Source organism: Gigantopelta aegis, chromosome 8, assembly GCF_016097555.1.
Source record: "Gigantopelta aegis isolate Gae_Host chromosome 8, Gae_host_genome, whole genome shotgun sequence".
In the NCBI taxonomy this organism is placed as follows: domain Eukaryota; kingdom Metazoa; phylum Mollusca; class Gastropoda; order Neomphalida; family Peltospiridae; genus Gigantopelta; species Gigantopelta aegis.
In genome coordinates this window covers 63,673,857-63,818,035 of record NC_054706.1, presented here as the reverse complement: position 1 = coordinate 63,818,035, position 144,179 = coordinate 63,673,857, and the positions used below count along the sequence as shown (strand labels likewise).

Sequence of the window (144,179 nt, the reverse complement as noted above, 5' to 3'; positions counted from 1 at the left end):
CTGTAAATAAAATGTGTTGAGTGCGTTAAATAAGTTAAATAAAACACTTCTTTTCTTTTTTTTTTGTTGAAACGGGGGGGGGGGGGGGGGGGGGGGGAGGACATATCAAGGGCTGAATTCCAGAACTGGTAATGGTCTAAATTACAGCAGTTCACTATTTCTCAATTTTTGACTCACTTTTACACAGTGAAAAGGTGAGATATATAGATATTTCTTGTCTGGTGCCTGAGGCAACAGTATCAATTTTTGCATTAAATTTTCGCTTTAAAATTTTTCATCTGTTTCTCACAAACCATAAATTAAGTCAATGAAACTTAGCTTATAGTTGCATGCGCACCTATGGATGTTCATCACAGTGCCCTAAAATAGGTGAGATGTTTAATTTTTCAGAATTGTTGTCCTTTTTCAAAGGCAGTTAATTTTTGGGTTTTAAAATTTATTATCTGAAAATCATGACTTAGGACATAACCAATTTTGAGGGCTGGATTTAGTTCAGTCGGTTGATTGCTCCCTTGAGGGACTTGTGTCACAGGATCGAACCACCTCGGTGGATCCATTCAACTGATTGGTTGTTTTTTTCCTCATTCTAACCAGTGCACCATGCACAACTGGACAAAGGCTGTGGTATGTGCTTTCCTGTGTGTGTGAAAGTGCATATAAAAGATTTCTTGCTGCATTAGGAAAAATGTAGTGGGTTTTCTCTGAGACTACGTGTAAGAATGACTAAAAGTTTGACATCCAACAGCCGATGATTAATTAATCAATATGCTCTAGTAGTGTCATTAAACAAAACTAATGTTTAACTCTTTCTTTTTTTATTTTTTTTTAACCAATTCCAGTTGTCATTGCTCAATAATATTGACGATGTGAGTTCCATCGCTATTAATCAACATTAAGAACAGTGGTGATCGTGGGTTTCCACTATAACACTACTAACCCATTAACTTTTGGCCTAGACAGCTCAGTCAGCTAAGCTTTATTCCCAGGACATTGTGCTTGAACCGTAATTGGAAACTGGCACACAGTAAGGTATTGTTTTCATCATTTAGCTGAGTGGAAGTTTGTAGATATTGTGTGTGTGTGTGTGTGGGGGGGGGGGGGTCCTGGTGAAAGTCAGCAGATATTGTGTGTGTGGTGGGGGGGGGGGGGGAGATTTCAGAGTGGAAGTCCACATATGGGTGGATGTGGGAAGGGGCTGAGGTTCTGGACAGATAGTTCAGTGTGTATAAGGCTAAATATTGTTTCATTGGTCTCCGTGGTATAGTGGTTAAGCCATCAGACTTACACATGTAAAGTAAAGTTTGTTTTATTTAACGACGCCGCTAGAGCACATTGATTTTTTATCTTATCATTGGCTATTGGACGTCAAACATATGGTCATTCTGACACTGTTTTTTTTTTTAGAGGAAACCCGTTGTCGCCACATAGGCTACTCTTTTTACGACAGGCAGCAAGGGATCTTTTATTTGCGCTTCCCACAGGCAGGATAGCACAAACCATGGCCTTTGTTGAACCAGTTATGGATCACTGGTCAGTGCAAGTGGTTTACACCTACCCATTGAGCCTTGCGGAGCACTCACTCAGGGTTTGGAGTCAGTATCTGGATTAAAAATCCCATGCCTCGACTGGGATCCGAACCCAGTACCTACCAGCCTGTAGACCGATGGCCTGCCACGACGCCACCGAGGCCGGTACTTACACATGTAAGGCTTGTACATGTAGTTACTGATTTTGCACCTAGAGCGAGTTTTAATGGCTCAGTTAGTACATGTAGGTATATGCAGTGGCGTAGCGTGAGTGGGACCACCGGGGTGGTCACCCCAGGTGCAAAATTCTGGACTGGTGGAAGGGACTCGGGTAGTGCTAACAGTCCACTGGTTAGGGGGTGCAATACTTGCCTTGTTCCAGGCGCCTTGCCCTGGGCGCTGTCAACCCACGCTACGCCACTGGGTATATGGCTACTACACTGACTTCTTTCTCATTAATTACTAACTACTAACTACTAAGGCTAGATATTAGTACTTTGATATTGTAAAACTGTCATGAGTTAGATGCCATAGCCTATGACGGTTTTACGACATCGTATTGCTAAGATCGCTTCAAAAATCTGGGCCCTGGACAGACAGCCCAGATAGCTGAGGTGTGTGCCCATAACAGCTTGCTTGAACCTTAATTGGAAATAAACACGAATGAATGATTATTTTTTCAAAATGATTATAATCTGAAGAAAAAACAAACATGATTTAATAGAACTGTCTTCTGAAAGAAAAACTGGCCAACAGCTTGATCATTTAGAACCTTTTGATGTAAGCTGATGCTGTTTAGATAACTAATATCTTTCCAATCTTTGACATCAAAAAGAGCAATCTAGATGAAAGCATTATAAAGACATCAAAGGTTCAAAGATTGAAGATTCTTTTTTTAAAATACCCTAAATACTGTATGTTTTAATAGTACAGTGACATTTTGTACAAGACGGTTTATTGAAGAATTGTTTGTCATGTTTTGTGAATTTAGTGATGAAGAACACTCACAAATTGTATAGTATCATGAAGTGCAGCAAAGCAATTTTATACTAAATTTGTGACTGTTATACATCAATAAATTCACACAATGACAAACAATTTTCATAATTACAAACAACACAATTTATTTAGTTAAAAATACACATTTATCAGTTTCTAATGTCCTTTCCGCAACCTTGTTTTACATAGCGATGTCCCATTAGACATCATGTAATTTCTTTAGATTTATTGAAGAATAACATTTGATTTTTTTGTGACGTCATCCAATCAGAAGAGAGTATATTGTATAACATAGTAAAATTTGTATATTATTATATGATATATTATTTTCATGCTTACATAGAGAATAATACATGAGTCTCCCTTAGATACCATTTATCTCACAACGAGTTGTTTTGAAATGTATCTAACGAGCGAAAAAGAGTTTGATACGTTTTTAAAAAACGAGTTGTCAGATAAATGGTATCTAATGGAAACAATGTATTATTCTGTTTCTTCAAAAACCAGGTTTTAAACAAATTTTAACATCTTTTTCGACTAAAAGATATTTACAACCCTTTGCACTTTTAGTTGACTTAAGCATCACAGACACATGATTGTCAAGTTAACTATACGTCACAGCGTAATTGATTTCCATCATATTTCATTGGATATATGGCATTGGTGACCTGGTCATCACCTAGGAGCAGCCAGTAGTATGTCTTGAAATTGTTAACAACATGTACATGTGTAAACAACAATGTGTTATCATAACTAACACATGGTCTTCTCACCAACTGGTGTGTAAGAAATATATTGTATATGATGTAACCAGGGGTGGGGAAAAATAAAATTGTCAATCGGTCCCACTTGATGTCGTCACTACCGGGGGGGGGGGGGGGGGGGGGGGGGAATAATAATAAAAAACATTTAAAGACGATATTTGCTAAATAGTTTTTTTTTAAATCATAGTGACATTTGTATAGTTTTATCTTGAATTATGAACTCGAAACGATAAACATAAAAACATGAAACCATTGAAGCGTTTGACAGCCTGAGCTAGCACATTTAGACAAAGAGAATAATAACGTCATCACTGATTGGATGAAATTTGACCTCTGCTGGCTCTAGATATGACAATACATGTAGCTGTTCTGCTTACTCCCACTTGTTAACAAAAAAGGTGGAAACCTTTTGTTAATTTTAAAATCCTTTATAATTATTGGATACACTACATTGAACATTCAACAATAAATACATTTATAGATTATTTCAGTATATTTTATGCTATTTCAAGCAGTTTGTATTGCGCAAAAACTTCTTGCTTCGGACTAGGACACTTCACCCGACAGAGCTCCGTAGGCTACATAGGTGTTGACAGGTGTTGATTGTAACCAGTTGCAAATTCTGGGTCCTTTGTTTTAATTGGAGTGTAATACCTTGATGGCTCTCTAAACCAAGAATGGTGCTATCATTAACGTCTGTATAATCTCTTGACCGGCTCAGCGACTTTGACAAATGTCTAGCCTAGTGGCAGTCAATTGACACTACAGTGACTACTGTAGGTCCGACTTCAGTGACTGGCGATATTATGGATATACTTAGGCAGACTTTAAAATCACAAACGTCTGAAACACCAGCCATATTGACCACTATTTATTTATTGTTTTAAATCATGCACAAGAAACCTATGTCTAGGCAGGCTGGTCCACGTGACGGATAGGAATTTGTTCCAATAATAGAAATGACAGGTGCTTCGGACCGACAAGAATGACAAAAGTGGGACTGGCAAACGCACGTTTTAAAAAAATAATTTCGGTCTCAGAGATCGAGAATCGGTCCCAGACCGGGAAAAAAGGGCTTTTCCCCACCTCTGGATGTAACCCATGTTACACATGGGAGAGTTTAGATGGGATATCATGACCTTTCACTGGTATTTTACCCAAAAATATGAACACTGTAGATTGCCAGCCCTCGGTGGTTAGCCACTTCTGTGTTAAGTATCAAAGATGGTGACCTCCATTATGGTTGTATTTATGGAATTAATCTTTGTATACAATATTTGGCACAATGTGGTTACAGAAGTCGACTGGATCTGAGCACAAAAAGATCCTTGCAAAATACAGCATCATTTAAATACAAAAAAGGTGGTCGACAGTACAAATCAAAAGAGAATAACGGTCAGAATGATTCAAAACTGTTAAAAAAAGGCCTTGTGTTTTATATTACAGATGTATGAATATCGATATACTATATGTCTCGCTGGTTTGACTAGTACATACAGAGATATAAACACGCAATCACAGGGGATAACATACTTTTTGTCCTCATAAATTGTCTCATGTTATTGCTGGGAATCGAACCGTAGGCACCAAATCAGCCAAAGTTTTTATACCGGCAGATAGGCTTAATCACTATACTGTGCTAGCACAATCAAATTTGCTGTTTAACCAGTATGAAGAAGAATTTATTTGGCCTTTATAGGTGGATGTGATATGAGGTGTCTTTTACAGTACACAAAAAAAGTTTGTTTTATTTAATGACACCTCTAGAGCATATTGATTTTTATCTTATCGTCGGCTATTAGACATCAAAACATATGGTCATTCTGACATATTTCTTTAGAGGAAACCTGCTGCCGCAACATAGGCTACTCTTTCCAATAAGCAGTAAGGGGTCTTTTATATGCACTTACCCACAGACAGGACAATACATACCACAGCCTTTGATGAACCAGTTGTGGACCACTGGTTAGAACGGAAAATAGCCCAAACTGCAAATGGGTCAACTGAGAAGGATCGATCCGATGACCGACCGCTTCACAGGTGGACACGCTATCGCTTGAGCTACATCCTACAGGCAAGACAGCACATACCACAGCCTTTGCTATACCAGTCGTGCTCCCCCTTTTACAGTACATGACATGTACATATGTACATCTGTGTTCAAGCTGTTGAAATGGACTCCGCTATTGATTTCATAGTTTATTCTAGAACAAAGGTGTTTGTGTACACATATAACAATAGTCTCTTGAACTATAAGTATGTAAGTATAAATAAATAAACATATGGATTGATGTATATTTTTCAGGAAGTTTATCGAGCAGTGCTTCAAGCCATTTTCCGCAGATATTGTCGAAGATGGTGTGTACAGACGACTGGTCATTGAAACAGCTTTGTACCGCACAGATCTTGTCACCAAGGCTACTGAGTAAGTTAAAATGGGTTTTTTAAATATTAAAGGGGATGTGTCAAGTTGAATAATGGTTAGAATTATTAGTCCCCTATCGGTCCACCTGGACCATCTGTCCCAAATATAGTTTTCCAGATGTTTTTTCGACAGTGTCTTGAGATATTGAGCTGAAAATTTGTCTTTAATGTTACTGTTACTTATCAAGTTTGACTTTTTTGGCAAATTACCCATTTTTCAAAGAGTTATGGCCCTTGAACTTAGGAGATATGAAAATTTGTTTTCCAGACTTTTATTTTTGCAGTGCTTGAAGACACTGAGATGACATTTTGTATATAGTATGCCCAGAATGCTTGTTATTCTTTTGTTTAGAAATATACGGATTATACCTTGCACAAAATATCCATAAATAATTACAAGTACTAACTGACATTTTAAAATTTTATTTGGAAACTTTTAGAAAGTTATGTCCACCCATAATTTTACATATGTTATATAGATTTTTTTTTTACTTCACAAGTCCCAGTTAAATATAGGTTATATATTTACAATTTGCTGTTACAGTAGATATTTTGTGAAAATAAAATGTAATAAATTTGCATAGCCTTCCCCTGCCATCCACTAATCCCTCATAGGTTCTAACCACTGACTAATGTACATGCACATAGCCCATAATTCAAGAAGTGGCTACAGGCGAAACACCTCAGCTTATTGCAGTGTTTAATGGGGAGTTCATGTTATGTACATGAAGGCATTTGCCAGTAATAAATAATATTACATCATATTTAGAGGTTACCCAGTATCGTTCTTTGTTCTTGCTTTTTTGTCTCGTCTTTATGAAGCAAAAAGGCAAGATACACATATTACTTTTTTGATGACAGCAGCAAAGACGTCAACTTTTGCATTAAAGTTTAATGTTAAAGTTTCATGTTTAGTTCAGTCTCTCACAAGCTATAAGTCTTTGGTCAATGGAATGTGGGTGATAGTTGCACTTATAGATGGATGTTCATCACAGTGCACTGAAAACGTTTATGGTTGGCAAGACATTTAATTCCAAAGAATTCTTGTTTTACATTCAACTGGCTAAAATATTTGTATGGGGACAGGCTTTAGCTCAGTCGGTTGAGTGCTCACTTAAGGTGCTTGTGTCACAGGATCGAACCACCTCGGTGGATCCATTCAACTGATTAGGGTTTTTCTCATTCCAACCAGTGCACCACAACTGGTATATCAAAGGCCGTGGTATGTGTTTTACTGTCTGTGGGAAAGTGCATATAAAAGATCCCTTACTGCATTAGAAAAAATGTAGAGGGTTTCCTCTGTTGACTACCAAATGTTTAACATCCAATAGCCAGTGATTAATTAATCAATGTGCTCTAGTAGTTTTGTTAAATAAAACACACTTTAAAATATTTGTTACTGCTTTTTGTGGATATTTTTAGACTACATATATAAACAGTCAACAGCATGTATTTAAAAATAACTGCTGTCTTGCTAATGTATTACCGTATTGTTCCTATTTGTAGCGCCCCCTCTTATATAAGCGCCCCCTATGATCACGAGAAGTGTATCATGAAACGGTACCCGTAAAATAGTAAAACTGCCGACTTGCAATGACAATAATTGGTAAACAAATAAAATCCAAACAGGTGAAGCACTACGACACTAGTATGGGCGAACAGTATGTCACACATGTCGTTTATCAAATGTTTGTCGCTGTTATCTCCACGCAGAATGAATGCACGACACTCCGTTAACGCTGTTCAAAACCGGAAGTACAAACATACCGGTAGGTATTTACACCGACACCGTAACACCGTTTAAAATATATTCAGACTGGGTGACAAAATGAAGTGGGCGAGTATGATGGGTCTCAATCACACACCCCTCCCCCACCCCACTTTCAAATACACTCCGCAGGCCCTATATGCCTACGTGCACAGTACCATGTATTTCGATAAATCAGCTGACGATGTACGGTATGCTACGTCATTTCAACAAGAAAACGTCACTGGTGGAGTGACTCGGCCGCAAAGCTTTTGATGTCTAAGCGAGCCAGACGCATTGACAGTTTGATACGAGGATTTTTCACACGTATTACGAAACGTGTTCTAGTATTCTAATTAGCGTGCCCCCTTTGTGTTTTGCATTGCGTCCGGGCGCTACAAATAGGAACAATACGGTATTATTATTATTATTGTTGTTGTTGGTTTTCAGAAGAGAAAGACACTTGTACACAGGACTTTATCTTGACCTTCAGAGAAAAATCAGGCTGTCTGAAAGAGATTTGAAGGTCAGATATTTTAGTATATTTTTTATGTTTTAACCAATCATGGCTCCAATAAAATTCATGATCGGTTTTCACACTATGGCTAAGATAAGATTTTCAACAAAGTTAACAATTAATGGAACCTTATGGTTATTAGGGTAGTTCAGAAGGTAGGGGCAGAAGAACCATATAGCTCAAGACATGATTTAAATTTAGACCTGTAATTTATTTTTGGATCAGAATAGTAGATATACCATCATTACAAATGAATTTAAACTTCTTTTTTTAAATTGCATGTTTTAAGTGGATTCTTATTCCAGCAGTTTTAAAAATCACTTACATATTATACTACTTTATCTTATGAATGTTTTATTATTTTCAGTTGTGCATTCTCCTGACATCTAAGCTCTTGGAAAAGTTTTATCCAGAACATGTTCTGTCTAGACTTGACGAGGATAGTGAAGAGGAATTCTGGGAAAAGAACCAGCTGGAATATCGTGACTGGAAAGGTAAGCTGTTGACAATCAAGTGACATTATCCATCACACGTAGCCCATTGCTAAAGCCATTGCTTGATATTCGGTCGGTCTAGGATCAATCTCCGTTGGTGGGCCCATTGGGCTATTTCTCATTCCAACCAGTGCACCACGACTATATCAAGGCTGTGGTATGTGCAATCCTGCCTGTGGGATGGTGCGTATAAATGATCCCTTGCTACTAATGGAAAATGTAGCAGGTTTCCTCTCTAAGACTATATGTGAGAGTTACCAAATGTTTGACATCCAGTAGCGGATCGTTAATAAACCAGTGTGTTCTAGTGGTTGTTGTTAAACAAAACAAACTAACTTTATCCATAACACTGCTTATAAAACAAAAGTAGGATATTATCATTAATACATGCACCATTGTCGGAAGGCTAGAGATGCATGTTTGCCCATTTTTAGTTTCTGTTTGGGGGGGTTTTCTGCCCCAAAACCAACATGCCTGAACTTTGGATGAATATAGTCATGTAAAAACAGTTTAATCAAGCAAGTTTCTGCTTAATGCCGAAGCACTCAATTGTTCACAGACATTTGAGCAGAAAAAATGAAGGGTGGGGGTGGAGGATGTAGCTGAGTGGTACAGCACTCACCTGATGCGCGGTCAGTCTGGGATCGATCCCCGTCGGTGGGCCCATTGGGTTACTTCTTGTTCCAGCCAGTGCACCATGACTGGTATATCAAAGGCTGTGGTATGTGCTATCCTGTCTGTGGGATGGTGCATATAAAAGATCCTTTGATTTTAATTGAAAAGAGTAGCCCATGAAGTGGTGACAGTGGGTTTCCTCTCTCAATATCTGGGTGGTCCTTAACCATATGTTCGATGCCATATAACCGTAAATAAAATGTGTTGAGTGCATTGTTAAATAAAACATTTCCTTCCTTCCTTCCTTCCTTGAAGATGCATAGTTTTCCTTTTATGTCATGAGGTTAAAATATAATGCTTTAATCGGTTAGATTCAGAAATACATAAATGAACTCTCACTAATGTCAATTGTACAATATTTAGAGAGGAAAATGACTTACTTTGTTGAGTATTGTTTTGCTTATTTCAGGTTTTGCATGTAAAAAGCTTGCTGATATTTTCTCCAAAGGATTTCTCACACCACTGGAGGAGACTGACGTTAGTTTTGAGCTGAAGGTAAACTGTTTGTATTATAACAGTATTATAAAATGTGAACCAATAATGCAAGTAATTCTTGTGGATTTAGTATACACCAGATTGATGCTGGACTCATATCATCAAATCTCATGCTTATAAAATTTTAAAGTCTGGACTAAAAACTTTAATAAAGTATCTCTCATATAAATAGTTAAAGAGACAGACTCTAGTTTCAACCCGTGAAAATTAACACTACGTTTAGTTAATCTACAAACCTGTACACATTTGGATACAATTGAGTAAAACATGAGTCTATGACTTTGAAATGGTCAAATACCCTCTAAAAATAGACTAAAACTTGACTCCATAACTGTTACTTCTTAGACGCACGTGTGTTTTTAAAAATGTCACAAATTAATTTTGTGATATTAAAAACACCAGGATGACCAAAGACACTTCGAATGTACAGACATAGTCAAGTATGATTCTTACTATTATTTAGTAAAATTGTATTATTTTAAAGTAAAGTAGGGCTAGTGAATTTTTAATCGTGGCTAATAAATTTTAAAAGTCACTGATCCCATGGCTAGTGGATTTCATATAATTCTAGAAGCCCTGGAAGATACGAAAAGTGTTTGGGCCCGGTAAGACAAATGTATTGCTTTAATAGCAATACTCGCAGAATGCTCTTTTTCATTGTTGTTTTAGCACTTGATGAATCTAGATAGACAAATAGCAGATGAATGTTTTACCGTGTTGTACAGTTGTTGTAATATATTTCACAGGTTCAACATCTGAATCTTTCACGGTATGTCGGCATGCTAGCATCAGCAGAATTCCACGATGACCTTGACCTGGTGACAGAAATTCACACGCCCACAAGTAAGCAGTATATACCAGTTTTCAACAAATATAGACAACACATGTTCAGATATCTGCAAAGAATAGTTTTAAATCTGTAATGAAAGTGCATCATTTTTTAAAAACGTTTTCGATGCCTTGATTATAAATTTAATAATATACTAAAAGGCAAAAGTTATTGTGACACACAAAAGACAAAGATAATTCAGGGGTGCAGAATGTACAAAATTTCATCTCGGTACCTCACAGCATTCAAATTGCCTTCAGTCACATCCATCAGGGTCCGGCCTGTGGGCTGTAATTCCACCCCATATCATAATGCCACCACCTCCAAAACGATCCCCTTCAAGAACACATGACGTGACGTAATGTTCACCTTGATGTCTGTAGACACGTGTCCTGCCATCAGATCTGTGGAGAAGGAAATGGGATTCATCAGTGAAGAGGACACGTCAGGATTGCCTTCTTGCTGTTGTCATGCACGGATGCCGTAGATGTGTAGACGTCGTCGGACTGTCCTTGCTGATACACCTCTGTTGCCAAGGATGGTACAGGCTGTGAGGGTTTCTGGCTGGAACCTGTTTCGCAGTTGGTGGTTCAACGAAGATTGTCACAGGTGGTCTGCCACTATGGGGACGGTCCCTGACCTGGTTGTTTTGTTGATATCGTTGCCATAAGTGCTATATGGTGTTTCTGTGGATGTTGAATTGATGTGCGACGTCACACTGCAAGGTCTCAGATTCAAGCATCCCTATGACTCTCCATCTGTCATTTTCACTTAGGCATGGCATGACGAAATTGCATCAAACAGTTCACTAATGGTGTTTTTCTGACTTCTAGACTTCTGAAGGCTGCACAGAGTGGCAATGATTTGCAACTGAATGTCTGGCCTTTTATGGTGAACACAGGACAGGATTTCTCCTGAATATTCCATGTTTTTTGCACAAAGCATGCAATCGCTGCAACAACTGCTTGGTTGCATTTCTTTGAGCTGTTTCATGCACATTTTCTCTGGTTTACATCCATAAATCCATTCACAAATTTATTACTCCAAACAATCCATGTCACAAGAACTTTTGCCTTTGAGTATAATATGCCTGTAGCAGTGTTACAACTTTGTTTCTTCTTACTTTCAAGTTGACTAAAGTGTCAAATTTATATTGTGAACAACTAAGCTGATATTGTAACTTGTTAGAATAATTCCACCTGAGGAATTATGGGGTTTTTAAAAACCCATATCACATTGATTCAAAATTGTTTTGGAATACTTCTCTGTATTTTATTTCCATGCATAAAGGGTTTGATTCATACTCACACTGTATTGACATCTAAGTGAATTACGTAAAATATTTACCCATTATTAATTGCAGTTAACTGAAACCATCTGTCCATTTTTCTTATTACCTTTCTTTTGGATTGCAGGTGAGATTACAGTAAAGTCGCCAAGTCTTGATCCCGGCTACTTTAACCCAAATCAGAAGCTTGTGCACAGTACTCATCTTGGAACACCAAGGTTTGGATTGTAAAACAAATAATTTATAACTATCTAATAGTCTTATTCAACTTACTTACAAATATCTGTCATGGAGGACTGCAGAATAAGACGAGGTTGATGGTCTGCCCATGTGCAGGTGTACTAATATACATCCGAGAAGGGAAGACAATTCTGCAGTGGAGGGTATGACATAGGTTGTATATAGCGTATTTGTTGCGCTAGCACTAGGTAAGTATGAATAATAATGAAAATTAGGGGGGGGGGGATTCTAATTTTTAAAAAAATGTTAAAAATGCCAGGGTCATTTTAGATACTTACTAAAATGTTTTATGGTTTAAGTCTTGATTACATTAATTATAAGTTATTTCATGACAGGATAAATAACCTAAACAATTAACAAAGTTTTTTTCTTTTTGATATAACAGATGAACAAATTTAATAATTATGAGAAAGACAAAATATTCTACACACATTTTAGGGACAAAAAGTTACTTCTGGATATTTCTCAGTCTAAAATCTGAACAAGTTTTATTAGAGCAGGCGTATGCTGCATTATAACTATTGTTGTCTTTATTTAGACAGAAACTGTATCCATGATGCTGAACCTAACGTTCCTGATAACACACATTTTAGGGACAAGAAGCTACTTTTGAATATTCTCATTAAAAGTTTTATTAGCGCCGGCTTGTCCTGCACTATAACATGTTGTTGTGTTTGTTTAGAGAGAAGCTGTGTCCGTGGAAGACATTCTATGAGCACAAGGTGTTTGACAAGCTGGAGATCCCACTACCCATTCCACACCCAACTAACATAGCCGTCTCCATTTACAACAGGTGAGTAGCTGAAGCATACAGGCTCCCATTCTCTACCCATTCCACACCCAACTAACATAGCCGTCTCCATTTACAACAGGTGAGTAGCTGAAGCATACAGGCTCCCATTCTCTACCCATTCCACACCCAACTAACATAGCCGTCTCCATTTACAACAGGTGAGTAGCTGAAGTGTACAGGCTCCCATTCTCTACCCATTCCACACCCAACTAACATAGCCGTCTCCATTTACAACAGGTGAGTAGCTGAAGTGTACAGGCTCCCATTCTCTACCCATTCCACACCCAACTAACATAGCCGTCTCCATTTACAACAGGTGAGTAGCTGAAGTGTACAGGCTCCCATTCTCTACCCATTCCACACCCAACTAACATAGCTGTCTCCATTTACAACAGGTGAGTAGCTGAAGTGTACAGGCTCCCATTCTCTACCCATTCCACACCCAACTAACATAGCCGTCTCCATTTACAACAGGTGAGTAGCTGAAGTGTACAGGCTCCCATTCTCTACCCATTCCACACCCAACTAACATAGCCGTCTCACAACAGGTGAGTAGCTGAAGCATACAGGCTCCCATTCTCTACCCATTCCACACCCAACTAACATAGCCGTCTCCATTTACAACAGGTGAGTAGCTGAAGTGTACAGGCTCCCATTCTCTACCCATTCCACACCCAACTAACATAGCCGTCTCCATTTACAACAGGTGAGTAGCTGAAGTGTACAGGCTCCCATTCTCTACCCATTCCACACCCAACTAACATAGCCGTCTCCATTTACAACAGGTGAGTAGCTGAAGTGTACAGGCTCCCATTCTCTACCCATTCCACACCCAACTAACATAGCTGTCTCCATTTACAACAGGTGAGTAGCTGAAGTGTACAGGCTCCCATTCTCTACCCATTCCACACCCAACTAACATAGCTGTCTCCATTTACAACAGGTGAGTAGCTGAAGTGTACAGGCTCCCATTCTCTACCCATTCCACACCCAACTAACATAGCCGTCTCCATTTACAACAGGTGAGTAGCTGAAGTGTACAGGCTCCCATTCTCTACCCATTCCACACCCAACTAACATAGCCGTCTCCATTTACAACAGGTGAGTAGCTGAAGTGTACAGGCTCCCATTCTCTACCCATTCCACACCCAACTAACATAGCCGTCTCCATTTACAACAGGTGAGTAGCTTAGGCGTACAGGCTCCCATTCTCTACCCATTCCACACCCAACTAACATAGCTGTCTCCATTTACAACAGGTGAGTAGCTGAAGTGTACAGGCTCCCATTCTCTACCGATTCCACACCCAACTAACATAGCCATCTCCATTTACAACAGGTGAGTAGCTGAAGTGTACAGGCTCCCATTCTCTACCCATTCCACACCCAACTAACATAGCCGTCTCCATTTACAACAGGTGAGTAGCTGAAGTGTACAGGCTCCCATTCTCTACCCATTCCACACCCAACTAACATAGCCGTCTCCATTTACAACAGGTGAGTAGCTTAGGCGTACAGGCTCCCATTTTTGTAGGGGGGGGCAAACTGGCTTTTGCCCAAATTAAAAGAAAATGTTCGAATCTAGATAACAGCAATTATAATTCATATTAGCATTACTACCAAACAGATATATACAATGTAGGCTGCAGATGCATCACTACACATTTTTAAATGGATTAGAACTACAGTGTAATTTTGAGGGTAGAATGATGGAAATACATAGTAAAAAGGTCTCAGGTTAGCACATTTTGCCCGAATATCTGTATAATCTGTTTTGCTCGAGAATTGGAGGTGGGGGGGGGGGGTGGGGGTGGGGGGGCAGTTGTCCCCACTGTCCCCATCTACTACGCTTATGGTGAGTGGTTACACTAGTTACCATTTTCTTCTTTAAAGTTTTATAAACTTAAAATCAAGAAGGATGTTTAGTTTGTCTAAAACAGACAAAGACCAATCATAACGGGTGCTCTGACATTGTACTGGGAATGTGGGCATTTTAGTGAGAGTACCAACCGTATTTCATTTACAAATGGACATCTGTACATATTTAGGTGTTAAGTGCTTTCTTAAATAAAACATTTCTTTCTTTCTTTTTCTTTCCCTCATTTTGTTTCTTTGTTTCTTTTTTCTTTGTTTCTTTCTTCCTGTATTTGTAGTAAAAATGACAATTTATATTTTTCACTGAAAAATAATGTACATGTTTGAAAAAAAAGAAAGAAAGAAAGAAGTGTTTTATTTAACAACGCACTCAACACATTTTATTTACACATTTTATTTACGGTTATATGGTGTCGGAGTACACGTTTGAAGTGAAAAAAGCATTAATAACAGACTAATATGATTTTTATGATTGATGTGATGTTTGCAGGGAAAACGACCAGGACCCAATCAACCTGGATGACGTGTTCTGTCAGCGGATTATTCGAGCTGCTAAAGAGGTACCTTGTGTTGACCTTGGCGAACTTTCCAGCCTTGACCTTTATGACGCTGAACCTAGCACTCCTGATAACGCCACATCCGAATCTGTCACTATCCCTTCTCACCTCGCACTGCAGGAACGCTCTTTCTCGGAAGAAGGCATGAACAAATCTGAGTTCTGCGGCACCCCCATCTCCGACACTGCTAGCTTGCCCCTCGAGAGCCCTAGTCTAAGCCCAGGGGAGGTAACCACAGTATTACTAGAACAGGAACCAGAGGGCGACTCTGTAGAGTTGCACGCGGTCTCCGATGAGGGTCAAACTTGTTACTCAGAGCCTGAGAAAGACAACAGTTGTGTTGTGTTCATGGACGATGTGAAAGAAGGGGAGTCAGATATTTGACGAAACATTTTTGTATATATATTTTTCAAAAATATATGAAAATGGTTGATTTTTTTTTCGTAAAATGGTTGTGTTCCTATGCCTGATTCTTTCTCCACTCTTCATGAATGCCTGGTTTGCATTGTTCAGGCTGCAGCTTTTAATTTTTACCTGTGATGGGATGTCAAGGGAGAGAAGATGTAGGTTTTATATTTCCAACTGGCCTCAATGTTTTGCATTTTAAGTAGACATTACATTTTTGGGTTAAGTTCTGTTTCTCAAAATCTATAAGTGCTATGCCTGCAACCTTTATACACATGAACACACACACACATTTAGTGAATATAGGAATTTCACTAATAAATTAAAATCATGTGAAAAATGTGTGGCAGACAAATCATAATGCATCATGTTGTACTTTATTTTTAATACCATATTTACTTTATGGATTAGTAAGGAATATATCTTTTGGTGTTTCCCCCACTTACGATCTTATTACTTAAGTATTACAGTTTTTTAAGTAAAATATAAATTTGTAATATGTTGAGAATAATTTAAGTTCTCAATCAAATATGGTCAATATCATTGTGAAGATTATAAACTTCTATCGTAGGTCCCATGAAATGTGATTAATATTTATAGATTTTATGATTGTATTTTGATTAATAACATTAAATGTTATATTATTTAATGTCAAAACCACATACAAGAAGTATATTTAACATTTTAAACAATAACCTTTATTCTAACTTGATGCTGATACCAGTATTATTTTATTACAGGGAAATAACTTGGTTATTATCAGTTCGGATAATAATAGATTTATAAAATTATTTTGTAATGAATTTATTTTATGGTAATTTCTATAAAATTACATTTGAGACTTTAAAACACAATCAAATTATATTTCTAGTTCATTTTATATTAATTATATTACTAGTCATAAATTATATATTTATCAGTCATATATCAAACTCTTAGAAAATATACCACTACCATTACTGGTATTTTTTCCTTCTGTTCATCCCAAATTCATGCCTTCCTACTGAGTTGAGTGCTCCATTCTTTACTAACTCTGAAGTCTCTGTACAACTAATACCTATTTCAGCATAGTAATTTTTAAAAAGTTGCTTCAAAACCAAATGAAGGTAACATTTTTTAATTGTAAAATTATTTTTTATCAAACGTATTTACATTCATTTATTTTATATTAATTATAACCAGTACTAACAAAATGGCCATTCAAGCACAACAATTAATATTTAACGCAGTCAGTACATGTATTTGAGTTTTCCAATCACGGTTTATGTTTGAGGAAAGTATGTACACGTGTCAGCCAGTGTTTGACGTGCTTTTTCTGTAAAACAGACTTGTAGCCGAGGGAAATGTGGTACATTTGTATTAGAACTCAAATTCTTGATCAACTTTAGTAGAAATATACCGTACTGATGGAAAGAAATAAGGAAACACTTTGTAATATAAACTATATTGTAGTAATATCGGTATAAAATCCAAAGATGTATTATGGGACTGAATGTTAATACTGTGGGACTGACTGCTAGTAACAAGGTTAATGTCCAGACACTGTGGTTGAGGGTTTTTGTTGCAGTAACTATTTGCTGTTAGTATTTATGTGATCTCTCATTTCTTTTTTTTTCCAGTATATTAATATGAGAACATATCTAGTCACTTAACTACAAATACTTAAAACATTTAGAAGGTAAGAACAATTGATAAATACCTGTTCAAAAATATTTTAAAATATGTTTAATACATTTGTGTACATTAAGATGTATTTAAATATAAAAATTGCAACCCGCATACTTCAGAGTTTATTGTTAATGATGCTGATTAAAAATAAGGAAACTTAAAAACTTCTCTTTTTTTTCTTTTTTTTTCTTTGGGGGATTTTGGGTTAAATTGTATTTTTCGTGCTGGGTTGTCGTTAAACATCTATTCTATTTTATTCTAATGGCAGACATCTTAAGGGAATTTACTTCTTTTTGTAATGGCATTTTCGGTTCCCTTGTTAATTACGTTCAGATGACAGTTAATTAATATTTGTGACATTAATATTGTGCTCAACACTTCAGCACCAGTATTTATAGTTGTTGTTTTTGTCACTAGAAACATTTTATAAATACATGTATATACCATTTTTATATTAATATTATTTATTCCTTTTGATCCATCTGTGTTCACCATATATATTTTATGTTTATGTTTTATTGAAATCTACTCTCTTTTTTTGTATTCCAAAATTAGTTTCTAAATGTTTGTTTGTACAGAAAACCTCATACCCAATGTCTTGACAATTTGATCAAGGTACATTTTTATATTTAAATTATTTTTTGTGTGTTGACCATTTTTAAAACAAATTGAAAGTTTTGTATTTCAATAATAATAGTACCGTTAACGACCAGCTGTTTACATTGAGTTTCTGTTAAGCAATTTATTAACTGGATTTTTTCTTTCAATGTATCAATCATTCATATTTGTTGTAATGCCTGTATCCCCAACCCCACCTATTCCCTTTATTTCATATCTTTGTTTTTGGTCACATACTGCTGTAAGTTCCTTGGGGTGAGGATTAGGGCAGTGTCTATCATAACCTTACCTTAAGTTTAAAGATGTTGGGAAAGGTTTGTTTTGGGGGTTTTTGTGCTAAATTCTACTTAAATGTAAGCTATGCTTTCTCATAGTATACAAATCAGGGCTTACTTCACTAAACTTTAACAAATTTGCGATCTCGTAGTTCAGTGCAAAAACATAAATAACTTGCAAGGACGATGCTATTTTGCTTAAGAGAGCTTTGTGAATTGGGCCTCAGAACATGCTGGTAGCTGGTATTTGTTTCACTAACACAGTATATATTTTTTTTTATATACATTATTCATCATGTTACATTTGAATGATTCCCATGTTGTACATTTTTAAACAGTGTCTCTTTGGTAAATAGTATTGATGGTGTTATGTGCAATACAAACATTTGTTATAATTTATTGTAATCTGTGCTATTCAGACAACTGGCAGAATCCAAAAACATGATTTCTGAAGTAATACCGCTACTTAGCCGAAATGTTAATAGTTTTTCTCGTCTATTTTTAATTTACAGTGAAACCTGTTTAAACCGGACTCTGAACAAACCAGGGGGCAGGACGTAGCCCCATGGTAAAGCACTCACGCAGTCGGTTTGAGATCGATCCCCGTCCGTGGGCCCATTGGTCTATTTCTCATTCCAGCCAGTGCAACACGACTGGTATTTCAAAGGCTGTGGTGTGTGCTATCCTGTCTGTGGGATGGTGCATATAAAAGATCCCTTGCTACTAATGGAAATATTGTAGCGGGTTTCCTCTCTATGACGGTGTCATAATGACAATGACCATATGTTTGACATCCAATAGGCGATGATTAATAAATCAATGTGCTCTAGTGGTGTTGTTAAACAAAAACAAACTGAACAGACCAGAATCCTATTAAAACCAGCCAAGTTTCATGGTCCTGAATTTTCTGAATTCTAAAAAGCCAGATCCTGTCTAATGTGGATAAATACACTCATGTCACCTTAGTCTGCGCGGCACAAAAGTCTGCGCACGTTAATGACGTTACATTACGTCTTGAAACAAGTCACTGTGTCGGGGTATGCTTGTAAACAAACAAACAACGTTAATTTAATTCACAAAACCGTTGTTAAAACAACACATCTTGATTGTGAATATATGTATAAAACTGGTCGATAACACTTTTATTGAAAAAAACTCTGAATTAATGCACTAAAAGTATACTTTTGCCAGCCTCGATCAACGTGTTTTTTTATCACCTGTCAACACATCATCACATGGCTGTCACCACTGTAATGATCAATCTTGTATATTAAGTTACACATGTTTACATAGAAGCTTCAATACATACCTTATTGTAATTTATGAATCCATAAATGAAATGAATGTCTTATTTTATCTGTTGACGTAAACATCCAAGCATACTTTGAATTTCCCTCCGAGTGACACAATGCAAAATGGCTGCACACAGACTTTGAAGATTGCACTTACAGCATGTACTATTTTAGCTATAGTCTGTTTCAAAATGATTACTGATTGTCCTATATGTCTAACGAACACTATTTGTGTACATTTACACAGTTAATAACAGACAATTTTTGTTGAATAATGATCAAATATTTTTACATTGGCTTTTTTTAATATTGTCATTTTGTGTTGTCCAAACTAAGGAGCATGGAACACCATTTATATTTATCTCATTTGCACAATCTAAATGTTTCTAAACAGACTATAACAGGAAGTGTTTGTTATTTAGAACATATAAAAGTCGGATCCATTGTTTGTTGCTGTTTTATGTAAACATTAGGGACAGAAGTGGTTGTTTTAATGTTTGCTGCGCAGACTTATGTGCCGTCATGCAGGCTAGTAAATGCAGGGGTGTCCCACTAAAAATGCGCTCATTACTTGAGTTTAAAAAACATTAAAATTAAAATAACTTTAGTTGTAACACATTTATTATTCCATTGTACTGTGGCGGTGAAACAAATATTTTTAAAGAAATATTTTAACTTTAAAATATAACACAGATGCTTAGGTGCGCAGACTTAGGTGCCACCAGTGGACTAGGTTCCCTGATATGATCTGGTTTAGCCAGGTTTCACTGTACATATTCATGAACATTGTAACTCAACCAACCTCACTAAATAGGTATTGATACTGTCTAATAATTAATGTGCCTACATTCCAGATGTTCAAGCAAGCTTGTTGTGGGCACATATACTGTGTTTTTTTATATCCGAATCTAATCAAAACGTTCAATAAACTGGTATTTTTTTCATAAGCTATTGTGACATCGGCGCTAGGTAGATAATTTGATTAGAACTAGTAGTTAAAAGTATTTCGATTACATCATATACATGTGTAGAGTGACGCTCCACAAAACAGGAATCTCAGTGAATCAGAATTCCATCAAAACCAGACACTTTTCGTGATCGCTTTTATTTAATATCAGTACAGAAGAGAACCTCTCTAAACCAGATACCCCTTTAAACCAGACTTTTTACTTGGTGTCTGATTTAGAGTGGTTTCACTATACTGATATATACAAGTCAAGTTCAGCAGTTTACCTGAAAACCTAAATGAAGGAGAATGTCAGTTATGAACTATTGGTACCTCAGTCACTTATAATAGGTTTTTTTAATGATAATCCAGGGCTTGAAACTCGCCAAAAAATATAGTGGACCAAAAAATAATAATGGATGTTGGCAATTTATGGTAATGTGGAATAAATATATGCAATACGGCTCATATATTATAGCTCTAAAGAAGATCCCTGTAATAAAATTATTTGGGCGACCAACTCCATTATTTTTTAATATTTAAGTCACCCAGACGGGACACTGGTCGCATTTGATGATCTGGTGACATCCAATAGCCGATGATTAATTAATCGATGTGCTCCAGTGGTGTCGTTAAACAAAACAAACTTTATTTTATTGATGACCTGGTGACAGGCCGTTTCGAGCCCTGATAATCATTTGATGTATTTGGGTCTATAATTTTTATTATTATTTTAAATAATTTTTATATTTTCATTGTTGAATTGTTAAAACAATTTTAAATAAGTGTAAATACTCAGTAGTGGATATAGTTTTTCACATGATTTTTTTAAATGTAGTCTCCAAGACGGTTTTTGTGTGTGTGCCTCAGTCTTGGCCTGTGTTTAAAATAAACAGCCGAATTTACAAGCGTGTAACTACACTGTACATACTTAAAGACCTGCGTTTTAAGAAAAACAGGCTTCATAAATAATTTGTCCAAAATATTTTGCTATTAAACGAAACTAATATAGTTATATTATATTATAAATGTCTAACTCTGGGGAGTGACAATGCTTTGTTTCGAAATATGTACTTAATTCCACGTGCTAAAGTACGAAGCACATTTTAAAAATGTATTTATTTGAGTTTATTGCACATAGTAATATGTAGGGGAAATGTGTGTTCCTTTGAGTACAATTACATAGAAGTCATTATGACCATATTGTATTGTGTGAAGTGGTTATTTGAAGTTTCAAACATAATTTTGGTGGTGAAGATTTTTTGTTACAAGTGCTATGTCTGCTTTGTTATTATGTAACAGTGAATTCTAATGCACATAAATAACATCCACAGAATGTCCCATGGTTCTGCTTTGTTATTATGTAACAGTGAATTCTAATGCACATAAATAACATCCACAGAATGTCCCATGGTTCTGCTTTGTTATTATGTAACAGTGAATTCTAATGCACATAAATAACATCCACAGAATGTCCCATGGTTCTGCTTTGTCAATTTGAAAAGCAATAAAACAACTTTTAAATGTTGTTAAATGCATACATGACACAAGCGTATTCATCATGTACATAAAAATTGCACCAACACATAAATGTATAAATGTTTTCTTCTTGTTTTTCTTTCTTTTTTTTGACATGTATATTGTGCAGACATACACATATATACCTATAACAGTGTTTTCTTTTTAAGAAATACTTTGACTGTCTCTTTTTTTAGGTAAAGCTGTTGAAAACTTGAGTACCGGATGGTGCCACACAACTGTCTTTGAAAAGCTAGCTCTACATTTGTTGTGCTGTGTGAATTGTTTTGTGGGGTTTTTTTCATAACCATTTGATGGTTTGTCTACAAGTATTTGAATTTACATGTGTTAAAAACTGGGACTGTTTTTGTTTGTTCTTGGTGAATTATAAACTGTGAATGCCTTTCTTATTTTTTAAAACAATTATCTTGCCTATATGTTATATACACTGTATGTAGCAGAATATTCAACATATCTATTTCAAGGTTATTTTCAGTCCTGATATTCTATAGTATATATTTTGTATTTGTTTTGTTTTTCTATGGATACAAACTACACTTGTTGGGACTATTCATGGTTGATGAAAGGAGGGTGGGTGGGTAGGGTACAGTGTGGACAGCAATCATTTTGTATTACCACACTCGTAACCAAATTTTATTTGGCTTTAAGAATTAAATTCTTCAGATTCTTGAGAAATACAATATTTATTTCCAATCATTAAGTGTGTTACCAACATAGTTTGTTATCTGTAAGAGTTAATATAATGAAGAACACTGATGATCAAAACAACACATTTCGATAGCGATTGCATAGACAAGAGAACACTGGATATCCTAGTGCCTAGCTGTGCTATCCCAGGATGCAGTTTTTCTGCAGTGTCCTCATTAGAGTGCCTCTTGTTATTGCTTAACCTTTCTTTGAACTGGTATTCTCTCAGTATCGTATTTCTAAAATGATTTAATTCTGTTTCCTTAAACTTTATTATGTATTATTAAACATTAGATTTGCATACACCTGTTACTCTTCTGGTTATCCAGGTATACATTTAATGGTAGGGGCCGTTCCATTGGAAGGGAGGTAGGGGAAGGAAGCACTGTATTTCTGGAACCTTCTTCACTAACAGTATTGGCTACTGGTATTAAGATATTTATTAAACTGTACATTTTACTTACGATTTTCATAAACATTTAATAGTACAGACTGTTCTACATTGTGGCTGTATGTTTGTGGTATATTCTACTTCAGATTTTTATGAACATCTAATAATACAGACTGTTCTACATACATGTATTGGCTATATGTTTGCAGTATATTCTACTTCAGATTTTCATAAACATTTAATAATACAGACTGTTCTACATATTGGCTATATGTTTGCGGTATATTCTACTTGAGATTTTCATGAAGATTTAATAATACAGACTGTTCTACATACATGTATTGGCTATATGTTTGTGGTATATTCTACTTCAGATTTTCATAAACATTTAATAGTACAGACTGTTCTACATATTGGCTATATGTTTGTGGTATATTCTACTTCAGATTTTCATAAACATTTAATAGTACAGACTGTTCTACATATTGGCTATATGTTTGCGGTATATTCTACTTGAGATTTTCATGAACATTTAATAATACAGACTTCTACAAAAGATGGTGGAAGGCAGTTCACTAGTCTTTATGGGGAAAACATTGACTTCACATGATATGTATTCTTAACATGTAGTTTAATATTTTAAATTAATGGTGTTTGTTTTGTTTTGTTTTTTTGCAAACTTCATTTGGTGCTTTCTTGTATTATGCAATGATTGTTTGTTCAATTATTTTTATTGACAATAAATAAAGTCAACTCTCTTTCGTGATGTTTCGGCCATAGGCCATTTTCTGAATTACAAATGCATTGGCTAAGTACTATGTAAATGAAAATACATTAATTATCCATGAGCAATAATAATTCAAATAATTACTTAAAGAATCATGACTTAAATTACATATCCATTTGTTTTATTGTCAATTTGTAAAGTATGAAATTACAAGGACATCAGTTTCACTCAACAGAACCAGGTCTTAAAAGTTTCTTAATATAAAATTATTGCAGCCGAACAGTGGATAACACAAAATTTAAAAATTTTTTTTGTTCTGTTGGTACATTCTGTTAGAGACAGCATGAATATTTTCTCTTAATTTTTTAGAGCACCTATGAATACATAAATGTAATTTACACAAGATGCATCGAGTGATATGGCATGATCCATATACTAGTATACCGTTTACAAGTACCGTATATTATGCGATACAGCATGATGGTCGTCAAGTCGTATTGTGTGACACAATCATACTGCCAGTTTGGTTCTTATTGTGTGATATGGCATGAAATGCAGTTTAACATGGATCATTTTTCATTCACAAAGTAACAGCAGGAGTTGTAACTTGTAGCCTTGGTGGTGTCGTGGTTAAGCCATTGGACATGAGGCTGGTAGGTACTGGGTTTGTAGCCCCGGTACCGGCTCCCACCCAGAGCAAATTTTAATGACTCCATGACTCCACTACACCCTCTTCTCTCTCACTAACCACTAACAATTAACCCACTGTCCTGGACAGACAGCCCAGATAGTCTAAGTGTGTGCCCAGGACAACATGCTTGAACCTTAACTGGATATAAGCACGAAAGAGTGTCCTGGGTTTTCTGCCATTGTAACATGTTTTCGACTAACAACTTAAATCACATGTTTTATATATATATATATATATATATATATATATATATTAGTAGTAAACCAAACAGTATTTTACCTCCAAATAATTCATATGTAATAAAATATTTAAACTACTACAATCATTAGAATGACCAGAATCACATTTGATATACAAAAACTGATATTCTAAATAATAAACTGTATTTAAGATGTAACGTTAGTCATTAAAAGGATTAATCTTTTTGGAAATAAGTTACGATGATTGCACTCAGGATAGAATCCCTTTAAGCACTTTTCCATTAACAAGGCAGTACTTTCCATGACATCTGATGTTTCAGTAGAACACTGGTGTTTCAGTAGAACACTGGTGTTTCAGTAGAACACTGATGTTTCAGTAGAACACTGGTGTTTCAGTAGAACACTGATGTTTCAGTAGAACACTGGTGTTTCCTGCAAGGATGTCGAGGTATGAAATAATTATTTACTGCTTGAATAAATTATTTAGATTTATTGTAAATATAGCTAACAGTATTCAGTTATATATAGGGAACTTTTGTATTAAATATTTTCATATACTAGTAATGAATGTATAATAGTTTATCATTAGGATATGTTTTTATATGTCATTTTACATGTTTTGCGCCTCAGAACAGTGCCAGTTGTTTGGCTCAAGTTATTTATGATATGGTTTTAAAATATTTATATTAACTATACACAACAACATAAATTAAGGGCCTGTTTTTCTTTTCTTTAACGACACCACTACAACACATTGATTTATTAATCATGGGCTATTGGATGTCAAACATTTAGTAATTTCGACATATAGCCTAAAGAGAGGAAATCTGCTACATTTTTTCATTAGTAGCAAGAGATCTTTTAGATGCACCATCCCAGGATAGCATATACCACAGCCTTTGATATACCAGTCGTGGTGCACTGGATGGAGCAAGAAATAGCCCAATGGGCCCACTGACAAGGATCAATCCCAGACCGACCGTGCATCAAGTGAGTGGTTTACCACTGGGCTACGTCCTGCCACATAAGGGCCTGTGGACATTTGGTCAGTTTTTGCCAGTGTTATATCTTGGCCATTTTCGATCACAGATTATTTCTGAACATTGAGTAAATTTTGACCATCGGTGTTCTTGCTGGTTTATTTTGGTGGCACAGCACCATGTTTTCGCATTTTGCCATTTGTTTTTCATGGTTTTGCCACAAATGATGCAGGCTTTGTAGACACAAAAACAAATATATTTTGTTCCATATATAAAGATCATTCTAGCCAGTGCTCCACAACTGGTGTAACAAAGGCCGTGGCATGTACTATCCTTTCTGTAGGATGGTGCATATAAAAGATCCCTTGCTGCTAATCGAAAAGAGTAGCCCATGAAGTGGCAACAGCAGGTTTCCTCTGTCAATATCTGTGAGGTTCTTAACAATATTTCCCACGCCATATAACTGTAAATAAAATGTGTTGAATGTGTCGTTAAATAAAACATTTCCTCCCTTCCATGTATAAAGAAAAATTCTCAAAATATCTACCAGCCCTTACTTAATTTTGTTGGTGTATATTAGTGTTTTCATTTTCATACAGGTAGAATTTCTTGACCATGTTTCAAAGGGAGGAGAGGGTATTTACACGTCATTAATTTTAGATAATGAGCAACTTGGATCTGTTTCAGTTTCATGCCGATTTCTTAATAAAAAAATTACTAAAATATTATGGTTATTTTTATTATTTTATATAGTAAATACAAATAAAATGCATGTAGATGAATGAATGAATGAATGAATGAATGTATTAACAGCAGCACAGCTCAAAGAATGCATTGGCTATTAGGTGTCGAACAAAGGTAAGGTATGTAAATGAAGGTAGGGATGTTGAAGATCACCGTGGCACATTAACATGGCAATTGTGACATTATCATATGATTTATATGCACCATCCCACAGGCAGGATAGCACTACCACGGCCTTTGATATATCGGTTGTGGTGCCCTGGTTGGGATGGGAAAAATCCAATGCCATTTAATAGAGACACTTGGATGTACAGGTACTGGTTTTACACCACATTACTTACACCATTTTGTGCTGGAAAGCAGGACATAGTTCAGTGGTAAAGCACATATGATGCACATCAATCTAGTATTTCATTTCAACTTCTTTTCATGCTTATATCCAATTAAGGTTCAAGCACGCTGTCTTGGGCACACACTCGGCTATCTTGGCTGTCTGTCCAGGATAGCAGGTTAATTTGTTAATGGTTAGTGATAAAGAAGAGGGTGTAGTGGTCTTACACCTACCCACTGAGTTGTTAAAACTGGCTCTGGGTGCGAGCCGGTACCAGGCTGCGAACTCTATACCTACCAGCCTTATGTCCGATGGCTCAACCACAATGCCACCAAGGCCGGTTAGTATTGATCCCAGTTAGTGAATCCATCTGGTTATTTTTTGTTCCAGGCAGTGCTCTACAGTTGGTGTAACAAAGGCAGTGGTGTGTACTATCCTGTCTCTTAGGTGGTGCATATAATTTTTTTTACTGCTAATTGAAAAGTCCATGGAGTGGTGGCAATGAGTTTCCTCTGTCGTCATCTGTTTGGTCCATAACCATATATCTGATGCCGTAAATAAAAATTAGCTTAAACCATCATTAAATAAAATGTTTATTCCTTCTTTCATTCTGAATCAAATACCAAAAACAAATAACTCCAAACAACGGTTGTCTTGTAAACAATTTTACATCTGTAAAATGTTCAGCATAGGAATAAGAGAAAGACAAAAATAGTTACACATTATGATTTATACAAGAACAAACTGTTCGAAATCATACATGGGCATCATTTCGATTCATTTGCAACAAAGGTTAGAGGTCTCATATCGGGGTTTTAAACATTATGCAGTAACAGCCAAATTAGAACTAATAAAATCATTATTATAAAAGAGATGAAAATACCTTGGAAAATAACTGACCTTTTCACCAAAGAACCAGGACAGTTCTAAATAATTTTTGGGGCAGTACTAAAATCGTAAATTGCTAAAACAATTTTTTTTTTTTTTAGGACATCTGATACAGGTGTATCCCAGAATTGAGGCTCACACTGGAAAATATTTTGTTTTAGTCCATTTTTAAACATGTATTTCCTTCAAAATTATTAATGTTAATCAATTTTCATTTTACTAGAAATATTGCTAATGATGATTTTGAAAACACAATGTTCCCTGTAATCCTATAATGTGACTTGTAAACTTGATAAATGAGTCCATAATGTGTGATATAATAACCTGTACATGAGTTAAAACACTCAATGCTTATTTCACAGTGCCAGAGTTTAAACAATGTTGTTATGAAATCATGCTTAATGGTAGTTACACTTGTCACAGATGGCATTCAAAACATGCCAACATTTACATGTTCAAAACAAATCAGCAGTCCCAGAAACCCAAAATGAATTTTTATTTTGATGTGGTACCATAAAAAATGACAAATGATTGAAAACATCTGAAACTGCAGAAAGTACTGGCTCAACATCTCTAAAAGGGGTGTTAATTTGGACTCCTGGACTATAATGGAAATAAATGGACATGAAAACACATTGATTATGTTGCATGCATGGTAACATTAAAATAGTACTGCTAATATTGGCTATAACTACATATATACGCATGTAAGGTTTAAAATGTTCCAGTAAAGTGATCACCAAACAAAAGCAATCAAAGCTGTATTGGGTAAATACCAATTTTCCAAATATTGCTCTCCACTTTGACAAACTGTTTGACGATCCACTTCATTCATTTAATAAATATTGTTTAAAAATAAATAAATTGACCATTATGAATACTGGTTTATATGCAGCATACATGTATTTCTGCTAAAGCACTTTCAGTTTTGAAAAACTCAGGAGAACAAACAAAAATGAGCTGAGGAAATGAATCGTATGACTAAACATGATTAAATGTCTCGAGAGATACTGACTGATCGCCAGCGTTGTCATTAAGAATTGTAAAAACATGTAAAAATTAAATTGTGTAACGTCAGGTCATATAATCAGGTTGATATGAAAGCCAAAGAATGATGTGATTTCACTGCTTTATCTTTAATATTAATATTACACACTGATAACAAACTAATATTAACCAATAGGGAACAAGCTTACAAATGCATTTATATTAGTGTTGTCAACATACACAATTCTAAAATATCAACATTCGGTCAAGAAGAATTTATTCTTTGTAATTGTATCTGGGTTAACAATTTATTAAAAAGGAATGGCACAATATTTCACTAAACCATCATTCGGTTTGCGTTTGGATTATGCAACTTTAAATTTACGTGACCTGCCAATCGGTTATGCAATAACTATTACACAGTAATTAATTAAAAGTTGCAAAAGTCAAAAGGTACCATATTTCAATGCAGTTTTGAGGTAACTGACCTAATGGTCACTCAAATATAATTAACATAATCGAACAATCGCTCTTCCTAGGTAAAAAACCCAAACCCACTTGAATTGACAGATTTATGCCATTTCTGTTTGTATTGTCAAATAAAAATGAACTAAAAAGGCATTAAACTTAAATAACCATGCAAAATTGTAGCAATAAAAAAATAAAAAAATGAAGCTATTAAACAATGTGAACTTTCATAGAAGCTTTACAGTTTATTTACAAAAACAAAAACAAACAAAAACATACAACAGTATGCTTGATAATGTTAGTTCACAAAAATTAATGCCTTTTATTAAGTAGATCTACTTTGGCAACATTAGTTTTCTTAGCACCTAAACTTCAATACGGTAGTTTCAGTTTTAAAAACAAAACAGTAAAAACATTATAATATACAGATGTATAAACTCATGCAAATATATATAATATTATATGCTAGTATTCTTTTAACGATGGCATTTAATCCTGACATTTATCAAACAAATAATGTTTTCAGTAATGCCTACAAATGTATATGTATCTAACAACTAATAAAGTTTTTAAAATTATTATCCGGCCAACTTTTTAAAAAAACACCCAAAAACTGTATTCTGTTTGCTGTAATCTGACAAAAGTTATAAAACCTGCTTTGAATCATTTCATTTACAGACACAATTTCTGTCTTCGCCTTTTTCAACATACATAATATTTAAAAAATAAAATAAATTACAAATCATACAGCAACTATTAAAATGGTGGGGAAGCTTACAGCAAACCAAATATGGTTTTTTTAAAAAGACAAAAAAAAAGAAGACAGATACTCTGTTTTAAGACATTAACAAACCATGTCCTAGTAAATCTCATCTAACAGGTTTCACTAAAAAAAAGAGTTTTGTTTAATGAAATCCATTGTTTACAATAAAGTTAAAGCATTTCAAATTGAAGACATATTATGGATCCCTAAAACATTAGTCTATCAAAAAGGTTGTTTTTCTCTTCTTTTGTTTTAAATACTGTAATCTATAAAACCTGTAGTAAAATACCATTCTCAAGATTTGAAATTCATTTTGTGGAGTGGGAAGCAAATGCTAGTAATCAAGAAGCAGCATTAGAAAGTAGTATCAAACTTAAACTTGTAGTGTAACTTTTTTCAAACAGCAATGTTAAAAAAAAAAAAAAAAAGATTTTATATTATCGCTTCTAAAAATAAAAAAATCTCAATATACTAGTATCTTGAAGAATGTCAAACTAATAAGAAGAAATGTTTTATTTAACGATGCACTAAACACATTTTATTTATGGTTATATATGGTGTCAGAAATATGGTTGAGGACCACACAGATATTGAGAGAGGAAACTTGTCGCCACTTCATGGGATACTCTTTTTGATTAGCAGCAAGGGATCTTTCATATGCACCATCCCAGACAGGATAGCACATACCACGGCCTTTGATATATGAGTTGTGGAGCACTGGCTAGAACGAGAGTCAAAATAAGATGGAAAGTAAAAGTTGCTTGTAAACTTGATCACCAAAAAGTGTTCTGTGTATTTTAAGTAACATTTGCTGCCTGTCCCCAGTCAATTTCAAGCCTTGCTTCAAAAATAATGTTAATTTATAATAAAACTAAATTCATTTATTCCATACAGTAAAGAGATTTAATACATATAACATCAGTAAAAAAATGTAGTCTTCACCACTCACATTATCAATCACACATGATATATCAGCAATGTATAAAAACAGGAATTATTAGCATTTAAACATAACGTGGCTGAGACGATGTTCGCTACCAATTACAGGGCACTTTATGTATTTAATACAGATTGATTACTGAAAAAAAACCCAGTTATTTAATGTTACTGATGAACTAAAAATGACTAGTAAAGTTTAGTATGCAATATGAGACATAAGACTTCACTGAAGATCAATTGCCTTTTACTGCATATGTGACATTACAAGACATAAGACTCTTTTCATTTCATTTTTAATCCAGCAGGGAACATTTTGTTCAGTAACATTTTACAATTACTACGCTAGTTTCTGTCATCCTTAAACAATTTGAAACTATTAAAGGCATATTGTCACAGACCACTGACCTATTTAATGGTCTAACAAAGTATTACCTGAACAAAAATAATTTGATTCGTCTCTAAATGTACTTTATTCAACCATCTTCATAACCACCATACTCCATTTATTAATGATATTTTGTAAAAATAATTGAATTATGGCAATGGACCATAATTAAAAAACTAAAATTGCCGAGAGGGTTGACATGGATTTCACTCCATCATGGTTCAGTTAAGGTGATGCGATAGCTAGATTTGGTTTCCAACAATTAATGCAATTTTTATTTATTATCCATTTTTAGAGAAATAAGGTCCTTAAGGTGACAATATGCCTTTAAACAGTAGTTGCTAATAAATTTTCAATTGACTAGAATTGTTACCAATCAAAATTTTGAAAACAAAATGTTCTCTGGCCAGGTAAGAAATTTGCATATTTTGTAACCGACTCTGATCATAACATTTGTTTCATGATCCCAATCTGCACCATAAACAAAATATTATTTTACTGCATGAGTACAGGTGTGGCACAGGGGGAAGAGCCTCCTGAACCAAAATAAAATATCAGCAGTTGTCAGCATTTTGTCATGATGAATTTTACTTGTAACATATCCAGGGAAGCATGCCCCTGATCACCTAAGAATTCACATAAATGTTACCAAGGGAGACGAACCAGTTCAGCTAACCTCTTGAAAACATGAAGATAAGAAAGATTACCATCATACAATGTAAAATGACTGAATTTGCTGTTATTAATAATATTCATGATATTAACTATGGTAACTTTAGTAAATTATTTAATTCCACTGAAAATAATTATTTCATTGGTTCAAACTATCTGGCACATAACTGTGGTGTTTAAAAATATTCAGAATATACACATGTATACCAAAATTACCACAATGTTTATAAACAGAGTTGTATTTACCATGATGAATTTTACCTGTGGAATGCAGGAAATTGCATTTCAGGGCATCTAGTTTTCAAACTTTTCTGAATTTTACCTGTAGAATGCAGGCAACTGACATTTAATTTTTCAAGATTTTCTGGCCAAGAACCTACCTAAAAACCCAGGCACATGCACCCTTGAACTCAGTCAGTCAGCCCCCACCCCTCCCTCCCTCCCCCACAATGCTGACTTGCTTCCACTGTGCCTAGAGCAGCATTTTGTCCAACAGATTATGACAGAAAAAACAAATTCAGCAAACTGTTTGAAGTAATACTTGACTGGCCGAATCAGGAATTGCAGGACAACTTGCTAACACATTTCCTTGGTGGACATCCTTCCTCCCGGTCCTCCGCTGCCTGGTCCACATCGTCAGCCACTGATAACGGTCTTTTTCTAGAAACATTAACCTTTGCCATGCAATACGGCTGGAGCATCCAGCCCATGTTGTTCTCTAGGAAAGCCTTCAGCCCCGGCGGCAGGGGCACAGCATCGAGGACAGCCATGTGTTCTGGCACCAATCTGCGAAGTTCCTGACAACACATAAACTGTAGGGACGTTCGGAATGATCGACTGGTGATCATCTTCATGCCGCTCCGTGCGGCAGTGGACGACACCATCGGGTAAAGTGTTTTCCCTTGTAGGCCTCGGTAGGCAATGCCTAAAACCAAAAATATATCATGATTGATTGAAAACTCAATATACTGCCTACAACACACACACACAAAAGGACTGGGTCCAAGTTAACCAACTTACAAGGCAGAACACAACATTTCAGTTGTTCAGTTTGCGCAATCGATTAGGTAACACAAATATAATTTATACAACTGAACAACTGGTTACCTACATATAGATAAGTCACGTGAATCGACTTTTGGTTACCGTATTTTTCAGCATATAAGCAGCTACTTTTTGACTGAATTACAAGGTGCAGTTTATAATGGTGCATTGCATATAAACCGCATTTCTTTTTTTTAAATTCTCATAATAATAATATAGCATATCAATTGACTGTTTATTAATTTAGCAAGGACTTAAATATTACAATGAAATGGCCCTCTGTTGTCTAATTAGACCAGAAACAATACAACACTGGTGATCTGTTACACTTACAGTGTCAAAAACAGACGCATAGTTCGTTAGTTTGATTTCTTTAACATTTAGGCCTATTGTTAGTAGTGCACTTGACATGTTTGTCTGATGTTTTAAAATGAAGTAACTCTCCTCATATTACACAAAATAATGTTGTTATACCTAAGGATTTGAAATACTGTCCCCTAAAAAGCCAACAAATGTTTGCAAACACAAATAACCAAAGGAACGTGATTTTCTCAAACTAAGCCCAATTAGTAATAAATATATTCAAACAAGTTGTGAAAAAAAAAATCCTTTATTGTACAAAAAAAGATTTTGCATTTAAAAGAGTTAAATGTCTTTACATAAATTTTCGACATAATTTTGGGTGTGTGAAAAAAACTATAAAATTGTTAACACTCGAGGCTGCCTACCTTGGCAAATATGGAAAGTATATTTTCCATCAAACTTGAGAAGACTATAAGGTGCCCTGAATCTTTTTTCCCCCTTATATTGCGACCCTGCTTATTTTAGGTTTGATATTAAGAGCTAACACTGGAACAAATTTTGTTTCAGTTCATTTTAAAATGTGAAAAGCATTGTTTTGGAAATTATACAAAAGTAGCTAATTAACAAACAAAAAATAGCCAAAGACTAAATGTTCTAGCCACTTTGTAAAAATTAGCAGTTTGCTAATTTGGCAATGGACAGGTTGAGTGAGCCCTGGGTATTAATACAAGCATTCTGAGTACTGCTAAAGCAAAACATGTCCCCTATCGGTCACCAGGCCTCAGACTAGAGTTATCCACCCATTTGGTTGTCCAAAATAAGGAATATAATGCGAGAAAATATAGTTTTCTTGTGATGTGATTAATGGCTGGGGAGCTGCTTAGTATAATGGATTGTTACACTGGGTTTGACAGGTAAGAGGATGCAGTTAGTGAATATGTGCACTTGGTTTACACTGGATACTGCATAATGTCCCCCAGAGCACATTGAAGTCATGCAAAATTTGTGTAAAATGCAGAGAAATGGGTGTGATTCGGTCCCTTAGCCCACGTGTGTTTGTTTACATTGATATAACGCGGAAAAGAGCTGGACAACAGATGTCGTCCTTTCGAATGTTCAATGGACCCAGGCAGGTAATGTTTCCCGTGAAATGCTAATGGCCTGGTGAAATTAATAAAAGTGCTACAGCCACTGGGGCTACATGAGAATACATAGTGAAATTAATTGTGGTCCGAGGCCTGATATAGTAGGATGTTTGACACAGGGTGACACACTTTGATACCTAATTGTGAGGTAACTATGCCAGTTACAGCACTCAAAATGTACATGCTAATTGTCCAGATAGGTGGAAATCTGAAACTAATCAGTTTGGGTGGTGAATATTTTATTTTGTTTAATTAAATTAAATTTTATTATATTTATATTTTCAAAATTTGTAATTTCACAAATTATGACATAATTCAGCATGCATTGTACCCCTATCAGGTCATAGATCATTCTTTTCAATCAGGCTGTATCCCTACACCCTATGAGAGCCTCACTTTGAAGGTTAAGGTCAAATAAGTCAATATGGAGGATTTCTTCAATGATGTTTGACACAGGGTGACACACTTTGATACCAAATTGTGAGGTAACTATGCCAGTTACAGCACTCAAAATGTACATGATAATTGTGCAGATAGGTGCAAATCTGAACGTTATCAGTTTGGGTGATGAATATTTTATTTCTTTAAATTAAATTAAATTTTATTATATTTATATTTTGAAATTTGTAATTTCACAAATTATAACATGATTTGACCTGCATTGTACCCGTATCAGGTCATAGGTCATTCTTTTCAATCAGAATGTATCCCTGCACCCTGTGAGGGCCTCACTTTGAGTAATTGAGCTAATTGAATAAGTGAAAATGGAGGCTTTTTTTCAAAAATACCAGAGGGTAATTTTTTCAAAATGTGATCCTGGGCCAAATGGTGAATGTATAATGTGGAATGGGCCTCCCAGACCAAATGGATATGGTGCTATTAATTTCAAATCACCAATCACAGGCCAGTATCGTACAGTAAATGCTCACAGATTAAGTTTCATGGTCTTTAATAAGGAGATGGACCTAGATGGCAGTGACATCAGTCACCTGTGCCATAACAGTCTTTGTATGTTTAAAGATCACTTATCTGCTGAGCCACATGCAATTAACAGCTCGCGCATACAATGTGTGAACCGGGATGTCTGTTAGGAACATGGACAATACCCTCCCTGCCTCTTGCATCTCAGAATGCATAACATATAAGAATGTAAAACAATAACAAAGTTTAATTTAAAGAAATATTTTATGTCATCAAATCACATATAAATATCACATATAAATATCACATGATATTTATTCAAAAGCATACATTTATTCACATTACTATTTGTTATTGTTTAAAGTCAGTCTTCAGTGTCTAGGGTTCATGTCCACAGCAGAAATGCTATCATGCAAACTGATAGTTCCTATATTATATGTATCACTTGAAAGTTTGTGACAAAAATTACTTTGAATAACTGTGGTCACAGGAGTTGTCTGTTCTTTGACTGTCAATATCTAATAATCCTTTCTTGTAGTCAGCTTGTTGATCTCTGTGCAAATGTTTATATCGTAAGTGATCTCTAATTTTACTTCCTTGCTGGATTAAGTGCCTTTTAATCACCTGTGGATTGTTTTGATATCTTTTTTGATAGTCCGACTCTTTGTCCATCTGACGCAGTGAACGCCTCACCCGAGCTGACAGTTCGATGCCACAGTACTTGCACTTTTCTATCATCGATGTTCCCGGGGCGTTGTTCAGCCTGTGGATGGTGGATGCAGCTCTCCCAGTCATCGTTCGTGAATAGTTCACATTCTTAGGTAAGGAAACACTGAGAGAACGGTTCGCAGCCTCACATTTCTGTGTGTCTGTATACAGTTTCATTTGCTCTACAGCTGAAATACTTAGTTTAATCTTCAGAAGTTCCAGTACTAACATTTTGTCATTTTCATTCATATTCAGCTCTGTGATTCTGTGTGTACCCAGGAACATGGATCGGTGCCACCAGTTGTTCGTTATTCCTCCACTGCAGACGACCGAGTACCGCGAACACTTTGAACAGTCACCACCGTAGCACGAAAGTGTCGATTGCAGGACCTTTGGTAAGTTTCGTTTCAGTACACCGATATTACCAGTGTGTAGTTTCATCAGTTCTTTAAGAATTAAACTGCACCTTGCTTTCATATCCTGGCTGAATACCTTCTGTGCTTCACGCTTTTGTTCACGAGTGGACCCAGTAAACATGTTGGGACTGAAGTTAGCTTTGTAACACTTACGAAACTGACTCTGACCTAAGTGGGTTGGATCAGCTAGCCGCTGCACTTTCCACATTGGATGTAGAAGTTTCAAAGCACTATCAACTCCAGCAGATGATCTGGAATCTCCATCTGTTGTGATGTATTTTATGAGAATACCTTGTAGAGCCAAGTCTGTTCCGATATCTTTTCCCATCTCGTATTCCGACAGCGGAGCAAATGGCGGCAAGTTTGCTGTGCAGTCAGGATGACCACCGGGACACGTCACATGAATACCTTTGTTTCTTAACCAGGCTCCGGTACAACAAAGTTTATTCTGGAAGCAGGCACTTACAATGAATTTTCTTTCAGTCATTGTTTCACACGCAAGTCCTATAGCTTGTGATGCATTCTGGCCCGGTTTCTTCCGACTTGTTATTGTCGTGGAGTTGTATCTCCCATCCATGGCTATGTTAATTTCATCACGTTCATTTCCACGTTTCATGTTAATGTCTTTCAGTAGCTCAACTTTTTGTGCCATATCTTTTTCATTTAGATCTGTTACAGCCGTTGATACCTTGTATGATGTTCTCTGCATGCTGCTCCGACACGGCGGTGGAATGTCCATGCCTGCCAATAGCACTCTCGCTCTCGTATTGCCGACGGGAGTATCTTGGAGACCGATAGCAAGACCCACATTAGTTTTTGCTGCATTTGGGCCAGGTTTATTTGTCTTCACCTCATTGTACAATTTGCTTTCAGGAGCAGCGAAGTCACAATTCACACAGTGTAGTGTGATTTTCCAACAAAGACCCCACTTAACCTCTTTTAATATTTGCATTTCAGGCTCGTCGCACTCAGGGGAAGCTGTTGAGTGGTATCTGAAAGCTGCATTCCATGCATCTACCATTCTGTCATTGTCCATTATTCTCATGCCTTCTTTGTCTTTACACTGTTGTTCTTCTTTCATTTCAGACGCAGTACATGTACTCGTAATGGGACGTAGCAGGCGGACTGGCTGTGACGCACCTTTGCAATCTGGAGTGGATATGGTGGCTGAAGTGGAACTCGACTTCGTGACCAAGGCAAACTCATCTATATTCATCCGGACTACCGGTCGCAACTTCTCAGTGTGAGATTCTGAACTTGCATGTTCATGCAGCAGAGTTGCACCCTTATTCCAAGGTGCATGTCCCTTCTTGAACTGTGTCTTTCGTCTTGTATTGCCTTCCATGGATGTGACTCGTAGTGTATAAAACAGTGAAATACTTATTGTGGTATGCATGTTCACCCTTATATATATGTTCATGTGTGATGTCACTTTCAGTTCTGATGCATTAAAACATTTCAGTGCAGTGGCAGTTGACAGCTTTTTTTTGTTCACTGTGTATTCGGTACTGCATCTTTGCAGACTGGTGCCCTGTCCTCTGCATTCAGGTGTGACCTGTTACGGTGTGCAGACACCTTGCTAATTACCCTCACCAGAATGACACTCGAGCAGTCCTAATTTGTAATTGGCATATATTGACTGTGTGCAGTATCCAAAATTTTAGTTTTAAAGATTAAATTTTGTTTAAAAAGAGAACTTTGTGGGAATTTTTTTTTTGAAAATGTATCAATTTAAATTAAATTGATTTTTTTTTTTTGAAAAAATCATATTCCTGCCAACTGCTATATTTCAATTGCAGAGAACACAATAAGGAGCAAGTTTCTTTTTGTTGTTCAGAAAAATGTCTGTAACTTTTGAAGTTATTGCATAATTACTAGTCCACTATTGGGAATAATTTGACGCAGATTGCTGCCTTTTGTGGCACAGGCAGTCCCCCATTTCACAGGCTCCAATAGCCATATTTGGTATCAAATATTCTTTTTATTGCCTGTATGCAACTTGACATATGTACTTAAATGCCATATGTGAGTTTGAGTGTCATGGTGAAAACAATTTTGGTCTGATAGGCCTCAGACTAGAGTTATCCACCCATTTGGTTGTCCAAAATAAGGAATATAATGCGAGAAAATATAGTTTTCTTGTGATGTGATTAATGGCTGGGGAGCTGCTTAGTATACTGGATTGTTACACTGGGTTTGACAGGTAAGAGGATGCAGTTAGTGAATATGTGCACTTGGTTTACACTGGATACTGCATAATGTCCCCCAGAGCACATTGAAGTCATGCAAAATTTGTGTAAAATGCAGAGAAATGGGTGTGATTCGGTCCCTTAGCCCACGTGTGTTTGTTTACATTGATATAACGCGGAAAAGAGCTGGACAACAGATGTCGTCCTTTCGAGTGTTCAATGGGCCTAGGCAGGTAATGTTTCCCGTGAAATGCTAATGGCCTGGTGAAATTAATAAAAGTGCTACAGCCACTGGGGCTACATGAGAATACATAGTGAAATTAATTGTGGTCTGAGGCCACCACAACGTTTCAAGGGCCATAACTGTCAAAAATGGATAAATTCCATTTTTGACAGAGTTATCCCACGATCTCGTCATTAACTCTGTCAAAAATGGATAAATTGCCATGAAACTCAAACTGGATGTTTAACTCTACATAATGAAGCTATATACAAACCTTCAGCTCTATATCTTAATACATTGTGAAAAAAACGTCCAGTAACAACTATATATGTGGGATGGACAGACAGACAGACAGGTAGGACAGGAAGGAAGGAAGGTTTATTCTCTGACCACAACCCCATTTCATTCCCACCACGGTCCATTCCTAGACGTACAGTAATAAACAGTTTTGTATGTCTCAGGGGCGGGACGTAGCCCAGTGGTAAACCGCTCGCTCGATGCGCGGTTGGTCTAGGATCGATCACCGCCGGTGGCCCCATTGGGCTATTTCTCGTTCCAGCCAGTGCACCACGACTGGCATATCGAATGCCGTGGTATGTGCTACCCTGTCTGTGAGGTGGTGCATATAAAAGATCCCTTGCTGCTAATCGAAATAGAGTAGTCCATGAAGTGGCGACAGCGGGTTTCCTCCCTCGGTATCTGTGTGGTCCTAAACCATATATCTGACGCCGTATAACCGTAAACAAAATGTGTCGAGTGCGTCGTTAAATAAAACATTTCCTTTCCTTGTATGTCTCAATGATCCAGAGAACTATGGCAGCAGGGGTTTCAGCTTCTATTAGGAACACCAAGGGTCCAGACGTATATAGATGGACCAAGGGTGAGTAACCCTATAAAAAACCCTCAGGGCTGAAGTCAGAGGTAATGGAAGGAGGGAAATGTTTTAGTTAACGACACACTCAACACATTTTATTTTACGGTTATGTGGCATATGGTTAAGGACCACAAAGATATTGAGAGAGGAAACCCGCTGCCGCCACTTCATACGCTACTCTTTTCGATTAGCAGCAATAGATCTTTTATATGCACCATCCCACAGACAGGGTAGCACATACCACAGCCTTTGATATACCAGTTGTGGTGCACTGGCTGAAAAGAGAAATAGCCCCAAGGGCCCACCGATGGGGATCGATCCCAGATTGACTGCACATCAAGCAGGCGCTTTACCACTTGGCTACGTCCCTCCCAGGTAGGACAGAGACGAAACCTATTGTCCCCTCCATTTAGATTGGAAGGGGACTAATAATACCATGCACATATTACCTAATGGCTTCCTGTTCTTGTAGAATGATAAGATTCCATGCCACATATCGAGATGAACACCTATAATAGAGCTCTGGCCAAACTTGGCAGAATATTGTCTTTTCTCTCCTTTGTGTTGCAACTGGCCGGTGTACGACAGACCCCAGCTCTCACTGTCACGACCGACCATACTACAGAACATGTGCCGATACCGATTCAAATCAATGTGGCTGGTCCCAACCCCAACCATCTGCAAATTAATAAAATATAAAATAAAACACAATGCTTAAATTTGTTTACATTCTAAAAATCACAAGACCATAAAGGAGGTCATCCATCAAACAATTTAGTCTGCTCTGATATGATCTACCATGGCAGCGGGGTCATATTTGCATATTAAAAAGAAAATAGGGAGAAATGTAAAAAAAAGAAGAAATTATGGTGGGGTGGGGTGGGGGGGGGGGGGGGGGGAGTATTATAGTGCAAAAAAGATAAATGTCACAAACGTTAAGTCTGTTTATAAATAGTGTTTTGTTTATATGTTAAAACACAGTGTAATTTGTCAGGATATCATGCTACTAAAGTATTGTTTTTTTAAATTATTAATTGGTGTGGGTTTTTTTTTTATATTTGTATGTACACTAGTCTTTTCTGGAACTATTTGTTTCAACCAATTTCAGAGGCAGCTACAAATTTAGCATTAATGATGAATCTGTTAGGTATTATTCCATAAATTCATCGATTCTGCTTATGAGGTAATACCTGACACAATTATCATCAAAAGACAAGTATCAAAAGAAGAATTTAATAGAATTTAAAAGAGTTTAATAACATCACACCTTCATAAGTATTGAAAACGTGTTTTAACAACTAGATGTGTGAATTACCTGTGTTTCAGATGCTGTTATATACACGTATGTTGTTACACAATAGATTTAAAGAGCTAGCAATTACAGGCCCTAAGATTTCATGGAAACAATCATTTCCGGTACCGTGCTGGCAAAATTACACAACAGAAATTTTATTTCCCATGAATATTATATCGAGTACAACTATTCAATGAAAATATATAGTTAACGACTGTCTTTTATTTCTTTTATGTGAATCGGCAAAGCCATTCTCACATTAGTTTGTAGATGATTTTTTTTGTTCATACCCAGATGAACGTAAAAGAAATAACACAAAATAGTTATAATTAAATTTGAATCATACTTGCTAATAACATTAACAACACTAAAGTTGCATACTTTATTTTGAATTATTTTTGGTCCATAAACAATAACGCTCAATAATACAACTTACCCATATAAAATTATGTCATCAGATATGACATTCCCCGACGACATAATTTTTAAGTTCACCAAGAAATGAACAAACTCCCGTTGCTACGTCTGGATGACGTTATGTGGTAATGAATGTAACAGAAAGTTAATTATATATAATTATATTTTAAAAACAGTTTCCGATGGGTTCCTATGATCACAAGGCATGGAACCGAAAAACTGTTTCCCATGAAATTTGAAATTCTATGGCCTGAATTAGGCTTAGCAGCAATTGTTTTAAGGCATCTATACGATGTGCAGGCACTTCAGCTGAACCATGAGTACGGCAATGTGGCCAACTGTTACACTGATACACACTTCCTTTAAATACAATGCTACAATCAAGTATACCCTAAGAAAAGAAGAAATTACCATGTCAGTTCCATATACTGGAGTGGTCATTTTCACCTCCCAGAAGTACTGGTCATCTTTCATGGGAACTGACCCACGGACTGCCGCAGTGCCACAACTGTAGTCCACATGGAAGACCACTTCTCGATTATCATCACGAAGAGAACTCGCCAATGACTTGCTTTCATCATCCCAGACCCAATCAAAATCTACAGTAAGTAAATATAACTGTAGTACAAATACAGTACAATACACTTACATGTCTAAACAGGGCTAGCTCTGGATGAGAGAAACATTTCACCAAATTATCTTTAAAAATGCAAAACCACAGCTATTTTTCAACAAAATACCAATTATTATATGAAATTTATTCGCCAAATTAAAATAAAATTCACCAATTGTTCCTAAAATTTGCAATTGGCGAATTTGGCAAGTGGCAACTGTCTAAATAAATAGTTCATGGCTGGCCATAACAGATTGTCTGTCAATTACCGCTGGAAATTTTTTGGCATAATTTCATCACTGAACATCTGTTACAATTAGAGAGCGGGACGTAGCCCAGTGGTAAGGCGCTCGCTATGCGCAGTCAGTGTGAGATCAATCCCCGTTGGTGGGCCCAGTGGGCTATTTCTCGTTCTAGCCAGTGCACCATGACTGGTCAAGCAAAGGCAGTGGTATGTACTACCCTGTCTGTGGGATGGTGCATATAAAAGATCCCTTGCTGCTAATCGAAAATAGTAGCCCATGAAGTGATTAGCCCCAATTACAATCTAGAATATTCAAACATAATTAACACCTGTTGACCGTATTGGCAAAACTTTAAAATTAGTTAGAATATTTTTCTTTTAATAACTTATTTTTAATTATGTCATATGTAAAAAAAATTTAAAAATTTGGGCGAGTTATTTAACAACCATGTTATTGTTAACTGATGTACAATGTGAACAATACTGATAGAGTAGTAAACTAGTAAACAATTTTATAATAAGCATGCATAATCAGGGCTTCTAGATTGTGGTAGTCCCACTCCTGTGGCTAGTGATATTTAATGTTGGGCTAGTAAATAACTATTGCCATACCTGACGGCTAGTGAATAAAAAGTTGTGAATTTAAATGCTGCATTTTAGTCTATTTTGTAAATATGAATACAGTATCCTGACCTCATTCCCACCCCACAAATCTTAAGTGTTTTTAAGCTCAATCTCCCTCTTTACTAGTAGGTGACATCCGATTATTACTAAATTAGTAAAATTGTATTTACTTGAAGTAAAGTAGGTCTAGAGATAGTGGAATTTTAATCATGCCTGGTAAAACAAAATAATTACTGATCCTTGGCTAGTGAATTTTATAAAAATTTATAGAAGCCCTGGCATAATTGTTTTATAAATTGTATTATTTATATTATGCATGGTCAAAAATTGGGACCTAGACAAGCTGACCAATTACTGAGAAAGAAGACAGAAGTATTTTATTTAATGATGCATTCAACACATTTTAATTAGGGTTATATGGTATTGGATACATGGTTTCGGACCACAGCGGTAATTAGAGAGGAAACCCACTTCCACTATTCCATGGGCTACTTTTTTCAATTAATTTTATATATTTATATGCATTATCCCACAGACAGGATAGTGTATACTATTGCACGGGGCACGTTATGTCAATAGTTTTCTTAACGTAAACATCGAGTTGCATGTAGCATATTTAAAATAGCAGGGGACTTTTGACGGTTGTCGTCGTGTGATTAATTTTGTTAATAATGACACAATTACACTTCAATCGGGATTTACTGAGTATGGTAGGTTATATATGTTTGGTTTGTGTGTCCATTTGTTGCACTATTTCAGTTGAGAAACGTTTGAAACAAGGTGCCACAAGTTTTGAATACCAGCTACATATAGGGTATGTAACAAGGTTCGGATGTAGAACAATCGAACATTCTACGTCCCTTCGGACTAAGTGTACATATCACCTTTGTTGTGGCTGGAATGAGAAATTGCCCAATGGTCTCATCAACAGAGATTGTTCCTATAATATCAAGCAAGCACTTTACCACTGGGCAAATGTCCCGCTTTCAACGTGACCAATCACTGGGATGAGTTGGCAACTTTTAGAACAAGATGATCAGTAATCATATAGGGCAACGACCCCAGTATTTGACCACTTAAGAAAGAAAGGATTATAACATGTTAATTTTATTGGCATTTGCTAATATTTATTTTTCTTCGTAAATACTTACTGGCAATGCTATTCATTGAATAGACCCAAGTTTTGTTCATGTGGTATACGCTGACTAGAGTAGGTTTGAGTGCCACCAGGAACAGTATGCAGTATTTGACCAGCTGACCCAGTATTCGACCACTTTCTAATTAACTAATAAAACTAAACTTTGAAGTTTATTTGATAGTAAATGCAGCATATATCAAACAACTAAATCCAAAAACTGTTGATTTTAACAACTGTAACACATATTCATGCATTTACGCACGCACGCACATGCTTAAAATACACATTCACACACGCACAATTACTTTCTGATGAACAGTCTCTTTGGTCCTATCTCAATTTACAAATAATGATATTAGACTGAAAATAAATGAAAAAATAATCGTGTAATTCCTGACAAACAGCACCAAAAGACACAAACGTAGTAAATTTGTGGTTCTTGGAAGTTTATTTTGGGAATGTATCCTCAAGCTTTTCTATTGGTCAAATACTGGGACAGCCCTCTCTATCATGTGTCATTATTTGGTCGAAATTATAATGATTGAGGTCACATTGTATTGCCAGCTCCATTTGATAATAAATAAAAACATTAAAGACATTTTCAAAGATTTCAAATGGATTAAAAGTATTGCATATGTTCATGGGATGTTGAATGGTGTAATAGCATGCTATAAAAATGGCCGACGTTCATATTAGGCCGGATTTTTTTTTTTTACTTGTTTCCTATTTACATGCTGGAAAAATATAGGGTAGGTAGGTAGGTAGGAAAAACATTTTATTTTGGAAAATAATTTTATTTATGGATATTAAATAAAGGTGTTGACTACCGATATCCAAAATATCCTCTGCATGTATAGAAATGCATTATGCAAACCAACAATACCATTCATCACAGTGTTTTCCCTAGAAATAAAGTGGTAAAGTGACGTTTTGGGGGCATATTTTATGTGCAGTTTTAAATATAAGGGCTTTTTTTCCATTATACAATTTTCAAAAGACAAAAACCGTATGGCCATTTTATTTTCTATATCTATTTCATAACTTAATTTAAAAAAGGAAAGTTCCCAGTGACCACTTACAACAAATAACGAAATGCATCGAGATCTTACTGACATTTAATCATTTGATTTGGCAGTAAACTCCATCAGTATCGGTAAACATTCCCTCCCCTAGTTTATCAGAAGGTCACTAAATTTCTATAAGGCCAGTTTGTCGCTGGAGTAAATCATTAAATATAGTTATTATTATTATTAATCGGAACACCTCGCTACGCTAGATGTAGAGTAAATCGGAAAAGATCGCATATATTCGTGAAAACAATTTTCCGACTCTTCGCCCGATATCTCACGAAAGTTACTGAACTTCAATTTGAATGGAAGTAACTCCATCAATCAATTGTTAGAAGAAAACATTTCGTAGCTAACGGATCGCCAATAAAACTAAATTTGAGACAGTAAAACCACCGATATACGTTCGCAAATCGGAAAACACAGTAGAGTTATCCCCTAAATGACACCAAATTAGTGCTTGTGATAGTTTTGGAATGTTTTCGTGGAAATCGTTGTTATATTTAAAAAAATATATATATATATATACAAAAAAAGTTTTAGGGTCGGCAGGTTCAAATTAGGGTCGGTCGGATAACCGGAAACAAACAATATTTTATGATACGCCTTATCATTATAGCCGATGAATACCGTATTGTTCCTATTTGTAGCGCCCGGGCGCGATGCAAAACACAAAGGGGGTGCGCTAATTAGAGTACTAGAACACGTTTCGTAATACGTGTGAAAAATCCTCGTATCAAACTGTCAATGTGTCTGGCTCGCTGAGACATCAAAAGCTTTGCCGCTGAGTCACTCCACCAGTGACGTTTTCTTGTTGAAATGACGTAGCGTACCGTACATCGTCAGCTGATTTATCGAAATACATGGTACTGTGCACGTAGGCATATAGGGCCTGTGGAGTGTATTTGAAAGTGGGGTGGGGGAGGGGTGTGTGATTAAGACCCCTCATACTCGCCCACTTCATTTTGTCACCCAGTCTGAATATATTTTTATTTAGCAAAATAGTCGTCTCCAAAAAGTTGGAGGCCATCCTCCCGGCTCAGCAGCCAATGCCCTAGGATTTCGGTACACACTGTCTGCTCTTTGCAAACATGGCGAGCACTAGAATATCAATGTCGCGTAGGTCTTATACCGCTGCGTTTAAACTGAAAGTCATTTCCGTTGCTGAAGAAAAAGGCAAGCATCATGCTGCAAAATTGTTTGGTGTCCACCGCAAACGGGTCCAAGATTGGTGTAAATCGAAAGAACACCTTAAATCAACGAAGAAAACAGAAAAAAGAAAGCCAGGCGCCGGAAGACCAGTTAAGTACACTGATATTGAAAACACTTTGCTGTCTTGGTTTAATGAGCGTCGGTCGGCGGGTGTGCGCGTTACGGGTAAGGCACTCAAATATGAAGCCTTGCGACTTCATAAGATTAATGGCAACCAGTCATTCAAAGCTTAACAGGGTTGGTTTTAAAAATTTAAGAAACGTCACGGTTTTACTTTTCGGCGCACAACCCACGTGTCTCAGCATGTTGCTGCTATAACTGACGATAAAGTGGACAAATTTCTACATTTCGTTATCAAGTTAAGGAAGCTTCGCGGATATGATGACAGAGATATTATTAATATGGACGAAACCCGTTTGGCTAGAAATGCCCGGAAAATCGACACTCAATGTAAAAGGTGTTCATGAAGTTGCTATGTCGTCGACGGGCCACGAGAAGCAGCGCATTACAGTGACATTAGGTGCGTATGCTGACGGCACAAAGCTTTCACCACTAGTTCACCTACCAGGGCTTAGGCCACTGCCCAAGAACGATGTCCCTAGTGGAATCATTGTATACATGTGTGGGGCTGGAAAGAAGTCATGGGCAGACGAGACTAGTATAAAATTTTGGTTTGAGCAAGTTGTATGGTCTCAACAATCTCTGTCGTCGTCTACTGGTGTGGGATGCCTTTCGTGGGCACCTCACTCAATCTGTAAAATCGAGTGTGAAAACAACGTACAACACCGACATGGCAGTAATACCAGGAGGTTACACTTCGAAACTACAGCCTGCCGATGTGTCCTGGAACCGCCCTTTCAAGGCTCGGCTTTCGGAACTATACGACGAGTGGTTATTCAATGGGCCTGTTGAAAACACTCGATTCGGTAATCGTAAAGCTCTGCCTAAACCATTATTGCTACGATGGGTGAAAGAAGCATGGGCGGCAATCACCCCTGACATCATCAGAAAGTCTTTCAAGAAGTGCAGCATCACTAGTGCCTTAGACGGCAGTGAAGACTACCTTTTTAACTGCATTAACGATGATGACGACCAATTTGACGGGTTTCCCCTGAAGATGTGGAAATGGACGAACAGTTACAGGAAGCTATGAACGCACCAGCTGTTCTATCCGACGACGATTCCAGACGACGAGGATCATCAGTCAGACAGTACAAACTACGATAGCTCTGGCCGGTAGTTTGTAACTGACACATTTCGATTGTCACTGTGTACACAAATTATTGTCATTTGACTCCAGTTTTAAGTTTAGTTAAAGTTAAATTGTTGACATTCGACTCCAGTTTGCAGTTTGCAGTTTAGTTAAAGTTATCATTTACCCGTTTTTTAAACGGTGTAGGTGTAAATACCTACTGGTATGTTTGTACTTCCAGTTTTGAACAGCGTTAACGGAGTGTCGTGTGTTCATTCTGCGTGGAGATAACAGCGACATACATTTGATAAACGACGTGTGACATACTGTTCGCCCATACTAGTGTCGTAGTGCTTCACCTGTTTGGATTTTATTTGTTTACCGATTATAATCATTGCAAGTCGGCAGTCAGGTAAGCCAGTTTTACTATTTTATGGGTACCGTTTCATGATACATTTCTCGTGATCATAGGGGGCGCTTATATTAGAGGGGGCACTACAAATAGGAACAATACGGTATCTACTTATGTTCATTCACATGGTTATCGTCTGCCATTGCGTTTCCGGAAGAAAGAATGTTCACCCTGTCGCGTATGTTCAAAATACGTTGGGAAAATCTATATACTATTCAGTTTAAACGAGTATGGTAATTAATTAAATACACTGGATCTGGTCGAATACTGGGGTCACTGCCCTAACAATGTGTGTATGGGGGAGGGTAGCCCGAGTACTCTGACTGTAAGAGAGCTAGACGGACATTTGGACATAAATACGCTCTCATTACAGTCAGAGACCAAGCTATGTATTTTTTTGGCAATTGCCGACAACCAAAAAGTTGGCAAAGATTTCCGCTCTAATACCACAACAATCCTATGTTTGACGCCAAATACCTTTACATCGATAATTTTCGAGTTGATTGATTAAAAGAAATTCAGATATTAATCACTAATACACACATTACAGAAAGAAACCCGACAGCACCCACATTCAGCTAAGCTTCGGACAGCAGAATTCTAAGTTCGCTAACCTATATCGTGACGATGCGTCACATGATCGCCCACTCAGTCATTCCGTCTTCCAGGGGCCGTCTCAAAACAAAAAGTGCCCGACAATCACCAAAAAAAGGTTTGTTTTGTTTAACGACACCACTACAGCACATTGATTTATTAATCATCGGCTATTGGATGTCAAATATTTGGTAATTTTATCAGTGTGTTAGAGAGGAAACGTCGCTTGGAATGAGATGGCCCCTGTAACTGTTGCACAAGGCGGAATCGCGCAGTGGGCAATCACGTGATCTACGTCACGAAATAGGTCACCGAGCTTTGTAATTTTAGCGCCAGTGTCACGAAGCGTAGCTGAACGTGGGTGCTCTCGGATTTCTTTCTGTAGTATGTGTATTAGTGGTTAATATGTGGATTTTTTTTAATCAGTTAACTCGAAAATGATCGATGTAAAGGTATTTGACGTCAAACATAGAATTGTTGTGGTATTAGAGCGGAAATCTTTGCCAACTTTTTGGTTGTCGGGAATTGCCAAAAAAATACATAGCTTGGTCTTAGCCCGAGTACTCTGACTGTAAGAGAGCTAGACGGACATTTGGACATAAACACGCTCTCATTACAGTCAGAGACCAACCTATGTCTTTTTTTGGCAATTCCTGACTACCAAACGGTAGGCAACGAGTCCCGCTCTAATACCACAACAATCCTATGTTTGACGTCAAATACCGTAACATCAATCATTTTCGAGTTAAGTGATAAAAAAAAATCCACATATTAATCACTAATACACATACTACAGAAAGAAACCCGACAGCACCCACATTCAGCTACGCTTCGTGACACTCCGTCGCAACAATTGCAAAGCTCGGCGATCTATTTCGAGACGTAGACCACGTGATCGCGCACTGGGCGATTCCGCCTTGTGCAGCAGTTACAGGGGCCGTCTCATATCAAGCGAAGTTACAACATGGAAGAGTTGGCTAATGCCGTTTTGGATGAATTTGGATTTCATTACGTCATTAAACCAAAACAATTACACATTATTGATTCCATTTTGAATTTGAAGAATACATTGGGGTGTTATCGACAGGATACGGCAAAAATATGTGCTACGTACTGCCTCCTCTTATGAGACGACCCCTGTAACTGCTGCACAAGGCGGAATCGCCCAGTCTCGAAATAGATCGCCGAGCTTTGTAATTGTTGTGACGGAGTGTCACGAAGCATAGCTGAATGTGGGTGCTGTCGGGTTTCTTTCTGTAGTATGTGTATTAGTGATTAATATGTGGATTTTTTTTTATCACTTAACTCGAAAATGATTGATGTAAAGGTATTTGACGTCAAACATAGGATTGTTGTGGTATTAGAGCGGGACTCGTTGCCTACCGTTTGGTAGTCAGGAATTGCCAAAAAAAGACATAGGTTGGTCTCCGACTGTAATGAGAGCATGTTTATGTCCAAATGTCCGTCTAGCTCTCTGACTGTAATGAGAGAATATTTATGTCCAAATGTCCGTCTAGCTCTCTTACAGTCAGAATACTCGGGATAGTGGGAGTGTATGGGAGAATATTTTACAATATTTAATATTGGATATACATACAAGAATCCTCTTCTCCACATTTACAGTATTTTTCTTTGCCACGTTTTAAACATTCACAGAACGTTTCTGCTTTCACTGGTTTTGCAGCCGACATTATTCTTGATGACTGTGAATCTGTTTGTGAACATGTAGGAGTACATTGAAAAGTCTTATCATCTGAATCTGACTCTTCGTCAGATTCCAGTTCTGTGTATGGAATGGATTCTACACTTCTATTTCTAGTAACGTTGGTCGTTTCGAGAGTGGGATTGGAAGTTCCAATGGAACTGGACGACGGGTCGTTTTGAGATGTCGATCTTTGTGGATAACTTCCTTCCCCCTGGTCTTTAAACGCCATGGCGTTATGTCCGGTAATTATAAACCCAGAACTACGTCCTTTGAGTAGCCATATCTGGGAAATAGCTTATAAAGTTTAGTTTTTTGACATAAACAACCTACATAAACACCAAAAACTCTTGTTTTTCTGTTCCGGTTTACGGTCAAGGTTAGTTTAAACTTCCGTTGTATTCGGAACATTTCTCGACATTTTCCGTTGCGCTGCCAAAAATATACCGGAGAATCCGTAATCAGTCGACGTGTTCCGAATAGTAAAATAGGTTGTGGACGGTTGACGAGTACGAAAGGATATAAATTTTATAACCTTTCCAAACATTATACAAATGGATTCAACAATACAGCATATTATAACAGACCTATATGTAAATTCCTTGTAACAAAACAGGAAATATGTCGACTGCTTTTTTCCCCCTTCCTCAGAGAGATCACGTGATAAAGTTCATGTGACACTACAACAAAAAGAAACAGATTTTAGTTTCGTTCACGTTTGAAAGTTATTGGTTCTATAACAAATGTATCTTGTTATTCACTATGGATTAAGCTTTGTAAGTGCAAGAATGAGAGAGTATTTATAATTTTCAACTTCTGTCAAGTTTTTTTATGTAATAGAATTGTATTATTTGATGCAATAATCAGTAGTTGAATTTGAAGATTAAAATAGTTTTTCGTAGTATCCACCGGAATCATAAAAAATTATGTAGCCTAATCTTATTACTTTAGTATATTATCTCGTAATTTTATATTTCTGACTTGATATCAGAGATTTATGAAAGTACAGAATCTTGTTAAATTTGCAACCTGGTGATACATGTACCCAGGGTAGACAATGTCACATGTCTGTTCTTTGTGATTTCTTTTTCTTTTGGTCCAAAGTCCAATTTATATGACCTACAGTGGAAACAGTCCCACTCTTAATTAAATATCGGTTATATATTTGAACAAGAGACATATTTCATTTTGATTACCAATGATAAACAGTTTCAGCATGCATACAATATAGAATAATGTGTACATGTGAAGTATACACCATTAAAGTTTAACTTTGTAATAAAGTTAAAACCAGACTAAAAAAGGCTTTATGTATGCTTTAGATGCTTTCATTTTCAATAAAGGCTATTTCAGTTTTATAAAAAAATTAGAAATTTCTGTATTAAAATTGCAGGGTTGAAAATTAATAGTCGTGCGTGGCGACCTTTATTGGATAAGGGCATCTAAGAATTTCACAAAAGTTTTCCATTGGGTGACCATCGAATTTAGACTGGCGAGTATAGTACCAGTTAAAAAAGAAATACACTGAAACTGAATTGAAGGTGACAAAACACACCACGTTTGTGCTGGCTGAACTACAGCAGCAAAAACCACAGAACATGTATGCATTATATTTTGACAGCGCCAGACTCAGCTTCTGTGGTTTTTGGCCAGATCTTTCTAAAAATAGAGCTCAAAACGTATTGCAGACATTGCATGTATTTTTAAAATCTGGAAGAAGGAAGGAAATGTTTTATTTGACAACGCACTCAACACATTTTATATACGTTTATATGGCATCAGACAGATATTGAGAGAAGAAACCCACTGTCGCCACTTCATGGGCTACTTTTTTCGATTAGCAACAAGGGATTTTTTATATGCACCATCCCATAGATAGGATAGTACATACCACAGCCTTTGTTACACCAGTTGTGGAGCACTGGCTGGATTGAGAAATAGCCCAATGTGTCCACCGATGGGGATAGATCCTAGACCGACCTCACATCAAGGAAACGCTTTACCACTGGGCTACGTCCCGCTTGTAGTTTTAACTCACACTAACGCAAGCACAGTACTACAAGTCAGTTAATTGATTGTCGTAGTTGGTATTATTTTAAGTTTTAAGTGATTTGCATGAAATAAAAACAAATCGGATCTAAAAAGTCTTGACACAAAGACTTACATGATGACATAACCGTCCAAATATTACTGTAATAAACAATGAGTATGTTCCTCATATGCCATTGTGTAACGGCCTGAGCATAATTAATAAAGTTCTGTTCTGTTTGGGTGTTTTTTCAGATTTATTTTTCTTTAGATATTTATTTTATTAGAAGCCTATTACTGTTGCATTTACAATATCCAATTAAACGCACACATGTGCGTGCACAAACATCCACACACGCACGCACATTATTACACTTTACTGAGGCAGAAAATATAAATTTTTAGGCTATTATTCGTTTGCGTCAAAAGAGAACCAATGAATTGCAGTGCTCTACAAAGCAAGTTAAAATTTACTCTTCCCTGGCCTGTAAAGTAAAATATTTTAGTCGCCAGCCACTTATATTTAGTAGCCAGTTAATATATACTTGTCATTAAATCGATTCATCTGCCATTTTACGGCACATTACTAATGCTGTAATTGTTAGGACCGCATTCGAATGAACTCGTGAAGGGGTAATTCCTAGTTGTTAAATAGTAATTACAAGTGACTGTTTGTGTCCGGTTCCACTAAAACAGTGAACGACTGTTAACTATCATCAAATTCCGTACCCAATAATTGTATTAAACGAATTTAAGCGAATTACTATTTTAATGTCACTGCTAAAATATGCATTTAAATTGCAGTACTCATTAAAAGTTAAATAAAAGCATTGTGATAATATCTACCAGGCTTCAACGTGTTACTAACCGGCCTCGGTGGCGTAGTGGTTAGGCCATCGGTCTACAGGCTGGTAGGTACTGGGTTCGGATCCCAGTCGAGGCATGTGATTTTTAATCCAGATACCGACTCCAAACCCCGAGTGAGTGCTCCGCAAGGCTCAATGGGTAGGTGTAAACCACTTGCACTGACCAGTGATCCATAACTGGTTCAACAAAGGCCATGGTTTATGCTATCCTGCCTGTGGGAAGCGCAAATAAAAGATCCCTTGCTGCCTGTCGTAAAAGAGTAGCCTATGTGGCGACAGCGGGTTTCCTCTAAAAAAAAATCTGTGTGGTCCTTAACCATATGTCTGACGCCATATATCCGTAAATAAAATGTGTTGAGTGTGTGTCGTTAAATAAAACATTTCTTTCTTTCTTTTCAACGTGTTACTAGTAGTTACCAATCGGCTACCTTACTTTTAGTTTAAATAATATTTATTTTCATCACATACTGCCTTGTAAATCCATAAATACTGTTTTGTAAATAGTTGTGTCTTTAAAGTCGTCTAAAGTCGAGTCATGAAAATAGTGAACATGACTTCTGGTGTGATTAAAATGACATTCACGACTGGAGACGTCGTCATCGTGGAGGGACCCGTTATTACGATAAGCACGAGACGATTGGAGCGCAGCATAACACATATACAAGTCGACATTTAACATAATTAACGTTTGAGTTTCAGACAGACAAGTAAAGACATACAGTGGCTCAACAATGTCATTTTAATACATAAATAAAACCTGGCTCTAAATGGGACAGGACCGACTTGGTCCAAAACTGAACTGGGGCCGAATTATTTCCAAGCGCTTGTTATTCAAGTTAAGGGAGATAACGAAGTATTACAAATGTACCTCCTACTTAACGTCACCGTGTTTACTCTTGAATACTAGAAAATCGTTATTCATAGTCTGATTAACATGTCTCAAACTTTTATTTTTCAAACAAAATACTGATAGAAAACACGTTTTATGGAAGATAAATTACTACTGGTCCACAGTGTTTTCCGATGTCCAGTTTTGTTTACAGATTAAAGTAAAATTATTGGACAGTCGCCAACTGGCGAATGTGATTTTATTTTTTAGATGCCAGGGAATGTTTTTAGTCACCATGGCGAGTATTTTACTCACTTTGTAGAGCACTGAATTGGCATGTAACTTCATAATGAATAGAAATAAAATTCAATTTAAAAAACTTATTAATATATTAAGTTTTAAATCCATGCCATCTCAAGTAACATTTGTTTTGGGGGGAAAAGTTCAGGGTAAATAAAAAAAAACAATTATTTACAAATTACCATCAAGCTGCATAGGTTAAATCTTGTTTTCTAATATAGGTTTTATGGCAGTTGATAAAACATTCAAGGTAATATGAACAACAAAACTAATACATAATCAGAGCCATATCTCTGTACAATGCAGAGTCGAATTGGCATTTGGCAAAATAGTGGATGATTCCATGGATCTCTATCTAGTGCCTCACCTATAGGAGGACAGCCACTCTTGAGGAAATCCTTTACTGGATATTTCATCCCTCTTGCATTGCCATAAAGAGGACTGCCACTCCCAGACTAGTTTATTAAAGCATGCACATTTCTACATTTAGTCTCTTTGTACTGCATTACCTTTTACTTCACAGACAATGCAAGTCAAGTTGCATACCTTGGCTGTTCTAGCATTTTGTCTTCACCCCAGCATTAAAATGAGAGTTAATCTGTGTAATTTAATGGTAATTTGTAAAGAAACATTTTTATTTATAATGGATTTGTTTCTTCAAAAAATGTTATTTGAGTTGGTGTGTGTTTAAAACTTAATAACATGTTTTTATATGAATTTTAACTCTTTTCATCATGAAGTTACATGCTAATTTATCAACAAAGAACATTCTAGTTTTTATTTTGGCTGTGCAGTTAAATTTCAATGTGATAATTGAAGGGCTAGTTGAATTTGAGAAGGGCCAGTAAGATTTTTTTTCAACTGGCCCTGCTGGTGACCATGGTTTTCATGTTAATTTTCAACCTTGAAATTGCTTTTTGACTATTAAAGAAAATATTACCAATAGTTAACAATCTTAAATAGTGACTCAGCTCATATGATATTTCTCATGATTAGTTCTGTAATTTGTTTGATTTGTATGTTTATAGTGTATGTGCTGAAAATATTAAGATGAAAAAAAAGTTTGTTTGACTGTGCACTAGAGCACATTTATTTATTAACAGGGCATAAAATTTGGCACAAACAATTTTGTCATTCGTCTGTCGGTTATGCAAAACCAATATCAACATAAACAACAGATCGTTTGTAAAAAAAGCTGTAATTGTTCGTCTGAAAATCTTTAAAAAAAAATGATTACTGTTTTTTGGAAGAAAATAAGGCTACATTGCCGGTGTAAGAAAGTTACTGCAAAACCAATATCAACATAAACAACCGATCGTTCGTGCAAAAGCTGTAATTATTCGGTAGAAAAATCCAAGCAAACATGATTTGGCTAATATCATTAATGTTTTGGAAAACTGTATCCCTTATTTAGATATATATGTCATATGTGCTTGATGGTAATGCTCTAAACAGCTTGTTTCTGGTCATCCTTGTGTTTCTAATACAATGTACCACAAAATGCATTTTTCATATTTTTAAAAACGCATGTGCGTCTGAAAAGTAACAGTTATGGAGTTGTGTTTTAGTCTATTTTTAAGGGTATTTCAATGTCACAGACTCTTGTTTTACTCTGTTGTATCAAAAAGTTAGTAAATTAACCAAACTTAAGTGTCCATTTTTACTTGTTAAAACTAGGTTCTAGGTGATAAATACACCTTAGTGTTTAAAAACTAGGTTCTAGGTGATAAATACACCTTAGTGTTTAAAAACTAGGTTCTGTCCCTTTAATGTAACATTTAACAGTTGATGAGGGCTCACCCTGTCCATGGTCAAATTATCCAAGTGATAATTTTAATACAAAGTGGCTGCAACATTTAGTCTTTGGCTAATAAAATAGTCATTAAATTAACAACACTTTAATAATTTTCAAGGAATTGTTCTATATAACTGAAAAATGGCTAAACTAAACTGTGTTCCAGTGTGAGCAGGGCTAGCTCTGCCACTCGTCAGATTCGCCAGTTGTGAATTTTACGTATAATTGGCGAATTTTATTTTAATTTGATGCCAAAATTTCAAGTAATAATTGATGTTTTGTTGGAAAATAACTGGGTTTTGCCTTCTTTTTTCTTTTTTTAAAGATAATTTGGCGAAATGCTTTCCTCACCCAGAGCTAGCCCTGGTGAGCCCTGGTTAATTAAGCCTTCTGCAATGCATATTAATATATATATACTGTGTTCCCTTTTCGTCCCTGACTTTATTTCTGATTATCTAATTTGTGCCAGTTTAAAGGGAACCCTCTCAGTATTTAATTGAAAGGGCTGTGAGGTGCTACTGGTTGATCAGTCATCCTTTAAAATTTAAGAACTTCCGCCGGTAATAGGGGTGTATAGTATGAGGTTACACATGCCTCTTAACAATGCCAGAAGTAACTACTGAACACTCCACGAAGTGGTCACATTAAGCCTGCAGTTAAACACTGATGGGGAATGGCAGGTGTGTGGCACAGATAGCCACAAGAGACGAGCATCTATCGCGGTTGGAGAGACAAGAACTGGGATGTGGAGGTGGACAGTGAAAGAAGTTGAAGTATAGGAGGAGCTGCCAAATCAGGAAGAAATGAGATGGAATTCAAAGGAAAGAAAGGAAAGGGGCAGTGGGATAAAAAAAATTTTTTTATTAAGAACTAATTGTTACAGTGATGTTAAATTTGTTGTTGAATAGATAGGCACTATTTTTTTCTGTCTGTTTATCTGTCTTTCTTTCTTTCTTATATGTCTGTCTACAATAAAAAAATATTTTTGTTTTATATATATATACATACATGTATAGCTGTATGTTTCTATGGTGATTGAATTTATTGCACAGGTTCCGTTCCCACTGGCAGTTTGGACAAACAAGACGTCCTGATTGAAGAATTAATCTGACATCACATATTAAGAAATCGCCCCAATGGCCAGAACACATCACTTCCTGTTGCTCTTGTGGAAGAACTATCTCATTCAAAAGAGAAAGATTTTTTTGACATTCATCGAGATCTTTCTGCCAACATTTTTTGCTGCTCTGCTTATTGTCATCAGGCAGGTTGTGAAAGGAACTCCAATTACCAACGTAACAACATGGGATTCATGTTTCATCGATACGCTTCCTCCTGTAGCCCCAGACAGCAACCTGCCCCATGGTCTTGCCTTCACACCACGGAATCCTGCTGTTCTGAGAATCATGAGTAAAATGAAAGATAAACTTCCGGCCATTCATCCAGGTCAGTTGGTTTTTTGTTATTGTCTGTGTTTCAGGCCTCTAAGAATAGAAAAATTACGTAAACCATTTATGGGTTACACAAAAGCAAATTCAGGTGATTCATTTTGTTTTTACGTAACCCGCCATGACCATGTAAATGAAGAAGTTTGTTTTGTTTAACGACATTTCAAAGTTTAATGTTAAATGCTATTTTTGACTTTTGTTCACTGGTGGGTTGCTTCATTCAGCAAGTCAGTAGTACAGTATTTATAGATTCACTGTAATTATTCGTATTCGTTAATATTTATTCGTAAATCACGATCCCCAATATTCGTGATACGTATCATATTCGCCACTTCGTATATTCATTGCAGCTCTAGTATCATTACTAGATTAGCACCATACTGCTCTGGGATCAAACAAGCCTAGCTCATGATTTTTATTACAGTGACTGTCATTAATTACCCAAAATAAGCACATTAAAATTATTTACCACAACCGTTTATTCATATCTAAAAGATAATATTGTGAAGACTTACAAAAGCAACAATTAACAGCATGGATGATATGTAGATAATCCTTTCCGACACAGATGACCCAGACTAAACAGCTGTCAACCAACCCAAAAGCTGTTATTCTCTTGTATTAAACTGATATTGATATTGAAAATGAAGCACCTTAAAAAATTCCTGGGAAAAGGTCTGATTAATAAATCAGTGATCTCTAGTGGTGTCGTTAAACAAAACAAACTTTTAGCTGTAACTGTTGCACCTTTAATTGCAGATGCTGGCTTTGACACAGAGGATGAGATGGTGAATTTCTTACTCGGAAACACAACAAAATATCTTGGAGGAATAGTTTTTACTAGCCCATTTGAAAAAAAAGGGACCGCTTTCAGCACCAAAATATCTGTGAAAATACGACTCAGCTCTTCCCCGCGCAATGCTGGCAAGCAGAAACAAATGAACCCGTTTGCTACTGATACTCGCTGGAAGACCAAGTTTATGTTTCCCATCTTTCAGCGGGTGGGACCACGTGAAAAAAAGAAGAAATGTGGTGGTGCACCAGGTAATGTACTTACTTCAGAGTCCGAAATAGCAGCCTGCAATAAGTGAGAAAAAAAAAGCCCCAAAAATGCCATTTTTAGACCTAGCAGGCGGAAGGGAAATTCACCTGGCATCCACCCACCCAAAAATGAAGGTAATTTTTAAAAGAAAGGAAAGGTTTTATTTAACGACGCATTCAACACATTTTATTTACGATTATATGGCATCAGACATATGGTTAAGGACCACACAGATAATGAGACAGGAAACCCACTGTCGCCACTTCATGGGCTACTCTTTCCGATTAGCAGCAAGGTATCTTTTATATGCACTATCCCACAGACAGGATAGTACATACCATGGCCTTTGTTACACCAGTTGTATAGCACTGGCTGGAACGAGAAATAGTTCAATGGGCCCACCAACGGGAATCGATTCTAGATCGATCGCACATCAGGCGAGCGCTGTACCACTGAGCTACGTCCCGCCATTGTAATTTTTAAAGATATTAATGCATGCTATTTAGCTTGTGACTCTCTTATATTCCATAATACTCTTAAAAATATATCTTGGACGTCCTCATTTTCCACACACCTTCTCAAACTCTTCCTTCATCTCATGCTGTCCTATTTTAAACAGGTCTTTTGGGGGTTTTTCTAAGGATATTTCCTTTGGCCTGCAACATAAAGATCATATTTTACTTTCTCTTTCAAGCCCTGTTGCTTAGGTGTGCTTTCCATTGATGCGATTGTGCTCACTCTTTATTGTTGTGCTTTTCCATATCTGCATTTTTGCAAGCAGATTACCATACAAAATTTTACTTTTTCGGAGTGTACTTTAAGCTGAAAGTAAAGGCTTCATGTTACAACATCACTACACTGAAAAAATCACTCATCCATCTGCTTTTTTCCAGTGCGCTGAATGCTCAAGCGCAGAATTGCATATTTTGAAAAGGTCCTATGTAAATGCATTTATCGATAAACTTTAGCACAAAATCGCATAAATGGATTGATGCGCGTTCAGTTTGGAATCGATCCACATCAGTGAACCCATTGGGTTATATCTCATTCCAGCCAGTGCACCACGACTTGTATATCAAAGGCCATAGTATGTGCTATCGTGTCTGTGAGATGGCGCATATAAAAGATCCCTTGCTACTAATGCAAAAATGAACTACTCTCGGCAAACTAAGTTCCAAAACATGTATAGCTCCCCAATCAAAAATGTGCAAAATTTCCTTCATTCAAATTGTGCACCTTTTCCCTTTGGCATTAATCCTACGAGACATTCCAAATTCCATAGTACCCAAACCAACCCTCCACCTGTTACCAACTCCGGGTGCTCTCTTGCACCTAACAATGCAGGCGGTCCATTCTATCACCCACCCCAACCCTTTCCTATCCTGGACGGAGAAGCCTGCTGAGGCCGGCACCTGTGCCCATGACAGGCGTGTGCTAAACCAGCTTGCTCTGAATATGCATGTTAATACCATACCATATCATACCATAATGGAAAAATATAACAGGTTTCCTCTCTAAGACTACATGTAAAAATTTCCAAATGTGTGACATTGATAAATCAATGTGCACTAGTAGGGGTGTCATTAAATATTAATAATTACATTGTTTTTGTTTTTTTAAAATACAAATTTCTTTTGTTGTTTAGTATATACATACATGTATGAGATAGCACTTCACACATTTGATTGGCTTTCTTTTTATATCTCCACAGGCTACTACCGAGAGGGTTTCCTAGCTCTACAAAATGCAATCAACTATGCCTTATTTGATGAGTTTTCCACTGCTAAGACAAAATACCTGATCAATGACACAGAAATGATACTACAACGGCATCCATACCCACCGTACAATGATGACAACTTTGTGTTGGTCATTCAGAAACAGTTTCCAATGCTGCTGTTGCTTAGTTTCATCGTGGTAGCGCTCAGTATTGTCAAGGATGTTGTCCATGAGAAGGAAAGAAAGTTGAAGGTCATATTTTTTAAAAGTATTTTTTTTAAAATTTAACTTGCATTTAAAAAAACATAAAATTCAATATTAATTTTTGTTTTATACACCAAAGAAAGTTACAGTGGTTGAGATATTTGATTTCAAAGCTAGCTCCGACAACTCCACAAACTTGCCAATTGCTAATTTTTAAAAGTAATTGGAAAAGTGAAATAATTGCATGTACTAATTTCATTAGAAAATAACTGATTTTGCAATTTGTGAAGCTAGCCCTGAATTCCGCAGAATTCCTGTGTTTATAATGAATTGTTGAATGTATACATAACAGTTTAGGAAAGTTAGACATAATTAAGGGATAAATAATACCAGTGAACATTTTGGGCCGAATTTACAAAGCCGGTTTATCTCTTACACGCATGTAACTAAATTTATCATCCATTAAAGGCTTTTGTTGGAGATATCGCTGGCACTATAATTTGTGATATCTCCTGCGATATTTTAGGAGATATCACTTCTTTTGTTGTCACTGTATGTTTCAGCACTAAACCTATCATTAATGACGTCATGCCACTGTCGTTTTCCTAGTTAACAAGTCTACCACAGTCAGATATAGTGACATTCAACCCATATTAATGACATTGTTTACAATTGTTGTAAATGAACAGAATGATGATGGATGAAAAAAAAAATACCCCCCTCGTGTCTTGTGATATCATAATTTATCCACACTTTTTGATAAAAGTATAAAAATACTGGGCAAGGTTGGGATTTCATACTTTTATCAACTCGTGCTGATAAATTATGATATCAAAGATACTCGGGGAGTATCTTCTATATATTTACAATGGTTAAACACCTGTGATTAAGAAAAATTACAGGCTTCGTAAATGTCTGACCTTTATTTTTAAAATTTTGATTAACGACAGTTGTTAGGTTAATCAGTTTGAAAATTGATTAGCATCTCACTTTAGAATTGTGTAACAATATCTGAAATTTGCATAATGAATTGCAACATGATACTCTGGAATCTGAAAATTGCGAGAGCGATAGTTTCGTTCGCGCGTTGTTCGCGTAAGTATATTTTTTCGTAACCTATTTTTAGTTAACGCATTGAATTTACGCCATCATTTACATGGTCATGACGAGTTACATAAAAAATGAATTGGGTTACCTGAATTTGTTTTTGCATCACCCATAAATGGTTACCCAAATTTTCTGTTCTCAGAGGTCTCATACTGAACAAAGATTTCCTTTAATACTTTTTATAAGTTCAAGCCTTTTGTTTTCAGGAATCGATGAAAATGATGGGTTTAAGCAACTGGTTGCACTGGACGGCCTGGTTCGTCAAGTACTTCCTGTTTCTGATGGTCTCCGTGATCATCATGACAGTCTTCTACAGCATAAAGGTCGGACCCAAGCTGGAGAACGTCATCGGGAAGACCGCACCCACTGTTCTGTTCGTCTTCCTCATCCTCTACGCCATCTCAACAATCATGTTCTGTTTCTTCATCAGTGTCTTCTTCTCTACGGGTTAGTGCAGTTGTTGTTAGTCCCCTTACCTGTCCAACCAGAGGGGACTATATAGCTTTCATCTCCGTCCTTCTCTGTGTCTCTCTGTCTGTCCATCTGTCTGTCCCACATATAGCTTTCATCTCCGTCCTTCTGTGTGTCTCTCTGTCTGTCCATCTGTCTGTCCCACATATAGCTTTCATCTCCGTCCTTCTGTGTGTCTCTCTGTCTGTCCATCTGTCTGTCCCACATATAGCTTTCATCTCCGTCCTTCTGTGTGTCTCTCTGTCTGTCCATCTGTCTGTCCCACATATAGCTTTCATCTCCGTCCTTCTCTGTGTCTCTCTGTCTGTCCATCTGTCTGTCCCACATATAGCTTTCATCTCCGTCCTTCTCTGTGTGTCTCTGTCTGTCCATCTGTCTGTCCCACATATAGCTTTCATCTCCGTCCTTCTCTGTGTCTCTCTGTCTGTCCATCTGTCTGTCCCACATATAGCTTTCATCTCCGTCCTTCTCTGTGTCTCTCTGTCTGTCCATCTGTCTGTCCCACATATAGCTTTCATCTCCGTCCTTCTCTGTGTCTCTCTGTCTGTCCATCTGTCTGTCCCACATATAGCTTTCATCTCCGTCCTTCTGTGTGTCTCTCTGTCTGTCCATCTGTCTGTCCCACATATAGCTTTCATCTCCGTCCTTCTGTGTGTCTCTCTGTCTGTCCATCTGTCTGTCCCACATATAGCTTTCATCTCCGTCCTTCTCTGTGTCTCTCTGTCTGTCCATCTGTCTGTCCCACATATAGTTTTCATCTCCGTCCTTCTCTGTGTCTCTCTGTCTGTCCATCTGTCTGTCCCACATATAGCTTTCATCTCCGTCCTTCTCTGTGTCTCTCTGTCTGTCCATCTGTCTGTCCCACATATAGCTTTCATCTCCGTCCTTCTGTGTGTCTCTCTGTCTGTCCATCTGTCTGTCCCACATATAGCTTTCATCTCCGTCCTTCTGTGTGTCTCTCTGTCTGTCCATCTGTCTGTCCCACATATAGCTTTCATCTCCGTCCTTCTGTGTGTCTCTCTGTCTGTCCATCTGTCTGTCCCACATATAGCTTTCATCTCCGTCCTTCTCTGTGTCTCTCTGTCTGTCCATCTGTCTGTCCCACATATAGCTTTCATCTCCGTCCTTCTCTGTGTCTCTCTGTCTGTCCATCTGTCTGTCCCACATATAGCTTTCATCTCCGTCCTTCTGTGTGTCTCTCTGTCTGTCCATCTGTCTGTCCCACATATAGCTTTCATCTCCGTCCTTCTCTGTGTCTCTCTGTCTGTCCATCTGTCTGTCCCACATATAGTTTTCATCTCCGTCCTTCTCTGTGTCTCTCTGTCTGTCCATCTGTCTGTCCCACATATAGCTTTCATCTCCGTCCTTCTGTGTGTCTCTCTGTCTGTCCATCTGTCTGTCCCACATATAGCTTTCATCTCCGTCCTTCTCTGTGTCTCTCTGTCTGTCCATCTGTCTGTCCCACATATAGCTTTCATCTCCGTCCTTCTCTGTGTCTCTCTGTCTGTCCATCTGTCTGTCCCACATATAGTTTTCATCTCCGTCCTTCTCTGTGTCTCTCTGTCTGTCCATCTGTCTGTCCCACATATAGTTTTCCAGATATTGTTTTCTCAATGCCTTGAGATTTCGTTGAAATTTATAGCTTTACTGTTACAGATCAAGTTTGACTTTTATGGTAATTTACCCATTTTGGGCAAAGTTATGGCCCTTACACTTAGGAGATATAAATATAGGAGATAGAAAAATGTGCTGTGCCTGGTAAGGGACATGTATTGCTTTAGCAGTAATCTCAGAATGCTTGTTATATATTAGTTGACAAAGTTATGGTCCTTACACTTAGGAGATATAAATATAGGAGATAGAAAAATGTGCTGTGCCTGGTAAGGGACATGTATTGCTTTAGCAGTAATCTCAGAATGCTTGTTATATATTAGTTGACAAAGTTATGGCCCTTACACTTAGGAGATAGAAAAATGTGCTGTGCCTTGGAAGGGATATGTATTGCTTTAGCAGTAATCTCAGAATGCTTGTTATATATTAGTTGACAAAGTTATGGCCCTTACACTTAGGAGATATAAATATAGGAGATAGAAAAAATGTGCTGTGCCTGGTAAGGGACATGTATTGCTTTAGCAGTAATCTCAGAATGCTTGTAATATATTAGTTGACAAAGATATGGCCCTTACACTTAGGAGATATAAAAATTAATTTTTCAGACCTTTTTTTCTTTGTCTTTTTTTTGATGTGGGGGGATGCAATGACTCCAGATATTGAGCTAAAATTTGGTGTATAGCTTTATCATGTTCCGTTATAGATCAAGTAATTTACCCATTTTTGACAGAGTTATGGCCCTTGAACTTAAGAGATCCTAAAAATTAGATTTTCAGCCTAATTTGGGTTTGTTTTGCAATGCCTCAAGACATTGAGCTGAAATTTTGTGTCTAGCTCTATCATGTGCTGTTACATATCAAGTTTGACTTTCATGACCAGTTACCCCTTTTCCAGAGTTATGGCCCTTGAATATAGGAGACAGAAAAATGTGTTGTGGCTGGTAAGGGACATGTATTGCTTTAGCAGTAATCTCAGAATGCTTGTTATATGTTATTAAGTTATTAATGTATGGTATGTGGGTTTTTTTTGTTTAAAGCATGCCCATTGGGCTATTTCCCATTCAGCCAGTGCACCACGACTGGTATATCAAAGGCCGTGGTGTGTGGTATCCAGTCTGTGGGATGGTGCATATAAAAGATCCCTTGCTACTAATGGAAAAATGTAGCGGGTTTCCTCTCTATGATTGTGTCAAAATGACCATAAGTTTGACATCCAATAGCCGATGATTAATAAATAAATTTGCTCTAGTTGTGTTGTTAAATGAAACATACTTTTTTTTGTTTACAGCCAATATGGCGGCAGCAGCCGGTGGTATCCTCTTCTTCATTTTCTACATCCCGTACTTCTTCATTCAACCAAGATACGACACCATGAGCTGGATCTTCAAGATCGGTGCCTCCCTAGACTTTCAGATTGCTATGGCACTGGGTGGTCAAGTTGTTGGAATGTTTGAGGGAACAGGTATGTTGTCTCTGAGAATTTATCAGGCCGAATTTACGCAGCCTGTGGTTTTTTTCTTAAGTGCAAGTTTAAGCATTGTAAATGAATGTATAGTCATGATATTATTGAGTTGGGACCGGTACAAACTAAAATGTGTATTTTTATTAATGTGTCTGGCAAAAATGCATCTTTTAAAAATAACACTGCAAAATTTATTTTAGCTTTAGCTCACATCAGTTACACAATTATAGCAGTTTGCATTTGTTTTGGCAGTCAAACCATTGGAAGCTAGCCATTTGTGTTAGTCTGTGGTAATTAACTGTACCTCTGATGCAAAGCACCACAGAAATGACAAGGTGTGGAGCTGACATAGTAAATCTACCGAGTATCAACAATAACAACAATTAATGGACCGTTCATTTCCCTTGTCCAGAATATATTTCTTTTATGTTTGTGTTATCGTGTTCATTATTTGATTACTTTCTAATGACATGACATAGCACTTTCATTCTAATAGATACACATTTAGTTGTTTCCTTTTTGCTAGGTTAATAATATAATGCATCAACTAGTTATTGGGCCGATACATTGGACACAATTTTCGCATTAATATCTTGCTTGTAATAATTTCATGATTTACAGTATTAAATGTCTTGACTGCAGTTGAGAATGTAAGGAAAGAGTTCAACAATGAACAGGAAATGTGGAGTGGAATGGAGGCTGGGATTGAATGTTTAGTTGGGTGAGAGGAAGGCACTCCCAATACAATTGTACCATGATTCTTGCTAAATCATAGAATTCAAAATAAATGGCCTTGCAATAATTCTACTGACATTCATATTGTACATTTCTCATAAAAGATAAATTGTTGCATTCAAATTTGTGTTCTCACTCTAGCCAGTGCACTACGACAGGTGTACTAAAGGATGTAGTATGTGCTATCCTGTCTGTGGGATGGTACGTAAAAAATGTAGCAGGTTTCCTCTCTAAGAATATATGTCAAAAATTATCAAATGTTTGACTTCCAATAGCCAGTGGTGATGTCATTAAACTAAACAAGGTCTTTAACTTTTCATTTGTCCTAGATGAAATTTAGGAAAAAAAAATTCAAATATTACAGCAGTTACTGCACTCATTTCATAAATTTGATATCACATACTCCAATAATAATCTCAATATATATTTCAGGTGCTGGAGTACAGTGGGATAATGTGTCGAAGGGAGCATCAGTTGACGATGACTTTGCTCTCCTGCATGTCTTTGTCATGCTGCTCTTTGACAGTTTCGTTTATGGACTATTAGCCTTTTACATTGAAGCAGTGTTCCCTGGCGAATATGGAGTTCCAAAACCATGGTATTTTCCATTTAAAGTAAGTGTCTCGATTTGAGAAAAAGTATTATAATATTTGACCGAAAATAAGCCCAAGGGGCCAAGATAACTCATTGTGAGCTAGCATGGGATGGGCTCATTTTCAGCTAAGGTGTCAGTTTTGTTTTTAAAAAAGCAAATACTAAAATAAAAATCCCAAATAATAAATAAATGAACCAGGAAAAAAAAAAAAATACGTTCAATACCACATCTATTAATTACAGTGTTCCATTTCTTATTAATAAATAATAATAAATTATAATGTTGTTTTTTTTGTTTTGTTTTTTTACTAGTATTTAAGTATCAGAAACGCCTTCTATCTTACAATTACTTACTAGTGCTGTTTATTTACATCCATAATTTAATGCTGAGAAGACTTATTATTTAAATCTAAAGTCTCTGGAATATTTTTATTATTTAAGCATTTAGAACAGTTACTATAATCATGGTGTTTACTTTTCTGATGATGGCGGCAATGGTGACGGCATCAAACTTTGTGTTAAAATTTAATGTTAAAGTTTTACGTTTAGATCAGTTTTTCACAAGTAATAAGTCCTAGGGGCAGTGAAACTTGATTTATAGTTGCACCTATGGATGTTCATGACAGTGCACTGAAACAGTTTATGGTGGGCGAGAGATTTAATTCCATGCAGTTATTGTTTACGGGAGATGAAGCTTCTGTTAGAATTGCTTTAGACCTAGGATGGATCCACCTCATGGAACCTGTTTGATTAATTTCCCATTCTAGTTAGTGCCGCACAACTAGTATATACAAAACATTGTGCAGGACTTTTTTTTTCCCTGATACTCTAAAAATCAAAATCATTTGAATTCATTTAAATGCCTATAGTATCGAACAAAAACAAGCACATGTTTAGGTAACATTGAAAAAAGAAAAGAAAATTCCATATCTAGGCAAATTCTTAATGAAATAGTCATTTAGTACATTGTGAAAAAGAATCTACAGTGAAACCACTCTAAACCAGACACCCTCGGGACCAAGTAAAATGTCTGGTTTTAAGAGGTATCCGGTTTAGTGAGGTTATGTTCTTTAATGATTTTTAAAAAAGGACCGTGAAAAATGTCCTGTTTTGAGGGAATTCCGGTTTACAGAGGGACCAGTTTTGAGAGCTTCCACTGTATAAATAATTGGATTTTTGTGGATTCCAATGATATAAAAGTGATCTAATTAAAAAAGATACTGGTCTGATTTGACGGGGGAAAAATTAAGGTCTTCCATGGCATCCACAAGTACATGTAGGGTAGTCGTTGTTCTGACTTTAGTATGTGGTACACAGGGAACGTTTTGTTCAGTATCATGATTTGCTATGCAAGTTTCAGAGATCGCTACACAATTTTAAAACATTAAACCCTATAAATTTTCAATTGACTGGTAATGTCACTAAACAAAATGATCCCTGGTGTAACTGGATTAGAATTTATAATTTATTTCTAGATCTCGTACTGGTGCGGTACAAAGTCTGGTGATGTATACCTTGATGACCAGAGTGTGGGACAAGATCCCAATCTGTTTGAAAAGGATCCTGTGGGTCTGAAAGCAGGAATAAAGATTCGGAATCTTAGAAAGGTAAAATTGTATTTGTTGTATCAGCTTTCTCTGAATACTGTAAACCAGGAAATGTTAGAGAGCATAAAATGTTAGCAAATTTAGCGAGGCCATACAAGACGCTAATATTTCATGATGCTAAATTTAAAGAGACATACAACAGACTGTTCCGAAAAATGTTTGTGCGATTGTTTTGTCTGTGATTAACTGAACTCGCAACAATGGTTACATATTATTGATTAAAACAAAAGGATAGCAACAATAGTTAGTTAGCGTGCACCTTACTGCAATTTGTTACTAAATTTAAGTTCTCTGTATGCTGCTTAATGTCAAGATTTGTCAAAAATATTATTTCAGCTGATCTTAAGCTTATTCTTTTTTGTTTTGTTTCTGATATGATGACATCGCAAAAATTATGTCGACTCGCTAATATATCACTTGTTTGGATTTCTCTAAATTTTAAGATCGCTAATATGTTATAGTCGGCCTTATGTGTGTCCGTACATGAAGAGGATTAAGTAAAGTAAGTAAGTAATATGTTATGATTTACAGTACTTGTCTTCCATTGGCAAAATAATTTTTGTATTTTTGTATTTTCTCTCTTATTTTTAAAGAGCTGTATTAAAATGTTTATAAAGAGTTGTGATTTGGGGGGAATTTTGGATTTTAGTGCAACCAAAAACTTTCTGTTATTGTCCTTGATTTAATGTAGCGGGTTTCCTCTCTAAGACTATATGTCAGAATAACCAAATAACCAAATGTTTGACATCCAATAGCCAATGATTAATAAGTCGATGTGCTCTAGTTGTATTGTTAAACAAAACAAACTTCTTTTTTTGTCCTTTGATTTAAATCTCACAGTAACCCCTTACTTTTCAAGACTGGAAGGTCATTTTCGTGTCTTGATTTTAAAAATATTGGACATATTATGATTGGTGTGTCCAGCTATGAAAATGTTTGGTCCGGCAAATGTTTTCCAGTGTTGTTATCAGTATATTCAAACAGTTTAACTATTTTAAATGTATAGGTGAATTTTTAACCCAGTGACCTGTTGTTTTTAGCCTGCTGACATTGTGGTTTTAGGAATTTAGGCGAAATGGTGAACACAAGGCTGCCGTTGCAGGGATGACCCTCAACATGTACGAAGGTCAAATAACTGCACTGCTTGGTCACAACGGCGCTGGCAAAACGACCACAATGTCAATGCTGACTGGTTAGTATGTTGGTAATATATTCTATACTACTGAGTTCATATTAACCTGCTTAACCTTTAGACTACTGGATTAATTTTTCACAAAAACCCCATTGAGTGGGTACAAGTTTATAATTTTTACTCACATATATTCACTTAAATCAGTTATAAATACATAAAATAAAGTTCATATTTGAATTGGTAAGTATTATTTTTGTGGATTTTTATAATTTTTTAGATCAGTTAATGTTGACTAAAATTAGGCCAAAAAAAGAAGAAGTTGCATTTACTTACCAATGTTTGTGGCCAGCTGTCCAGTATTTGTATCTAATATTCCCATTGACAGTGGTTTTCTGACCAGAATTAAAAAAAAAAACAAACATACGAACTACGATTCATATCCCAATATTTCATGATTTTCGTTATTGGTAAAACGCATCAAATTTATTATTAAATTAGCTGTCACAATCAGCTATTGATCCCTGAAAATTACCGCGACGTTCCGCCATTGTTGTCAAGCGAAAATACTTGCCGAACACCACTTTTTCAACTTAACATTACAAGTTATTTTCATTTGAAAAACAAAAACCTAAAGATACAGGAAGCTGAGTTGTCTTCTGTTTCCTGTTATACAAGTCTTTCCGGTGAGTGTTGTGTGCAAAACATTGGGAAATATGAATTGGGGAATGCACTGTATACAGGGTACAGTATGTTGACTGGCATGACGTCGGGCGAAATATCTTACATGCAGTAGTCAGAAGGTTAAGCGGTGTTCTCGTAATGTGATTAGTCACACTGACTTTTCACATATTATTGACTTGTACTGTGAGAACACCTAAATTGGAACGACAAGTCATGTCGGAATTGTACCGATGAGAACATTTCCTATTTATTACAGCAAATAGTATGTGACAAGTCGGTGTGATTAATTGCATAATGAGAATGTCGCTTTAAGAGTCTCCATGTATATAACCTATCTTTGTCATCAAATTAATAAATCAGTGTTTTGTATTTTATTAAATTGAAAATATTCATAAAAATTTGAATTGAGTAAATAAAGATTTTTAATACATAATTAGTTTTTTTAGGCTGATTATTTATTGTTGAAAATTGTTATATTATTGACTTCGGAAAATTATTATATTATTATCCTATTTTTAGGATTCATCCCTCCTACAAGTGGCACGGCACTGGTTAACAACTACGACATCCGTACTAACATCGCTAACGTGCGTCAAAGTCTCGGCCTCTGTCCACAACATGACGTCCTGTTTGATACCCTAACAGTGGAGGAACACCTTATCTTCTTCTCTAAGGTGAATCAGTCAACTTTGTCCATTTATTTCATCGTAGCCCAGTGGTAAAGCGCGTGGTTGGTCGGGGATCGATATCCTTTGGTGGGCCCATGACTGGTATATCAAAGGCTGTAGTTGGTATGTGCTATCATGTCTGTGGGATGACGCATATAAAACATCCATTGCTACTAATGGAAAAATGTAGTGGGTTTCCTCTCAAAGACTGTCAAAATTACCAAATGTTTGACATCCAATAGCCAATGATTAATAAATCAATGTGCTCTAATGATGTTGTTAAACAAAACAGACAATTTGTTTCATTGTTGAAACATGTTAACAAAGGACGATGGTCTGTAAATGAATTTCCGTTCTAGCAGGTTTCCTCTCTGAGACTTTATGTAAAAAGTACCTATTGTTTGACATCCAATAGCCGATAATTAATAAATCAATGTGATGTTGTTAAACAAAACAAACAATTTGTTTCATTGTTGAAACATGTTAGCAAAAGATGACAGTCTGTAAATGAATTTCTGTTATTACACTAGTGTACAAATCTGACAGCTACAATATATTTTTCAACCATATCAGGGCTTTAGATCTCACTAATTAGAGCACAACAGGCTTTTTGAGCACACTGAGGTTTTTTTAGTGCAGTAATGTAAAGAGTATGCATTTCTAGTTATTTTAAACCAAATACAGCTTAACATTCCATTGGTTTTGAGGTAAAATGTTTTGAGGTTAGTATGTTGGTGCTTAATTTGGGCTTGCTTATTTTGGGCATACCTTTTATTGCCTCAGTTTTGGTGCAATCCAAAGCCCTACATATGGTTTTAATAAAACAAGTGTATCTTTGTGTACATGGCTAAGAACATACACTAAACAAGAAAAACCACTTGAATATTCTTTTTTTTATTATTATTATATTTTTTTATTGTTATTAATATTTTGACTGGCCTCGGTGGCATCATGGTTAGGCCATCAGTCTACAGGCTGGTAGGTACTGGGTTCGGATCCCAGTCGAGGCATGGGATTTTTAATCCAGATACCGACTCCAAACCCTGAGTGAGTGCTCCACATGGCTCAATGGATAGGTGTAAACCACTTGCACCGACCAGTGATCCATAACTGGTTCAACAAAGGCCATGGTTTGTGCTATCCTGCCTGTGGGAAGCGCAAGTAAAAGATCCCTTGCTGCCTGTCATAAAAGAGTAGTCTATGTGGCAACAGTGGGTTTCCTCTTAAAAAACAGTGTCAGAATAACAATATGTTTGACGTCTAATAGCCGATGATAAGATAAAAAAATCAGTGTGCTCTAGTGGCGTCGTTAAATAAAACAAACTTTTTTATTTATTTTTATTTAAAATTATCAATGTCTATGTACCAAATTAATTTTATCGTAAAAAATATGTATATTAAAATATTAGCATTTCTTTTGTTCAGAATATAACAGATTTTCATTGGTAGCCATTTGCTTTGTTTTAAATACATCCCTTGCCTGACAGAAAAATCTGTGTGTGGCCAGTTGTCACCATAGTTTTATTTCTTTATTGTCATATTAATTTCTAGAATATTTATGACCTTTGGATTCTTACACATTTACAGCCGAGGTATGTTCAGGTTTTTGTGCCAAACATTAAATGCATGTGATATGATAGAAGATGATGTTACCAGTCGAATTATTCATAAGAGTTCTGTCTCCCAAACACACACCACTATCTCACAGATTTTAAAGAAATTTTTATTGTATTGATTACATATTCCCCTTTGGGCTATTTTTGAGGGGAGGTGAAGGGGCGACAGAGCCCAGTGTTAAAGTGCTCATTTGGTGCGCGATTGGTCTAGGATCGATCCCCGTTGGTGAGCCCATTGGGCTATTTCTCGTTCCAGCCAGTGCACCACAAGTGGTACATCAAAGGTCATGGTATGTGCTATCCTGTCTGTGGGATGGTGCATAAAAAACATCCCTTGCTACTGATGGACAAATTTAGCAGGTTTCCTTTCTTAAGACTATTTGTTAAAATTACCAAATGTTTGACAACTGATAGCTGATGATAAATAAATCAATATGCTCTAATGGCGTTGTTAAACAAAACACTTTTTTTTGAGAGGGGAGGAGGGGAAGATGGAAGGTTTTTTCTGTTGTCTTGAAACTGTAACATTTAGTTTTTGTTTACAGCTGAAGGGAGTTCCCAAAGACAAGGTCAGCGGTGAAGTTGAAAACATGTTGGATTGCATTGGTTTGACGGACAAGAGGAATGCACAGTCAAAAACTCTGTCTGGAGGCATGAAAAGAAAGCTGTCAGTTGGAATTGCTCTCATTGGAGACTCTAAGGTATTAATATACTGACATCCAAAAGAAACTTTACAATGCTTGAAATTGTATTATAGAAAACCAATAAACGGTATTGTGGAATATCACTTTCCATAATCCATACTTATTTATATAAGACTTAGTTTTGTGGATGTTCAAATTGAATGGAAAATGGGAAAGATTTTCCAGGAAATGAAATTTTTAAAAGGTCAAAAGTTATGGAAGTAGTAAGAACAATAGCTAGGTCTTCCTTTAGGAGTTTGATTGAGGAGCTTATAATAAATGAAGTAAACTGCCCCTTCCCTCCAAAAACACTACACGAAAACCACACAAAAACCAACCCTAAACACCTGTGAAATATGCATGCCCTCGAAGGGTTGAACTTGCTAATACTTTAAATAGGAGAAACAGTTATAAATTATAGAAATATTAACAGCAATGTGTATAGCTTGGTTTGCCTCTGTGGGTAAGAATGGGGAGCTTACAGTTAAAGTAAAGGGGGAAAAAAATGAAAATAGCTAGACTGCATTAATTTAATCATTTATTTATGTCAAAAACCTGGGAAAAAAAAACCCAAACAGCAACAGCTATGCTTGGCTATAATGTGTGGGAGGGTGTATACCACCAAATCAAATCCCATAGACCATAGTAACATATGTGGCTAAACTCCTACCTGCAGTGTATCAATTGACATATACACCACGGATATAAATACTACCAACCCCTCACCCTTAAAGTGAATCGGGGGGGGGGGGGGGGGGGGGGTGAAGTTGCTCATTTCAGAGATAATGGTTAGCATCTATGACAACCCTAGTTACACACAAAATTTGAGTACATTTTATTACAGGTACCCTGTACATGTTTCAAGCACAAGGCTACTTGACACAGTAGTACTAGATGAAATAAAATTGCATAAATGTTTTGCCCAGATGAAACTAATTGTTTTTTACAACCAACACTTGCATTTATACCAATCACAGAACTTGTGGTATTAACTGCTCTATCAAAAGCTGGGTGCACCTCACACTTTGACCCAGCCAGAAATTATTTGGTTTAGTACTACCAGGAATGTGAAGGGGGAGTTCACATTAAAGGAAATGATTTTAAAAAAACCTACTTTATTTTTAGATTATTATTCTTGATGAGCCTTCCTCGGGAATGGATCCTGACGCTCGCCGTCATATCTGGTCGGTCCTGCAAAACAACCGAGCCGGACGCACGATGGTGTTGTCCACTCACTTCATGGACGAAGCTGATCTCCTCGGCGACCGAATTGCCATCATGACGGAGGGAGTAATCAAGTGTTGTGGCAGTTCCATGTTTCTAAAACGCAAATATGGTATGTTAAGTTCCATGTTTCTTAAATACAAATATGGTATGTTCAGTTCCATGTTTCTTAAATACAAATATGGTATGTTAAGTTCCATGTTTCTTAAATACAAATATGGTATGTTCAGTTCCATGTTTCTTAAATACAAATATGGTATGTTAAGTTCCATGTTTCTTAAATACAAATATGGTATGTTCAGTTCCATGTTTATTAAACGCAAATATGGTATGTTCAGTTCCATGTTTCTGAAATGCAAATATGGTATGTTTAGTTCCATTTTTCTGAAACGCAAATATGGTATGTTCAGTTCCATGTTTCTAAAACGTAAATATGGTATGTTCAGTTCCATGTTTCTGAAATGCAAATATGGTATGTTCAGTTCCATGTTTCTAAAACGCAAATATGGTATGTTTAGTTCCATGTTTCTTAAAACAAATATAGTATGTCCAGTTCCATGTTTCTTAAATACAAATATGGTATTTTCAGTTCCATGTTTCTTAAACACAAATATGGTATGTTCAGTTCCATGTTTCTGAAATGCAAATATGGTATGTTTAGTTCCATGTTTCTTAAAACAAATATAGTATGTCCAGTTCCATGTTTCTTAAATGCAAATAGGGTATGTTCAGTTCCATGTTTCTGAAACGTAAATATGGTATGTTCAGTTCCATGTTTCTTAAACGCAAATATGGTATGTTCAGTTCCATGTTTCTGAAATGCAAATATGGTATGTTTAGTTCCATTTTTCTGAAACGCAAATATGGTATGTTCAGTTCCATGTTTCTAAAACGTAAATATGGTATGTTCAGTTCCATGTTTCTGAAATGCAAATATGGTATGTTCAGTTCCATGTTTCTAAAACGCAAATATGGTATGTTTAGTTCCATGTTTCTTAAAACAAATATAGTATGTCCAGTTCCATGTTTCTTAAATACAAATATGGTATTTTCAGTTCCATGTTTCTTAAACACAAATATGGTATGTTCAGTTCCATGTTTCTGAAATGCAAATATGGTATGTTTAGTTCCATGTTTCTTAAAACAAATATAGTATGTCCAGTTCCATGTTTCTTAAATGCAAATAGGGTATGTTCAGTTCCATGTTTCTGAAACGTAAATATGGTATGTTCAGTTCCATGTTTCTTAAATGCAAATATGGTATGTTCAGTTCCATGTTTCTTAAATGCAAATATGGTATGTCCAGTTCCATGTTTCTTAAACGCAGATATGGTATGTTCAGTTCCATGTTTCTGAAACGTAAATATGGTATGTTCAGTTCCATGTTTCTGAAACGCAAATATGGTATGTTCAGTTCCATGTTTCTGAAACGTAAATATGGTATGTTCAGTTCCATGTTTCTGAAACGCAAATATGGTATGTTCAGTTCCATGTTTCTTAAAAGCAAATATGGTATGTTCAGTTCCATGTTTCTTAAAAGCAAATATGGTATGTTCAGTACCATGTTTCTTAAAACAAATATAGTATGTCCAGTTCCATGTTTCTTAAATGCAAATAGGGTATGTTCAGTTCCATGTTTCTGAAATGTAAATATGGTATGTTCAGTTCCATGTTTCTTAAACGCAAATATGGTATGTTTAGTTCCATGTTTCTTAAAACAAATATAGTATGTCCAGTTCCATGTTTCTTAAATACAAATATGGTATTTTCAGTTCCATGTTTCTTAAACACAAATATGGTATGTTCAGTTCCATGTTTCTGAAATGCAAATATGGTATGTTTAGTTCCATGTTTCTTAAAACAAATATAGTATGTCCAGTTCCATGTTTCTTAAATGCAAATAGGGTATGTTCAGTTCCATGTTTCTGAAACGTAAATATGGTATGTTCAGTTCCATGTTTCTTAAATGCAAATATGGTATGTTCAGTTCCATGTTTCTTAAATGCAAATATGGTATGTCCAGTTCCATGTTTCTTAAACGCAGATATGGTATGTTCAGTTCCATGTTTCTGAAACGTAAATATGGTATGTTCAGTTCCATGTTTCTGAAACGCAAATATGGTATGTTCAGTTCCATGTTTCTGAAACGTAAATATGGTATGTTCAGTTCCATGTTTCTGAAACGCAAATATGGTATGTTCAGTTCCATGTTTCTTAAAAGCAAATATGGTATGTTCAGTTCCATGTTTCTTAAAAGCAAATATGGTATGTTCAGTACCATGTTTCTTAAAACAAATATAGTATGTCCAGTTCCATGTTTCTTAAATGCAAATAGGGTATGTTCAGTTCCATGTTTCTGAAATGTAAATATGGTATGTTCAGTTCCATGTTTCTTAAACGCAAATATGGTATGTTCAGTTCCATGTTTCTGAAACGTAAATATGGTATGTTCAGTTCCATGTTTCTTTCTTATCCCTCACAAGTACATTTTATTCAGTGGGCCCATTGGGCATTTTCTCGTTCCAGCCAGTGCACCACGACTAGTAGACAAAAAGTTGTGGTATGTGCTTTCCTGTCTGTGGGATAGTGCACATAAAAATACTTTGTTACTAATGGGAAAAAAATTAAGTTTCCTCTCTGAAAAATTACATGTTTGACATCCATTAGCCAATTAATATTAAATCAGTGAGCTCTAGTGGTGTCGTTAAACAAAACAATCTTAAACCCTGAAAATAAAATGAAAATTGAAAGGAATATGAAACTCACTCAGACAGACTGATTAATGCTGGCTAGCTGGCTGGCTGTTTATTCTGTTGTTTCACTTTATCTATTTACAAGAATAAATTGTGTTATATATCTAAAGTTGTCAACGTAAAAATATTGTGAATACTGAACCAAATGTTCCCATGGTGAACATGTACATTTGAATATATATAACACAAGTTGCATTTTAACTCACAGGAGCTGGATATCACATGGTTATCGTGAAAAGTGCTGTTTGTGATGTTAACAAGATTACTGAAGTAGTCAAGAGTTATGTCCCCCAGGCAGAAGTGGAGAGCAACATTGGAGCTGAACTTTCATACATTCTGCCTCAGGAGAGTTCCAATCGGTTCGAAGAGTTGTTTACACAGTTACAAAATGAACAGAAGCAGCTTGGCATTTCCAGCTATGGTGCTTCTGTTACAACCATGGAAGAAGTGTTCCTTCGGTTTGTGATTTAAAAAAAATAATAATAATATTTGTGAGTGAAAATTGGTGGAATATGTGAATTTTTAAAAATAATTATGCCATTCCTTTATATATTTCAAATTAAAAATATTTATAATTTAGAGCTTTTGATTGTATAAATCTCTCAATATTTTGTGATATATTAATATATTTCATGTTTAGCAATATTTATTATTCAAAATTGGGGAAAATGTAGATGAAAATTTTAGATATTTTATGTATACATGTATTTTAGTTATATATTAAATATGTATTTGTTATTCAGAATTGGTAAAACTGTTGATCAAAATTTAATAAATACTTTATAAATAGTCATGTATTTAAATTCTTCTCTTTTTTTTAAATATATTTTTCATTCAGAGTTGGTGAAAATATAGATGAGAATTTGAGAAAAAGACTGCAGAAGAAAACTACAGAAGTGGAACATTTTGATATGAATGGTGATACCTCACCTCATGTGGAAATTGGTAAGACTGATCTGAAATGTTCAGGCATCTAAATAAGTCAATAACATTTCAGGGGCCAATTTCGCAAAACATCGTAAGTTTATTTCTGCGACTAGCAGATACACCTGTCTTTGGCATATATTTCATGCTAAAAATTACATCATTACAGAAAATAGAGCATTTTAGGTGCAAAAGAAAATGAAATGTGTATACTTCAAACTATAAATTTGTTGTATTTTAATAGTAATAAAAATTGTGCTTTAGGTTATGAGCAAAACTAGGCTTACGATGTTTTGTGAAATTGTGCCAAGGTTACCAGGAGGCTACCGTTTGACACAGTAGAGAATGATTGTTCTTTCTTGTTAAAATTTGATTAAAAACCCCATGTTGATCAGTTTTGTCTTATTATGTCACCTAAGTTGTCACTGTGCTTCGTTCATTGTCCGTAGTTTATAAACTTTTCACATTTCAGGAGCCTGAAGGCGAGGCCCAAGAGGGGGGCAATTAACCCTATTTTAAAAATCTTCTTCCCTCCCTTCAAAAATGCTATAACCGAATAGTCTTCATATGTGTAAAGGTCAACTGATGGTTCATCTAATTTGTTGATAATAATATTTTAAATTTTTTTTTTTTAGAAGATAGATTATTCTCCCCTGAGGCCTCCTTATTAATAATAATTCATTAATAATAATAATCCTATTAATTATTTTAAAAAAACAAAAAAAAAAAACCATACATGTGTGTACGATATATACAACTATAAAAAATATTAAAACATAATTATGTAGTAGAACAGTCGTGTTTCTAATAAGTATTTGAAAAAAAAATTCTTAAATATATTTAAACTAGTACATTTGTTAACATCATTAGGTAAACTCTTCCAGATACCAACTACAGAAAATTGAAAGCTTTTCTTATAATGCTCTATTTTCGGTCAGGGAGCTAACATATTTCCGTCATCAATGGAGCGAAGTTCATAAATTGATGATATTGGATTAAACAGGTCTTTGAGGTACCGAGGAATAAGTCCGTTTAGTGTTTTATATACAAGAATGGCCAGGGTTTTATTTCTAAAATTTGACTTGACACCCATGGATTTAAAAGATGATACATCTTATTAAGCCAAGTTAGAATTTAAAAAAGTAATGCAATATATATGTGTATACATGTACTTGTGTTTATTCAAATAAATATATCTATTGTGCATTACAAAACGTTATAAAAGGTGATAAAACCTTGATGGCTTTTTGATATTCAATTCTTGTTTATTTTTAGCCACTTTAGTTCATGAAAAAAATAAATCTAATTTAGGACAGTTTCCCTATATAGTAAAGCAGTAATCAAATAATGGTTGAATATAAGCATTAAAATAAAGGATTCTAATATTTAAAGGAAGATACTTCCTTATTTTTGTTAGCAGAGTTATTTTTGAAGTTAGTGTTTTACACACCTTGTCAGGTTGTGTATCCCACTGAAGAAAATTGTCTATATCTTTTTGTTCTATATGTGATAATTTTGGGAGAGTAGTTATTAAAGTGCTTTTTGTTTTAATTCAGAAACATGCTGTTTTTATATACCAAGCTTCAATGTTTTTTATATCTTTATTTAGTTTATCTTTTATAATGTTTATTGATGGGCCTGAAACATGTATTGTTGTATCATCTGCAAACATGTCTCCATGTGATTCTGAAGCAACCAAAGGAAGGCCATTTATGAATATAAGAAAGTTTAAGGGTCCAAGTACTGAGCCCTGTGGTACACCTGCTCTAACATTTAAATATGATGATTGAGTGTTCCCTATGTATAATGTACAGTCCCCTGTTTTCCCCTGGGGTGCGGGTGATGTATTGATTAATTTACTTTGAATAATCATCATTTAACAGAGTTGCATAAAGCTGATGGCAAAGACACCTCGACTAACATTGGTAATGCTTATGCTACAACCAGTTTCAACTGCACTGTCACTACTAATACACAACCCATTAATGGTATACACATGCAAACTGTGTGATCAGGGCTTGTTTTTATTAAATGTTGTAAGAATCTGAATTCAATCTTAGACTTTTTAAATCTAACAGTTTTCATTATATTTTTAAGACGTGTATTAATTTTAAGTAAATTTAGAATAAGAAAAAATATCAATTTTAATTTTCTTCTCATCATGTGCCATTCTTTGAGTTGTGCAAGCACTGTTAACCAAACTGATATATTAAGAGTGTCCCGGTTCCAAACTGTTTAGTTGTAAATCAAATAAAAAGCAATGGCGACATGATTTGTATTTTTTTTTTATTATCATAATGGCAGTTGATGACATTCATTGACATCCAAAACATGAGTTTAATAAAGCTGGAGTTGTCTTTCTGTTTTGCATTGGCAAATGATCTATAGGAAGTGGACATGAATTCAGACTTAACATTTTATAAGCATGGGCCCTGCTTACAACAGTACGTTTTTTGCTTATATGTAAAACATAATAAATCTTTGCTCAGTTTATTGGCTTTTTGCTTGTGTCATCATATCCAGACTTTATGCACTGCAAGCTATGTTCGTAAATTAGTGCAAGCATTGCTTTTTTAAGTACAGTCAACTCTAATAATAACCACCACCTATACTCCCTCTTTATGCGTGATTATTAGTAACTTGTGTCATGATGTTAATAAAATGCATTGTATTAACTTTAAAATGGTTTGGCTGAGCAGACATTGTATTAAACATTACTGAACAATATTTGTTGTTTAAATCAATACTTGCATTTAAAAAATAAATAATTTAATTTATCTCCAATATTTCTAGTTCATATGAATCTACATGAAAATTGCAAGTCTTAGAACAATTATTTCATTCTCACGTCACTAATGCAAGTTTTAATTTGGCATAACCCTTCTCTTCTTCTTTTTTTTTTGCACATTAAATTTAGGACATCATTTCTGGAGTAGTAATAGGAATAGATGACTTAATGCATATTCAGGAGAACAAACAGTTGCTCGATAGACTGGTTTTTGTGCCCAATGTGAGATAAATGTGATATGATAGAAGATGGTGGTACATGTTACCATGTAAAAAAACTACCAGTCAAATTGTTCATAAGTGTCCAGTTTCCTAAACCTCAGGCCAATGAATTTATTTTTACATAACTTATAAATGGTTTATACAGATTTTAAATAATGTTTTCCCTAGAAATTTGGCAAGGCATGGTAGACTAGACACTTAATTTTGAGGCAGTTTCACTAGGGCATGTTTTTTTCATTAAAGAAAAAAACTATTAATTGAAATGAAAATAAATGTAATTAATGTGCTTGCTTTAATAAATGAATTGCAAAATATATAACAGTAACATTTTATTAATTAATCATATATTTTTTAGTGTTTTATAAAGGCAATTTTAGAAAAATTGTTGGCCTGGTATGGAAAATGTATTGCTTTAGTAATGCTCTCAGAATGCTTGTTTTGAATTCATTTCCTGTTCTTTTCAGATCTGCGAACTCCGGTGTCACACAACTGGGGAACAGCTTTGTACTTGCAGCAGTTCTGGGCCATGTTCTTGAAAAGAGTTCTTCACACATTCAGGAACAAAGTCATGACAGCATCCCAGTTGATCGTCCCTTTATTCTTCACCATCAGTGCACTGATCGTGATCAAGACTTTACCTGAGACATCAACCTCCCCTTCTCTCATCCTCACTGCTAATGATTTCAAATCCAATTTCCTACCTTACACCACGCCAGTCAATGCATCAGGCAATCTGAAAACACTGAGCAGCACCTACAGAGACCAGTTTAAGAGCAGCATGACCAAAGTGGTTTACGTGAATGATCTGCCTCAGTTTAAAACTCATCCAGATGTGGTGAAATATTTGACAGAAAAAGGAGAGGAGAGCATCAGTACATACAATCTTCGTTATGTGCTTGCAGCCGATTTCCAACAGGCAGGAAAGAAGACCAAAGTGGTGGCCTATTTCAACAACCAGGCCTACCACAGCCCGGCGATTACGTTAGCCAGCATGGCCAGTGCCTTCATTAGGTTCATTGCCAACAACAGCATGGTTGATTTTGAGATGTCGAATCACCCGTTGCCAAGATCGAATGCCAGCAAACTGAATGACGAGATGACTCAGGGATTCCAAGGGTTCATGCTGGCATTTAACGTCTGCTTTGGAATGGCTTTCCTGGCCAGTAGCTTCGCCGTGTTCCTGGTCAAAGAGCGTGCCACAAAGGCCAAACATATCCAGTTCGTGAGCGGGGTTCGTGCCGTCAACTTCTGGTTGTCCACGTTCTGTTGGGACTTTATCAACTACATCATACCAGCCGTTTTGCTGATTGTCTGTTTCGCAGCGTTCGGTACTGGCCAGTATGTTGATGACTATAGGTTCTTTGATATCCTCTTACTGTTTGTGATGTATGGCTGGGCCATGCTGCCATTCATGTATCTGTGGTCGTTCCTGTTTCAAGTGTCGTCTACGGCCTATGTCTGGATTACCATGTTCAACATCATTTCAGGTCATTATGGGTTTATTCTTTCACCAATGTTGTTTGCTTCATTTATTAAAAAAATATTTTTTATTTTAAATTGTTTTATAATTTAAATTTTTTTTAAATGAAAAAATATTTGAAAAAAAGGAGAAACATTAAAATTTTCTTTTCAAGTGTCGTTTACTGCCTATGTCTGGATTACCATGTTCAACATCATTTCAGATAATTTGGGTTTATTCTTTCACCAATTTTTTTTTTTTTTTTTTTTATAATTTTAGTTTTTTAAAATGAAACAAATATTTGAAAAAAAAGGGAAAAAACATTCACGTATTTAATTTTTTTTAATTATTATTTTAAAACTAAAATTAAATTAAAATAGTGATGGGCTACAGAATTGTTTAAAATAGTCTTAGCAGAGAATTTTATACCAATTGTTTTCGAATAAGTTTTCTTTTTATAGTTATTTGACTCATAATTGAAAATCGTATATCACCAAAAATTTATTAATTTCTGGAATTATTTTATACCGTTCTTTAAAGTTTAGACTACTTTTTGTTGCAACAGATCTATAATCTTTAGTAGGAATCTTTGTCCAATCAAACAACATTTTTCTGAATGAGAAAAGTTAATAGTTTGAAGACAATCATATTGTTATTTTAACTATTACTATAGTCCGTACCACGGGGAACACATTTTTTTCATACTATGAAATTTACTACAAGTTATTTATTTCTGAGCTGATTGTTTTCTAAATTGCACACAAAAATAGTATATTTTTGTTATTTCCAAAACACTTTTACTTTTCTTTTTATGTCAAACCAAACCGAAATTATTTACAATAAAAAAAAAAAAATTGTAGGAGGATTGGACGGACTTTAGGTTTTTTCCATCATAAATTTAATTTCTTTTCACATTACCTGTCCTAAAACAAGTGCACTCTCTTTTCTCTCTCCTCTCCCCCCCCGCGCCACAGCTAGTAGTCTGGTCCGAACAGCCAATGGGATGGCCTAAATTCTTCTTCTGCATACTTCTGTTCATAATTTTTAAATTTAATATCGGGGATTGACATAATTATTTCTTATAATTCTTGTGATTGTTTCAGGTGTTGCTACATTGCTGACTATTGGCATATTGTCAATTCCCCAGCTGGATCTTCAGTATGTGGCTGAAATACTGGAGTGGATTTTCCTAACATTTCTACCAAACTTCTGTCTGGCCCAAGGACTGCAAGATTTCTATCAGAACAATGAGTTTCTGAATCTTTGTGAACCGTACATAAAATTTTGTCCTTTCATGAAAAAACCATTCCCGTGTTGTAGAAGTAAGTAATTGTTAGTATGTAAAGAATATATACTGATGTAAAGCAATAAGGGATCATATTAATACCAACAGGAAATAGTGACAGCAACTAAAAACCATTCACAGTGTCAGGAAATTAACCATATTACTAAGGTCGATGACAGTCATTTTTCGCACCCTTGTTTTGGCTTTTACACAATAAATATAACATATCTCACCATAATTTCACTTCAAATCCATATTTCGTAAATAGAAAACAAAATTAATTGCAAAATTTTCTTTGAAACAGTTGGGTGCTTTAGTAATTCTCACAAAAAAACCCAACATTTCAACAGCAATTTTGCATTGGAATTTTCCTGCATTCTGAAGATGGAAACATCATATACCCAGTTTATTGTTATTGTGATGATAAAGCGCTTGCTTGATGCACGGTCGGTTTAGGATTGATCCCCGTCAGTGGGCCCATTGGGCTATTTCTCGTTCCAGCTAGTGCACCACAACTGGTATATTAAAGGCCGTGGTATGTGTTATCTTTTCTGTGGTGTGGTGCATATAAAAAATCCATTGCTGCTAATCGAAAAGAGTAGTCCATGAAGTGGCGACAGCGGGTTTTATATCTCAATAGCTGTGTGGTCATTAACCATATATCTGACGCCATATAACCGTAAATAAAATGTGTTGAGTGCGTCATTAAATACAAAAAATAAAAATAAAAATACTGGAACTTATTTCTCAAAAAATTGATTATAAATAAAAATTACATTCATTTGGGATACGAAACCTTGCTATTGTGATTTATTGATTTAATTGACCTACGATGGAGGGAAATTTGATGTGACCAACTTAGTAGCATCAAATTCCTGCAGTATTTTAACATGCGAACTCACCATTTTGTGTCAACTGAGTGTAAAGTAAATACCGTACTCTGCTAGCCACCTAACAACAGTTTCGATGAATTAAAAAGTAAAACCTGACCTTACAATCCACGTATTGTTGTCAGAGTGACTATTTTAATTTAATATCCAAACTAACTGCTTTGTGTCGACTGAGTGTAATGTCAGTATTCTGCTAGCGACCTAACACAACAGTTTTGATGAATTTAAAAAAAATATCAGACCTTACAATACATGTGTTGTTGAGTGCGAATAAGTACTGCCATTACTTTTTATTAGTAATATTACAGTCCTGTATATAGCACTAGAAGTTAATTATGCTGGCAGGCAGTTCATGCAGACTATTGGAGAAATCGTTCCAACTAGTGCACCACGACTGGTATATCAAAGGCTGTGGTATGTGCTATCCTGTCTGTGGAAAAGTGCATATAAAAGATCCCTTGCTGTATAAGAAAAAATGTAGCGGGTTTCCTCTGATGACTACGTGTCAGAATTACCAAATGTTTCACATTCAATAGCCAACGATTAATTAATCAATGTGCTCTAGTGGTGTCGTTAAACAGAAAAAACGTTAAGTATTGGAGAATCGAAAGGAGAAGTGGATTTTACCCTTGTGCTTAAAGGGACAGACCCTAGTTTCAGCGTGTGAAAATTAAGTTTAGTTATCTACAAACCTGTAACACATCTGGATACGGTTATAACAGAGAGAAACTAAAGTCTGTGATGTTTAAACAGGGAAATCCAGTCTAAAAATAACTAGGGCTTGTCTCGATAACCATTACAATGTACTTCTCAGACGAATGTGCATTTTTAGAATTATGAAAAATGCATTTTGGGCTATTGCAAAAACCTGAATGAGTAGAACAACATCAGGTGTATGTAAATTAATATTCTAAATAATAAAATGTAAGTATTCCTGTACAATATGTTGTCATGTTTTAAAACTAAGAGTCTATCACTTTAAAAGAAGTCAAAAGTTCAGTGGCACATGTGTTAGTTAATTTCATTAAGCTTAAAGAATATATCTCAAATTCAGGAGTACAAAAATTAATATTCTCGTTCTCATCTATCACCTTCTGCCTATGAATCTCATTATCTTAATGTAAGAAAAACAAAACATTTTATAACCCTAAGAAAACTTTTCTTATAGCCTCAATTGAATTTTTATTAATAATATGGTACTTTTTCAGATAATTGTGGTGACCTTTGCGCCGACTTCAACACTGACTACCTCGGATGGGAAGCCAACGGCATCGGCCGGATGCTGACGTTCCTGACCCTCCAAGGCTTCGTGTACTTCAGTCTGGTATTTCTCATCGAGTCTGAGCTCCTGAAGACACTCTTCTACAAACTGAGAAACTGGCAGAACGTGCACCCTCTTGTGATTCAGAGGTCCGACTCTCGAATCCAGGAAGACAGCGATGTCGCAACTGAGCGGGCGCGGATGGCCAACTCGACACTGTGGCAGCTGTTTGGAATGGACAAGCTCATACTGCAGGAGGTGGTCAAGAACTATGAGACGATATGCGCAGTGGATCACATCAGCGTGGGCATCCCGCAGGGCGAATGTTTCGGACTGCTGGGGATAAATGGCGCTGGTAAGACGACCACGTTCAAGATGCTGACGGGAGATGAGTTGATGTCCAATGGGGAGGTGTACATTGATCAGTGCAGCGTGAAGACCAATATTAGAGAGGTTTGTTGTTGGGTTTTTTCTGTTTTTAGGTTCATACTTACTTCTTATGCCCATTGTTCCTCCTGTGGCATAGGCCGTCAACAACCGTTCTCCAGAGTCTTCTGTCCTGGGCTCTTGTTTCCAGCTGTCTCTGGGTATAGTCTATCTTTTTGGTGTCTGCCTGGAGGTCCCTTCATCATGTGTTCTTCAGGCGGCCTCTTCTTTTTTTCTTGCCTTGTGGGTTCCATGTCGGAGTATGCCTGGTGAGGTATCTACCTGGAGGTCCCTTTCGCCATGAGTTCTGCAGGCGGCCTAGTGGGTTCCATATCGGAGCTTGCCTGGGGATAGCTGATATTGGTTTCCGGAGTGTGTGACCAATCCATCCCAATCTTCTTCTTATTTCATCTTCAGCATCCAGTTGATGTGTTCTCTGCCACAAGTCGGTGTTGCTGATGGTGTCTGTAACCTTTTTCTAGACACAATCCAGGATCTGTTACTTCTCCATTTAGTATATACATTTGAGTTCACATACCACAGATTAAATATAAGAATAACACTCCAGATTTTTATCTAGTTATCATGCATGGTAAATATGGTTGATTAGTCTTCTTTCTTTTTTTCTTTCTTTTTTCTTACTGTAACTTGACCTCTGAACCTTATTGCATTCCGTCACCCCTCATTTCCCAATGGGCTGGTCTGAACATTTCAACAGCCAGTCATGTACTAGAATCTTACAGTGTTGTGCCACTAGGTTCTAATAATGAGCTACTTTCGGTATACTAAGTTCAAAAATCATATGTAGCTACCCTCTTTTATTTTCGGCAGACTGTTCACAAATGCGCCCAATTTCGTTATTAAAACTGTGCACCCTTTCCCTTTGGCTTTAATCCTACGGAACAATCAAAATTCCATAGCACCAAAACAAACCCACACTTGCTGTCGGCTCCAGTCGGGTTGCTGGTGATCTTTTGCACCTGCCAGCGTAGGCGGCCCCCTCTCCCACCCACCCCAACTCTTTCTTGTCCTGGACGGAAGAGCTGGCTGAAGCCAGCACCTGTGCCCATGACAGGTGTGCATTACAGCAGCTTAGCCCTGAATGTGCACATTAAACACTGACCTGACCTGACCAGTGTTGTGCCATCTCCCTGTCTTGAACAGAAAACTCTATGGCAAAATCAGAGGCTGTGTTCACAATAAGCATGCTTGAACAGTTGATGGAAGAATGTCAAAATTACCCACACCCATGCATTGTACCATAGGTATTCCATTTGTGTTCACATGACCATCACTTCTTCTTTTACATAGCCAATACAGTCTGGATGTCTTTTCTTAAAGCTTTCTTCCTTATTTGTTTTCAAAAAAAAAAAAAATTCTTAGCATTGTATGTCCATGTCAAGGCTGCAGAGCCTTGATTCATGGCCTTATAAGTTGTGTGCATCTATGTAATTCAGGGAGGGCAGGACGTAGTAGCCCAGTCGTACAGTGCTCACTTGATGCGCGATTGGTCTGGGATCGATCCCCGTCGGTGGGCCCATTGGGCTATATCTCGTTCCAGCCAGTGCACCATGACTGGTATATCAAAGGCTGTGGTATGTACTACCCTGCCTGTGGGATGGTGCATATAAAAGATTCCTTGCTGCTAATCGTAAAAGAGTAGCCCATGAAGTGGCGACAGCAAGTTTCCTCTCTAATTATCTGTGTGGTCTATAACCATATGTTTGACGCCATATAATAGTTAATAAAAGTGCATCATTAAATAAAAGATTTCTTTTTTTCTAAGTAATTTCGGCAGCCTTGCATGTTCTTATTTTCGTCAGTTTCTGCTGCTAACAAATAACAGTAAAATGCTTGTTAAACATTATGGGCTGAATTTACAAAGACTGTTCTTACACACAGGTGTATATATACACAGTTCCAAAGTAGGCTTAAAATTGCTGTACATAGGTAACAAATTCTTCAGTTAGAGTCTTGGAATTGTATGTATACAAATAATTGCCTCTTGCTCACCCCAAGTAAAGCAGTATTCTCATTATGCGATTAGTCACACCGGCTTGTCGCATGTGATTTGTCGTAGCGACTCGAATCGTGGGTGTGAGAAGACGTTATGTCATAAGATTATTTTGATGATGTCAAACAAAGCTCGTCAGTTTAAAAAAAATTGTGGGACATGTAAGTGCCTACATATTTTCACTGAAATAAAGAAAACATGAATGTACATTGTAGTCAAGTTACTGATGGCATTATGTAACCAAACAATTATTGATCACATCTGGACAATAATAGGTTTTATGGACCCATGAAATCCGGCCATTTTGACATGTTTATAAGAAAATGAAAAAAGAGACAAAACGAAACGGTTGTACTTTAATGTGATTTGATTGGCTGAGAGCTTATGATTTGTCGTGAGAAATAGAACATGTTCTGATCAGTATGATTACGACACAACTTGTCTTATAAGACTAAAGTCGTTCCGATTTAGGTGTTCTCACGGTATGAGAACGCCCTTTAATCGATAGTGGAACAGCCTTTAAAGGTTAACTGTATAATAGAATTATTACTATGAGCTTTAGGGTTTAAATCTATTTCACTGTATACTTTGTATTCCCACTAAAATGTCTTATTTCTACTTTTGCTTTCATAAAAGCATAGCAAATTATTGGAAATAAAAAAATATATAATGTCACCTCCTGATCTTTGCCTCCAAATTGGCAAAACATTTTTTTTTTGGTCTGGATTTATCTTTACTCTATTATAAAGATAACTTTTAAGTGTTCATCATCTTGTTTTGAATGTTTAGGTCCAGCGAAAACTTGGCTACTGTCCTCAGTTTGACGCCCTCATTGGAGAGTTGACGGGAAGGGAGATGTTGACGATGTTTGCGCGACTGCGAGGCGTCGTTGAAGGGAAGATCAGTCACATGGTAAAGAATCTGATAAACGCTCTACTGCTCACAGAGCATGCGGACAAGCTGTCGAAAACTTACAGGTACTTATTATATTATATAACACTAGCTTTAACCCATGTTTAGCACAGGAAAGTTTGGATTAGATTAATATCTACCGTTGTGAGGTATAGATGAGGCAAGGGTTGGAATTGCCTCATCTATACCTCACAACGGTGATTGATTCTTTTTCAACGTGAAATGGCAAACAGAATTTTGAAAACCATGAGTTATGACGTTAATTGTCATAAAACATGAGTTATGACTTACACGAATGTAGAAATTGTCTAGCCCTCGGGTCAGACATATTTATCTAGCCCTAGGGTCAGGCAGATTTTTGTAGCACTGCAAAAGCTGAATAATTTTGTCCAGTGGGCAAGAAAGATTTATCTAGCCCTAGGGTCAGACAGATTTTGTAGCACTATACCAAAGCTGGATAACCCTGTCCAGTGGGCAAGAAGTGGTGGTCTTACACTAGGCTTTTTCCTAGTGTTCGACAAATCTACTAGCTCTTGGTCCCGGCTAGTGAGTATTTGGTATGGGCTAGTGGAAATTATCAATGGTATATTACTATATAATACATAGGGTACTAGCCCACACTTCTGTGAGGGTTACTGACTTTCTCAAATATTTGTCGAACTCTGGCTTATGATGTGTATAATGTTTATAATTCCAAGTATTTGTACTATTAAAGCTCTTCACACAAACACTTTGTAATGCATTCATATCTCATATTTGAATAAAAGACAATTCATTGATGTGTAAGGGTAGTTTTTGTTTTATCACATATTGAGAGCATAGTAGTTCTTTGTCATCTACAAATCTGATAACTCACACCATTTTCAAGGTATTTTGTGCCTTTACTGGTCTTATTTTTTATTTTAGTGGAGGAAACAAGCGTAAACTGAGCACTGCTATTGCTTTGATTGGCTACCCACCCATAATATTGCTTGATGAACCAACCACAGGCATGGACCCAGTTGCTAAGCGACTGTTGTGGGATGCACTAGCGGCTGTACGAGACAGTGGAAAAACTCTTGTCCTTACGTCACACAGGTGTGATATTATTTTTATTTACCAGCATTTTATTATCTTTGATATGTTAGGATTTTATACAGTTTCTAAAAATAATGCTTTAAAAAAATCCCTTACTTTATTGCACAAGTTATTTTTTCTCAGGAAATGGTGATTTATTCAATTAATTGACCTACCTTTAGTATTTCAGTATGCTCCCAAATTGTCATAGATTTCCATATTTATTTGCAATTCTGGATTTTTAATCGGCTATGCAATCTTTACCAGCTGTTTGTCAGAAATGTTCCATATTCTCCGTCTCAGATTTATACTATGGTTTTGACTGGTGCTTAGCATCCATTCTGAATAGGGGCTACCATTTAGACCAGTGTGCAGTGCTAGAGGTAACCCTAGAGCCAATATCAGTACCCGGCCATCAGTATTAAAGTTTCCAGATTTTTTTGATTTTTTGTAAGCCACTGTGTATTAAATCTATAGTGATTATGAGATTTTTAGGCACTTAATTAAATCAATTAATGGATCATAACTTGAGGTGTATTGGGGGGTGCTTTTATCACTCTGGGCTTAATTCTGTCTCAGAATCATTTATAATCTGGCAACTAAAACAAAACCACCATAAGTACCCCCCACACTAAGCTGATTTAGCTTCTCAGTCCGTTGCATATAATAGCATGTTTCACAGCCAGGTTCTTCTAAAGCAAGTGACACACCTTAATTCTGTCTCGTAAAATAATTTTTAATCTTATATCTAAAAATACACTAATACTACCCCTCCCAATAAGTGTTTGAAAAAAACAGCCCTGATTTTCAAATGTGAAGGACTGTAGGTCTAGGCAAAGCTGTGATAAGCATACATTTTTTGTTTTGTTTTGGAGCACATCGATTAATTAATTATCAGCTATTGGATGTCAAACATTTAGTAATTCTGACTCGTAGTCATCAGAGGAAACCCACTACAACTTTTTTCTAATGTAGCAAGGGATCTTTTATATGCACTTTCCCACAGACAGGAAAACACATACCATGGCCTTTGTCCAGTTGTGGTGCACTGGTTGGAATGAGAAAAAACCTATTCAGCTAAATGGTTCGATCCTGCAACACACGCACCTCAAGTGAGCACTCAACCGACTGAGCTAAATCACACCCCCAGCCTAAAAATATGCTGACAAACGGCTTACGTTTTAAAAGCACCATTTTAAATTGTGTTACTGGTATACTGGGAGAAAGAAATAAGGGAATACTTTGTATTGTAACCACATTTCAATCATTATTAATGTTGTATAAAGGACGAAAATGTCATATGGAATTGAATGTTGGTAATGTAAGAGTGAAGGTGAGTAACGAGGTTAATTTTCTCACACTATGGATGACGGATTTGGCTTCAGTCATTCTTTACCGTTCCTAGTATATTGAGAGAGAAAAAAATAGGGGAACACTTGGTAGTGTAGACCACATTTCGGTCACTATTAGTGAAATAATATGGAACTGAATGTCAGTAATATGAGATTGAAAGTCGGTAACCAGGTTGATTTGGTTACACTAGGGATGAGGGTGTTGGTTGCAGTCATTCTTTACTGTTAGTGTTGGTGTGAGCCCTTATTTCTTTCATTTAGTATATTAAGGCTGTGATTGTTATTTCAGTATCATATAGATTGGACATTAAACGTTTAGACCATCGTTCAAAATGTTATGTCAATTGAAAATCAAACAGTTCAGTCGTCCCTTCTTTTCTCATTTATTTTTGGACTGTCCTTCTAAAATGCTCCAAATTATATAAATATTCGGCAGAGCAGTCAATTCCTTTTTACTTTTCGGCTTGTTAACTTTTTAGTTTGAAAACAATTACACTTTTTCACTAATTGCTATTTCTATAGACATTACCTGTCCTCAAACAAGTGCACCTCCCCCCCCACGCAAGTGGTCTGGTCCGAACATCCCAACAGCCAATGGGATGGCCTAAATTCTTCTACTGCATACTGCTCTCTAGTTCCGGTCACATGACTGTAACTTCCTTCTTTTTCTCTTCGCTAAAGGGTCTGGACGTCCTTTTGCTTGGCTCTGTTTGGAGTCAACTTTTATAAGACCTTTGGTTTTGTATTAGTGTTTGGGTGAAATGTTTTTCACCTTCGTTTTCATTAGCTTTCGTATGTTCTTTTCGCGTATTTCACTTGACTTCCAAGCGTTTAATTACATGAAATGTTGTTTATATTGCCGGTTGTCGTGTCGGACGCCATTTGCAAAATGGCGTCTGTGTTGACTGGCTTTGTGTTTGGGTGAAATGTTTTTCACCTTAATTTTCGTTAGCTTTCGTTAGCTTTCATATGTCTTTCGCGTATTTCGCTTGACTTGCCAAGTGTTAATTACATGAAATGTTGTTATATCGCCGGTTGTCGTGTCGGACGCCATTTGCAAAATGGCGTCTTTATTTACCGGCTTTGTATTTGTGTTATGGTTGGTTTTTCTTTCTTTTCACAGATTGAAAAATTACTATTATCATATCTGATAATGTTCAGGCGACTAGTTCGAGCGTGTTACGCTGCAAGAAGTTAGCCGGCGGCGACCCAGGTTGTCGTGTTCGTGTGGCCTCACTTCTAGATGCGACCTTTGTGCGGGCTTGTCTGATGTCGAGTTCGCGGCTTACCTGAAGGTGGTGTCAGCGAGGACCAAGAAGGTGGAATCTTCGAGGACCAAGAAGGTGGAATCTTCGCCTTCGATTGCTGACTCCGTGGCGGAAGAGTTACGTTCAATTCTACCGACCATGCTGGAAGAAACAATGGCGTCAATGGCGACCTTACCTAAATCGGCGAGTTCGGGGTCAGGTCCGGTTCCAGTCCCCTCTTCAGGGGGTGCGGCTTCTTCAGCTCCACCGTTACTTAAGACTTCGGATGACAGGCCTGCGGTCTCTACGCAGCCCTCTAAGAAGCCGGCTCATTCAGATAGACGCTCCACGGATTCCAAGGCTCACCGATCTTCGGCGGGGAAGTCCCCTTCGGCGCATCGGAGCCGGGACCGTAGCCGTTCCACATGACCTGTATGGCTCCCTACGGGTTCCACAGATCGTCAGCGCCAACCTTCAGTTGATGTGGCTTCCAAGGCCTCCGAGGGCTAGACGGGACCATCCACGGTCCGGTTTAACCAGCGGCTTCCATTACGGTACATCGATTGGCCTGTGCTCGAGTTCTACGAGACTTTGGTGATGAAGCGCCTGCGGCATCTGTCATTGAAGAGCCCGACTCTACGGACCATATGACTATGAGGGATTGCTTGGCGGCTGTCTACGACATGTTGCCGTCCTTGCCACATCCAACGACGATGTGGTCATCCGTTCCTTGGTATCCACACGGGACCGCCCACGGTCCGGTTCTCCGGTATCTCCATCGGGCCATGACCAGAGCGACTGGCCTGTTCACGGGTGCTACGTGACTTTCTGATGATGTATCGGTTCATGCGGTGCTGGAAGATCTGGATGCGGCGGACCACTTGTCACTGAGGGATTGTCTGGCTGTCATATCTGATATGCTACCGCCGCTGGCCCATCCACCGGTTTCAGCCAAGAAGGGTCCGGGTTCGATGATCGCCACGGAGGTTCCACCGGCAGATATCGGCATTCGATCGTTGGCTGCCACAGGCCCCCGTCGGTTTACACGGCTACCAGTAACTGGCCCGTGCGTATCGTTGTTCCAGCAAGCAGACGGAGCCCTGTAACGAATTGGAAAATTGCGTCATCGGCTCACCGTTCGGTACCGTCGTCCCGTGATCGATCGAAGTGGTGCAGTGTCCAGGGTTCCACCGGCTCCTGCCGGTCCGTGTACATCGTACCGTCCACACCAGTCGGCAGCTGATTCGGCGTTCAGGGTTACACCGGCTCCTGACGGGACCGTCCACGGTCCGTGTTTCCGATGCAGCCAGTACATTGGATCGAAGTGCCTGTGCCAGGTTACTGACCGATTTTCCAGATGATGCGTCGGCACCTTCCGTTATAGAAGATCCGGACGCAGTGACCCACATGGCTGTGACTGTTTGTCTCGCTGCGGTGTATATGCTTTCGTCACTTCACAGTCCACTCGCACCATTCTAGAAGGTTTCCGTTTGAGGACTGATCCGATGTCGGTTTACTTGAGTAGACTTCGTTTGTGCCGTTCCCCATTCGTCACAACGAACGTATCCCGTCTTCAACCTATCCTTCAACGGTGTGACGCCGGCCTTGGATGACGCTGTTTCCGGCGGGACCAGACGTCTTCCTAGAACTTACAGATTGGCACGTCCTGTCGATGGCTTCAGTTCAGCGTACATGTTGTACATGGCGACCATAACTCCTCATGTGCAGGATGCCAGAGGATATGCCTTGTTCTAGCCGTCGACTTTGATGTTGGTCTACCTTATATCTTCCGTGACGTCGATGTGCACTACGATTGCACACTATCGTCAACCGACTTGCCTGAAGCGATCCATTCTTGACTTTCAGCACAAGCCGGTAATCTTGGCAGACCTGTGGTCTACATACGGCTCTTTGCCGTGAAGGGGTCGACGTTACAAGCGTTCCGGGTTGGTGACGAAGAAAGTCTACTGGTCCGGTCACTTGTGTTGAGATCCCGTGCACCGATATTCTCTTGTTCGAGGAAGGTTCAGCGACATTCGGCAGATCGTTCTCTATATCCGGTGGCGATGCAAGACAGTCGCTACTTCCGCTGGTTCCGGAAGTTATCCAGTTGCCATCACGTGGTACGGGGGTTTTACCGTCACCGTTTTCCTATGGTTCATTGCGGCTTATCAACTCACTGACGTTTACTGTTGTTACCGCCAGAGTTCGTGACCGATGCTGTCTAGATGGTCTCTGCTGCTGTTTCGCACCGGGTGGTGTGACGGCCGTGGATTTTAGCCGGTTGCTGTTTTGCGTTGCTTCACTTCCAGGTATATCGGGCATGTAGCGTAGCGAGTTGCTACGCTGTCTTGGCTCTTGCCTGTATCACGGGGTCGCTGTTTCCGATGTCTTGATTCCTGAATCACTCTATTACTGTTTCATGAAGTATCATTGCAAGAGTAATTTTGACGTCGGCGCAACATTTTATGCTTAGAGGTCGCGGTATCCAGTTTGTTTCTGAATCCATGCATTCAGTACAATAACGCAGATTTGCTGATCCGGTTACCAGTCGCCTTGCAGTCCAGTCCCTGTTGGTGGCTGTGGTTTCCAGATGAAGCCGATCTACACATCAACCTGTTGGAGATGTTGTCAGTTACGTCATCTTTCATTGGCGAGAGATGCTGTCAGGCGCCTCTCTCATGGTAGCCACAGACAGTACTACCGCGGTGGCTTATATCAACCGTCAGGGCGGAACCCACTCCAGCAGTCTGCTGCAGTTGACTTATCGTCTCTACAAGCTGGTTGACGAGATTCCGTTGCAACTTCGGGCTCGCCATATTCCAGGGGTTTCCAATGTACTAGTCGACACACTGTCTCGGCCGTCGTCTCCACAGCCGACGGAATGGATGCTCCATCCCGAAGCGTTTCGATGGGTGTGCGACAGACTTTGGACACCAAACATCGATCTCTTCGCCACACGATTCAACCATCAGCTGAGGGTTTACGTGTCTCCGGTGCTGGATCCCGAAGCTCTGGATCTCGACGCCTTGGCCATCAGCTGGGAACAGATGGACGCGTACGCTTTTCCTCCACGAATCCTCCTTCCAAGGGTGCTTCAGAGGTTTCAGCTGTACCATTGTCGCCTGTTACTCATTGCTCCAATGTGGCCATCCAGGATGTGGTATCCAGATCTAATACGTCTTGCCGATCCACATCCTTTACCGCTGCCAGACTGGGATCATCTGTTGCTGCATCCCACGTCAAGACTATACCATCCACGTCCGCAGTTGTTCCAACTGCACGCGTGGACTTTATCGCCAAGAGTTTGAGAAAGAAAGGTTTTTCTTCACAGTCTACGGCGGCCATTTTGAAAGCGCACAGATCATCTACTACTGTGGCTTACAACGTCAGATGGCTTTGCTTTCACCGAGGGTGTGTCCGGCAAAACCTCAAACCTCAGACGATCCAGATACTTCGTCTTGCTGGGTTTTTTGGCTGTATCTGCGGACCACTTTACGATTAAAGGGGTCTACCATCGCTGGGTACGTTTCGGTCATCGCTACTGTTCGTGATGTCGCTACTGGAACGAAGTTATCGGGTATTCCTGAGATCCATAAGATGATCAAAGGGTTTCGCCTTGATGATCAAGTACACCGGTTTCGGCCACCAAGATGGGACCTGAATCTGGTGTTACGAGCGTTATCGACCGCACCTTATGAGCCGATCGAATCCTCTTCCCTGCAAGACTTGATGCGGAAGACGGTGTTTTTACTCGGTTTTGCCACGGCTGCCCGTGTCTCAGAACTCCATGCTCTTGATGTAGACTTGGTACGTTTTCACCAAGATCGGCGTGCAGTCAACTTGGGGTTACTCATGAACTTTGTTGCAAAGAATCAGTTACCAGACCAAGCGCCTCGTTCGTATGTTGTGCAGGCCCTCTCCTCTATCGTTGGTCCGGCGGACGTTGAGGACTTGGCGTTGTGCCCTGTCAGAGCCCTGCACCAGTACATCGAGAGGACCAGATCTTTTCGACAACATCGCAAAAGACTTTTCCTTTCCTGTAACCAGAGTCGGTTGAGGGACCTTACCAAGAACACGGTGGCCACCTGGATCCGGTCTTCTATCCTGACCGCCTATCAGAAGGAGGGTTTACCTGCTCCGTCTGCTTCTAATCCGCATGAACTCCGTGCCTTGGCTGCCACGATGTCCCTGCACTGCAACACACCCATTCAGCACATTATCACTGGTTGGTTCTGGGCTACGGACTCCATCTTCGCCAACTATTATCTGAGGGATGTCTCCACAGAAGACGTTGAGGGGTTCCATCATCTGGGTCCGGTTGTTGCTGCACAGACTCTGTTGAATACAAGCCGTCCTCGTCGCCGTTGATGTCTGTCTGATTCTGGGCTGCATACCGAGATGTCCATCGAATAGACAGATGAGGATTGCTTAGACTTTTGTTCTTTTGCACAGTTCACGTACTGGTGCCGGAACTTTTGTCTCGATAACCTTTACCCTGCACTGCATGTGGTTATTGGTTGTCGTTATTGAACTAACAGATCTTTGGTGTACTAGACAGAAAACACTCGGGGGTCTTGTTTTGTTCAATGTTCTGACGGATGCACCTCATTAGGTTGTCGCTTGTTATTGAAAAACTATAACACTTCAATACGTGAGGGTTACCTAACACCTGCATCCCTGGTGGCTACGTCTTCCCACCCTGTCAGAACCAGCATGAGATGTGGCTTCCGCCTCCTGGTCCATGTGTTCTAGGAGCCGTACCTGCCACTGCTGACGGATGCCACCATTCTGGTTGTTGTTACTAACATCACCTGCATTGGTCTGTGACGGGCATCCCTAGGATGAGGGCTTACCAAGGTTGGCCTTATTCTTCCACTAGTCAGCCTCTTTCCGGTTGGGGAGTTATCACAAGCATCTACGGATCTCGGCACCCACCACCATCTGTTGAATGCTGCACTTGTTTGAGGACAGGTAATGTCTATAGAAATGGAGAAAACTTGAGTGTTTTCTCTTTTATAGATACATTACCTGTCCTCAAGATTCATCCCGCCCGGGCCTCCCCGCTTCCTGTTCTCCGTGCGATGCGCTCAGGGAAAAAGAAGGAAGTTACAGTCATGTGACCGGAACTAGAGAGCAGTATGCAGTAGAAGAATTTAGGCCATCCCATTGGCTGTTGGGATGTTCGGACCAGACCACTTGCGTGGGGGGGAGGTGCACTTGTTTGAAGATCTCTCCCTACATTTGATAATTACAAATTTTACATGGCAAACAAAATAATACAGTTGATTTAAAACAATAAGTAGGCAAAAACTACAAGAAGTGAAGATTGTAGGTGTGTGTGAGAGACAGAGAGAGAGAGAGAGGGAGAGAGAGAGAGAGAGACAGACAGAGACCGAGAGAGAGAGAGAGAGAGAGAGAGAGAGAATTAAATTTCAAGCCTTGTAAAGTTTTCTTTTGGAGGTCATCATATGTTATTCACTGCTTTCCTATTTCAGTATGGAGGAATGCGAGGCTCTGTGCACTAGACTAGCCATCATGGTGAACGGTCAGTTCAAGTGTCTCGGCAGCCCCCAGCACCTCAAGAACAAATTCGGGGAGGGTTACACCCTCATAGTGAAGGTTGCTAGCACCGACGTCGACCCCGATCCCGACCTTCAACCCTTGATGACCTTCATAGAGGAGCAGTTTGCCGGGAGTGTGTTGAAGGACGTACACCAGTCTATGCTGCATTACCACATAACGGACGTACGCTTGACGTGGGCACAGCTCTTCGGAATCATGGAGAGAGCAAAAGAAACATACAGCATTGAAGACTACCTGGTCGGGCAGACAACTCTGGAACAAGTGTTTATTAACTTTGCCCGGTCTCAGGTGGAATCAAATGAAATAAAAAAAGGATGCTTAAGTTGGTGTTGCTAGGTAACATGTTTTTGTTTTGTAGTAATGGGTGTGGATTTTTTTTTATCACTATCTCACTGTGATGTTCAAATAAGAGAAAGTGGTATTTTTGTGATTTTGTGTAAAACTCTAAACGATATGCTGCGCAAGCAAAAAATTAAATTTCTGATGTATGTGGTTTGAAAGTGAAAATTTATCAAAATGTATGAGGGTTTGAATAATTTCGGGGTTAATACATATTCTCTGAAACTAATGATGTATAGATGTGTAAGGTAACAAAAAATCTAGTTTTAACTAACATTGGTGCAGTCATGTGATTGACTTCATAAAGTAATACATTAACCATACAACTTATTTTTTTCTTGTCCTGTCCCCAGTTTTCTTTTGCAACCAAAGATGTTCAGGATTAATGTTTCTTAATCTTTGTTGATTGTTTTGTGTTTTATATGACTTTGATGTACTGTTGATTATTGATACTGTTCAGTTATTGTTTCTGTGTACATGTATTTGTGAACTTTGTTACATTGGTTTGTTTGATAAAATGTGCCTTGGCCTTCTGTATAATTTTATACTATTATAATTAATGCAGTCATAATATTAATGCAAAAAATGCGAGGTCATGTTATACGCATTAATAATATGACGTATTTATTTTTATGTTTTGTCTATGTGTCCGACGTTATTAAAAAAACAAAAACACCAAAGATTAAAATTCTAATAAATTTATAAAACACAACTGGAAAACAAATCATTGTTTGCGAGACAGACTAATTGTCCAATAGTCCAGCAAGATGCCAGCCACGTTTGACGATTACAGGGTCATTGGCCACCCTGCCAAAAGCCCACATGATCCATCGCACATGAATGGGTTTTAGCACACTAATCCTGAGGTCGACCATTTCTTAGTTTTTACTGTTCAAGTTTGCTGTAACTTTGTCGGCATACCACTTTGTGAATTGTTCTTTCATTGTGACTTTGAAATCGCCGTTCACAGATAAGGAAAATAAAGTTGTAATGGTACAATGTTTAACCAGATTTAGGTAACTACACGTTACGTAAATTTTTACAAAAATATGCTTTGAGTTGATCTCACCAAAACACTAGGGACTTAACGGGTTAATGATGTGTACACAGACATGTTAGTGAGTTGATCTCATTGAAGACAACTGTCACTGATTTAACCGAAGGGTACACAGACGTGTATTGTTAGAAAAGTAATATTCATGTCACATTTTAGTCTGCCCAACGCCAATCGCATTAATTTAGGAATCTACCGTATAGATAAAGACTCGGGGGCCAAAGGTGATGTTTTAAGTAATGACACACTCAGCACATTTTATTTACAGTTATATGGCGTCAGCAGGGCCAAAGTTATATATAATATATATTTGTTAGTCACATGGAACTCTTAACATGTATATTTCTCATTCCAGCCTACGCTGCACAACTGGTATAACAAAGGCCATGGTATGTACTATCCTGTCTGTGGGATGGTCCATATAAAAGATCCCTTACTGCTAATCGAAAAGAGTAGCCCATGAAGAAACAGCATTATGTTTTCTGTCTCTAATTATCAAAGTGCTCCATAACCATATGTCTGAGATAAGAGATAATGGGTGTGTTGTTAAATAAAACATTTCTTTCTCCAACCTGCATGGGCGTAGGAAGGTGCCAAAAAGTGGGGGGTGCACACACACATAAAAATATATAAATACATGTATAAATATATTAAAAAAAACATTGCTGCTGCTGGCCCCAATCTGATTAAAATTAGCTCTACTGGTCTACCAGTAGATCTAACAGCATTGCATGGACTCCTATGTCCAGGTGACATTTCATCTATAAATAACAATTTAAATATAGACCAATTACACTTCACCTTTTATAGCGTTATTCGGTAGCATACAAATTCTAAAAATATCGGGTGAGACTATTTATGCAATAGGCAAACTTGTTGGTCTGTTTCAACATTGAAAAAACATGGGGAAAGTGCAGTAATAAACTCTGGATTGTATACTAGTATAAACAGATTTTATGACTATACCATCACGTTTTTTTTTCATCTTGAAACAAATTTTATATAAAATTTTATATTGAAATTAGTTTCTGACATACTTCGTAATTCACCTGAATCATTCTGTATACCCTCGGCATAATCCTGTGTTTTCAAATTCTTTTCAAATCACTGGCATGATTTTGCAAGTAAGGTTTTGATTGGTCGAATGAAAGGTCAACTGGACATGAGCTCCAACGGGCTGCTGTTAGATCCACATGTAATAGTGGAGCTAATTTTAATTTGATTGAATGAATGAATGAATGTTTGTTTAACGACACTCCAGCACAAAAATACATATCTGCTGGCCCATACCGTACCATACTGTACCACAAGTTAATACACTAAATTATCACATGGGTTTATGACATGGATATCATGGGTACGTTATAGGATAAATAACCTTACTTCAAGGGTAGGTCATATTTTGGCATCTTGGCATCTGGCAACATGATTATTAATGAATTTGACAACCGTACATGCATTGTAATCTAATAGTTGCTAGTATTCTGTCGACAGTAATTTATTTTAAAGTTTAGTTTTGATTTTTAAAATGTTTATGTCCTTACCTTTTTTCCTTTTAATATTTAAACATTTTGTATACTGCAAATCATAAAATATTATCTATCTTAAAATTTAGCGAAATCAAAATAAGTGACATATTAGCAACATAGAATTTTAGCAAGGTCATACTATTCGAAACTAAAAAAAGAATAAGTTTAAGTTGTAGGATTAGTTAAAACAATGTTTGAGTAATCTTGACGTCAAGCAGCATATAGACAACTTAAATTTAGTAGAACGTTGCAGCATTGTGCATGCTAACTATTGTTGTTTGCTATCCTTATGGTTTAATCAGTAGCATGTAACTATTATTGTGCCTTCAGCTAATCACAGACAAAACAATCACACAGTTTTTTAGGAACAGTCTGTACGATATCTCTTTAAAGTTAGCATCATGAAATATTAGTGTCTTGTATGACGTCGCTAAATTCAGTAACATTTTATGCTGGCTAACAATTTTGATTCACAGTGTGTGTGATGATTTCTTTTGGGTGTTTTTATTTATTAGCAACAATCAAATTTATGCCAGTAAATCCCAAGAACAATATTTTGAGTGGAGAACTTTTCTTTGTCTTGAAGTCATGTTACTGGTAAAACAATCAAAACATGCCTGAATTTACATTAGACTATGTAGTTAACCTATCACAAGTATCTATAGTGCCAAAATTATATTCTACTGAATGCATTGTGCATCAAGCATTTATAATAATCATTCTAATTCAACAAATTTGTCTGAGTGAATCTGATTAGATCTCTACTACTTTGAAGTAGTAAAACCTATGTTTTATCAGCTGCAGATTTTCAAGTGGAAATACATTGCACGTTAAGTGCTTGTTTTTCATTCAAACCCTTACATTTCATTTGTTTACTAACAAAACATACAGTGATTTTGATGTCGATAGAGAATACTAAATTCGTTAAATACCATTTATCTTACTATGATACAACTGTTATCATTGTTGTTATTATTACTGAGTTAATGTTTAGTCAAAACACAATTTAGTTTAGACTATAGAAGTAGAAAACAGGTGTACTTATTTATTAAGTGTATGGATAATTTGCAGTTACAAGACCTTATAAGATGGTTCGCATTCCTGAGTGATGTGGCAGTAATGATAATTCTCAAAATAATTAATCATTTATTGTTTGTTTCAGCAAAACAAAAACAGTTGAAAATAGAATTTAGAGATAACCGTTCTGTTTTCTGATTTGAAGATGTTGTTTGGAGGTTTTACCCATTTTATTGGATCCACTTTCCCATCTATATAAAGCAAAATTTAATTAACTACAGTAAAACCACCAACCTAAGCCCACAAATGGAAAACATGGCTTATCCTGCAAATTTAAAATGCGCATTTGTAATTAATATTTTGGTTTTTAATTTTATATAGTCATTATATAATCACAATTGTAATCATAACCGGTTTTGATGAACATATTACGTTAAAATATTTTTTACTTTTTGTTTTAATGAAATAATGTATAGAGAATAGTGATATTTTTTTATTATTATACAGTATTGAGTATGTGATTTTTTTTTTATTGCGATATGTTCAGTAATTAATAGAATATTGATAATGTATTTAAATTTTACCAAGTGTGCAATTTTGGTTTTACCAGTGATGTACAAGATAATTTTAGGTTAATTACATAAAAAAGATGTTTTTACTTGCCTGTTAGTTGTTGGGGTTTTTTCCACAATGCAAAGTATTTAAATCTATCTGAAGTAGATATTAAATATTTGCGTGTCTCTTATATATATGAATTTGTGTACAATTGTTTTAATTTTCTAATAAATAGTATATACCAGAAATGTTGTACCCTTTGTCAGTTTATTTAATACCATATTTAGATATACATATACATGTACATTCACCATCAAACCAATGATGTGTTCAGGATGTCGAGTGCTCATGAACAATGTGACTGGTACCAGCATCTTCTATCATATCACATTCATCTAATGTTAGACACAAAAACCAGACTAGCAAGCGATTGCAACCACACACCCTCCTGAAAAGGCCTCAGGTTTTTACGACAATAAAGACTCGTGTTTCCATACCTCACTTATAACCCATGTCCAGTTCCATGAAGTGATCTTTGCACTAAGATCACCTTAAGTGTATACTGGGGTTATGAATTCATGGTGATCTTAGGGGCTGGACGTATCCCAGTGGCAACGTGTTCACTTGATGCGTGGTCGGTCTAGGATCAATCCCTGTCGGTGGACCCATTGGGCTATTTCTTGTTCCAGCCAGTGCTCCACAACTGGTGTAACAAAGGCTGTGGTATGTACTATCCTGTCTGTGGGATGGTGCATATAAAAGATCCCTTGCTGCCAATCAAAAAGAGTAGCCCACGAAGTGGCAACAGTGGGTTTCCTCCCTTAATATCAGTATGGTACAATGTAAATGTACAACACTATAATGGTATATATCACTACTAATTTTAGGGAGTGCTCTCAATTGACAAGTACCATGTAAAAAAAAACCCAGGTCGACCACAAATTGTTCAGTTAGCAGCCCTCATGCCTGAGTACCGCCTCGTGTTTGTTACACAAGTGGTACTATACCACTTGTATAGTTATCAGTTAGTACTACATATAACAAGTAACTTCAAACCAATACTACAGAGGTCAGCCTATGTGTAATCTGCGAATAAAGATTTAAAAAGTGTATCAGAACCTTGCAGTATTTTTTATATGAGGAACATTTCCTAAACCGGTCTATATTAAGCTGCTACAAGAAGTAACAAGAAGACAAATGGTCATGTGGTGTCAAACTAAGGTAGTATAAGACTAGGAAAGCTTCTTTACCCATGGTGTATTTGTGTATGAAATTTAGTTGGGTAAGCATTATTACTTTGTACAAATCAACAAGCTAAACGATAAAAATGATTTTCCTAAAAAAAATTAATGATCACAAAATTAGTGTACCATATAACTAGTGCAAGGCACACAATAAGTGAATACTTTACTTTCTACGTCCCTTCGGACTACAGTATATATCATTTAAAAATCTATAATAAAACACCAGTTATCAAATACAAAACTGGTGGTACATGTTTTTATGTTTGTTGCAGTACACAATAGGGTTCCCATATGGCCAACTCAAATCTTTGTCTTGAAGCTTTTACAGCGGCATAAACTATACTTTTAAAATAACACCAACACTAAATAATTATCATCAAAGACAAAAGGCAGCTGTATTTTTGCTTTTTTTTAATGTTTATTTCTGTGAAATACATGTACTACATTTACAAACATGACATAAAGGTACCGATGTGGCTTTGGTGTCCCTAAACATACTTAATCTACAAAACGTCTAAACCATATACACATCAAAACTATAATGATATAAACAATATTTTCAAACGTATATTGATAGCAAACGGTAGAGAAGATTTTCATTCAAGGAAATGATTATGATGAAATTAAATGACAAAAGATTATATTAATTAATCATGTTTACTTATGACCACACAAAACTAATGTTCTATACAATGATTTACCCGATTCCCAAAGAATTGCACATATTCTATGAATAATGTCTGTTCTATAAAATATTCTAAACTACAAAATATGCAAGTAGGCAACTAGTACCATGGTATAAGTGACATAAGATAATGAAATCTAAAATGAGATAATGGCTGAGCCGGTTTAAGAATTCGCGGGGTCTGTAGCACAAATAACCCTTCCCAGGATACACATTTTGCAACCCCCTCGGGGAGAGGGGGGAAAAAAATGACCTGGGGAAAATAAATGTACATATCACCGAGGGGCCCCCTGAAGCGCTGGGCCCATAGTATGTGCTACATGTGCTACTAGGATAAACCAGCTATGGATAATGATGACTTCTATTGAAGATCACTGTAAAATATTGATTCACCGACCAAATCATATTCTTTTATTTTAACTTTTTCATCTCTAAAGCTACATGCAAACACTCAAACTTCAAAGAGACAATCCTGAGTTTGTAGGCATCATTAGAATTACTTGGTAGATTAATATGTAATACTTCTGGGTAATCAAACTTATAACACAGGACTAGATCTTAACAACAACCCTGACAGCAATTGTTGTAGACTGCAATATGAATTGCCATAGATAAAAATTATTACTAATGGTTGAAGGGATAATGTTTGGTTTTTACATTTGTTTCAAAAGTTACTAGTTTAAAATTGCTGTAGGCACACTCAAACATAAGTATACAAGGGGGGGGGGGGGGGGGGGGGGGGGCAACTGTCTCTCTCCCTCCCCCTCCAGGGCTGGAGCAAATACTCAAATTTGGGCAAAGAAGATCGAGATATTCGAGCAAACTGAGCTAGCCTGAAACCTGTTCATCCTGTATTTCCATCATTCTAACCACAATATTAGTTGTATCCATATAAAAATGCTTAGTAGTTTGTTTGCAACCGTATATAGCCATTGTTATCCAGATTCAGCAATTTTCGTTTAATTCAGGCAAAAATCAGCCTACCCTCCTACCAAAATAGGAGCATGTATGCCTATGCACTCAAAGCTGCCATCCAGCCAGTGCACCACGACTTGTATATCATAGGCCGTGGTATGTGCTATCCTGTCCGTGGGATGGTGCATTGCTACTAATGAAAAAATGTAGTGGGTTTCCTCTATGACTGTGTCAAAAATGACCATATGTTTGACATCCAATAGCCAATGATTAATAAATCAATGTGCTCTAGTGGTGTTGTTAAACAAAACAAACAAACTTTTTTCAAAGCTGCCATAGGTGAGCAATTTGTCTTCAGCAAAAACATTTCAAAATTACCATAGTTAATAAATTCTGAAGTTTGAGCTCTGTAAAATACACAGTCAACATTAGGATGGCCGGAAATGCATCGAATACACTGATATTCCACAAAATATAAGTGTATTGATTGTTTAATCATGAAGGAAGGCCATGCTGGCCAAAACATGTTACAACAGCTACATACTGAGGATAGTCACTTTAATCTTGATCACAGTTGCAAGAAATACTGTATGCAGTTTTTATTTCTATTACGTTTCATTTCATTTCATTTCACCTTATTTTCGTGCTTATATCCAATTAAGGTTCAAGCACACTGTCCTGGGCACACACCTCAGCTATTTGGGATGTCTGTTCAGGACAGTGAGCTAGTTGTTAGTTGTTAGTGGTTAGTGAGAGAGAAGCGGATGTAGTAGTCTTACACCTGTCCACTGAGTCGTTAAAACTCTTTCTGGGTGGGAGCCGGTATCGGGCTGCGAACCCAGTACCTACCAGCCTTATGTCCGATGGGTTAACCACGACACCACCGAGGCCGGTGTTTCTAATAAATTATTACTTGAAGAAACCAGGGTTTCTGTCAGAGGGTAGCTAGGGTAAAATTACGTACCCTAAAATCTTGGAAATTGATGAATATATTTTTATAACTTTTAGAAAGATTATAGTGAGAGAACTGGTGTTTGAAATTTGTCAAAGTCCATGAAATGCTGTGTCCAATTTAATAACAGTTGAAAACCATAACTATCTAGTAGGGGTACTTATGATCCTTTCTGTGTTTCTTATGTAGCCTACCCTCAAATTATTTTCTGGCAGAAAGCCTGGAAACAGATCTTAGAATGTTAGCTCAAACTAACACTGTGATTATTTTATGAAGGAAGTAAGCTCTCCAACTACAGTGAAACCTCTCAAAACTGGACCCTCTGTAAACCTGAATTCCCTCAAAACTGGACGTTTTTCATGGTCCCTTTTTAAATATCTGTACAGAAGAGAACCTCTCTAAACCGGATACCTCTTAAAACCAGACTTTTTAGTTGGTCCCAAGGGTGTCCATTCTAGAGGAGTTTCACTGTACTTAATGAGGTAAATGTAACAAAAAGGTATAAAATACCATTAATCAATCTGATGAGAGTTCATGCATGTAACCCGAGTCTACATAAATGAAAAGTGAGGCTGTAATACCATACTGTTACAATAATTTCATCTTGGTGATTAACTAGTTGTACACAGTAACTTTGTTCATATATGGAGCTCAAAACCAACAAACAACCTTTAAAATGCAATTTATCAATGGTCCCAATCATTGTAATACAGAGTACCTTGTTGAAATACAGTGTTCATTGTTGTAATACAATGTCAGTGCATTAGAAGCTGCTGTTTCATTAAACTGCCAAATAAAATTTGATGTTAAATATGGCACTTATCTCTTATTTAACATTCATCAATAAATCTCATTTGCAAATTAGCCTGCTTAATGAGACTTTTATTTTGTTTTAATTAGTCTCATTCAGGGCCATACCCAACAGGGTCCCACCACCCTTCAAACAAATATGAAAAAGATTTTATCTAGATGGAGATTATATTAATGTGCCCTGGTTGTGTATATTAATGTTATGTGGTTGTTTATACTAATGTGCTGTGGTTGTTTTGACTAATGTGCCCTGGTACTGTATATTAATGTGCTTTGATTGTTTATACTAATGTGCCCTGGTAATGTATATTAATATGCTGTGGTTGTTTATAATAATGTGCCCTGGTTATGTATATTAATGTGCTGTGGTTGTTTTGACTAATGTGCCCTGGTTATGTATATTAATGTGCTGTGATTGTTTATACTAATGTGCCCTGGTAATGTATATTAATATGCTGTGGTTGTTTATAATAATATGCCCTGGTTATGTATATTAATGTGCTGTGGTTGTTTTTACTAATGTGCCCTGGTACTGTATATTAATGTGCTGTGGTTGTTTATACTAATGTGCCTTGGTACTGTGTATTAATGTGCCCTGGTTATGTATATTAATGTTATGTGGTTGTCTTAATATTGCTCCCCCCCCCCCCCCCCCCCCACCTCAACAATCTAAATTATTTCAACCCTGCTCACCAACAAAAAGGTCACATTTTCAAACACAATTCACCAAACTGCCAACAATGTATCTTGTCCAGCTCACTGCAGCATCAATCTGTGGGGGTTCATTTTGCAATCATCTTGGAGAGATTGTAATTCCTGAATTCACTTTACGGCAGATCTCGGTCGACTTCAATAAGTCTCTTGATAATACTGGTGATGGCGACTGCGGCGGGGGAGTTCGGACACTTTTCGTTGAAGTCTTGTCCAGCATCCATACATGACGCTATTTGAGAATCAAGAGGAATGCAACCTGGAACAAAATAAAACCAGGAAAATTTATTTTCAGTAAGGGGCGGAACTTAGCCAAAGGTCATGGTATGTGCTATCTTTTCTGTGGGAAGGAGCATATAAAAGTTCCCTTGCTGCTAAATGAAACAATCAGAAGGATTTCTCTAAAAGACGATATGTCAAAGTTACCAAATGTTTGACATCCAATAGCTGATGATTAATAAATCAATGTGCTCTAGAGGTGTTATTAAACAAAATAAACTTTAATTTTAATTTTCAGTACTGTAAACCAGGAAATATCAAGGAATATAGTACGGTCACAGGACTCTTTAACTTAATAACAGCACCAATGGCAATTGGCGATATGAATTACTGTAATTCAAGGGCTTTACCGATGGCAGATAAAAATTGCTGCCGTCGGATGATAGGATAAGTTTTTGTGTTTAAAGGGACATTCCTGAGTTTGCTGCATGTAAGATGTTTCCGACTAATAAAATATTTCTACAATTAAACTTACATATTACATATATTTTCTTGTTTAGAATATCAATGTCTGTATATTCAATATGTTTCTGGTCATCTCAATATTTGTAAGAAGCCCAAACTGGACTTGGTCTTCAAATAATTTTGTACGTACGAAAAAAAAATATTATAGGAAATAAAATAAAATTTAACTTAGTACAAATATTAGAACAATCAGAAACATGTTTAATATACAGCCTCTAATATTTTATGTAGAAAACTAACGTATATTTGATATGTAATTACAATCGTTAAAAAGTATCTTTTAGTCGATAACATCTTAAAAATTGCAGCAAACTTAGGAATGTCCCATTAATTGTTTTGTTTATTTGTTGCAAAATGTATTGGTTTCAAATTGCTGTAAGCAGACGCATAACTGCTGTAGGTGGACATTTTCCCTCTGTCAAATTTCTTTTTAAATTGCATAAATATCAAGTTTAAGCATTCAGGTCATATTCAACCATAATATTTTGATGAATATTATGTAATGCTTATTTAATATCTATTTCTTGTTTTGAAAGAAAATTCATTCTTTCATTCTAATTTTATGTGAAATGGTTCGAAAGTTTCTAAAAATCCATCACTCCAGGTACCCAGATTCAATGTAACTCACCTAAGAATCTAATATTATTTTGTTTTGCCAAAGATTCACCTCCACCTTTAGAAAACACATTTGTGCACTCCTGCAAAATAAAAAAACAACAACATGACAATGTATATAAAGCAATTCATATGATTTACTTGGTTATGGTTAAAAAAGCTCAGTTTAAAATATGCAGAGTTAACTGACAAAGAAAAAGCCCAGATGGCATTATCTGCACTGATGACCACTTTAAAAACTAAAATATCAAAATACAGTGAAACCTGTCTAAACTGAACCCTGAACAAACCAGAATCTTGTAAAAATGCTTCAAGCTTCAAAGTCCTGAATTTCTAAATTCTAAAATGCAATCCTCAAAATACCGGATCCCGTCTAAATCGGATAAATATTAGGTCACCAGCATGATCCAGTTTAGACAGGTTTCACCATACAATTTTTTTTAAAATCATACACATATTAGCAGACACTTATCTTGTTTGAATTTCTGTATTTGCATAGTCTTAAAAATCTAATTATCAGTATATCGGATTTAGGCCATACGCTCATAAACGCATTCCCTGGGCCAGGTTCCACGAAGCGATCTTAGCCCTAAGATCACCGTAAGAGCATAGCTACTTATGCACATAAGGTGATCTTAGTGCTAACATTGCTTCATGGAATGGGACCAGGACAGTACTGGTGTTCTACAAAAAAAATATTATAAAATTAAAAAAAGAAAGATATTGCTAGAACTCACAGAACAGTGAGGACAGACGAAACCACTCATATTCTCTATGATGCCAATAATTGGAATTCCAGTCTTTTTACAAAATGTCAGCTCTCTCCTCACGTCACCAATGGCAACAGCCTGTAAACAAAATACAGTTCAAATTATTAATGCCAGTATAGATACAGTATGAGTATAAACAGCAGAGGGAAGTCTATTCTTGTCTTTTTTTTAGTATGAAATGTTTCAGCATTTGCTTGATGTACAACTGGTTGTATAATCAATTCACTTAATATATAACATTATGGGCCAAATTTACGAAGTCTGTTTTTCTTAATCACAGGTGTTTAAGCATTGTAAATATATGTAGTTACATGCATGTAAGACATAAACAGGTGTTTAAGCATTGTAAATATAAGTAGTTACATGCATGTGAGATATATAAACAGGTGTTTAAGCATTGTAAATATATGTAGTTACATGCATGTAAGACATAAACAGGTGTTTAGGCATTGTAAATATAAGTAGTTACATGCATGTGAGATATATAAACAGGTGTTTAAGCATTGTAAATATAAGTAGTTACATGCATGTGAGAAATATAAACAGGTGTTTAAGCATTGTAAATATATGTAGTTACATGCATGAGAGATATATAAACAGGTGTTTAAGCATTGTAAATATAAGTAGTTACATGCATGTGAGAAATATAAACAGGTGTTTAAGCATTGTAAATATAAGAAGTTACATGCATGTGAGAAATATAAACCGGTGTTTAAGCATTGTAAATATAAGTAGTTACATGCATGTGAGAAATATAAACCGGTGTTTAAGCATTGTAAATATAAGTAGTTACATGCATGTGAGAAATATAAACAGGTTTTTAAGCATTGTAAATATAAGTAGTTACATGCATGTGAGAAATATAAACAGGTGTTTAAGCACTGTAAATATAAGTAGTTACATGCATGTGAGAAATATAAACAGGTGTTTAAGCACTGTAAATATAAGTAGTTACATGCATGTGAGAAATATAAACAGGTGTTTAAGCACTGTAAATATAAGTAGTTACATGCATGTGAGATATATAAACAGGTGTTTAAGCACTGTAAATATAAGTAGTTACATGCATGTGAGAAATATAAACAGGCTTTGTAAATTTGGCCCTTTATTTTAAACTGATTTGTGTTTATATTCGTTTACGCTTCAAGCATGCTGTCCAAGGCACACATCACACTTATCTTCCGGTAAGCTATTTATCCCTGCCCAGGTTTTAATGATTATTTAATAGTGGTTAGGGAGTGAGAAGCTGAAGCAGTGGCTTTACACCTCCCCATTGAGCTGTTAAAACTTGTTCTGTTACAAGTGTTATATGAAATCTCCCCCATTGGTGGGTATATATCCAAGAACATTATTCTCCTTGGGGGATATATTTGCTATAATATACTGATGGAAAAGATTTCCAGGAGGGCAGTTTCCTGTGTCAATGGCACCAGAATGCTCAGAACATCACTGAGATCCATATGTGAAATATTTACTTTTCTTTTGTTTTAAATACCTGTGAAATTGTGACAATAATGTGTTAATTTTATGTCCCATCTATTTTAATTTGCCTGCAGTGTTGTGACATTGATGAGTGAAATTTCTTTCTCAAATGTTTTAATTTACCTGTGGTGTTGCGACGATGATGGCCCCGTCTGGGTTTTAATTTACCTGTGGTGTTGTGATGATGATGGCCACGTCTGGGTTTTACTTTACCTGTGGTGTTGTTACAATGATGGCCCAGTCTGTGTTTTACTTTACCTGTGGTGCTGTGACGATGATGGCCCCGTCTGTGTTTTAATTTACCTGTGGTGTTGTGACAATGATGGCCCCATCTCTGTTTTACTGTACCTGTGGTGTTGTTACAATGATAGCCCCATCTGGGTTGTATCCCTTGAGACTCTCCATGACTGTGATGTGTTCGTCCGACGTGCCGGGTGGTGTGTCGATGATGAGGTAATCGATGTCCTGCCAGTGCACCTCGCTCAGAAACTGCTTAATCATAGCTGGAATAGAATTACAGAAATCAATACTAGCAACTAGCAGGTCATCAGTTATACAACAAGACAACAAATTGCAGGAATCTTGATCGAAAGGCCCACACAACATGTAGGTGCATGTGCTGAGGGGTGAGTTCAGGGATAAAAAATTCCCCTGGTTAAAGAATTTTTTTTTTTAATATATTTTCCGGGAAAGCATGATCTGAACCCCCTAGAAACTTCACTTATCAGTCTAGACCCCCTGCATAATTTCCTGCACACACACCTGACATGATCATGAACATACATCAGCTGAAACAGATGTCCAAATGCTGAAAATAATCAGTTGATCACACACAATAATAAAACTGACAATGAATATATTATAGATAACAGTACACCAAATAGCTTCTCCCTTGAAATTTACAATGGTAATCAGCAATGCCGCCACAACAGCAATTCCATCATTATCAGGAATTTACTTTGTTATCATGTGTCTTAAACTGTTGGCGCAAGAATTCCGAGGGCCAAGATATAAATATTACAACCCCTCACGCTTAAAGATGATCAGAGAAAATGGGGGATTATGTTGCAGATTTTGGATATAACAGGAAGTATTTTTTTTACTACTGTTATTCTAGTTATGCATTTAAAATTTTCATCTTAAATTTAGTGTCACCTTGCATGTTTTAAGCATAATAGTACCTGGTTCAAGTCCAATTACAGGAATTTACTGGCCAGATGAAACAAAACTTCATTATGTACAGCCAGTCTTACCACACATTTAGCCAATGGTAGGCATGTCAGTATTTAATTCTCTATTTAAAGTTACGTGCACTTCAACCTTTGATCAGGTGAGAAGCTATTTGGTAGATTGAAAGGTTGCCCATCTCATGGTCCATTCCTTGACGTGGTGATGTAGCTTGCATGTCTCAATGACTCGGAGAGCTATGTCAGCTGGAGCATCAGCTCCTGGTAGGGTCACCCAAGCTGGACTGGTCAAAGGATAGAGACTAGACTAATATGGACCGGACAAACAGAGGACATGAGTTAAGAAAGACCACTGTCTAGGACAAGCAAACTCCAAAATCAAAACTGGGCTGCAGAGGCTCAGAATCCTAGTAAGGAAACTCTCCTAGAGAAGGAAAACTCCAAACTCAAACCAAGTCCACTGAAGTCAGAGTACAGAAGCTATGCATAAGCATTAGCGTGGAAACCGAAAGGCAATGTCTGTACATGCACCAAGCTCTATGATCATCATCATGAAAGGTTACATGCAGCAGCTTTAGCGTGGAAACCGAAAGGAAATGTCTGTACATGCACCAAGCTCTATGATCATCATCATGAAAGGTTACATGCAGCAGCTTTAGCGTGGAAACCGAAAGGAAATGTCTGTACATGCACCAAGCTCTATGATCATCATCATGAAAGGTTACATGCAGCAGCTTTAGCGTGGAAACCGAAAGGAAATGTCTGTACATGCACCAAGCTCTATGATCATCATCATGAAAGGTTACATGCAGCAGCTTTAGCGTGGAAACCGAAAGGAAATGTCTGTACATGCACCAAGCTCTATGATCATCATCATGAAAGGTTACATGCAGCAGCTTTAGCGTGGAAACCGAAAGGAAATGTCTGTACATGCACCAAGCTCTATGATCATCATCATGAAAGGTTACATGCAGCAGCTTTAGCGTGGAAACCGAAAGGAAATGTCTGTACATGCACCAAGCTCTATGATCATCATCACGAAAGGTTACATGCAGCAGCTTTAGCCACAAGTTACTATTATTGTCTATGAGATTTTATTTGGTAACAATACAGATCGTAATGACAATTTTATGTTAAAAAACCCTATAAAAGATGGTATGAGCACAAAACTAAACTTACAATTTTTCTTGGGTCCTCTCCAAACCACTGCATCATCTTTGTGATCGAGAAGAAAAGAAATGGACATCACTCCAACTTTCTGGTCCTTATCAGGAAATACTGGAAGCCATCTGTAATCAGGAATATTTAACAACTCATCAGCACATAGTTCCACCTGCAAACTATTACTAGTACTATTAGGTGTCAAACATGTAGGCTTCACTGTTTAAAGGGAGATAAAAACTCTGCTTCCCCATCATTCCCCTGACACTAGTTCAAAGGAAGGAAGTTTTATCACCCCTTAGTATGTGGATATTAAAAAACATAATAAGTACTATAAAATTATTAAATATCAATGATCAATTGTGACACTTGATCAAGTGTTATTTCACCCAACTATGTTTATTTCCTTTTTTTTCACATTCTGTTGTTTTAATTTACAATTGATAGATCTGGCCCTATGCATTATACAAATTTAAACTTCAAAGTTAAGTCTTAAAACATACATCACAATGTCATATATGATTAAAATTCATCAACTTTCCTAACAGTAACAGTCTATAATCCCTGTTTAGTGTTAATGCCTTTGAATCTAGGCTATACCGTATTTGACTGGAAATAGGTCCATATCTTTGAATTAACCCATTCCTCGTCATATTATAGACATCAGGTCCTTACAGATTCATCTAATTTTTAAAATAAAACTGGCTTCACATCCATGAATAATGTATACATGTAATAAGTTGTTTTGGCACTTTGGGCTTATTCCCAATCAAATACGGCAGTTTAAAAAAAATTAATTTGTCTGAAAATATATTAAAAGAACACATTTATGCTCACTGTTTAAACTCACCCTTCAGGACACTGGTGCACATCATTTCCTTCCACATTAAACATTTTTGGAATACTCGGGCCACACAAGTCCACATCAAGAATACCAACCTGCAAATACATATTATTATCAAGAAACACTGGTCATGATGTAGCTCAAAGTAAAATGCTTGTCTGAGGTGTAATGGGGTGTAGAAACCAGCATGTACATGTATGCATGTTCTGTTTTCTATTAATGGTCACCGTAAGACGGTTTTTTTAAACACATTTACATCCATCAGTGATATTCACCAACATTCCAATTTGTCCATGTAGCTGTTTGTTTTGTTAAAACGTCTTAATTTTTAAAATATGAAAAACTAAAACATCTGTGTAACTATTATATGGAACTATAACAAACATGTATACACACCTTGCAGAATGGGGGTGAAACAAATGTGGAAAAATGTCCTTTTCTGTCTACCGGTAGCTCTTAAAGACCCTAGAGCTTTTAAAGTGCCCATAGTCTTCTTTTCTGCCCCCCCCCCCCCCCACAGCAGTCAGCAGTGTGCCATAGAAACATGTCCCAAAATTTAGCTGCCATGGAATTATTATAATTATTGGGTATTTACTTTATTATTTGTATGAAATTGCCATCATAAGAATAGCTGAATTTCAATGGCTGCCCCCACACCCCCGTTATTTTAGTATATGTATGTCCCTGACTATTATAAACTATAATGACTTAAACACAATTTATTAACCTTTTTGCCAATAGCTTTAAGTCCTAATGTAAGCTGTGTTGCAACTGTACTTTTGCCAACGCCGCCTTTTCCAGACAAGATCAGGATGACGTGTCGCACGGTGGACAAGTTGTCCAGACAGATTCCTGAAAGAAAAATCTCTGAAGTTAGTTTGGCTATTCTGTATCCCTGTCATGAGTTACAGCCTATTTATTGCTAAAATGTCAATGTTGTAAAAGTTCAGGGCCCTGTTCCATGAAGCAATCTTAGTGCTACGGTCACCTTAGATTGCACCAAAGCTGAGGCGATAAAGGGTGTGCCCAAAACACACAGTGTGTGCCCAAAACACAGTGTGTGCCCAAAACACACAGTGTGTGCCCAAAACACAGTGTGTTCCCAAAACACAGTGTGTGCCCAAAACACAGTGTGTGCCCAAAACACAGTGTGTGCCCAAAACACACAGTGTGTGCCCAAAACACAGTGTGTGCCCAAAACACAGTGTGTGCCCAAAACACAGAGTGCGATTTTGGTTTAAAACATTTAAGAGTCATAAGGACTTCCCGTTTGCAAATCTTGAAAGTCTGCCACCAACCCAGCGAGCCCTGCTGTGCGTCTCCTGTAGAACAGAAGATACGCTAAATGTTGTGCATGAAACCATGGAAAAGATCGCTATTCAAGACTGTGGTTTCCCAGGATTTTAAGTTATATGTTGAATGTGTCTTTTCAAAGAAGAATCAATGTAATTTGTAAAAATAACTTTTACGAGCCATGCGGGCCTCAGGCTCCCAGACTCGCCTCAAAATTGCTTACCGAAACAAGTATGCCCACAATAAGCAAGCCCATATTAAGTATAAACATCTACTCAAAACACTTCAACTCAAAATCAGTGGAATGTTAAACTGTAATTAGATTAAAATAACTTGAAATGCATTTCTGAATATGTACATCTCTTTATCAGCTATTATTAACATCACTGCACTAAAATGATACCTAGGTGTGCCCATAACAAGACAAAAAGCCTGCTGTGCCCGAATTAGTAAGATCTAAAGTCCTGCCTTAAGTGCATAACCACCGTATGCATTTCAGGTGATCTTAGCCCTAAGGTAACTTTGCAGAACGGAACCCATGCCAATAGAAAATGGGGGATGGGGAGGCACCTTTCATCCATTCATTGGGGGGGGGGGGGGGGGACGGGGTCCTTTCATCCATAACGTAACAGTCCTACATGTCTGCAAACAAATGGTCACTAAGTATTCTAAAAGCCACAGACATTAAAAAAAAAGAAGAGTAAAGTTTGTTTTATTTAACGACGCCACTAGAGCACATTGATTTTTTATCTTATCATCGGCTATTGGACGTCAAACATATGGTCATTCTGATACTGTTTTTTAGAGAAAACCCGCTGTCACCACATAGGCTACTCTTTTACAACAGGCAGCAAGGAATCTTTTATTTGCACTTCCCACAGACAAAATAGCACAAACCATGGCCTTTGTTGAACCAGTTATGGATCACTGGTCAGTGCAAGTGGTTTACACTTACCCATTGAGCCTTGTGGAGCACTCACTCAGGGTTTGGAGTCGGTATCTGGATTAAAAATCCCATGCTTCGACTGGGATCTGAATCCAGTACCTACCAGCCTGTGGACCGATGGCCTAACCACGACGCCACCGAGGCCAGTCGCCACAGGCATTAGTGCAAATGATAATTTTTGTGTTCACACTTGTTGATTATTAGTATCACATGACACGTCTAGAACCTAAACTAGTTTTCTTCTTGTAGTTTGTAACTGTGCACTGGTTACCAATCAGTCTTTCTTTTTTCTTTTTTCTTTTTTTTAAAGTAGACCTCGACATGAAATAATTGAGGGGTAAATTAATTACTCTGAGACTCCTAACTTAGATTATAGGGAACAATTTAAGCTATTACAATACTGATACCATATAAATTCATTTGCAAAATGGTGCTAAAAATTACTTTCCTTAAAATAATCTCAAGGGAGTGATGGAGAGCAAGAGTGATAGCTCACCTAAAATGGCACGGTCTGCTAAAGGCTTGTGTCAGTATAATTATTTATTTGTTATATGTTTATAAGCCTCTGATGCTACCGTTTGGTGGCCTTGAACAAAATAAAGATCTGTTCTGTTCCGTCATTAGATTTTTAACATTTAAGAAACTGTACTTTGGAGACACAATATTATGACTGCTTGGTTATCAAAAGTGACAAGTTTTCAGCTCTTGCTGTATCCTCAGATATAAACAGGGTAGAGCAAGAGGATATTTGAGTTTTGAGCTGATATTAGAAAAAAGGACAGTTTAACTTTGTCAATAGTTATTATCATTATTAGTATGCATTAATGGCTGCTATCTTATTTCTAACATTAAGTAACAATTACGAATATTTAAACAGATGTTACCTCCTACCAGAGCATTATTCATACAAGCAGCTATTTATTGTCATGTGGAAGGAAGGAAATGTTTTATTTAACGACACACTCAACACATTTTATTTACAGTTATAAGGTGTCAGATATATGGTTAAGGATCACACAGATATTGACAGAGGAAACCCACTGTCACCACTTCATGGGCTACTAATTTTTTATTAGCAGCAAGGGATCTTTTATATGCACTATCCCACAGACAGAATAACACATACCATGGCCTTTGATATACCAGTCATGGTGCACTGGCTGAAGAGAGAAATAGCCCAATGGGCCCACTGACAGGGATCGATCCCAGACTGACCACACATCAAGCGAACGCTTTACCACTGGGCTACATCCCGCCCCTTATTGCCATGTGGGGTCGACATAGTCCATTGGTAAAACGCTTGCTTGATGTGCAGTCAGTCTAGGATCGATCCCTGTCAGTGGGCCTATTGGGCTATATCTAGTTTCAATCAGTGCACCACAACTGGTACCATTGACATCTCAAACTGAGTTCACCCAACAACAACAACACGAATAAGATACTTATGGAAATACTATTCTACATTTTTCAGTTATAATACGTGAAACAAAATAGAATGCAATCACTTAACGTAACAAATTGACAATGTGGATGTAAAACAAATCCATTCTAGTAAACAAAAGTGAAGCACCTTCCAGTAAACAGGAAAGAGTACAACGTTTCTAACTACATTCAGGTGCATGTGTTTGTAAAACATATTGTACCGCGCCTGTGCAGTTCGTCATTTTCCATTTTTAAGGCCACTATATGCAAAAAATATATGTTTCTGAAATATGTACAGTGGACGAAAACTGTTTCATACTTTTTTAAAAGGATAAATTCAGTTTATCAAGCAATCTGGTCCAGTCAGCGTTTTACCAACACCCATCGCTAAAAGTTGATGTCAGTAAGTAAGCATTACGTTCATACCAGTGAATAGATTGTAAAATATCAATTTTCAAATGAATTTGATTCGTAATTAACACAATTTAACCACTCAAAATTATTTACAATTTTTACAACTGGATTATCAATACTATTTACTACTGTAGAGGGTACAAAAATGTAGCATACCTTTTGCAGATCGAATTTCATATTTGAATTTTTTTTCTTACAATAGGGGGCTTAAAAATCATTGAAATTAGATGATTTGGCCTTGTTGATCTGGCACGTTGATCCGAATGTTATTAATCTTCCTCCATTTCAACTCAATTTTTACAAGTCAACTAAATCCGATATTGGTAATTTTAAGGAATAAACAAAAACGACTTAGTAAAATTAATGGTTTTAAGGGTGTGTAAAGTTTTGTATTGAGATAGGCCTACTTACTTGCCTGAACTTTATTGTTAATGAAACTGTTCTAGAACTGTGAAGTAAAATCTTATAAATGAACGACAAGCAGACGACAAAAAATTGGATGTTGATTGCATGAACTGTGCACAAGAAAACAAACTAAACGGAGTTGGAAGCATAACACATTTAGGGACGTTGATGATATATCAAAGATCATGGTATGTGTTATCCTTAGTTCATCAAGATTAACCTTGCACTTGTATTCAGGTTAATCTTGATGAATTAGTGCTATCCTGTCTGTGAGATGGTGCATATAAAAATCCCTTTCTACTAATGGAAAAATGTTGCAGGCTTGCTGTTTAAGACTATGTCAGAATTACCAAATGTTTGATATCCAAAAATCAATGTGCTCTGGTGGTGTTGTTAAACAAAACAAACTTTAGTCTTTACTTTATTACCATGTTGGCAACAATTTTTCTTAAAAATAAAGATCGATTTTGCGATTAATGACATTTAATTACAATAAAACATAATGGTGGATATAGTAGGTGCACTTATTTTCCAACACACGTGTAACGTATTTACAACTAAAACAATGTATCAACAACGTTGAACAATTCACAACATCGTACCAATGGGCGCAGACATCTTGATTTTGTTTATCAGAAATCTCGTCGAGGTCTCGTACTCTTCGAGACTGGTGTAGCTGTCGCTCAAACTTGTTTTCGTTTCAGTGGTGTTGCTTTTTCGAAAACGTTTCCGACATGGATATCTCGGTTTTCAAGTTTTTACCAGCATTTTGGTGTGCAATAATCATTACAGCTGTTGCTGTGGCAGTATCTACATGGTATACGGTTAAGTTGTTGATCAGATTAAGGAATGGAAAAAAAATAAAGGCGTCATCGACCAAGGAATCGGATGCAGCAGACGAGACCAGCAAAGGTGATGTTCCCAGTGATGGCTGTGACAACAACGATAATGTCGCCGATGATAAGCAGACAGAAGAGACTTACATGGGTAAGATACTTATTGGTGTTGTACTCTACATATCACCTTTTCCTTCATTCTCTTTGTCTCCCCCTTGTTTGTTTTTTTTTTTTTTTTTTAATATTGAATTAAAATTTGGTCACAAGCTCTTTAATCCTCTTAGGCCTATGCCCACTTTCCAAATTCCATTAACACATGCAAGTTTACATAGTACCTTTTCCAATTACGTGATTCCGTAACGCATATACTTCCGACAAGGTAAAATTTTGTGCAGTGTCCCGCTACTAATGCGCTTGTGGAAATGCACATGATAAGATGCACACAGAAGCATGTTAATGAAAAGTGGGCCAAACATTTACATTGGTTGGATTTCGGTTATTATAGAGAGATCAGTTTTGGTCAGCATAAAGGATGGTGAACACAGGTAAAAGCGACAAGCCACACAATAAGATGAGGAGCAGAAAATCCAGAGAGAACAACTTGAGTAGGCCTACAGCTTCAAGTTAATGGCTAAACCTAGCATTGTCTGAAATGTCACCAAGATCTATGGACAAAACAGAAATTGGCATTGGCTGAAACGGCTCAAAAATCTATGGCTATATGGCTAAAAAACGGAACCAAAATTTTAAAAATGTATGGCTAAAACAGTATCAGAATCATTACAAGTTGTGAGTGATATTTTCGATAAAACAACAGCTGCATTGATCTTTGAACAGTTATATAATATTAAAGAAAACAAAAATGGTACTGTTTTTGTCAATACATTGAGGTGCTGTTTTAGTCACACACAAAAAAGGTACCATTTTCGCCAATACATTATTGAGGTGCTGTTATACCGTTTTGGTAGTGGTTACACCACAAAATATCGGTTAGCTGTGGCGGGGTTACAGGCAATGCCTGTTGAATGGAATAGACCCAGTTCTATTTCATGTGACATATACTGCTGTTGCAGCCAATCAGAACAAGGGCAAAGGTCAGGGTCACTAAATGCATAGAATGGCGGCTCTTTCAGACGAACAAATGGCTAAACTAATTGAGTTGTATCAACAAAACAAAATCTATACATCATTCCCATTTGGCCTGAACAGGAATAAACATTAACTAATTATTATTTTTAACCTGTAGTCCATAAAAAGTACATATATGGGGGAAAACTATTATTTCTGTTATTTTAGGCCAAACAAAATAAATTTCTGGTCTCTGGTCAGTGCGTGTGTCGATTTTGACTCTTGCGTGTCAAACAGTTTTTTTTATCATTTCCTGCGGTATGATGTAAATTTTTGCCAGGTTTTTCTTGCTATGATGTAAAACTGCCTTAGCTTCATTGTACAATGACCTTGACAGCATTTGCTGCAAAATCAGAATGGCAGTGTTCGAAATAAGCACTTGTCCATTTGTCCTGACAAGTGAAAATGTGCTTGGACAAACACACTTTACTTCAGTGGTTGTCCGATTGGGCAAGTAACAATTTTCAATGCAGTAAAAAAACATCGTCCTTGTACTTGAATAAAACAAATCATTTATTTGGACAAGTGAAAATATTGGCAGACAAAAGACTTGACAAGACTTCTAGATGTACTTGTCTGGTGGAGTAGTGAACAGTTTTTCTTATTTCTATCACTAAAATTGTCCCTTTAAGAAACTGATTTTAAATTACATGTACATGTACATCATATGAATAATATTGTTTAGTATTTGTAATTCCATAAAACAAATTTTACTCCTTTAGTCTTAGACAGTTTTACTTTGCACGCAGTAACCATGCATATGTTTCTGTATAGATGAAGATGCTGTGCAGTCCTTGGGTGGGCGAGACCCTCTGGATTACTGTAGCCACATTCAGGGTGAGGTTAAACGTGTGAAGCAGAGGGTGACCACTAAAAAGATCCAAGAAAATCTGACCAAGGATCAGCTGGATGAGGAGCGGAAAATCCAGAGTGAACAACTTGAGTACATCTTCAAGTTAATGGCCAAACAGGGGGACAAGTTTGGCATCACATCAATGGACGACGTTCAGCAACAGATGAAGTTGTATGCATGATGTGAACATGGATCATCATTTCTGTTACAAACTGGACTTTAGCTGGGACAGGAATCTCTTATTGTTAAAAGGACAGACCCTAGTTTTTAAACACTAATGCATATTTTTCACAATTGGAGCCATTTATGATCACTGAAATCAAATATTATTTATATCTTATTGTTTAGATAATCCATTTCGGTACAACTAAAGTTTCTGGTCATCCTGGTGTTTCTAATACCACAAAATGCATTTTTCATATTTTTAAAAATGCATATGCTTCTGAGAAATAACAGTTATGGAGTCGAGTTTTTACTGTTTTAGTCTATTTTTAACAATATTTCACTGTTTCAATGTCACACACTTTTGTTTCTCTCTCTTGTAACGTTATTCAAATGTGTAACTTAACCAAATTTGATGTCCATTTTTACGGGTTGAAACTAGGGTCTGTGTCTTTAAACCTTCTTCATTTATATAACAATTTGGGACCAAATATTATTCTTAGGGAGTATACATGTATTTAAGTGTATGTGGTATGTGAGCAGAGATCATCATTTGTTTAGGATACAAATTGGGACTGTAGCTGGGACATGAATCTCTCGCATTGTTAAGCTTCTTCATTTATGACAATTTGGGACCAAATATCATTCTTAGGGCATATGTACATGTATTTAAATGTATGTAATAAAGTAAGAGCTGACATTTAAACTAAATATTTTAGGGGGAGATATTCTGAATATATAGATCTGGTAATGTGTGTTACTGTAAGATGCAGCTGGCTCTTTATACACTAATTAATACCTTTGTGTGTAATACTATATGTATGTATAGTGTGAGTTAAATAATGTGGATTCATGGATACATGTAATCAGTAACTGTTTTCTGTGCCAGAATAAAGATGATATACTGAGTCTCAGATCAGACTAAATTAAAATAAATAGCATCACAAAATTTAGCTTCTTATCAAGGTCATCAGGTATTATCTAACTTTATTTCATAATCAATATAATCCTGAAAAATTTACATGTATTTCATTGCTGTTCCGGAAATTGTCATATTGAAACCCACAGATTATAACAGTTGTTTTGTTGTTGATTTGAAAGACACAACTTGTTCAAGTAATCAAACCTAGAATAGCCTTACCTGTCACTTGTATTCATGGTTATGTATGATATCATGTTAATACAGTATACCTTAGAATGATGTTTATGTTATCTATGCAATGTCATGTTATCTATATATTACATGGGTACTTGTGTACATGTATTTATTACAAGAGGTAATTAATGCAGGGCATAAATAATTAAAATGTGGCATTACCAAAATTCCAAAGTACCATTGATTTATAGATCTAGATTATATATCCATCTGGTTTGATGTCTAACCATACAAATATGTTGACACATGGGTTGTTGGGTTTTTTTGGGGGAGGGTGTGGGGTTGGGGTTTTTTTTTTAATGAATGACATTGATGAAGGATTATGTGGAAGATGTTCACATTTCTTATACTTTATAAATTATAGTTGCTTCCAGATTGAAAGGTGAGGTGTTTTACATAAACACTGTCAGTTAGGAAAGGCCATTTTAGAAGTTATATTGGGGAGCACTATGGGCAGGGATTCTAAACTATAAGTGTAATATTTTGTGATTGGTTGAGATTAAATTTATTGCTTCACATTCCCCACCCCCACTCCCTCCACACCAGCACTCCACCAATCCTGATTATTTGTATAATATTACACACAATATTTAAATATTACTGGTGACCATTTAAAAGTTTTTGGAATTTTGTAACCCAGCAAACTATTCCCAAAAATTTACTGAGCTTCATATTTCCTTTTTCTTTATCCTTCTTCCATTTCTTATTCCTTTTCTTTCTTTCTTTCTTTCGTTTCATTATAGTTCTGGAGTTAGCATGTTTACATCATGTTGACTGTTTTATTGTAATTTGGTAAAATGCTGGTAACATGTTGGCCAATCCCAAAACTGTTTATTTTTATGGTAATTAAAATATGTTTAAACTATCATTCAAGTTGATCTACGGTATTTACAATTGTAAATGTATGTACTTGGCATTTCACTATTGAACTAAGTGCCTTCGTTAGGTATCGGTTTAAAACAAAAAAATGTCAAACTGTATAAATTAATTTCCTATTGGTCGTGTGCCGTCTTAATTTTGATTGCTTGATGAAAAAAACACTATTGAGACTGGTTATATTGAGTTGTAAATTGATGCTGTGTACGGTAAGTGTAAGAGTTTAAGCTGTTCTTCATCCAATACAAATTAAAAGTTGAATTTTGCTAACATTATATTTCTTATCAAATTCACCAAAATGATAATTTGAGACATAGATTTACTTTGTATTTGGTTACATTTTGGTTGGTTTTAATAAAAAAAAACACCTATTTGATGACACAATTTGGTTTTTAAAGATTACATTTGCCAAAGATTCTAGTTGATGTTGGGTGAATGTAAAAAAAACCCATTGGTGTTCAAAATTTGTATTCACTTAGCACCCAATAGCAGATATTTTGTTGGTGTTGTGTGAAGTTTTGTATCATTTTGGTGTATGGTACCATGAATCGTAATCTACTATTTGAATAAATACAGGTATAATAAAGTGTTATACACATACATGTATTAGAGTAAAGTCAGTTATCGCTACCAGGAAAGGCCCTGCCGATAATTATCATTGTAAAATTAATTACATAGTGTTGCAAATCAATAGCTTAGCAGTAGTTAATGCTTCCATTGTACCATCATAAAGAATGATGTAATGAGAAGGTAAAAGCACCTTACAGTATGGATATTGATTTTCTTATAAACTATGAGACTGTGATAACTGATTAACGCTATGGGACACAAGGACGTATCATTTATTACCTGCTCCTGACGGTTATTGATGAACCAATGGGCAGCATTATTAACTGTATGGTCTTTGCTTTGAACATGGATTAGCACTAGTATTAAGCTATGGCATGTGCCTGTGATTACATGATGTAATAATATTAACAAGTTTTTTTTAAATTATTATTAAGGTAATCTTGGCTTAATTAACATGTCCCATCTTGCCAGTTTTACACTGCAGGGTAGAAATGTGAAATGCAGTGCAAAATGCCAATAAAGTGTTCAAATTAACACTTAATGTTATAATGGAACATTATTTCTGAAGTTCTATGGACCTTTTGACATATTAATTTAATTGTAAGTTAAGAGCAGTTTTCAGAATATAAAAGCTAGGAGGTGGGGTTTTTTGGGGTTTTTTTTTTTTACCAAGTCAATATTCTGGATATAATTTTTACTAATTTCAGGATTTTTTTTTTTTTTTGTTTTTTATTACGCAAACCCTATTTACATGTTGGTCATGCAGATTTAAAATCACATGAACTATCATTTGGTTATTTGGTTTCATGTTCTAAAATTAAAAGTTGCAAACTTTAGAAGAAAACCAATGTCAATGCAGTTTTGAGATAACTGATTTGGTTGAATATGAAATTCACTCAACCAAACAGTTGGTTAGTTAAGATAAAAATCAAATAAACTGACTTTCAGTTATCTAAGGTATTAAGATATTGTCCCCTGTTATTTTAATCACGCTGTGAACTTAATAATTGATTTGTCGGTTTTTCTATATCTGTTTTTAAACCTCATTTGTGGGATTTGCATTCCGGGTAAGTTAATTTTGTGATGAAATTTAAAAGATGGAATGGCAGCCAGTTCTACTTACATTAACAATAAATGCAAGTAAAATGATTACTTCAGTTATCATTTATTTATTTCAGTTGTGATTTTGGTTTTAGTAATTTTATTGAATAAGGTTAAAATGGAACACATTATTCAGCTGATGTGATCACTTACCTGTTTGTTGAGTTTTATTTTACTTTTCTGTGTATTCAGTATTTGTTTTGTTAGTGCTTTTCTTATATAATTATATAAATATATATCTCCTCACTGTAAAGTGAATTATTAATGTTTTGTGTTGTATTTTACATTTATCAGTATTCCTATTATGTAACATTATTAAATATATTGCTTTGTTTACTGTGTCAATTATCAATATTTGTACCAGCACCTAAAAGTATTTATATGAGAATGCAACAAAATACAAGTGAAAGATGAATTCACATATATTCACAAATCTATTTACACATCAAACCTTTAAAAAAAAACCCGACCTTGTCTAGAATTTTTAATTTTTATTTATTTAATTTTAATTTTTTTATTATTTTTTTTTTTTTAAATTATTATTTATTTATTTATTTATTTATTTGTTATTATTATTATTATCAATATCATCATGTAGGTTAAAAATATACATACTGGACCCACAGGAGTGAATCTTTATTAGTCAACCTACCCTACCTAATGTTTTGGAGGCACATACCCTGAACTACACTATTTGTATTTAGGCCTCAGCTCCTTCAGTGATGTGTCAGCAATAAGATGTGTTTGATGTAGGTACCCACCATTTATACATAACAGCACCAGCATTGTTGAGGAGTACTTCATAATTTGCATTTGATCAAATAGTTTGTGCTAAAATATTTGTATTAATCTTTTCTTACAGCAGCTCTCCCTTTTAAAAGCTGTAACTGATATTACTGGGGGGTTTTCCTTTCCTTTTTCTTTTTAAAACATTATTTATTGACATTTGTATTAATGTTGGGGATTGACCAACAGGCAATGCCTATATTAAGGTCTCTCCCTACATTTGATAATTACAAATTTGTGCATGTACATATGTATTTGATCATTCAGATGTTTAATCCATTCCAGCCAATGTTTGTGTCAACAAGAAGGTGCATATCATTGAAGCCTTTCCTATAATTAGAGAAAATAAACATTACTGGATATAGTTTTTGAAAGCAGTGCCACTGTAAAAACAATAACTGTTGTAGAATTAACTTTGCCTATTATATTGTGCCTGAGTCCTTGGTTTTTGAATTTCAAGATATGAAGTACCAGCTCCATTTTTATATTTTGTACCTAGTTACTGCTTTAAAAAAACAAGAAGAAAAAAAAAGCCACCACCATACATGTGCATGGGTCTATGATCTATACACACAATTATCCCTGGTAGGATTTGTCTTAAAGTGAAAATAATGATATCATTAGTTGAAATTGATTTTTGTTAAGTCTGTTACAACCCGTCATGACTTGTCCGTCCAGGTTTGTTGCGAAACCTTTTTACCATCTAGTCATTATTCTTCCTAATACTACATGTATTTAGTTCTCAGTTTGATCAAGACTAAACTAGCTAAACATCATCTTTTTCTGCACTGGTTGTATCCATTTACTGTTCAAATCATCATACATGTCATGCTTGACAATGGGGGTTTTGGGGGGTCTTTTTTACAAGATATTTTTCACACTCTGTACATGCAATTGCCATAAACTTTTTAAAGATGATTTAGTGTTAATATTTTTTAATTTTCTAAGAGTTAGATATGCATATGGTGTCTTAAAGAAGAAAGGTATATCAAAACCTGTTTCAAGAGTGGAATATCTCTCAGAAAATTAATATATACATAAATACAAAGTCCAACACAGTAAATTGAATATGTTACAACAGAAAATGGTAATTTAACCAAATTAATATTAATATTTGTGATTGTACCTGTAACACATTGTTTTATTGGATCATTGTAAGTAAATATTTCCTTTGATCCAATATTTTGTACATGACTGTTGTAAATGTATTCACCATCCAATATTTTGTATGCATCTGTGGTGATTATATATTCAGCATATATAAATCATAACGTATTAAAAATAATAATTATACTTCGTGGAAAATGCATCTAAAAAATCTTGCATTTACCAGCATTTGTCATGAATTTTACTTGTAGAATGCAGAAAATTGCATTTCAGGAAAATATCATTTTCAACAACAAAAATTATGGAGCATGACATAACTCCCCCAAATCCCATCAAAACTCAACTTATGGTCACTTGCTTCCACTATACCTATAAGTATGAACTACACATATTTATAGTTTTGCTATAACCCATTTAAGACTTCCTCGGTTGTTGTTTTTAGTTGGGGGGTTTTTTGTTGTCCATTCCAATCGATGCTTCATGACTGGTACATCAAATGTCATGGTGTATGTTATCCTGAGCATATCTCTGCACATCAATATAACCTGAACTTAAAGGAATTCAAATGTATATGACATTTCCCCATACTGTCATGACATAACTATCTTTGTTAGTGATTGTCCTAGCAGCAATTTAGTTGCCGCGCAAAGCTCTGTGTCATTTTCATTATCTTTAATGTAATCTAGATATATTTTTAATGGTACCAGGTATCTGAAAATCACACCAAAGAATTGTGATTGCATGGATATGTATTCATTGTGTAAGTCGTGAGGCAGAATAATAAAAATCTCCATTGACACTAATTGTTACCTGGTGTACAGGTATAATATTACAGTATTACCTTTTAATGCTTTAATCGAGTACATACTTAAAAGGTGATCAATATCTGTTTATTGATTTCTCTTGTTGAGATAATAAACATGTTGGCTATTGGATGATGCCAATACAAAGTGGTAATCTTTATTGTGCATTACAGATTTGTTGCTGTGAGATTCCCTACCGATTGTTTTTTCTTCTTCTACCAACATGAAACAGATTGATTTTATGTTTTCCATCCTCTATTTTGACATATAGTTTGTTTTGGAAACAGGCATTCTGATAATGAATGCATGTTTAATGTCAGTCCAGGAGTACATGTCCCCAACTGGGTCCCACAAATATTTGTATCTCCTAAGTTCAAGGGACATAATTCTGTCCAGAAATGGGCCTATCCCTATGAAAGTCAAACTTGATCTGTAACTTTATATGATAGTTATGTACAAAAATTTCAGCTCATTATCTTTAGGAATTGTGAAAAAGAGTCTGGAAATGACATGTGGGACAGACAGACAGACAGACTCCCACATTGGGACCAGTAGGAGACTAATAAAGGTGAATAGGCCTAACAGCTTATAAACATGTTTCAAGTAATGAGTTAAAGGTGTTTTGTTTCTTCCATTTTTTCAGTAATGGTTAAATATAATTTACAGTTTAAAGGACTACAAAAGATAAAAGATATATGTAACGATTGATTAATGCTGTCAATTTATGGTGGATGTTTTACAATTTAAATTAACAAGTACAGGGGTGTGTAGAGAAAAAACAAAACATTACCAATTTATCAGGTTCATACTCAGGGCTAGCTCTGGGTCAGCAGAAAATTCGCCAAATTATCTATTAAACTGCAAAAATTGGAAAAACCCAAGTTATTTTGTATCAAAATATCAATTATTACATAAAATTATTTCGTCAAATTAAAATAAAATTTGCCAGTTGTTTTTGAAATTCGCAATTGGCAAATTTTGCGAGGGCCAGAGCTAGCCCTGATACTTTATGGATTCTTCAAAACTGTTTTCAGTGTTTTAAAAAAGGAATTAAAGTTATGATTTGATATATAAAATTTGGGGTTCAATATTGTTTAAATTTTTATTTTTGTATAAAGCTACTAAAATTTGGCATTTAATCTTTAAAGTAACATCAGGTTATTGAAACGTATTGGCCATTAACAATTTGGGATTTTTTATTGGTTATATTTATAATATGCATTACTATTACTATTTTTAGAATTGTAAAGCATGTCTAATAATTACTGTTACATGTAAATTATATACTGAACTCTGTTGAAACGCACCAGATTGGTAGTTGTGAAAAGGATACGAGAACAAAAATAATACATTTAATTGGTTTTGTATAACTAGATTATTCTAGCGGGCAATAAATAACCCAAAATTGTATCCAAGGGTGAGGGTTATTGTGTATTTCATAGCAATGTCACACATGGGATAGTCATATAACAACTGGAAACTGGATGGTGCTCTTTCGATGGATTCTATTTTTAACATTTTGTGTGTACTTAATCCATGGGTTAAAGATTTCATGACAATTCTTTTTATAACCGATCAATGCAAATGTGTTTCATATACAAAGAACTTTGAATGGTTTTTTATATCATTGTTCATGAACATGTATCATAGCAGTTGTATATGCACCTCATTTCATATCGGCATTTGATGTATTTAAATTATAAAATTATTGTATAATGAATGAATGAATGAATGAATGAATATTTAACGACACCCCAGCACGAAAAATACATCGGCTATTGGGTGTCAAACTATGTTAATGCAAATAAATAAATTGATGATCAACATCAATATAAAAATTCAAGACTTAAACAAAAACAGTGTAAAGAACTGTGCAAAAACACAAATATCACAGAATTTTACGGATACTGAATTATACTCAAAACTTCAGTTTTGTGCTGTATTGGCCATTCTCAAAGAGAATGTTACACCCCTGCACCACGGTGAGGTTCCAGTACACGCAGGGGAAATTATTGTATAGTGCACAATTTTGCTTGTAAATTGTGTTTGACTAATTAATTATTAACCATGTTCTGTTGTCTGTTAATAAATGTTCGACGTATTGTTCTTTTGTTTTTGCACGATACATTTTCTGCCGTCCAGTAGCAGGAGATAAATGGTAGATCGGTTGTCCGAAATGCAACGAGTCTGGACCTTTTGGATTATTTTCTCATTCCAACCAGTAGAGATGTTCCAGTAATCGATTATAATAGAAAATTGATCAGTTTGGCTCTACTGATCTCGTTCCAACCAGAGCACCACGACTGGTATATCAAAGAGTGGTATGTGCTCTCCTGTTTGTGGGATGGTTCATATAAAAGATCCCTCACTATCAATGGAAAAGTGTAGAAAGTTTCCTTTCTAAGACTGTCAAAATTACCAAATGTTTGACATCCTATAGCAAAAATTAATATTCACCTCAGGGATATTCTTAAAGGAAGAAATATTTGAAGAAAGGAAGGAATGTTTTATTTAAAAACGTACCCAACACATTTTAATTATGGTTGAGGGCCAACAGATGAGAGGAAACCTGTTGTCACCATGCAATGGGCTACTGTCTCCGATTAGCAGAAAGGAGTACATGCAGTATTACACAGGAAAGTACATACCACAGCCTTTATTACACACTTTGTGGTGCATTGGCTTTAACAAGAGATAGCCTACAGACGGAAATCGATCCTAGACCAACCACACATGAGGTGAACACTTTACCACTGAGCTACATCCCACCCACAAGTATTTGAAGCCTGTGTAATACCACCCAAGCACCACAGATGCTGCTGGAAATCAAAACTGGCCATGGTCTTTTGAACATTCTTTACTTCAAGAGACTGCCGACACCATGTGGTAATGGTGAATTATAAAAACAAATTTATGATAATTTTAATAATGTTCCAAACATGCAGAAAATGTTAAGAGACTGCTGGTACAAAGTTTTAACTACTAGTATTAATTGTGAGCTCCGTGGTCTAGTGGATAAGCTGCTGGACAATCAAGCTGACGACAGTGGTCAAATCCTGTCAAAGTTGGCTCACACATTCATTTATCTTTCTCATCTATCACCCTCTGCCTATTATTCTCATTATCTTAATATAAAAAACTTTCCGTAGACTCTGTCTTCCGAGCTGTCCATACCATCGCCTACCTGTCTCAACTTCCTCCACGGGTGCAGTCTCTGTGCATTTCCCTGCACCCGACATCCTCGTCCTCTGCCACTAATAAAGCTGGTCTGACCCACAGCACCAACGACTGCCGGTAGAAGGGGTGCATAGTAGGTGGTTACAAGTGCCTCGTAACAATGCCAGAAGTAACTACTGTACACTCCCCATAGTGGTCAGACTAAGCCCACAGCTAAAAAGCTGATGGGGTGTGGCACAGATAGCCACAAGAGACAAGCACCTGTTGTGGTTGTAGAGACGAGGACTGGGATGTGGAGGTGGACAGCGAAAGAAGTTGAAAGATAGGAGTTGCCAGATTGGGAAGAGTTTTTTAACTATTAAAATGCAAACTCTGACCACTGATGCCTTCATATTGACATTAAAAACCAGTAACTTCAGATAGGAGGTAACTGAATTTATAATATATGTTATAAATTATTTTCATTCAGCAGGAAACATTTTATGACTTATGTACTCGTCATTAAAGTAACCAGTTAATTGTTATCTTGCAATCAAACAAATCATAATAAATGTGCAACATTTCCACATTTTATTACTTTTATAAACTTCATTATGTATAATAAACAATGACAGTAACACCAAAGACCAGAATCTTTAGGTCAAATAAAACATTTTATATTTTTATGTGCTGAATATTCAACATATACACAGAAGTCATAGAAATGGGGATAAAAAGAATATTCAAGAATGTTTGTGAAACTTAAAAGGTGAACAATCTATCACATCACAGTATGCTTTTATCAAAATTATCAACAATGTAGGGTGTCATGATTGTTTTTCCCCAAGATGAACAACAATGTAAGATGTCATGATTTGTTCTTGGTTTTATTACACTTTCATTTTATAACAAATGAGGGATCTCTGGAGGTAATGAAAGAGTGGATTCTTTTGGAGAGTTCTTTCCCAATCCGGCGATTTGTCACAAGCACTCCTGCCCCTCTTCTCACCTGAAACAGAAAAATAATTTCAAATCACTATCACACAAAACAAAAACCATTGGCTATTGGTGTCAAAGTCAGAATATTATTTGTTTAAATAATTGTTAGAATCATTTAGGAGGTAAGCAGGTTTGTTTGTAGCTTTCAGCAATAATGCTGGGTGTTATTTCATTTTAAAACCAGTTACTTTCTTTAACTTTTAATTCTCACAAACAAGTTTTCAACCTATTTGTAAAATGTATTAATATGTTGTTCTCATTAGAGAAATTACCTGAGAACTTGTAAGGTCCTTAAAATACATACCACAATATTTTCCAGTAATCTTTGTGCATCTTTTTCTTTTAAGCAGTGTCGATAAGCCTACAATCAAAACCACATAAAAAAAAGTAATAAATTGCTGGTATATCATATTCAAACATATACATCATTTTAAAACATTAAAGCCCTAAGTTACTTTGATATATCAATGTTTTAATAGCATTGTATTGCAGAAACTCATGTGGCCACCTTGTTTATTAACCTTCTGACAGGCAAGATATCTTGCCCGACGTCACACAAGTCAACATACTGTACACTGTATAAAGAGCATTCCACAATTCGTATTTCCCACCATTCTGAACATGGCACTCACCAGAAATGATAATACTACATGTACAACAGGAAATAGATTAATTGAGAGCATGGCAGCTTAGTTTTTCATTTTTCAATGAAAAATACCTGGGAATTTTACTTTGAAATAGTGATTTTCAGCAAGTATTTTCGCTCAACAACAATGGCAGAATGTTGCAGTCATAAAAGTTATAAATTTGTAACCCCTAACATGGTTTTTGTCAAAAATTAATCCAATAGTCAGAAAGTTAAACTGGTCCTGACTCCAAAATCAGATTTAATTTGTAACTGAATGTTTGAACACAATTGAGCTTTGTTAGTCTCAACTTGCCGAACAAGTATGAAAGTTCATACTAGGTGTCATAAGTCAATTACATATCAGAAAAGAAAGTTACTAATTTTTAAAAATATACTGCAAAAGATTATTAATCAAGATCAAAACTGGCCTCACAGTGGTATTCCATTTAGAGTTGTTTCCCTTTATTTCTCATTCTGTTCTTAATTTTAGGATAAACAAACCAGTGCCATGTTCAGGACTGCTGGGTGCCCTTGAACAATTTCAACTTCTATCACATCAAATTCATAAAAGTTTGTTGTTTCGTTTAACACCACCACTAAACCAGATTAATTTATTAATCATTGGCTATTGGATATCAAACATTTGGTAATTTTGACATAACCGTCTTAGAGAGGAAAACCACTAGTTTTTCCATTAGGGATCTTTTATATGCACCATCCTAGACACGATAGCACATACCATGGCCTTTGATATACCAGCTGAAGTGGAACAAGAGATAGTCCAATAAGCCCACTGACGGGGATCAATCCCAGCCAGACTACACATTAGGGGATTACTTTACCACTGGACTACACCTCGCTCCTTGTATCAAATTCATCTTATGACAGGTGCAAAAAACAGTTGGGCCAGTGACTACAATTACTCGCCCTCCTGTAGAAAACTTTCATCGCTTTCGCTTTTCAAGAATACTTAACCCGACCTGAAGTCAGGTCCCCATTCCACAAAACGAGCTTAGTGCCAAGATCACCTTAAGGAAGGAAATGTTTTATTTAACCATGCACTGGACATTTTATTTACAGTAATATGGCGTCAGACATATGGGTACGGACCACACAGATATTGAAAGAGAAAACCTGCCGTCTCCACTTCATGGGCTACTCTTTATGATTAGCAGCAAGGGATCTTTTATATGCACCATCCTGCAGACAGGGTAGTACATACCACAGCCTTTGATATAACAGTCGTGGTGCACTGTCTGGAACGAGAAATAGTCCAATGGGCTTAACGAAGGGGATCGATCCTAGACCAACCGTGCATCAAGCGAACGCTTTACCACTGGGCTACGTCCCGCTCCAAGTTCAACTTAAGTGCATAAAGCAGCAGAGCCAAGATCACTTCGAAGAACGTGGCCCAGGTTAAAATGAAAAGAAAATACCTCGGTTACGCAGCAAGGATAATTCCTCAACATGTCTCACCTCTATTAACATTCTTGGGGAAGGATAAGCTGCTATTATGGCCTCAGCCATGTCAGGTCCAAGATGCTGGAACTGTAACAGTTGGTGTTTCCATACTTTAAGCAGGCCACAGCCATTCTTGTCAACTTTCACACCCGCTGTGCCTTCTTCCAGAAAGTTGAATGGATTAGTAAGACGGTCTTTTCTGAAAAAATAAAGAGTACAATGAAAGTTAATATCTTTCAACATTAATAAATACTATATAAAAAATATAAAAACACATTCACCCTCTTTCTTGAAAATAAGTCTTGACAATTAAAAACAAGAGTACCAGTGAAGTACATGATACACCCGTCAGCAGTTTGATGGAAAACCATATGATGTTCACACTATAGACAAATTATTTGATTTATTTGTATCACAGTGACCTAGTAATTCTGTGTGACATACCACCATCCCAAGTTGTTCCTACATGTGAGGTTTGATGGTCCTGTATGCATCTGTATGCAAGATATGGTCCGGACAAGGATTTACTGGTATGTGCAGTATACTGTGAAAAGTACACATGTAGGTCACAGTGACCTAGTAATAGTATGCGACATACCACCATCCCAAGTTGTTCTTACAGGTGAGGTTTGATGGTCTTGTATGCATCTGTATGCAAGATATGGTGAGGACAAGGATTTACTGTTATGTGCAGTAGACTGTGAAATGTAGGTCACAGTGACTTAGTAATAGTACACGACACATCATCATCCCTAGTTGTTCCTACATTGAGTTTTGATGGTCCTGTATGCAAGAAATGGTCCGGACAAGAAAAAGTTAATAAACGGACGTACAGACAATGCCATACCACAATACAACCCATCATAGATGGGCATATAAAAAATTCTAGTGGTATATATCTGCTTTTTGTTTGAAATCAGTTTTGTGGTAGACATTTTGCCACTAGTTCTTCAATAATGGGATGTATTCACTATTTATGTAAGAAAGAACCAGAATAGGTGGAAGAGTTGAGAGGAAATTATGAATATTTTTTTTACATTACCAGTTATGTTGCAAACTTTATATTTATGTATTTCAAGCACCAGTGATTGTTGCCACCTTGTTAGCTTCTATTTACTTTAATGGTTAATCTTATAACTGTGACTGGGGGTAAAAAACAAACTTTAATATAGATGAGCAACACCTGTGCCAATAAAAACTTAATTCACAGCCACTATAAATAGTAATATACACACACACACACACACAGACACAGCCACACACAAAACCCTCTAAACTGGACACTCACAGGGTCAGGTAAAGCGTCCGGTTTTAAGGGGTATCCAATTCAGAGGTTCTTTTCTGTACAAATATTTTAAAAGGAACCTTAAAAAATTTCTTCTCTGGAGGGAGTTCTGGTTTTCAGAGGGCCCAATTTTGAGGTGTCACACACTGTATGAAGAACATTTTGAATGGGTTTTTTATCATTTGAGAAATTACATAACGGTAACCAAACAATAAAAGAAAGAAAATCCACAAAGCATTGTAATCAACAACGGCCTCAGTGGTGTTATGGTTAAGCCATCGAACATAAGGCTGGTAGGTACAGGGTTCGCAGCTCGGTACTAGCTCCCACCCAGAGCGAGTTTTAACGACCACCACACCCTCTTCTCTCTCACTAACTGCTAACCTACTGCCCTGGGCAGACAGCCCAGATAGCTGAGGTGTGCTGACAGCGTGCTTGAACCTTCATTGGATATAAGAACAAAAATAAGATGAAATGAAATGAAATGTAATCAACAGATAAAAGAGATCAAGTCGAAGAAATAATGGACATGAAAGGCCAGTTATATGAGCCAAAAAGAGGAAGTTGAAGGTCATTTTCATTTCTGTTAAATCATGATACCCACTTGACCGGTTTATCAGCAACAGCCTTGGTAAATGTTTTGACGAGGTTTGCAACATCTTCCCCAGTATCCAACAGTTTCACAATGCACCCAGTGTGCAGCTGAGCATCAACTAATGCCTAAACAGAAAGATTAATGATTAAAAACGACAGTGATGACATGATTTTAAAATATATTAACAGAGATCTATAAAAGGGACAAGAATATTATTTGGCAAGTTTTGTAATGGCAGTGTCGTATTGACTGCATACCAGACCTGTCAACCTTTAGTCAAGAGAAAGCAGGAGGTGTGTGTTGAAAAAGCAGGAGATTTTGTCAAAAAGCAGGAGATTTTTTTAATTCACACAATTTAACCCAAAATCGCAAGATTTAAAAAAAAACATTATTACAATAAGTTATATGAATACTATATAATGTCATATATACTTCTTAACCTTAGATCTTGGCATTAAAAAAATAATAATAAAAAATAAAATTTAAAAACTTTTTTTTTTTTTTTTTAAAGGAAACATGACACGAGACCATATTATAGCTCATTTTAAAAGAAAAATGATATAAAAATAATATACAAATAACTTTATAACAATAAAATACGTGTAGTTAACTTAAAATTAAGAAATTACGCTAATCAGTATCAAAGTACGATTTATGCATATTTCTTCGTGAGCGTTCGGAAAAAAAGGGAAGTGACGTCAGAGCCGCTGTACTCTTCCATTGTTGTTAACTGTTTATATATGGAGTAAGGGGCTTACGATCTTTTCAGTCCAACAGTGCCGTACTGCGCGGCCTTTGGGTGTAAAAATAAACAGTTTTAAACGATCGGGATTGTCTTTTTATGGTTTTCCAAAGGATTGTATCCGAAGAAAGACGCGTGTATTTTATCGCAAAAGAAAAGATTGGACACCAACACCGCATAGTACTTTGGTGTCAGCCTAATTACAGCCCGGAGCCCGAACGTTACCCGGAGACAAAAACAGTACTCGGTTGCGAATGCCGAGGTGTACATTGTACATATTTGGCACAAAGATACACCTCAGCATGATGTATTTATATATGTTAAAACAAAAATGTAGAATTTTTTATTTATTTATTTTTTTGGAAAAAAAAAGATTTTTCATGTTAGGGCTGTAGGCCTACATAACAAAATCTGTATTCACCGTCCGAAGAAGAAAACGTCAATAAGTAATTAAATATGGCATATACAAACATGGGATTTGGCATGAGGATACATCTCAGTACGATGTATTTAAATATGTTTTTTTTAAAAACGTGTAGAAAACAATAATAATTTTAAATAATGTTTTAATCTTCGGGCGGAATACGTCACAAAAACGTTCCTCATCGCCCGAAGCCCCAAAGCAACACGAAGTTCAATACAAAAAAAAAACCCACTACTGTCGGTGTCGAAATAACTATTATGTTTTCATCCACGGGCTGACTTGAGAATCGGAGTGTTGTTTTAGTTAATTGGTCCTTTCTTTCCGTGGCCTGCACATGTGATTCCTGATTGGCAGGTGTATATTGCAGGGTATCGACCAGGTAAGTGATTACCACGGTCTAGACATACGTACAAAATACGTGCCAGTTTTTTTTTAAGATCACAGGGTATTGTGGCGTAACCTGTCGCGACTATAGTACAATGTTAATAGACATTATCAGCCGCCCTGCTTCATTACTGTAAATAATGCTGTAAAACCCTCGATTAAGTAGACTTTCCCATCTAAAATTACAAAACTGACCAAATTACGTAGTACCAAAGAAAAGAAAATTATCACTTGGGTATCGTGAGTGGTCGTTTTACTCTAACGCACCCTACCAATAGGCCTAATAATATGCTACTTTTTTTTATGAGAGAAAAATACTATAACCCCATTTCGTTCTATTGATGCAAATAGAAATATATTTAGTTTAAAAGTTGATTATACTCTCAAGTCATTTATGTTGTTTTACAAGCCAGGTTAATGAAAGTGAAGCGCCTTGTCGTAAATTAGAGCGTTTGTTTACACTGTGCATACAGATTTCATTATGTACAGCCCGAACATAAAAAAATGCGACATTTTCTTTTAAAAAACACCCCAAAATGTTTGTCCTACATTTATATTTTTTACATATTTAAATACATCATATCGAGGTGTATCTTTATGCTAAATATGAACAGTATACACCTCGGCATTAGCATCCGAGTTTTGGTTTTGTCTCCGGGTTGCTTTCGGGCTCCGGGCTGTAAATTGGTCGACCGGTCTGGTCTGGCACCATCAGTTTCTCCACCCTCCGACTCGCTATCCGTTTTTTCTTCAGTATCACTGTTGTAAGTAAATGTGTGTCTTTCTTCATTTACTAACAGCTCATATTGATACGGCAAAACGTTTTGCGAACGAACACTCATTGTTTTGGTAAGCTGTGCAAGTCTTATATTCTTTATGAGTGGTACGGACTAATGCTTTTAAAGGAAACATGACACGAGACCATATTATAGCTCATTTTAAAAGAAAATGATATAAAAATAATATACAAATAACTTTATAACAATAAAATACGTGTAGTCAACTTAAAATGAAGAAATTACGCTAATCAGTATCAAAGTACGATTTATGCATATTTCTTCGTGAGCGTTCGGAAAAAAAGGGAAGTGACGTCAGAGCCGCTGTACTCTTCCATTGTTGTTAACTGTTTATATATGGAGTAAGGGGCTTACGATCTTTTCAGTTCAACAGTGCCGTACTGCGCGGCCTTTGGGTGTAAAAATAAACAGTTTAAACGATCGGGATTGTCTTTTTATGGTTTTCACAAGGATGGTATCCGAAGAAAGACGCGTGTATTTTATCGCAAAAGAAAAGATTGGACACCAACACCCATAGTACTTTGGTGTCGGCCCATTTACAGCCCGGAGCCCGAACGTTACCCGGAGACAAAAACAGTACTCGGTTTGCGAATGCCGAGGTGTACATTGTACATATTTGGCACAAAGATACACCTCAGCATGATGTATTTATATATGTTTAAAACAAAAATGTAGAATCTTTTATTTATTTATTTTTTTGAAAAAAAAAAATTTTTCATGTTAGGGCTGTAGGCCCTACATAACAAAAATCTGTATTCACCGTCCGAAAGAAGGAAACGTCAACAAGTAATTAAATATGGCATATACAAACATGGGATTTGGCATGAGGATACATCTCAGTACGATGTATTTAAATATGTTTTTAAAAAACGTGTAGAAAACAATAATAATTTTAAATAATGTTTTTAATCTTCGGGCGGAATACGTCACAAAAACGTTCCTCATCGCCCGAAAACCCAAAGCAACACGAAGTTCATTACAAAATAAATCATTACTGTCGGTGTCGAAATAACTATTATGTTTCATCCACGGGCTGACTTGAGAATCGGAGTGTTGTTTTAGTTAATTGGTCCTTTTCATTTTCCGTGGCCTGCACATGTGATTCCTGATTGGCAGGTGTATATTGCAAGGGTTATCGTTCAGGTAAGTGATACCACGGTCTAGACATACGTACAAAATACGTGCCAGTTTTTTTAAGATCACAGGGTATTGTGGCGTAACCTGTCGCGACTATAGTACAATGTTATGAACATTATCAGCCGCCCTGCTTCATTACTGTAAATAATGCTGTAAAACCCTTGATTAAGTAGACTTTCCCATCTAAAATGACAAAAACTGACCAATTACGTAGTACCAAAGAAAAGAAAATTATCACTTGGGTATCGTGAGTGGTCGTTTTTACTCTAACGCACCCTACCAATAGGCCTAATAATATGGCTACTTTTTTATGAGAGGAAAAATACTATAACCCCATTTTCGTTCTATTGATGCAAATAGAAATATATTTAGTTTAAAAGTTGATTATACTCGCAAGTCATTTATGTTGTTTTACAAGCCAGGGTAAATGAAAGTGAAGGCGCCTTGTCGTAATTAGAGCGTTTGTTTACACTGTGCATACAGATTTCATTATGTACACAGCCCGAACATAAAAAATGCGATATTTTCAAAAAAAAAACAACCAAAAAATGTTTGTCCTACATTTATATTTTTTTACATATTTAAATACAACATATCGAGGTGTATCTTTATGCTAAATATGAACAGTATACACCTCGGCATTAGCATCCGAGTATTTTGGTTTTGTCTCCGGGTTACTTTCGGGCTCCGGGCTGTAAATTGGTCGAACGGTCTGGTCTGGCACCATCAGTTCTCCACCCTCTGACTCGCTATCCGTTTTTTTCTTCAGTATCACTGTTGTAAGTAAATGTATGTCTTTCTTCATTTACTAACAGCTCATATTGATACGGCAAAACGTTTTGCGAACGAACACTCATTGTTTTGGTAAGCTGTGCAAGTCTTAGATTCTTTATGAGTGGTACGGACTAATGCTTTTAAGTGTAAGGCTTCAGATCAAGCGACGCGTCTCTGACGTCACGGACCTCGTGACTGCCCTGCTCATTAAAGATCGGCAATTTCCGCTAAGAGCTCGTATCTGGGGTTCTTTTATGGAGATATTTTAAGTAATTAATTTTTTATAAAAAATTTTTTTAGGTGATTCAATTTATAATTAATTGTACATGGTTGGTGCCAAATATGGTTTACGTGACATGTTTCCTTTAAAGTTTAAATATTATTATGATTTAATACATATTAAAAAAAATTATAATATTTTATCCAAAAATATTCATGAACAAGAAATAAAAAATTTAATTAGTACATTTACGGTATTACACTTACAGCCTTACAGTTACAGGTTGCGTTACATTATTTGTGGTTAGTGTACCTAAGTACCAAAGACAAATTTATATAAATCTTATAAATTAATATTCAGTTGTTACTATAATGAGGAACGGTGGCGTGGTACTCATTTAAAATCATTATAATGATGCAATAAACATTGTATTTTCATTAATCATAAGTAAAATCTCATTACGGACATCGCGTGAAATATACCGGAATTATACCCATTTCCGTGAGTAACTTTATGTCAATGTCAGACACAACAATTTTTTAATTGTACAAAAATAATTTCTTGAAGAGTACCCGTATAACCAACATTTTAACTGCAAAACCCAAAATACAAAATTAACTGACACAAGTATGTTTATACAGCTAATTGGTCTTTTCGTTGTCTTGCTGTGGACATGTGATTTTAACATGCATCGTGCTGTCAACTCGGAGCCTGGCAGTTCAGATTCGTCATAATTGCATTATGTAATCCATTGGGAAGACATTTTACAATTCAGAGGTGTTATTAGAACTAAATTGGATAGTTTTTTTTTTTATATATATATATATGCAACACTGAATGTCAATACACAGCCTGTTGAATTAGCGGCAACACGCTTCGTAGCCATTACGATGACAACAAACATTATAATAACACGTCATTTTATAAACTCCATGTGCTTTTTTAACAATATAAATAGGCTATCCCACAATTCTCACTTCGGCAAAGGTTAAACAGTCGGGACAATTCGGCCTGTCACATTCTCAGAAACCGAAAGTAGTCGACATTTTCTGAATGAGAAAAAAAAGGTAGAGTTACTTCCCTTACGTTATTTTGACAAAAGAGGATCGATTTTTTTTTTTATGCTTACAAAAATGTCATTTAACAGAAGAAACTGTCTCCCACACAGGGGAAAGGAGATTTGATCAAATACCGGGAGACTCCCGTGGAATCCGGGAGGGTTGACAGGTCTGCTGCATACAGTAGTTAAAAGTCATGACTTAATAGTTTTATTTTAAAGTGACACTAGACCCCGTGCCTATAAACACAACACCTAAACTTGAGGCTTTATCGAGTCTCCCCCATACAAATAGTATGTAATTAAAGGCTGCATACTTTGATAAGGTCCGAGCACTTCAATCTTGAGTTGATAAATCAAACAGGGATTTAGATTGCACCAAAGTCGAGGTGATAAATGTTGTGCTCAAAATATGTATGCTCAAATTAAGCAGGTCTTGCTTTTTAAGGTGCGCGGGTGCCATCGCACTCATACAGCGCATGTAATCTCAAAGTTACGTGTGAAAAACAGTGCACGTTACACTCAACAAACAGCACACGTAAGATAGATGGGTATATTTATTTCCACTGTTTACAAAAATCAACAGTTTTCATAGCTCATTTAGCTGATAGGAATGTCCTTTTATTAGAATAAAAATTAAAAACATGGCAGTGGCTTCCATGCCTTTGTTAAACTGGTATTTCTCTTTGTTGAACAAATCGGGAAATAACGATTTAATAGACAATTTTGTAGACGTACCAGTCAAAATCCAATAAGAGCTACACTGCCTATTTTATTTATTTTGGACAGTGATTATTCACTCGCCTTAGCATATTGAGATGTGCGATTTTCCACGTGCCTATAATTTTCAAAAAACAAGGACTGATTAAGTACAAACATGCCAACCTCAAAATATTTCACCTGCAAAACACTGACATGTTAAGCTTTAATTAGATAAAAATAACTAGAAATGCATTTCTGAATGTCCACAACTCTTCAGCAGCTATTAGTAACATTATTGTGCTAAAATGGTACTATTTGCTTATAAAACTTTTAGAACCTAGACTCAAGACTAATAAGTGTCTGGAATTTTTATGTCATGAAAATGCCATATAAATTGAATGCATGTGACATCATTAAAATTTGAGTCTTATAAGCACAGGTCCCATTTCACCCAGCCCAGTGGTAAAGCATTTGCTTGATGTGTGGTCGGTTTGGGATCGATCCCCATCAGTGGGGCCCATTGGGCTATTTCTTGCTCCAGCCAGTGCACCACGACTTGTATATCAAAGGCCGTGGTATGTGTTATCCTGTCTGTGGGAAGGTGTATATAAAAGATCCCTTGCTGCTAATCGAAAAGAGTAGCCCATGAAGTGGCAACATCGGATTTCCTCTCTCAATATCTGTGTGGTCCTTAACCATATGTCCGACGCAATATAACTGTAAATAAAATGTGTTCAGTGCATCATTAAGTAAAACATTTCCTTCCATTACACACAAAACAATGAGATCTAAAAGCCTTGTAAAGAAGAGAACATTTCCCCTTCGATCCTTTCATCTGCCACCTCCTGTAAGTGACGTCATTGTTGTGCATCCTGAAAATTTTCACTCCTGTACATACTGTAATAACTAACCTCTTCTAATTCAATACGTGATACTGTGGGCAGTTCATGTTTGTTTGTTTTCTGCTTCTTTGCTTTGGAAACGTCCGATCCGCCAGTCAAGCTAACTGCATCTCTGTGTTGACGTTTTGCAGATAATTTCTGGTCACTATGAATATAACATATTGTCAAGTATAAAACATCTTATATATACTGTATATCTCATGATTTCCACTTACAGATAATAACTAACAGCAGTTGATTTCAATCTTAAATACTGTGAAATCACTTTTGTTCATGGTGGACTAAGAATCACTAATTTT

The 144,179-nt window shown here is 36.5% G+C and overlaps 6 protein-coding genes across 8 annotated transcripts in view; 3 read left to right on the top strand and 3 right to left on the bottom strand.

Moving 5' to 3' along the window:
* Positions 1-23,801, top strand: part of LOC121378908 — a 176,988-nt gene extending 153,187 nt beyond the window's left edge. The window contains exons 26-34 of the mRNA XM_041507286.1: positions 5,595-5,714; positions 7,911-7,986; positions 8,345-8,471; positions 9,556-9,641; positions 10,388-10,484; positions 11,886-11,976; positions 12,681-12,791; positions 15,156-15,225; positions 22,142-23,801. Coding sequence (XP_041363220.1) covers positions 5,595-5,714; positions 7,911-7,986; positions 8,345-8,471; positions 9,556-9,641; positions 10,388-10,484; positions 11,886-11,976; positions 12,681-12,791; positions 15,156-15,225; positions 22,142-22,162 — 799 coding nt within the window. The 3' untranslated portion in view covers positions 22,163-23,801. The remainder of the gene's footprint in view (positions 1-5,594; positions 5,715-7,910; positions 7,987-8,344; positions 8,472-9,555; positions 9,642-10,387; positions 10,485-11,885; positions 11,977-12,680; positions 12,792-15,155; positions 15,226-22,141) is intronic.
* Positions 23,802-31,431: 7,630 nt separating this feature from the next.
* Positions 31,432-50,593, bottom strand: LOC121378343 (SPRY domain-containing SOCS box protein 3-like). Its single transcript, XM_041506473.1, has 4 exons — positions 50,046-50,593; positions 41,764-41,951; positions 40,091-40,319; positions 31,432-32,743 (listed from the first exon to the last, which is right to left on the bottom strand). Exons 1-4 carry the CDS (start codon positions 50,380-50,382, stop codon positions 32,373-32,375), a joined length of 1,125 nt encoding a protein of 374 aa, XP_041362407.1. The 5' UTR covers positions 50,383-50,593; the 3' UTR covers positions 31,432-32,372.
* Positions 50,594-50,684: 91 nt separating this feature from the next.
* LOC121378341 (phospholipid-transporting ATPase ABCA3-like) lies at positions 50,685-100,161 on the top strand. The gene is made up of 20 exons (XM_041506472.1): positions 50,685-50,926; positions 57,021-57,414; positions 58,176-58,460; positions 60,170-60,429; positions 61,695-61,935; positions 64,858-65,031; positions 66,199-66,380; positions 67,836-67,967; positions 69,030-69,159; positions 70,300-70,454; positions 72,610-72,765; positions 73,873-74,083; positions 76,933-77,182; positions 77,563-77,669; positions 81,122-82,144; positions 83,220-83,438; positions 85,500-86,005; positions 88,782-88,969; positions 89,811-89,981; positions 98,058-100,161. Exons 2-20 carry the CDS (start codon positions 57,105-57,107, stop codon positions 98,479-98,481), a joined length of 5,124 nt encoding a protein of 1,707 aa, XP_041362406.1. The 5' UTR covers positions 50,685-50,926; positions 57,021-57,104; the 3' UTR covers positions 98,482-100,161.
* Positions 100,162-107,885: 7,724 nt separating this feature from the next.
* LOC121378361 (cytosolic Fe-S cluster assembly factor nubp2-like) lies at positions 107,886-119,862 on the bottom strand. Its single transcript, XM_041506495.1, has 8 exons — positions 119,842-119,862; positions 115,487-115,611; positions 114,766-114,854; positions 113,934-114,043; positions 111,916-112,070; positions 110,053-110,163; positions 109,329-109,398; positions 107,886-108,215 (listed from the first exon to the last, which is right to left on the bottom strand). The coding sequence occupies exons 1-8, from the start codon at positions 119,855-119,857 to the stop codon at positions 108,073-108,075; spliced, it is 819 nt and encodes a 272-aa protein (XP_041362429.1). The 5' UTR covers positions 119,858-119,862; the 3' UTR covers positions 107,886-108,072.
* A 61-nt stretch (positions 119,863-119,923) lies between these two features.
* LOC121380235 lies at positions 119,924-122,428 on the top strand. The gene is made up of 2 exons (XM_041509063.1): positions 119,924-120,226; positions 121,978-122,428. The coding sequence occupies exons 1-2, from the start codon at positions 119,974-119,976 to the stop codon at positions 122,235-122,237; spliced, it is 513 nt and encodes a 170-aa protein (XP_041364997.1). The 5' UTR covers positions 119,924-119,973; the 3' UTR covers positions 122,238-122,428.
* Positions 122,429-132,350: 9,922 nt separating this feature from the next.
* Positions 132,351-144,179, bottom strand: part of LOC121378512 (crossover junction endonuclease EME1-like) — a 40,987-nt gene continuing 29,158 nt past the window's right edge. For all 3 annotated transcript variants that reach the window (XM_041506716.1, XM_041506717.1, XM_041506715.1), the window contains exons 7-11: positions 143,890-144,025; positions 136,751-136,866; positions 134,877-135,060; positions 133,077-133,133; positions 132,351-132,782 (exon numbers count right to left, since the gene is read on the bottom strand). In XM_041506716.1, the coding sequence (XP_041362650.1) occupies positions 132,672-132,782; positions 133,077-133,133; positions 134,877-135,060; positions 136,751-136,866; positions 143,890-144,025 (604 nt within the window). In that variant the 3' untranslated portion in view covers positions 132,351-132,671. The remainder of the gene's footprint in view (positions 132,783-133,076; positions 133,134-134,876; positions 135,061-136,750; positions 136,867-143,889; positions 144,026-144,179) is intronic.

What these genes read in the sequence shown, in the direction of transcription:
- LOC121378343 (XM_041506473.1), bottom strand. Translation starts at nt 50,382, where the DNA reads ATGGCGTTTAAAGACCAGGGGGAAGGAAGTTATCCACAAAGATCGACA. An exon ending in ATGTGGAGAAGAGGATTCTT is followed by an intron (nt 41,952 to 50,045) that starts GTATGTATATCC and finishes TACTTACTGTAG; the next exon opens with ATTTTGATTGGGTCTGGGAT. An exon ending in CAAGAACAGGAAGCCATTAG is followed by an intron (nt 32,744 to 40,090) that starts GTAATATGTGCA and finishes TTTTGGTTTTAG; the next exon opens with GCATTGCCTACCGAGGCCTA.
- LOC121378341 (XM_041506472.1), top strand. Translation starts at nt 57,105, where the DNA reads ATGGCCAGAACACATCACTTCCTGTTGCTCTTGTGGAAGAACTATCTC. An exon ending in CAGTGTCTTCTTCTCTACGG is followed by an intron (nt 61,936 to 64,857) that starts GTTAGTGCAGTT and finishes TTTTGTTTACAG; the next exon opens with CCAATATGGCGGCAGCAGCC. An exon ending in AGATTCGGAATCTTAGAAAG is followed by an intron (nt 67,968 to 69,029) that starts GTAAAATTGTAT and finishes TTGTGGTTTTAG; the next exon opens with GAATTTAGGCGAAATGGTGA.
- LOC121378361 (XM_041506495.1), bottom strand. An exon ending in TCGTCTGTCCTCACTGTTCT is followed by an intron (nt 109,399 to 110,052) that starts GTGAGTTCTAGC and finishes TTTATTTTGCAG; the next exon opens with GAGTGCACAAATGTGTTTTC. An exon ending in AAATAATATTAGATTCTTAG is followed by an intron (nt 108,216 to 109,328) that starts GTGAGTTACATT and finishes ATTTTGTTCCAG; the next exon opens with GTTGCATTCCTCTTGATTCT.
- LOC121380235 (XM_041509063.1), top strand. Translation starts at nt 119,974, where the DNA reads ATGGATATCTCGGTTTTCAAGTTTTTACCAGCATTTTGGTGTGCAATA. An exon ending in GACAGAAGAGACTTACATGG is followed by an intron (nt 120,227 to 121,977) that starts GTAAGATACTTA and finishes GTTTCTGTATAG; the next exon opens with ATGAAGATGCTGTGCAGTCC.